Source organism: Pelophylax lessonae (assembly GCF_965119305.1).
Source record: "Pelophylax lessonae genome assembly, chromosome: 2".
Taxonomy (NCBI): Eukaryota; Metazoa; Chordata; class Amphibia; order Anura; family Ranidae; genus Pelophylax; species Pelophylax lessonae.
In genome coordinates this window covers 318226939-318371117 of record NC_138769.1, presented here as the reverse complement: position 1 = coordinate 318371117, position 144179 = coordinate 318226939, and the positions used below count along the sequence as shown (strand labels likewise).

Here is a 144179-nt window from a genome sequence, read left to right as displayed (position 1 = left end):
AGCTTAGTTGGACTGGGCAGGGTGGCTTGCCAAACCCAGTTTCCCTCTCCGCCAATCGCTGTAAGCGAAGTCCAGCCAGTATCAGAGCGTAGTTGGAGTGGGCGGGGTGGCTTGCCAAACCCAATTTCCCTCTCCGCCAATCGCTGTAAGCGAAGTCCAGCCAGTAGCAGAGCGTAGTTGGAGTGGGCGGGGTGGCTTGCCAAACCCAGCTCCCCTCACCACCAATCGTTGTGTGCGACGTCCAGCCAATAGCATAGTGTATAGGAAATGTATCAGTTGTGCAGGTAGCCTGCTGCCAATACACCTCAGTGTGACCGAGCTTATTGGGAGTCATTCATACGTTGCAGTGACAATAAAAGACTCAAGTCTAATAATAAAATATAGAACTATAATAATTAACTTTCCCTTATTCACACCTCAGCGTTCTGTACCTTCAAGCTCTAAAACGCTGGAGGAGAAAAAAATGAAATATTCTCTATGGAGTTGGTTCACATCTCCACTCCAAGTCACCTGAAGCTCAAAAAAATTCTGGAGTATTTTTCTTTGTAGCTCAATTTGGGCAGATGCGAGCGTTTTTGGTGCGTTTTTATTCCCATCGAAATGAGTGAAAACGTGCTATTCGATTTTCTGCTCAAATGAAACAGTGATAATATACAAATAAATAAATGTAAAATAAATACACAACTCAAAATTATAAATAAATTATTAATATGTAATAATACACAAATAAATAACAAGCCCTAACCTTAAAAAAATAAAATAAATTATTAATAAATATATATATTTAAAAATACATGAACACCCAAACCCCCCCCCCCCCAAAAAAAAAAAAAACACTATAAATAATAATATAATAATTGTTTATTTATTTTGGGTTAGGGTGTTTAGTTATTTATTAATTAATTATTTTTTTTTTTTTTAAAGTCGTGGTTCACACTGGGGCAACTTATCAAGTGACTTAGCTGCCTGACAAGTTGTGCTCCATTCAGTGCAATGGAACCGTTCTAATCGGAGCAACTCAAGTCGCTCCGACTTAGAAAAAGGTTCCTGCACTACTTTGGGGGCGACTTGCATTGAATTCTATTGGAGAAGTCGTTTGCAAGCCACGCTGAAGTCACGCTGCATGGGGCGGCTTCAGAGTCGGGCGACTTTGAAGCTGCCCCTGTGTGAACCGAGCCTTAGGGTTAGGGGTAATTATTAGGGGCAACAAAAACGCCCAGGTGTGTTGTTGCAGGCGTTTATTGGGCATTTTTTGGGTGTCTTTGGAGGCAGGCAAAACATCTGAACTTCTGTATAGGGGTATATATACACACACATATATGTATATATACACATACACATATATAGGTGTGATAGGAGCAGAGCCACATCCCTGCAAATAATTTCATTAGCGCAGCCATAGGGTTCCGCTACTTTCACACCTATATGCACTGCTGTATTTTAGCCTAGGCCGACAAGGCCTAGGCCTAGGGCGGCACTTTGCGGGGGGCGGCAAAAAAGCCGCCCCACGCATAAAAAAACCCGATCTGAGACATGTCTGCAGTGCTCCGGGAGTCCGGTCATCTTGTGTGCGAGTTGCACCGCCTTGTCAGCTCCTGTCACTCACCTGGTCATTGCCTGCCTCCCGCCGCCTCCCACACACACAGTCCGGCTTTCAGTAGGGGCGTACTTGCAAGGGAGGGAGGAACTCGCGCCCCCATAGAGCCGCAGTGAGTGGCCAAACCTGCTGCACTTCAATCAGTGGGTGGGGGCGGAGCCTAATGCTCCGCCTACCCTCCTCCGTGCGGCCTGTGGGATACTAGCTTCTCCCTGCAGTGGGGCGTGGTCTATTTCGAGGAGGAGGAGGAGAGCGAGGAGGACAAGGAAACCCCCGGCCAGGCCAGGATGAGCAGACAGCACAGCAGGTAGGAACGATTTTAGGTTACCATCACTGCTATATTGCCAACTGCAATAAATAATAACATTTAATTTTTGCAGAAAATATATGTTCAACAACAAATATGGAGCAGTTTGCAGTACAGTACATGAACTTTCACTCCATGAGAACTGTTAAATGAATGTGCATTGGTTTCAGCATGTGCAAAGTACTCCATGCATGCTGAAATCAATGCAAACTCATTTAACAGTTCTCATGGAGTGAAAGTTCATGTACTGTACTGCAAACTGCTTCAAGCTTTAACCACTTCTTGACTGGAAGATTTTCCCCCTTAATGACCAGGCCATATTTTGCAATTCAGGACTGCATTACTTTAACGGACAATTGCGCGGTCGTGCGACGCTGTACCCTAAAAAAATGTATGTCCTTTTTTTTCCCACAAATAGCTTTTTTTGGTGGTATTTGATCACCTGTGCGATTTTTATTTATTGCGCTATAAACAAAAAAAAGTGCAACAATTTTTTTTCACATTCTGCTATATAACATTCCCAAAAAAAATTTAAAAATCTAAATTTTTCATCCTTTTAGACCAATTTGTTTTCTGCTACATATTTTTGGTAAAAAAAAATCCCTATGAGCATATTCTGATTGGTTTGTGCAAAAGTTATCGCGTCTACAAACTAGGACAAAGATTTATGTCATTTTTATTTATTTTTTTTTTTTTTACTAGTAATGGCGGCGATTTGCGATTTTTTAGCGGGACTGCGACATTGCGGCGGACAGATCGGACCCCTAACTGACATTTCTGACACTTTTGGGGGGACCAGTGACAATACTACAGTAATCAGTGCTAAAAATATGCATTGTTACTGTAATAATGACACTGGCAGGGAAGGGGTTAAGCCAGGGGCGATCAAAGGGTTAAGTATGAGCCTAGGGGGTGGTTTCTAACTGTATCGGGGAGGGACTTGTGAAATTACCATAGAGACCTGTGATCCTATATAGAAGGCGCTCTGTGATCATTTCAGAGAGAAGAACGGTCGGCTGTGTTTACAACATCTGACTATTCTTCTCTCTCAGCGGGGAGCAATTGCGGCCACCGGCCCTGTGCATCGGAGTCCCCGCTGCCTAGTGGGGGCGGCCCCCTAGAACCACGCGTGTGACCAATGTAGTACTACATCGGTTCGCACAGCTGAGCCAGCTTGCCGCAGTAAATCTGCGGGAGGCGGTCAGCAAGTGGTTAACCGTTCTTCTCTCTGAAATGATCACAGAGCGCCTTCTATATAGGATCACAGGTCTCTATGGTAATTTCAAATGCCCCCCCCCCCCCCACAGTTAGTAAACACTCCCCTAGGCTTACATTTAACCACTTGATCACCCTCTACGATAACCTCTTCCCTGCCAGTGTCATTAGTACAGTGACAGTGCATATTTTTAGCACTGATTACTGTAGTAATGTCACTGGTCCCCCCAAAAGTGTCAAAAATGTCAGTTAGGGGTCCGATCTGTCCGCCGCAATGTACAATGTAATATAATACAATACAATGTACAAATATACAAGTGGGCACTTTGTACCCACCTTTAATGTACAGAGAGGAAGAGGTGGAGATCTAAGAGGAAAAGGTGAATCCTAAAGAGGAAGGAGAGTGGTTTACTGATGACAGGGCGGGACTGAAACAGGTAGGGGTGTGGCCTTGAAAGGAAAGGGTGGGTCGTAGTTAAATTAGGGGGTGCACAAAGGTAGTCAGGCCTAGGGCAGCACAAAACCTAAATACACCACTGCCTATATGTGTGTATGTGTATATATACATATATGTGTGTGTGTATATATACCCCTATACAGAAGTTCAGATGTCATGCCTGCCTCCAAAGACGTCCACAAAAAAAGCCCTGTAAACGCCTGAAACAAAAACGCCCAGGTGTGAAAAGAGCAGAACCCCATCCCTGCTCTACTGCAATTCTAAGACAAACAATCTTTTTTTTTTCTGGTTCTGGACATGATACAGAGCTGAAACTTCACAGGTACACCTTTTAGACCCCCCAGACACTAAATCAGAAGAAATCTCGTTTTTCTTTTTCCAATATTTTTTTCAATAATTGTCTCTCTATCAAAAACGACAATTTTTAAGAACTTTTTTTGTGTGATTAATAGTCCCTGGGGCATGGCCCAGAACCCTAGGCACTTTTTTTTGATTACCCAAGTTCGGGTCCCATTGATTTCAATGGGGTTCTGAAATCCGGACCGAACTTTCGGGAAGTTCGGGTGTTCTGGTCGAACCAAACTTTTCAAAAGTTCCATCATCCCTAATCAGCAGGTCTCAACCATAAATTATTGGCTGGGAACTGCTGACTGACTTGTGCTGTACCACATCACAGCACAGATGGGGGGCCCCCAACCCAGAAATGCCAGATCACATACATGTACAGTATGTGAGTTGGCTGAGCAAGAGTAAAAACAAAATAATGTTTCCATGGATTGATAGTACTTTGAGACCAAATGAAGCCATCCATATCAAATGTTTGGATTTTCACTGACCTTCTGTTTCAGACAGAATATGGTATAATGTTTGGCAAAGCCAAAAGTACATGGTGCACAAGCCTCAGAAAGTAAGCACAATCGTTATTTTACCTTTCCTGACTGAGCCAAATCCTCTTTCATTAATGTCTCACACTCTCCCCACCCCAGACACTGCAGCACACAATGGGAGGGTTTCAGCAACAGAGGCAGTCCTATGAATCCAGAAAGCAGTGGGCAGGACTAGGCTGATTGACAAGCTACAGGCTCCTGAATCAGCAATGAATATGTTGAAAGACATGACCTCTGCGACTAGTTTTCATTTCATGGTAGTGCAATTAGGCACAGCATACATGAGGATGTAATTCTGAATTCGGGAGCAGTGCAGCATTGTTGCACACCATCACAGGAAGCTGCATTAAATGGCCTTTACTGGCAGGATCAACAGGTACAGTACAGTGCCTTGAAAAAGTATTCATACCCCTTGAAATTTTACACATTTTGTCATATTACAACCAAAAACAAGTCTTTTTGGGTATGTCTCTACCAGTGTTTCACATCTAGAGAGTGACATTTATGCCCATTCTTCTTTGGAAAATAGCTCAAGCTCTGTCAGATTGGATGGAGAGCGTCTGTGAACAGCAACTTTCAAGTCTTGCCACAGATTTCCAATTGGATTTAGGTCTGGACTTTGACTGGGCTATTCTAACACATGAATATGCTTTGATCTAAACCATTCCATTGTAGCTCTGGCTGTATGTCTAGGGTCGTTGTCCTGCTGGAAGGTGAACCTCAACTCCAGTCTCAAGTCTTTTGCAGACTAACAGGTTTTCTTCTAAGATTGCCCTGTATTCCCTCCATCCATATTCCCATCAACTCTGACCAGCTTCCCTGTCCTTGCAGAAGAAAAGCATCTCCACATGATGCTGCTACCACCATGTTTCACAGTGGGTATGGTGTGTTCAGGGTGATGTGCAGGGTTAGTTTTCCACCAGCGTTTATCTTTTAGGCCAAAAAGTTAAATTGGCAAATTGGCACTTCTTATGAATTTCTTTCAGCAATGGCTTTCTTCTTGCCACTCTTCCATAAAGGCCAGATTTGTGGAGTGTACAACTTATAGCTGTCCTGTGGACCAATTTTACCAGCTGAGCTGTGGATCTCTGCAGCTCCTCCAGAGTTATCATGGGTCTCTTGGCTGCTTCTCTGATGAATGCTTTCCTTGCCCAGCCTGTCAGATTAGGTGGACGGCCATGTCTTGGTAGGTTTGCTGTTGTACCACACTCTTTCCATTTTCACATGATAGATCGAACAGTGCTCTGTGAGATGTTCAAAGCTTGGGACATTTTTTATTACCTAACCCTGCTTTAAACTTCTCCACAACTTTATCTCTCACCTGTCTGGTGTATTCCTTGGCCTTCATTATGCGGATTGTTCGCTAAGGTTCTCTAACAAACCTCTGAGGGCTTCACAGAGCAGCGGTATTTATACTGAGATTAAGTTACACACAGGTGGACTCGATTTACTAATTAGGTGACTTCTGAAGGCAATTGGTTCCACTAGATTTTAGTTGGGGGTATCAGAGTAATGGGGGCTGAATACAAATGCACACCACACTTTTCAGATATCTATTTGGAAAATAATTTATCATTATCCTTCCACTTCACAATTATGTGCCACTTTGTGTTGGTTTATCACATAAAATCCCCAAAAAATAAATTTACCTTTTTGGGTGTAACATGACAAAATGTGGAACATTTCAAGGGGTATGAATACTTTTTCAAGGCACTGTATTTGTAGGGGAGGAAAAGAAAACTGTAACTACAGACACACCTATAATTAGGTGCTGCAGCTCATATTTTTTCATGGTAGACTATAGTTGTGATCTAAAGTGTTATTAACCACTTAAGCCCTGGAGGATTTGGCTGCTCAAAGGCCCTATTTTGCGATTCGGCACTGCGTGAATTTTACAGACAATTGCGCGGTCGAGCGACGCTGTACCCAAACAAAATTGACGTCCTTTTTTTCCCACAAGCAAAGCTTTCTTTTGGGGTATTTGATCACCTGTGCGATTTTTATTTTTTTGCACTATAAACAAAAAAAGAGTGTCAATTTTGAAAAAATAACAATAATTTTTCACATTTTTTATATGAAATTCTCCAAAAAGAAAATGTAAAAATCAAAATTTTTTAACATTTTAGGCCAATTTGTTTTCTGCTACATATGTTTGGTAAAAGAAATCGCAATAAGCGTATTTTGATTGGTTTACGCAAGTTATTGTGTTTACTAACTAAGGGAAAGATTTATGTAATTTTTATTGTTTTTTTTTTACTAGTAATGATGGCGATCTGCGATTTTTTTTTTTTGCGGGACTGCGACATTGCGGCGGACAGATCGGACCCCTGACTGACATTGTTGACACTTTTGGGAGTACCAGTGACATTACTACAGTAATCAGTGCTATAAATATGCACTGTTACTGTCAAAATGACACTGGCAGGGAAGGGGTTAACTTTATTGGTGATTAAGGGTTTAAGTGTGTCCCTAGGGGCGTGCTTCTAAGTGTGGGGGGTGTGGCTTGTGATGTAATCACAGAGACATACGATCCTACATAGCGGGATCGCATAGTCTCTGTTCTTACATCAGGGAGAATGACAGACAGCTGTGTTTACATCAGCCGTCTGCCTTTCTTCCTCTCCTGCGGGAGATCGCGAGTGGCCGGCGGACATCGAAGCCGGCGGTCACTCACGCTGGGATCTCAGTGAACGAGCGGGGCGGGAGCGCGCCTCTGGCCACGTGCGCTCGCCCCCCACAGGCGGCTGAGCGAGTGACGTACCCCTATGTCACTTTGCCCGGCAGCGGCTGCCTGCCGCAGTATATCTGCGGTGGGCGGTCGTTATGTGGTTAAACCTCTAACCTATAAAACCTTATATTTTAGATTGTAAGCTCTAAGGAGCAGAGCCCTCTGATTTCTCCTGTAATAAATTGTTTTGTAACCCTGCTGTTTGCCCTAACATTGTAAAGCACTGCGCAAACTGTTGGCGCTATATAAATCCTGTATAATAATATTAGAAAGCAGTACAACTCACGTCATTGGTGGATGGCTGCGATTGTGCAAAAATTGAATGAAAAGAACATAGCTAGTAGACTTGGAGGGTCTCCCTACATCATCTTTCATCTGCTCATCCCTTTGCTACAGCCTAACGTATGCACATTAGCGATTTGATCATAATCATGGGATGTGGGGCATGGAGGAGGAAGCGCTGCACATAAGCTGAATAACTGAAAGTAATATAATTTAGGTCTTTCCAAAAAAAAAAGTACTTTAAAAACATTGCTTTAATTACAATATTACATGCCTTTTAATAGCCAGCTTAATTTAAAAAAAATATATATTTATAACAGACTAGAATTATATATTATTAGTCCTGTAAGCGTGTGCCATCTAGTGGACTTTTTAGAACACTGCAGTTACAGGACTTCTCTTCGTTCTTGTATTTATTAAGTTGGCTTGCAAAAGCCAACTTTCTAATATTGTATTTAAACTTATTATTAAGTTGGCTTGGAACAGCCAACTTACTGATATTGTATTTAAACTTATTATTATTAAGTTGGCTTGGAACAGCCAACTTACTGATATTGTATTTAAACTTATTATTATTCTTCTTCTTATTATTATTTTTCTGGCCGGTAAATTTTTGGACACTATCTCCTCCTAGACCGTTCAAGCTACATACTCCAAACTCGGCACAGACCTTCATACTGTTCTGACTCGGTGTGCTATATCTTTTCAGACTGGTTTGAGTTACGGTTTTCCTAAAAATTAATATTAAAAACCCAAAAAATGCCCATAGACTTTCATTGACAGGATGTTCAGATGACCCAAGCTCCAAATCCCATTAGACTCAATCAACATGCTAGTAACTTTGATAATCATGCTTGTCTTTAAAAAAACAAAAACAAATCCCATGACTTCTATTGCTGTCGCAAGGCAGACAGACAGACAGACAGACAGACTGACCGCGGGTGGGGGGCGGTAAAATTTTTTTTTTTGTTTTTTCTATTTAGCTTGTCTTTAAAAAAACAAAAACAAATTCGATGACTTCTATTGCTGTCGCAAGGCAGCCAGACAGACAGACAGACATACAGACAGACCGCGGGTGGGGGGCGGTAAAATTTTTTTTTTTTTTTCTATTTAGCTTGTCTTTAAAAAAACAAAAACAAATTTGATGACTTCTATTGCTGTCACAAGGCAGCCAGACAGCCAGCCAGACAGACAGACTGCGGGTGGGGGCGGTAAAATTTTTTTTGTTTTGTTTTTTCTATTTAGCTTGTCTTTAAAAAAACAAAAACAAAAACAAATCCGATGACTTATATTGCTGTCGCAAGGCAGACAGACAGACAGGCAGACAGAGAGACCGCGGGTGGGGGGCGGTAAAAATTTTTTTTTTTGTTTTGTTTTTTCTATTTAGCTTGTATTTAAAAAACAAAAACAAATCCGATGACTTCTATTGCTGTCGCAAGGCAGACAGACAGGCAGACAGACAGGCAGACAGACAGACCCCGCGGGTGGGGGGCGGTAAAAATTTTTTTTTTTTTCTATTTAGCTTGTCTTTAAAAAAAACAAAAACAAATTCGATGACTTATATTGCTGTCGCAAGGCAGACAGACAGGCAGACAGACAGACCCCGCGGGTGGGGGCGGTAAAATTTTTTTTTTTTTTTTTCTTTTAAGCTTGTCTTTAAAAAAACAAAAACAAATTCGATGACTTATATTGCTGTCGCAAGGCAGACAGACAGGCAGACATACAGACCGCGGGTGGGGGGCGGTAAAAATTTTTTTTTTTGTTTTTTCTATTTAGCTTGTTTTTAAAAAAACAAAAACAAATTCGATAACTTCTATTGCTGTCGCAAGGCAGCCAGACAGACAGACAGACAGACAGACAGACCGTGGGTGGGGGCGGTAAAATTTTTATTTTTTTTTTCTATTTAGCTTGTTTTTAAAAAAACAAAAACAAATCCGATGACTTCTATTGCTGTCGCAAGGCAGCCAGCCAGACAGGCAGACAGACCGCGGGTGGGGGGCGGTAAAAAAAATTTCAAACCTTTTCTATCTATCTATCTATCTATCTATCTATCTATCTATCTATCTATCTATCTATCTATCTATCTATCTATCTATCTATCTATCTATCTATCTATCTATCTATCTATCTATCTATCTATCTATCTTCAAACCTTTTCTATCTATCTATCGATCTTCAAACCTTTTCTATCTATCGATCGATCTAAACTTTTCAAACTTTCTGGTCAGGCTTTCTCAAGCCAACTTAAAGTTTGTCTCGACGAACTTTTTTTTCTAGTTATTATTCTTCTTCTTCTTCTTATTTTTCTTAGCGGTAAATTTTTGGACACTATCTCCTCCTAGACCGTTCAAGCTACATACTCCAAACTCGGCACAGACCTTCATACTGTTCTGACTCGGTGTGCTATATCTTTTCAGACTGGTTTGAGTTACGGTTTTCCTAAAAATTAAAATTAAAAACCCAAAAAATGCCCATAGACTTTCATTGACAGGATGTTCAGATGACCCAAGCTCCAAATCCCATTAGACTCAATCAACATGCTAGTAACTTTGATAATCATGCTTGTCTTTAAAAAAACAAAAACAAATCCCATGACTTCTATTGCTGTCGCAAGGCAGACAGACAGACAGACAGACTGACCGCGGGTGGGGGGCGGTAAAAATTTTTTTTTTTTTTATTTTTTTTCTATTTAGCTTGTATTTAAAAAAACAAAAACAAATCAGATGACTTATATTGCTGTCGCAAGGCAGCCAGACAGACAGACCGCGGGTGGGGGGCGGTAAAATTTTTTTTTTTTTCTATTTAGCTTGTCTTTAAATAAACAAAAACAAATCCGATGACTTATATTGCTGTCGCAAGGCAGACAGACAGGCAGACAGACAGACCCCGCGGGTGGGGGGCGGTAAAATTTTTTTTTGTTTTTTCTATTTAGCTTGTGTTTAAAAAACAAAAACAAATCTGATGACTTATATTGCTGTCGCAAGGCAGCCAGACAGACAGATAGACAGACCGCGGGTGGGGGGCGGTAAAAAATTTTTTTGTTTGTTTTTTTTTGTTTTTTCTATTTAGCTTGTCTTTAAAAAAACAAAAACAAATCCGATGACTTCTATTGCTGTCGCAAGGCAGACAGACAGGCAGACAGACAGACCGCGGGTGGGGGGCGGTAAAATTTTTTTTTTTTTTGTTATTTCTATTTAGCTTGTCTTTAAAAAAACAAAAACAAATTCGATGACTTATATTGCTGTCGCAAGGCAGACAGACAGGCAGACAGACAGACCCCGCGGGTGGGGGGCGGTAAAATTTTTTTGTTTTTTTGTTTTTTCTATTTAGCTTGTCTTTAAAAAAACAAAAACAAATTCGATGACTTATATTGCTGTCGCAAGGCAGACAGACAGGCAGACAGACCGCGGGTGGGGGCGGTAATTTTTTTTTTTTCTATTTAGCTTGTCTTTAAAAAAAACAAAAACAAATCCGATGACTTATATTGCTGTCGCAAGGCAGCCAGCCAGACAGGCAGACAGACAGACCGCGGGTGGGGGGCGGTAAAAAAAATTTCAAACCTTTTCTATCTATCTATCTATCTATCTATCTATAAACCTTATCTATCTATCTATCGATCTTCAAACCTTATCTATCTATCTATCGATCTTCAAACCTTTTCTATCTATCGATCGATCGATCTAAACTTTTCAAACTTTCTGGTCAGGCTTTCTCAAGCCAACTTAAAGTTTGTCTCGACGAACTTTTTTTTCTAGTTCTTCTTCTTCTTATTATTTTTCTGGCCGGTAAATTTTTGGACACTATCTCCTCCTAGACCGTTCAAGCTACATACTCCAAACTCGGCACATACCTTCATACTGTTCTGACTCGGTGTGCTATATCTTTTCAGACTGGTTTGAGTTACGGTTTTCCTAAAAATTAATATTAAAAACCCAAAAAATGCCCATAGACTTTCATTGACAGGATGTTCAGATGACCCAAGCTCCAAATCCCATTAGACTCAATCAACATGCTAGTAACTTTGATAATCATGCTTGTCTTTAAAAAAACAAAAACAAATCCCATGACTTCTATTGCTGTCGCAAGGCAGACAGACAGACAGACAGACAGACTGACCGCGGGTGGGGGGCGGTAAAATTTTTTTGTTTTGTTTTTTTTGTTTTTTCTATTTAGCTTGTCTTTAAAAAAAACAAAAACAAATTTGATGACTTCTATTGCTGTCGCAAGGCAGCCAGACAGACAGACAGACATACAGACAGACCGCGGGTGGGGGCGGTAAATTGTTTTTTTTTTTCTATTTAGCTTGTATTTAAAAAAACAAAAACAAATCCGATGACTTATATTGCTGTCGCAAGGCTGCCAGACAGACAGACAGACAGACAGACCGCGGGTGGGGGCGGTAAAATTTTTTTTTTTTTTTTTTCTATTTAGCTTGTCTTTAAAAAAACAAAAACAAATTCGATGACTTATATTGCTGTCGCAAGGCAGACAGACAGGCAGACAGACAGACCCCGCGGGTGGGGGGCGGTAAAATTTTTTTTTTTTTCTATTTAGCTTGTATTTAAAAAACAAAAACAAATCCGATGACTTATATTGCTGTCGCAAGGCAGACAGACAGGCAGACAGACAGACCGCGGGTGGGGGGGCGGTAAAATTTTTTTTTTGTTTGTTTTTTTTTTGTTTTTTCTATTTAGCTTGTCTTTAAAAAAACAAAAACAAATCCGATGACTTATATTGCTGTCGCAAGGCAGACAGACAGGCAGACAGACAGACCGCGGGTGGGGGGGCGGTAAAATTTTTTTTTTTTTTGTTTTTTCTATTTAGCTTGTATTTAAAAAACAAAAACAAATCCGATGACTTCTATTGCTGTCGCAAGGCAGCCAGACAGACAGACAGACCGCGGGTGGGGGGGCGGTAAATTTTTTTTTTCTTTTTTCTATTTAGCTTGTCTTTAAAAAAAACAAAAACAAATCCGATGACTTATATTGCTGTCGCAAGGCAGACAGACAGGCAGACAGACAGACCGCGGGTGGGGGGCGGTAAAATTTTTTTTTTTTTGTTTTTTTATTTAGCTTGTCTTTAAAAAAACAAAAACAAATTCGATGACTTCTATTGCTGTCCCAAGGCAGCCAGACAGAGAGACAGACAGACAGACCGCTGGTGGGGGGCGGTAAAAAATTTTTATTTTTTTTTTCTATTTAGCTTGTATTTAAAAAAACAAAAACAAATCCGATGACTTCTATTTCTGTCGCAAGGCAGACAGACAGGCAGACAGACCGCGGGTGGGGGCGGTAAAAATTTTTTTTTTTCTATTTAGCTTGTCTTTAAAAAAACAAAAACAAATCCGATGACTTATATTGCTGTCGCAAGGCAGCCAGCCAGACAGGCAGACAGACAGACCGCGGGTGGGGGGCGGTAAAAAAAATTTCAAACCTTTTCTATCTATCTATCTATCTATCTATCTATCTATCTATCTATCTATCTATCTATCTATCTATCTATCTATCTATCTATCTATCTATCTATCTATCTATCTAATCTATCTTCAAACCTTTTCTATCTATCTATCGATCTTCAAACCTTATCTATCTATCTATCGATCTTCAAACCTTTTCTATCGATCGATCGATCTAAACTTTTCAAACTTTCTGGTCAGGCTTTCTCAAGCCAACTTAAAGTTTGTCTCGACAAACTTTTTTTTCTAGTTAAGTTGGCTTGGAACAGCCAACTTACTGATATTGTATTTAAACTTATTATTATTCTTCTTCTTCTTATTATTATTTTTCTGGCCGGTAAATTTTTGGACACTATCTCCTCCTAGACCGTTCAAGCTACATACTCCAAACTCGGCACAGACCTTCATACTGTTCTGACTCGGTGTGCTATATCTTTTCAGACTGGTTTGAGTTACGGTTTTCCTAAAAATTAAAATTAAAAACCCAAAAAATGCCCATAGACTTTCATTGACAGGATGTTCAGATGACCCAAGCTCCAAATCCCATTAGACTCAATCAACATGCTAGTAACTTTGATAATCATGCTTGTCTTTAAAAAAACAAAAACAAATCCCATGACTTCTATTGCTGTCGCAAGGCAGCCAGACAGAGAGACAGACAGACCACGGGTGGGGGCGGTAAAATTTTTTATTTTTTTTATTTTTTTTCTATTTAGCTTGTATTTAAAAAAACAAAAACAAATCCGATGACTTCTATTGCTGTCGCAAGGCAGACAGACAGACCCCGCGGGTGGGGGGCGGTAAAAATTTTTTTTTGTTTTTTCTATTTAGCTTGTGTTTAAAAAACAAAAACAAATCTGATGACTTATATTGCTGTCGCAAGGCAGCCAGCCAGACAGATAGACAGACCGCGGGTGGGGGGCGGTAAAAAATTTTTTTGTTTGTTTTTTTTTGTTTTTTCTATTTAGCTTGTGTTTAAAAAACAAAAACAAATCCGATGACTTCTATTGCTGTCGCAAGGCAGACAGACAGACCCCGCGGGTGGGGGGCGGTAAAATTTTTTTTTTTTTTGTTTTTTCTATTTAGCTTGTCTTTAAAAAAACAAAAACAAATTCAATGACGTATATTGCTGTCGCAAGGCAGACAGACAGGCAGACAGACAGACCCCGCGGGTGGGGGGCGGTAAAATTTTTTTGTTTTTTTGTTTTTTCTATTTAGCTTGTCTTTAAAAAAACAAAAACAAATTTGATGACTTATATTGCTGTCGCAAGGCAGACAGACAGGCAGACAGACCGCGGGTGGGGGCGGTAAATTTTTTTTTTTTTTTTTCTATTTAGCTTGTCTTTAAAAAAAACAAAAACAAATCCGATGACTTATATTGCTGTCGCAAGGCAGCCAGCCAGACAGGCAGACAGACAGACCGCGGGTGGGGGGCGGTAAAAAAAATTTCAAACCTTTTCTATCTATCTATCTATCTATCTATCTATCTATCTATCTATCTATCTATCTATCTATCTATCTTCAAACCTTATCTATCTATCTATCGATCTTCAAACCTTTTCTATCTATCGATCGATCGATCTAAACTTTTCAAACTTTCTGGTCAGGCTTTCTCAAGCCAACTTAAAGTTTGTCTCGACGAACTTTTTTTTCTAGTTCTTCTTCTTCTTCTTCTTCTTCTTCTTCTTCTTCTTCTCTTTTATTTTTCTGGCCGGTAAATTTTTGGACACTAACTCCTAGACCGTTCAAGCTACATACTCCAAACTCGGCACAGACCTTCATACTGTTCTGACTCGGTGTGCTATATCTTTTCAGACTGGTTTGAGTTACGGTTTTCCTAAAAATTAAAATTAAAAACCCCAAAAATGCCCATAGACTTTCATTGACAGGATGTTCAGATGACCCAAGCTCCAAATCCCATTAGACTCAATCAACATGCTAGTAACTTTGATAATCATGCTTGTCTTTAAAAAAACAAAAACAAATCCCATGACTTCTATTGCTGTCGCAAGGCAGACAGACAGACAGACAGACTGACCGCGGGTGGGGGGCGGTAAAATTTTTTTTTTTTTTTCTATTTAGCTTGTATTTAAAAAAACAAAAACAAATCCGATGACTTATATTGCTGTCGCAAGGCAGCCAGACAGAGAGACAGACAGACAGACCGCGGGTGGGGGGCGGTAAATTTTTTTTTTCTTTTCTATTTAGCTTGTCTTTAAAAAAACAAAAACAAATCCGATGACTTCTATTGCTGTCGCAAGGCAGACAGACAGGCAGACAGACAGACCGCGGGTGGGGGGCGGTAAAATTTTTTTTTTTTTTTTGTTTTTTCTATTTAGCTTGTCTTTAAAAAAACAAAAACAAATCTGATTACTTCTATTGCTGTCGCAAGGCAGACAGACAGACAGACAGACTGACCGCGGGTGGGGGGCGGTAACATTTTTTTTTTTTTTTCTATTTAGCTTGTCTTTAAAAAAACAAAAACAAATCCGATGACTTCTATTGCTGTCGCAAGGCAGACAGACAGACAGGCAGACAGACAGACCGCGGGTGGGGGGCGGTAAAATTTTTTTTTTTTTTTTTTTTTTTTTTTTATTCTATTTAGCTTGTATTTAAAAAAACAAAAACAAATCCCATGACTTCTATTGCTGTCGCAAGGCAGACAGACAGACAGACAGACAGACAGACAGACCGCGGGTGGGGGGCGGTAAAATTTTTTTTTTTTTTTTTATTCTATTTAGCTTGTATTTAAAAAAACAAAAACAAATCCGATGACTTATATTGCTGTCGCAAGGCAGCCAGACAGAGAGACAGACAGACAGACCGCGGGTGGGGGGCGGTAAATTTTTTTTTTCTTTTCTATTTAGCTTGTCTTTAAAAAAACAAAAACAAATCCGATGACTTATATTGCTGTCGCAAGGCAGACAGACAGGCAGACAGACAGACTGCGGGTGGGGGGCGGTAAAATTTTTTTTTTTTTTTTCTATTTAGCTTGTCTTTAAAAAAACAAAAACAAATTCGATGACTTCTATTGCTGTCGCAAGGCAGCCAGACAGACAGACAGACAGACAGACAGACAGACCGCGGGTGGGGGGCGGTAAAAATTTTTTTTTTTGTTTTTTCTATTTAGCTTGTATTTAAAAAAACAAAAACAAATCCGATGACTTCTATTGCTGTCGCAAGGCAGCCAGCCAGACAGACAGACCGCGGGTGGGGGGCGGTAAAATTTTTTTGTTTTTGTTTTTTTTTGTTTTTTCTATTTAGCTTGTCTTTAAAAAAACAAAAACAAATCCGATGACTTATATTGCTGTCGCAAGGCAGACAGACAGGCAGACAGACAGACAGACCGCGGGTGGGGGGCGGTAAAAAAAATTTCAAACCTTTTCTATCTATCTATCTATCTATCTATCTATCTATCTATCTATCTATCTATCTATCTATCTATCTATCTATCTATCTATCTATCTTCAAACCTTTTCTATCTATCTATCTATCGATCTTCAAACCTTTTCTATCTATCGATCGATCGATCTAAACTTTTCAAACTTTCTGGTCAGGCTTTCTCAAGCCAACTTAAAGTTTGTCTCGACGAACTTTTTTTTCTAGTTATTCTTATTTTTCTGAGCGGAAAATTTTTGGACACTATCTCCTCCTAGACCGTTCAAGCTACATACTCCAAACTCGGCACAGACCTTCATACTGTTCTGACTCGGTGTGCTATATCTTTTCAGACTGGTTTGAGTTACGGTTTTCCTAAAAATTAGAATTAAAAACCCAAAAAATGCCCATAGACTTTCATTGACAGGATGTTCAGATGACCCAAGCTCCAAATCCCATTAGACTCAATCAAGCTTTGATGCTAATCAATGTAAACTCATTCAAACTCATCTAATCTATCTATCTATCTATCTATCTATCTATCTATCTATCTATCTATCTATCTATCTATCTATCTATCTATCTATCTATCTATCTATCTATCTATCTATCTATCTATCTATCTATCTATATATCGCTATCTATCTATCTATCTATCTATCTATCTATCTATCTATCTATCTATCTATCTATCTATCTATCTATCTATCTATCTATCTATCTATCTATCTATCTATCTATCTATCTATCTATCTATCTATCTATTATCTATCTATCTATTATCCATCTATCTATCTATCTATCTATCTATCTATCTATCTATCTATCTATCTATCTATCTATCTATCTATCTATCTATCTATCTATCTATCTATCGATCTTCAAACCTTTTCTATCTATCTATCGATCTTCAAACCTTTTCTATCGATCAATCTTCAAACCTTTTCTATCGATCGATCTTCAAACCTTTTCTATCTATCGATCGATCTTCAAACCTTTTCTATCGATCGATCGATCTTCAAACCTTTTCTATCTTTCTATCGATCGATCTTCAAACCTTTTCTATCGATCGATCGATCTTCAAACCTTTTCTATCTATCGATCGATCTTCAAACCTTTTCTATCTATCGATCGATCTTCAAACCTTTTCTATCTATCGATCGATCTTCAAACCTTTTCTATCTATCGATCGATCTTCAAACCTTTTCTATCGATCGATCGTCAAACCTTTTCTATCGATCGATCGATCTTCAAAACTTTTCAATCGATCGATCGATCTCCAAACCTTTTCTATCGATCGATCGATCTTCAAACCTTTTCTATCGATCGATCGATCTTCAAACCTTTTCAATCTATCGATCGATCTTCAAACCTTTTCTATCGATTGATCGATCTTCAAACCTTTTCTATCTATCGATCGATCTTCAAACCTTTTCAATCTATCGATCGATCTTCAAACCTTTTCTATCGATTGATCGATCTTCAAACCTTTTCTATCTATCGATCGATCGATCTTCAAACCTTTTCTATCTATCTATCGATCGATCTTCAAACCTTTTCTATCGATCGATCTTCAAACCTTTTCTTTCTATCGATCGATCTTCAAACCTTTTCTATCGATCGATCGATCTAAACTTTTCAAACTTTCTGATCAGGCTTTTTCAAGCCAACTTAAAGTTTGTCTCGACAAACTTTTTTTTCTAGTTATTATTGTTTTTAATATTATATAGGATTTATATAGCGCCTACAGTTTACGCATCGCTTTACAACTTGAGGGTAGACAGTACCAATACAATACAATACATTTTAATACAGTAGGAATCAGAAGGACCCTGCTCGTTAGAGCTTACAATCTAAGAGGGAGGGTCAAGAGGTAATAACTGTGTGAGATGGGCCGATGGAGAAAATAAAAGTACAGTTGTTAGGTGGATGCCAGATAGGTTTCTCTGAAGAGATGTGTTTCCAGGGATCATCTGAAAGTGGACAAAGTAGGAGATAGTCGGACAGATTTGGGTAGAGCATTCCAGAGGATGGGAGAGGCTCGGGAGAAGTCTTGGAGGCGAGCATGGGAAGAGGTGACAAGGGAGCTAGAGAGCAGGAGGTCCTGGGAGGAACGAAGAGAAAGAGTTGGTTGGTATTTTGAGACCAGGTTAGTGATGTACCTGTGTGCCAAGTTTTGGATGGCTTTGTAAGTTATGGTTAGTAACTTGAATTTAATTCGTTGGTTGAGTGGCAGCCAATGGAGGGATTGGCAAAGAGGAGTAGCAGACACAGAGCGGTTTGCAAGGTGGATGAGCCTGACAGCAGCATTCATGATGGACTGAAGGGGGATAGTCTTTTTAAAGGTAAGCCAATGAGAAGGGAGTTGCAGTAATCGAGACGAGAGAGGACCAGGGAGTGTATTAGAGGCTTTGTGGTATCATTGGTTAGGAAGGGACGTATCTTGGAGATGTTGCGGAGGTTGAGGCGGCAAGCTTTGGACAGTGACTGGATGTGTGGCTGAAAGGATAGTTCAGAGTCCAGGATTACACCTAGGACCTTGGCATGGGGGGACGGGTTGATAGTTTAGCCATTGATTTTGACAGATAAATCAGGGGAAGAGGAACGTAGGGGAGGAAATATCATGAGCTCGGTTTTGGATAGGTTGAGTTTGAGGAAGTGATGTGACATCCAGGCTTGTATGTCTGAAAGTAAGTTGGTGATGCGTGAGGAGACTGATGGAGTGAGCTGAGGGGTGGAGAGGTAGATTTGGGTGTCATTAACGTAGAGATGATATTGAAAGCCATGGGAGGCAATCAGCTGACCCAGGGAGGAGGTGTAGATTGATAAAAGGAGCGGTCAAAAAACAGAACCTTGGATGTTCAGAACCTTCTTGTTTTTATACGCATTCATCATATTTTAATATATGCATGCACATTTTTTATGTTGGCTGTGCTCAATATACCTATACGATTGCTGTTCAACTTGCCAAATGATTTGCATTTTTAACTATCCATTCCTCAGATTCTTACGGCTCTGCCATACACTGGTCCAAAACATTTGGTGGAGGAGGGATTATGGTGTGGGGTGGTTTTTTCAGGAGTTGGGCTTGGCCCCTTAGTTCCAGTGAAGGGAACTTTTAAGGCGTCTGCAAACTAAGACATTATGGACAATTTCATACTCCCAAATTTGTGGAAACAGTTTGGGGATAACCCCTTCCTGTTCCAACATGACTGCACACCAGTGCACAAAGCAAGGTCCATAAAGACTTGGATGAGCGGGTTTGGGGTGGAGGAAGTTGATTGAAGAGTCCTGACCTCAACCCGATAGAGCACCTTTGGACTGAATTAGAGCAGAGACTGCGAGGCAGGCTTTCTCATCCAACATCAGTTCCTGATCTCACAAATGAGCTTCTGGAAGAATGGTCCAACATTTCCCATAGACACACTCCTAAACCTTGTGGACATCCTTCCTAGAAGAGTTGAAGCTGTTATAGCTGCAAAGGATGGGCCAATTCAATACTGAACCCTACATACAGTACTAAGACTGGGATGCCATTAAAATTCATGTGCATGTAAAGGCACGTGTCCCAATACTTTTGACAATATAGTGTATATGTTATATGCTTTGTTTTGTCACTATTTTCTCTCTGTAGGGTATACACTTGATTGGACTAACTGAGTGATGCTGAAAGGAAGGAGGAAGCAGAAATCATAAGACAGCAACACCTAGAGCAGGGATCCTCAAACTACGGCCCTCCAGCTGTTGGAAAACTACACATCCCATGAGGCATTGTAAAATTCTGACATGCATAGGCATGATGGGAATTGTAGTTCTTGAACAACTGGAGGGCCATAGTTTGAAGACCCCTTACCTAGAGGGTGTCCAAGATAGTGAGAAAGAAAACAGAGATATCAGAATAAGTGTTTAATGCCTTACCACTTTTCACTCCTTTTTCACCTTCTGTTTGGCTGTTTCTGACAGTAATTCTTTCTAATATTTTTGATAGGGTAGAGATGTAAGTTATTTTATGTTTCACTAAGCCCCGAGTGAATGATTGCTTGCAGTTGTCGCCAGGGCCACCATCAGGGGGGTACAGCCCATACAGATGTAGGGGGGCCTAGACATCCCAATGGGCCCAGTTGCTGCAGACGCCTCGGGCTCCAAATTGGCACCTCCCCTTTTGTTCCTTTTCTTCCCTACACTGACAACTAGTCCCGACTCCCGCTGGTAATACCCGCTGCACTGGCTCCATATTCCCATCCTGCCACTGGCCACCACTGTCAAGATTATTGGTTGCTAGGACCGCCTGGCGTCCTAGCAGCCAATCATATGCATTCACAGGCCCCCGCAGAGGAGGAGGATGTAACCTGGTGGTCAGGCCTTGGGGCCCAGGCCTAAAGCCCCAATATTTCTGATGGCTGCCCTGGTTGTCACCAATATCATAATATAGAGTGTATATTTGATGAATGGATTGAATAAATAACAGCACCGCCCAAGCTAATTTATACTACATAAAGTGCTAAATATTCATGTGCAAAATTAAAGGCAAAAATAAAGCTTCAGAAGACACCCAGTGGGAGGGACGAAACATGTAAAGCGGGTAATCAGCATCAGACGTCATTTCTGGTCATTGGAACACATGCCACGGCGACATTCAGTGTACTAGTTCCTGGTTTTAAATGTAAGTGGATCGATTTTATAATGGTTTTACACTATGAAGATCTTTCTTTGATTGCACATATTGCATCACTGGGAGCCTCACCCTGCCAAGCCCCTCGGCAAGACCAGCATATCATAAAGGAAAACGGCATATTAATGCATAATTCCCTATCTGTTTGGTGAGTGGGGTAACAAGAGGGGGCACAGTGTGGTCACCATTGTATTTACAAGCACAAACACTTCAATCAATTTTCTGCCACCAGTGCACTAAACTATTTATGAACTTAGCTGAATTTTATTAATCTTCACATGAACTATTGTTGATGTCACGTTTATTTGGAACCACAGATTTGAAGCAGCACTGACATATTTATTCGTTGATTTTGAAGGAATTGCTGCAGTAATTTATTGTATTATCATTATTGGTTTACAATACATTGCTATTTTGCACAGCCTTTTCTTTTTGCTTTTTTATTTTGCACATGAATATTTAGCACTTTATGTAGTATAAATTAGCTTGGGCAGTGCTGTTATCTATTCAATCCATTCTTAAAGGGGCATCACCTCCATTTCAGCAGCAGCCCCTATTGCGATTTTGCACTTATTGTTTGGCTTTTTTTTTTTTATATTCAGCAGCGCTGATAGACACTCAATTCATATTTGATGAATTATTTGGATGATAGATTTTTATAATCGTGCATAAGAAAGTCAAAGATTTCACTGGAGTATATCTGGTTGTTAGGGATACCCAGTACAAGGAGCCAATCAGTTGTACTGCAGTGCTCATGTGCTAACAAGAAACATGCTGATAGAAGAAGAAAGCAGAGTGACTAAAAGATGAGCTCAGCAGTCAACTGCTTCTTCTTTCACTGTCCAGTCACAGGCTGTAGGGACAAGACCTGTATTACACTGCAGCTGAGAAAAATCAGGTTTTCTGCCCTGTCAGACTGGCTGTACTGTGCTGTGTGGCAGAGTTGTGCAAATCTCAGGACTGAATGGGCAGAAATACAAACCTTTTGGCAAGTAAGACAGCTTCCATAAATGTATTGTACCATATTTAATGTTGTCAAGCACTATGTAAACTGTTGGCACCAGGGCTTTTTTTCTCTGGGAATAGGTGCAGGTACTCCCCTCTTCTGAGTCACCCCTTGTCTCCACTCCCTACCCACCTCCGAGCTCTGTCCTTTGGTTCCACCCTCTGCCCACCTCCCAGTACCCCCCTTTTAGAGAATACAGAACCAAGTATCATGTTGTGGTTCTAGGTAATTTGTGTGGAATTTGTTAATGATAACTAGAAAAGCAGTAAAATTGATCCCCTGCAATCAGCAACAATAGACCCTCCCCCAACAATAGATCCCCCAGCAGCAATAAATCTTCCCCTGAAACAATAGAAAAAACAGTAAAATAGATCCCCTGCCATCAGCAACAATAGACCCCCAACAACACTAGCCCCCCTGCAACAATAAATCCTCCACTGCAACAATCGCCCCCCAATAAATCCTCCCCTTGCAACAGTAGGTTCCCCTCCCCCCAACAATACCCCCCAGCAACAATAGTTCCCCCAAGCAACAATAAATCCTCCACTACAAAAAAAGTCCCACCCACAACAAAAAGCCCGCCAGCAACAATAGAATCACCCCTGCACCAATAGATCCCCCAGCAGCCAGCATCAATAGGCCCTTCAGCTCACCCCACTGGCCCCAGCACCCCTTTGCCATTGCATACAGTCAGACTGTAGGTGCCGGAACTGCATTCCCCCGCGTTCCCGCTGAAATAAAGCCCTGGTTGGCGCTATATAAATCCTGTATAATAATATAAATCTTGTATAATAATAATGTATAATATAGTCACACCCACCCCAAATGTGTGCAGTGCCCACATTGGAAGGGGCAGGGAGGGGATAAGCAGTAAGTTGGTGGAGAAGAAGCCTGCAGAAAATAAAACCTGTAGGGTCGGCTCCACTCTGAAAGCTGTGCTTTATAACTCTATACTGCTAATGATCACAGTATTATATACTTCTAAATTTGGGTGGAACTTCTGATTTATATCCTGACCCGTTTGTTAGTAAAATGAAGTAAGCCTGATAGTATTACAGGGTTATTCCGATACATTGTGCAAATACCAGTAATGATGTGCAAGATTTAAATTTGCTATGGGTTACTGCATTCTGTGAATAATCCTGTTAGATTCCCACTATAGCTCTGCTGATTAAATATACCTGTCTGTCCTGCAGTGCCGGGACTAGTCATCTAGAGCCCAAGGTGAACAGGTCAAATTGCAACCCCCCCCCCCCCCAAAAAAAAAAAAAAAATCTTGCACTAGGCTGCATGCTCCCCCCTAAATAAGAAAAATAAAAAAAACTTTCCCCTCCAAGCACAAATCCTCCTCTCCCACTCCAATCCCCCCTTCTAGCACAAATACACCCAATCATCTCAACTAGCATAAAAAAAACTTGTTCATGCCTTATTTCCATATATTTTTATATATTTATATATTTTTATATATATATTTCCATTTATGCCTTGTCCATTATATATTAAAATTTATATCTTTCACACTTATTTATTCCTCCCAAGCATTTCCCATTATTCACCACTAGATGTCCTGATTATTATTTTCTATACATATCTTCATATGCTGAACACAACACCACTTTTAGTCTCCGTTCACACTGGGGCGACCTGTGAGGCGACCTGGTCACCTCACAGGTCGCCGTAGGTCCCCTTCCATAGGGAAGCTGCGGACCCGTTCTAATAGGAGCGACACAAGTCAAGAAAAAGGGTCCGGAGCTTCTTTGGGGCGACCCGGAGCGACCGTCATAGACTTCAATGTTTTGAAGTCCGTGCCGGCCGCTCCGAGGTCGCGGCGCGCTGCTCGCACCGCGACCTCGGAGGTCGCCCTGGGAAGTCTGATCGCCCCAGTGTGAACGGGGCCTTACTTATTTATATTTTTATTTTTATCTTAATAGTTTTGCTTAAATAAAATATTTGTTTTTATATTTAAATGTATTTACATTCCTCCTGGATACTATACATGGAATGTCCCTGGCATAGAAGTAATTATTTAATTATATATTTTGGCCCAATTCCCCTGCGGAATGATTCATTTCCTTTGGCCGCTATATGAACTAAATGATCTATACTGTTTTTTTCCTATTTTTAAAGACAACATAATATTAAACAAAACCGGTTATCTCTTCATTGCCGGAGTCCGTGGACTTCCGTCCCGCTTGTAGATTGAATACGGCATCCTGTTTTGATTTCCTGTTGCCTGGTAACCATGTACATAAAAGGGAGTACATCGGAAGTCAACCGACGCTGCTGAGGACGTATGATTACGAAACGCGTACGGCGTGTCGCATCACTTCCGGTTCCTGTACTGAGCTGTGGACCGCATTGCGTTCCACACGCTAGTTCACAACGCTTGCTTGTTACCATGTGAATGTGAGTACCCTTAATCCTGTATTTCATGTGTAATAAACCTGATTATCGGCAATATTACACTATTGTGCCTTTTTTTCAATATTTGAACACCTGCAATATCGATTCCCTGCGGACACCGGGAGTATTTACCCCCATCATCAGGACATCATCTGACCCCAGCTTCACTTAAGATTGCTCCTGTCTAGACACCCCATAGATGTCCAATCCCAGGTCCGATAGAGGAGATTAGGATCTACCACTAGAGCGCCACTTATACCCACTCTTTACCCCTGTGTGGGGTGGGTACTTCTGGTGAGTGTGCTGTTTATTGAAGGGGTCACCGAGCACCTCACTGCCCACCACGGGGTCACCTATTGCACCTTGTTGATATAAAGCCTGACACCTGCTTAAACATTTTTTGGATATTTTTAGTCACTTCATCACCTGTGCACTATTGGACTTCATTTGATTTTTTCTTTTATACCACCACAATTTTTTTGATACATGCCACTTATTTGCATTTGAATATACCAATACCATTTTTTGGTATTTAACACAATTAGCACTTCCGTATCCACCATCTTGTGTTGATTGCACTTGTCACTTTTTAGTATATGAGTTTATATTATATGCACTTGTCACTTTAGTTCATGAGATTTTTTTCACTTAATTTGTGGGTCTTTATGCACTTTATTTGTGACTGCATGTCTCTCATGGATTTGATGTTTACATATGTATGGGTATAGCATTTTGTGTATGTTTTTATTGAGCCCATACTTATATTTTACACATTTATGCACCTAGCACCGTTGATTCTCATATATTTGATCCACATTTTATATATTTTATATATTTACCAGTGCATATATATATATATTATATATTTTTTATACAGTTCTTCATTTCTCTTTTATATATTGTTTTATACCATCTAGGATTTTTAACATATTTATCTCTCTCTCATACACGGTCATACATCATTCATAATTTCTATATATTTAATATTGGCCACTACTTATTTTAGATACTAGACAGCGCCATTCCCTCCACCCCCTTTCATAAAAAAAACTTCCCCCTCCTAGCAAAAATCCTCTACCCCTCAAACTTCCCCTCCGAACACAAATCCCCCCCCCACTCTGAATCCCCCTCATAGCACAAATACTCCCCAATCATCCCAACTAGCATAAATTCCCTCCCCCCCCCCAAAAAAAAAAAATTTAGATCTTATCACAAATCCCCCCCCCACCACCATATTACCTTTTCTAGCACAAATCATCTTCACCCATGCCCCTCTCAACAGAAATCCTCCCAAATCACCACTCCTACCACACCTCCCCAAATTTCCCCTCCTAGAACAATTCTTACCTCCCGCCTCCCCCCAAATTCCTCCTCCCAACACAAATTTTCTCCCCCCCAATCACGTATTTTTGCCCCACCTCACATGATACCACGGTGCCCAGGGCAGCCGCTCCTTCTGCCCACCCCTTGTCCCAGCCTTGCTGTGTATTAGGATATATAAAGCATATAAAAAAATAATACAAATTAAATACATTAGTCAATAGTATATTTTTACTGAATTCATTTTCATTTATGTTTGGCACAAATTCATTAAGTTCAATTCAGAAAACTTTCATTAATGCATATCAAATAGTGGCTAGCTCCATCCAATTTCTCTTTATTATTTGAATGATGGCAGCTGTATTTCCTTCTTCTTCGCCTATATCTGGACATACATCACAATGTGAGCCAAATCAGGTAGAGGCTGAGCAGTCCTGGGAAAATAAAGCAGAAAGCAATAATGGTATTACAATTTTCCTTTATTGTATAAACCAGACCTGTAATATCATTATCTTTTCTGGGGGCTCAAAGTCGATTTTCCTCCCATTTCCAGTGGGCTTTCAGCTAGCCACCTATTTATCAGTTTAGCTAGGTGCAATGAAAAAGATGCACAATAACAAGCAGGGCCCTCTGATTCCTACTGTATTAAAGTGTATTGTATTTTTACTGTCTACCCTCAAGTTGTAAAGCGCTGCGTAAACTGTTAGCGCTATATAAATCCTATATAATAATAATATAGATGCTGTAGAGCACATACAGTATCTCACATTTTATAAATATTGTATTACATCTTTTCATGTGACAACACTGAAGAAATGACACTTTGCTACAATGTAAAGTAGTGAGTGTACAGGGGGTTTGGTTTGATCCTTTGTAGCAGGGTAGTAGTTTTTTTCCTCCGTCCCTGTGTATCTAGAAGGGGGGAAGTATTGGTGCCTCAAGCCAAAGAGGGGGTGGGACTTTTACGGGCAAGTGAGTTTGCACACAATTTATAAAAAATAGTCAAGATTTATTTATATACAATATTTGGATACAATTATTATACATATATCCAGTGCATAAGTATTTGGGTTATAGACCCAAGGTGTGTTTAGAAGAAAGGAAAGTTTTGGAGAATATCCGTGACATAAGTGAAAAGGTGACTTTTATTTTGGGACGTTGATGGTCATGAACTCTGCTGTGTAGTTGAGCATCATGGGAAATGTAGTTCTAAAACATCTGGGGTGCCAAGGTTTGCCATCACTGGCCTAGAAGAGAAGATTGCCAAGACCCTGAAACTGAGCTGCAGCACAGTGGCCAAGACCATACAGTGGTTTAACAGGACAGGTTCTACTCAGAACAGGCCTTGCCATAGTCGACTAAAGAAGTTGAGTGCATGTGCTAAGCCTCATATCCAGAGGTTGTCTTTGGGAAATAAATGTATGAGTGCCGCCAGAATTGCTGCAGAGGTTGAAGGGGTGGGGTGAGTGTTTAGACCATACACACTGCATCAAATTGGTCTGCATGGCTGTCATCCCAGAAGGAAGCCTCTGCTAAAGATGATGCACAAGAAAGCCTGCAAACAGTTTGCTGAAAACAAGCAGAAAAAGGACATGGATTACTGGAACCATGTCCTGTGGTCAAGATAAACGTATTTTATTCAGATGGTGTCAAGCGTGTGTGGCGGCAACCAGGTGAGGAGTACAAAGACAAGTGTGTCTTGCCTACAGTCAAGCATGGTGGGGGAGTGTCATGGTCTGGGGCTGCATGAGTGCTGCCGGCACTGGAGAGCTACAGATCATTGAGGGAACCATGAATGCCAACATGTACTGTGACATACTGAAGTAGAGCATGATCCCCTCCCTTCAGAGACTGGGCCACAGGGCAGTATTCCAACATGAGAACGATCCCAAATACAAGTCCAAGACGACCACCGCCTTGCTAAAGAAGCTGAGGGTAACGGCGATGGACTGGCCAAGCATGTCTCCAGACCTAAACCCTATTGAGCATCTGCGGGGCATCCTCAAACGGAAGGTGGAGGAGCGCAAGGTCTCTAACATCCACCAGCTCCTTGATGTCATCATGGAGGAGTAGAAGAGGACTCCAGTGGCAACCTGTGAAGCTCTGGTGAAATCCATGCCCAAGAGGGTTAAGGCAGTGCTGGAAAATAATGGTGGCCACACAAAATATTGACACCTTGGGCCCAATTTGGACATTTTCACTTAGGGGTGTACTCACTTTTGTTGCCAGCGGTTTAGACATCAATGACTGTGTGATGAGTTATTTTGAGGGGACAGCAAATTTACACTGTTATACAAGCTGTACACTCACTACTTTACATTGTAGCAAAGTGTCATTTCTTCAGTGTTGTCACATGAAAAGATATAATAAAATATTTACAAAAATGTGAGGGGTGTACTCACTTTTGTGAGATACTGTATGCTTATCCTGCAAGTGGGGCACAACACCCTGCCTACTCATAGCCAGGGGCAGAGAAGGGATCCTCATTAATTCTGATTGGAAGAGGGCTAACAAAAAGATATACATTTTTTTTTTGTGTAAAAACAAAAAAGACAGAGAGCACATGCGTCCTAGTGCAATACATCCTTTAATAATAAAAATTGTAAAATTGTAAAATCAATAAATGTTAGTAGGTATTGTGCAAGCATGTCAAAAACCACAGGTCTCAGGCAGTGGTGTATTTAGGTTTTGTGCTGCCCTAGGCCTGACTAAACTTGTGCACCCCCTAATTTAAATATCACCCACCCCTTCCTGTAAAGGCCACACCCCCTTCCTGTTTATGACCTGCCCTGTCACCTGTAAACCACAGACCACAACCACAGTCTATCAGTGCCCATCAGTGCAGCCTCATCAGTTCCCATAAGTTCAACCTCATCAGTGCCCATCAGTGCAGCCTCATCAGTGCCCATCAGTGCAGCTTCATTAGTGCCCATCAGTGCAGCATATCAGTGCTGCCTTATTAGTGATTTGCCTCCTGAAACCTGCCCTCCAGCCCAATTTGCCCTATAAGACTGGCACTATACTAAAAGTGTAGCACAAGCCGGCGGGGACCCTTTTTGTGCGGGAGCTGGGAGTAGGCTGTTTTTTTTTTCGTGTGGGGTGCAGCTTTTTTGCTGCCCCCCTGCAATGTGCTGCCCTAGGCCTGGGCCTTGTTGGCCTAGGCCAAGATACAGCACTGGTCTCAGGGGAAACTCGTTCCTAGCGCCTTCTTGAAAGTCCACCCTGCTTGGAGATATCCACACTTGAACCCACTGTCTTATATACAGTATATAGAAAGTGTGACACTGTCAGGAAAGGTAGAAAGTGAAGGATCAAAACGCCACTAAAAACCTCTTTACACCTTGGAGAGAGTTTGGGAAAGAAAGATGGACTTTTCAGGCACAGATAACTACGGTATATAAAAAAATATGTATACTTCTTTATTTTAACAAAATTGGTACAAAAATAGAAAAGACATTGACAATTTAAAATTACATATTAATTACACCATCTATCCAAATATTTGTATGTCTGTTGACAGGGCTGCTGTTAGAAATCACGGGGCTCCCTACAGCCAGCCTGGCAGGCCCCCCCCTGAATATATAAAGAAAATATTTCCACTAAAACTATACTAAAATCATTATTAGCGGATACAAATGTAACATTGAACTTGTGTGACTTAGCCCTTTTTAATTGTTTTTTACATCTAAAAAAATAAAAAAATATATAATTTATTTTAAAAATGTTTACAATTATTTTATTTTACAATTTAAAAAAATTATTACAATGTTTAATTGTTGTTGTTTTTTTTTTTTTTCTAATTTGTTATTTTTTTACAGGACAGGGAAGCCTGCGACGCTGCGGGGTCTTCTTTTATAGGACCTTGGTCATGAAATGCTACCTTATATCGGGGTAACTAGCCAATGCGGGCGCATATTGATCAGACATACAGTACAAATATTTGGATTTTTAATTTCTATTTAATTTCTATTTAAAATTGTCAATGTCTTTTCTATTTTTTGTACCAATTTTGTAAAATGAAATATGTATACATATTTTTAATATAATTATCTGTGCCTGAAAAGTCCATGTTTCTTTCCCAAACTCTTTCCATGTAAAATTAGAATGTGGCTTTGCCTACTATAGCTGTGTCCACAGTACCACCCTGTGGTGACACTAAATAAAAGATTGCTCTATACACCTTGGCCGCCGACCTGCTACGAGTGCCCCTGCGCATGCACAAGCCTATGGACAAAGCTTGAAAAATGAGAGGATTCAAACTGCTAATGACGACAGACAGATCGCATATGTCTTTTGCTGGGACAGCGCGTTTCGATTGGCATAGCCCCCTTTTTTAAGTCCCATTTTTTTGTGTTAATATTAGCATCAAATCGATGATGCCCATTGCACAAGCTCTATGTATTGTTGCCCTAGCTGTGCCTAATAACTATGAAAGTTCTATGTAATCATTTCTATTAATGTCTGACAGCTTGTGCCAAAATAATCAAGCACTTGCGCCAATGTTCAAAAGTAAAAATTGTTTTAAAATGTACACTATTACCACAGTGGCACAAATATGGTAGTGGGGAGGGGTGGATGGCGAGGAGTGGTAATGCAGGAAGAGGAGGGGAGGTGGATGGGTATGGCTGGACAGTGCACCACTATTATCACTTTTTAAAGAGGTTGTAAACCCATACAACTTCTTTTTTTTGCAACCTCAACCTAAGAGAAACCCATAATGAGCTAGTATGCATCGCATACTAGCTCATTATGAAATACTTACCTTAGAACGAGCCCTTGCCGTCCTGCCCGCTTACCTGTATGACGGGCGACATGTCCAGTCGCCCGTCTTCCGGGATGATTGGCCGGAGCCGCGGTGACGTCACTCCCGTGCACGGGAGCCGACGGTCACGGCACGGGTCTCTGAAGGAATGGCACCAGCGGCCGTTCCTTCAGAGCGCATGCACCAGTGACGTCACTGGCTGCATGTAAGGTAAATATCTCCTAAACGGTACATGTTTAGGAGATATTTACAGTACCTATAGGTAAGCCTTATTATAGGCTTACCTATAGGTACAAGTGCCAGAGGAGGGTTTACTTCCTCTTTAACAAACTTTTTAACAAATGCTTTTAGTTGTTTTCTGCATAAAAGTGTGCACATAGAAATTGGTGCATTTTTCTCTATCTAGCTTTGTTATATGGGCACTATGACATAACAAATCTTGAAGGTGAGTGTGTGTGTTTTTTTTTTTTGGCAATAGCAGCTTGAGTGTGGACACATGTGGTGTACATGTTGAGGGCTGTCTAGCCTAAACGCCTGACTGGCTTCTGAGAAAGACTGATGAGGTGCAGAGGCAGTCCTCATCTCAGCAGACCCATGTGTTTAACGAATATACTGTATATACAAGGTGGCTCTCCTGCGCTGGAGGAGGTGATCATATACCACCAAAGAAAGCTCTATTTGTGGGAAAAATAGGACATCAATTTTGTTTGGGTACAGCATCGCACGAGCGCGCTATCGTCAGTTAAAGTAAGGCAGTGCCATGGCCTGGTCATGAAGGATGGGTAAACCTTCTGGAGCTGAAGTGGTTAAGCTAAAGCTGGGTATACACAGATCGAAATATGAATTTCGATCTGTGCATAGCTCTTCTGGTTTGACGATTGGGACTGCTGGAAAACCTTGTTCAATCAGCAGCCAATCAGCTGCAGTGCTGATCTGTGTATTCTGAAAGCGGAAAGTCCCTCTTTTAGAATACAATGTCTGCTGGTGGTGGGGATTCCTGCATTGACATGCTTGTGTGGATGCAGGAATCTGTTTGATTATTTTGTTCAGGCCGACGGCTGGAAAAAAAAAAAAAAAAGTATGCAGTCTTTGTGTGAGTGATGGAACAAGCTCAGCAAAAAGGCTCAGGCAGGTCATAGATTATGCCAATGTCTTTCCTGCAACCATGGGTTAATGAAAGTGCGATCAGAGAGATTGTGCATTTGCCTGGTGCACAATTAGCTCTGTAGGTAAGGGCATTTGGAACCTTCATTTAGGCCCCGTTCACATACAAGCGACGCTACTTCGCACCACGACCTTCGAGGTCGCGGTGCGAGCAGCGCGCCGCGACCTTGGAGCGGCCGCCACGGACTTCATAACATTGAAGTCTATGGCGGTCGTCTCCAGGTCGCCCCAAAGAAGCTCCGGACCCTTTTTCTAAGTCGGAGCGACTTGTGTCGCTCCTATTAGAATGGGTCCGCAGCTTCCCTATGGGAGGCGACCTGTGAGGCGACCAGGTCGCCTCACAGGTCGCCTTAGTGTGAACGGGGACTTAGAGTAACAGCTCCCAATACCAGCCGGGAGTTATTGTAAACGACCTTGTGAAACAACCCTTTTCAGTTTAAAATTGAAATGAAAGGAAAATCATTTGTTTATAGATATATATATAAAAAAAAACATTATAAAGACCTTTTCCCCCTTTTTAATAGGTGATCACATTCCCTCTGTTCTCAGCTGCATAAGAGCTGGGGGAGGAGAAGCAGCAGAACACTGAGCTTCCCAGTAAATGGCTGTGCAGAGGGGGGGGGTGTTTAGGCAAGTCTCATCAATGCTCGCTCTCTACCCCCTCCTGGCCCACCAGGGTGACCATCTGCTGCCTGCTATATTCCCAATGCCCTGTGACTAGGGCATTGGGAATGCTGCCTGCTATATTCCCAATGCCCTGTGACTAGGGATGCCACCTTTTCTTCAAGCCAAACCTGAACACTTTAGCTGTGCATGGCAATTTTTTTTAAGCATGAATGCTGTGGACTGATGTAAAGGGCAACTCTGATGGAAGGGTGTTTCTGTTCACCAAAGCCCCCACTTACATCAGAGTTCCCAGCCCTCCCCCTTAAATCGGGGTTTCCAAAGCCCCCCTTACAGCAGAGTCTGCAGAGCACCCCTTACATCTGAGTCCCCCTTACCTTAGTGTGCTCGATTGGAAGCAGAACAGAGAAGAGAGACAGGGAGGAAACATCAATGACAGACAAAGGATGGTGAGTCCACTCACCCGAAGATGGAGGCTCAGGCATTGGCACCTTTCACCCACCATGTATATACCGGCTGCTGGGCTTCAAATTTCGAAGCGGCTAGACACTAAGGGGTAGAGGAGGGAGGGGAGGAAGCAGCTCTCACACCTGGCACAGACCTATGGATCTGAATAATGTGTCTGAGTTTCAGGCGGTCTGAAACCCAGACATGTGATTCAAAACCCGGAACTGTCCAGGTAAATCCCGGACAGGTGGCAACCCTATCTGTGACAGTGGACAACAGATTGAGCTTTCTCTCAATCTGCCAAACATCAGAACTCACTGCTCCCTCCGTCGTCCTTCCTGGCCCACCAGGGTGTCCAGCTGCTACCTGTGCCTGTGATGCCTCCAGTGCTCTGTGAGTGACAATGGGGAGTTTTCAGAGTTTTCTGTTCATCTGTAGAGCATCACAACTCCCTGCTAAGGCAAGAAAGGGAGAAGGCGCCTCTAAGTGCAGCATAAACTACCTTTATTGGCACAAGGAGAAATAAAACTTACTGGATGGATGAATAAACAGACACGTAGCAACATCACTCAGGGTCCATTCCTGACCCTGTGGCTCCATCTTCTTTGGCCGTCCAGCAGAAAATAGAGGTGGGGGAATAAGGGAGCCCAGCCAGGGAAAGTCCTTCAGTCCAAGGCCGCTGTGGAATGCACACCTCGCCCGTGGACCACACGGGGCGTAGTGACATCAGGGGGCGGTAACGCGTTTCAGGGCATGCGCAATAGTGCTCCTTCATCAGACCGCATGCTCCAAAACTTATTATACCAGCTCCCCTTGCTGCTGGACAAGCGAGGAAGATGGAACCACAGGGTCAGGAATGGACCCTGATTGATGTTGTTACAAGCCTATTTATTCTTCCATCCTTTAAGTTTTATTTCTCCATGTGCCAATATAGGTAGTTTATGCTGCACTTAGAAGCGCCTTCTCCCTTTCTTGCCTTATCAGTTGGAGTCGCTTCTACTTTCCAGAAGAGCTGCCCTGGTGTCAGCTTGGCACCCTGCATGACCATGGTAGCCAATCAACCCCCAAACTTCAGATTTTCCAATTATGTCTACCATGGTAAAATACTTTAATGTTACTAGTTACCTGTACTTGTCGAACCAACAGTAGCACTGTTCCCGATCCCAGGAGCTGGAAGCAAATCAGAGCAATGTGTAAGTAGTAGCATGTAAGAACTTAGAATTACACCATATAATTATACTAGGTTTGTTCTTTATAATGCAGATAAAGGCTGGGTTCACACTTATGCGATTGCAGAATTCTCATGTGATTCAGACCCATGCGATCTGATTTCATCCGTGCGGTGGGGAAACCCACACAGGCAGGGCTGCTGATTGGTAACCACCAGTCCTCCTGTAGGTGGCCCGGGCACAACAGGGGGAATCGGTGCAGTTGGGCGGAGGGGCAAATACAGAAGGAAGCCCTGTGCAGCTCACTGCAGCAGCTGAAAGCCAGTTTCTCCCCTTCCTGCCAGCTTTCACCTGCTGCAGACAGACACAGGACATCATTCCTGTAATTGCTTCTCTGTTCTGCCTGTTTCTGACCCCCCCTTCCCGTGTGCCCCCTTTTACTGTGCTGCCCCCCTACTGCAGCACTGCAGGCTTCCCTTTCCTGTAAAAAAAAATAACAAATTAAAAAAAGAAATTAATTAAACATTAATAAATAATTTAAAGAAATTGTAAAATAAAAATAATTGTTATATTTTTTTTACATAAGAAAAAGTTATACATTTAAAAACAATTTAAAAAGGGCTAATTCACGCCGGTTCTCTGTTATGTTTGTGACCGCTAATACGGATTTTAGTGTATATTTAGTGAAAATATTGTTTTGATAAATTTGGGGGGGGGGGGGGGGGAGGGTGCCCTGCCAGGTAGCCTGTACTGGACCCCATGATTTCTAACAGCAGCCCTGCACACGGGAATCGCTGTGGCTTTTGTATCGTATTTATGTGAACCTAGGCTGAAGGCTGGTTTACACCACAAAAACTCACTCCAGATCCACTCCGGATGCGTTTCTGAATGCACATTTTTAACGCTTTCCAGTGTGTTTTTTTAATGCATTTTTGATGCTTTTCCGGATGCATTCTAGATGCTTTTTTCCTGCTCTTTTTTTTCACTGTACTGGGGCCCCTGTGTATTTTTGATGCATCCTGGTGCGTTTTTTGATGCATTCCACCGCGTTCCAGTACAGTCCAGTGCAGGAAAAATGCAGCATGTTCTACTTTTTTTCTGGAACTGGAAAGCCCAGGAACTGACCACAGTGGTGTGAACTATGCCATTGTGCCATTGGAAATAATTTCACCTACTATCTATGCATTTTTAATGCAGAAAAAAACGCACTGAACTGCATGTGGTGTGACACTGGCCCTAATACTCAGCATGTGATTATTTTCTCTGTATAAAATATTTTACCGTGTTCCTACATTTTTGACATGTTAATTTCCAAAAGATGGTGGAAGTCTACCAAGCTTTCATTTATTCCTCTATGTGTAATATTTGTATACTCAGAATATGTATAGCACGGGTAGGCAACCTTTCAGAGGCTGAGATCTACCTGGACAATATGGAGGAAATAAAAGATCCCCAGGGGGAAAGGGGGGGGGGGTTAGCACCCCTTAAAAAAAAACTATCTACCCCCCTAAAAGAAGACAGCATGAAGAACACATAGTGTGTCACAGTAGTATAGTTTGCCACTTGTCACATTACTTTATATTACCCCCACAATAGTGGCCTCTGTACCCCCCCCTCCTGACAGTAATGTCCTCTGCCCCCCACACAGCAGTGTCCTCTGCCCCTTCACATCACCATCCCCCCGTTGTAGTGTCCTCTGCTCCTATGTGCCCCCCTTGGCAGTGTACCCTGCTCCCTTCACATCACCCTCCCACTGTAGTGTCTGCTGCCCCTCCGGCCCCCACACAGCAGTGTCCTCTGCCCCCTTCACATCTCCATCCCCCCATTGTAGTGTCCTCTGCCCCTATGCCCCCCCCCCATGACAGTGTGCCTTGTGACCTTCACATCACCCTCCGACTGTAGTGTCTGCTGCCCCTCTGCCCCCCCCCCATAGAAGTGTACTCTGCCCCTTCCAAATCACCCTCCCACTGTAGTGTCTGCTGCCATCTGATCCGAACATAGCAGTGTCCTCTGCCCCCCCCCCCCATAGCAGTGTATTCTGCCCCTTCCAAATTACCCTCCCACTGTAGTGTCTGCTGCCCTCTGATCCGAACATAGCTGTGTCCTCTGTCCCCCCATAGCAGTGTATTCTGCCCCTTTCACATCACCCTCCCACTGTAGTGTCTGCTGCCCCTCTGCCCCCCCCCCATAGAAGTGTACTTTGCCCCTTCCAAATCACCCTCCCACTGTAGTGTCTGCTGCCCTCAGACCTGAACATAGCAGTGTCCTCTGCCCCCCCATAGCAGTGTATTCTGCCCCTTTCACATCACCGTCCCACTGTAGTGCCTGCTGCCCCTCTGCCCCCCCCCCCCATAGAAGTGTACTTTGCCCCTTTCACATCACTCTCCCACTGTAGTGTCTGCTGCCCGTCTGCTCCCCCCCCCATAGCAGTGAACTCTGCCCCTTCCACATCACCCACCCCACTGCAGTGTCCACTGCCCTTCTGTCAATTTCATAGCAGTGTTCTTTGCCCTCTTTACATCACCCCTTTCCTGCCTAGCTTCCTAACAACCAAACACCTGCTGGTTGTCTGCAGCAGCTCCTGATCCCGCCCTCCGTCTACTATACTGCCTCCCGCTTTCCGCTCTGCTGTAAAGGGAAAGACCAGGTAAGCCGTCCTCGAGATCTACCTGTCGGCTGCCTGCGTTTGACAGGTAGATCGTGATCATCAAGTTGCTGACCCCAGATGTATAGGAAATACTGTTATTATTATTTTTTTGTTAGGGTAAGGGGTTAGAGTTAAGGTTAGGTTAGGGTTAGGATTAGGGGTCGGGGCTGGGATTAGGATTGGGATTAGGGTTTTTTATTATTTACTATTATTATTTTTTTTTTTTTTTGTTAGGGTTAGGCTGTTAATGATGATACTACTACTACAATAAATTATTAAATACATGTAAAATAAATACACAAATAAGTAAAAATAATTTATAAATAATAAATACATTTAATTAATTAATTAATACTATGTAATAATAAATAAATAATGAACCCCTGACCTTAGAGTAGAGCTCCACCCAAAAGAGGAAGTTCCGCTTTAAGGCCTCCTCCCCAGCTCCTATTTGTGAAATGGAGCTTTTGGGTAGGAGGGGGGAGGAGCAGGTAACTGATTTTGTTAGGTACTCGCTCGCCTTAAACGATCAGAAGCAGAAGTTCTCCTCACTCCTGAAGTCTCCTGGGACACATGACAGATCCCAGAATACTTTGGGACCAGTCACAGAGAGCAGCGCCGCTCTCGCATGTGCAGTGGGCACCCGGATGTGAAGCCGCAAGCTGTCACAGCCGGATGTCCAGAGTGAAGATGCTGGCGCCCACGAGTGAGGGTACAGGGAGAACACGAATGAGGTGAGCACACCGCTAGATCAAGGGACCGGTGAGTGGTTGTTTATTAAAAGTCAACAGCTACGGTTTTTGTAGCTGCTGACCTCCGCTTTGAGCCCTAACCCTTCAAATAATAAAATAAAATAATAATATTAATAAAAAAAAACTAAACACCCTAACCCTTACACAAAATAAATAAACACAATATTAATAACATTTTAGTATTATCAGTATTTTATTATTATTATTATTATTAATATTCATTTGTTTTGGGATTTGGGTGTTTATTATGTTTTATTATTATTATTATTATTATTATTATTATTATATAATAATCATTTTTTTAAAAACTTTTTAAGCTTAGGGGTTAATTAATATTTGTTTATTATCACACATTTTTCATGTATTTTATTTATTTATTTATTTATTTATGATGTTTTTTAGTTATTTGTGTATTTTATTTATTTATTTATTTATTTATTTATTTATTATTATAGTAAAAAGGAAACATACAGAGAATAGTAGCATTTGCAAATTGGTCCCTAAAGAGAGGAGACATAACTGCAGCAAATTGACTGGGACACAGCCCACAAAAATGAGTAAGGAAAAAACAATGGTAATGAGATTAAACATGTAACGATTGCATTATAACACATAGAAAAAGGGGGTGGCTCGTGCGCCCACCAAAGTTGAGCAAGGGAAGACCCTCTTCTTAGAATTATCAAATATCAAACAAAAAAGCAAGAGAGAAAAAAAGAGAGACCTCTGCATTTTAATCTAAAAATCAATAAATACATCAATTTATTGCAACAATAAATAGATGAAATGAAGAACGATGCAGAGCCCATAGCTCTGCAATGGATGGGAGAACGCCAAGAAACAGTCCACCATTGGAGCAATGGGGAGTAGAGGAAAGCAGGGGCTGCAAGGGAGCATTTTTCCCTTCCAGAAACATGGGCTTCAAAGCTGAACTCCAGGCACACACACTTTTATTACAATGTATTCCTCAATATTTACAAAGGATATAAATGAATTTTCTGTGCACTAAATCCCCTTGCAAAGCCAGGTATTACCTTGTAAAGGTAGCAGTGAAATTATTACTGCTCTGTACATAGCCTGTGCAGAACTGTAGGAGGGACCCAGCTGGCTCTACTAACTACAGGGTGCCTGCAGAAAGACCACACACCCTGCACAAGGAGAGAATAGCAGTGACCGGTCTTTATAAGGCTTAATATAGAATAGCCTTCCCTGACCACGGCCGTGGGAAAACGCAAAACGCGGCAAAAATGCAAATCACATTTTTTTGCCATGATTTTGCTGCGCTTTGTGTTTTCCTGCGGCCGGCGGTAAAAATATACCTATTCTGAATGTGATTCTTCTCCATTCAGGAGAAGGAGGTTGAAGCTCACCTAATGGCGGCGGCTCGTAAACTCTGCTAAAAGCCTGTGTGTACATTGACACTTAGGGCCAGGTCACACCATAGAAATGCAGTCCAGATGCTTTTCTGCGTGCATGTTTTTGATGCGTTCCAGTGCATTTTTGATGCTTTGTTTAAAGCTGTCCAGTGCATTTTTCCTCCTCCTATTTCTTAACCTTAAGGGTTAGTTCACACCACAAAAACGCACTTCAGATCTGTTCCAGGATGCTTTGCTGCATGCGCATTTTTGATGCGTTCCTGTGCAGTTTTGATGCGTTTGTGGTGCGTTTTTTAAAGCTGTCCAGTGCATCTTGCCTCCTCTTATTCTTAATCTTAAGGGTTAGTTCACACCACAAAAACGCACTCCAGATTCTTTCCGGATGCTTTAATGCATGCATGTTTTTTGATACGTTCCAGTGCATTTTTGATGCATTTTTGGTGCCTTTTTTGATGCGGCCCAGTGCATTTTTCTCCCCTCTCTTTTCTTAACCTTAAGGGTTGGTTCACACCTCAAAAACATACTCCATATCTGTTCCGGATGCATTTCTGTATGCCTGTTTTGAACACATTTTTGACACGTTCTGGTGCATTTTTTATGCGTTTTCGGATGCATTCCAGATGTTTGTTTTTTTATCACTGTACTGGGGTCTGGTGCATATTTGATGCATTCTGGTGCATTTTGTATGTGTTTTATCGCATTCCAGTACTGTCCAGTGCAGGAGAAATGCAACATGGTCTACTTTTTTTTTATGGAACTGGGACACCCTGGAGCTGACCGTACTGGTGAGAACTATGCCATTGGAAATCATAAAACCTACTTTCCATGTGTTTATGATGCAGAAAAAAAAAACCGCACTAGTGGACTACATGTGGTGTGAACTGGGCCTATATGTGCGTTTTTGGCACGTTTAGGTGCGTTCCGATGCATTTTGGTGCTTCTTACCACGTTCCAGTACTGTCCAGTGCAGAAAAAAATGCAGCATTTTCTACTTTTTTTCTGGAACTGGAACGCACTGGAACGCACTGGAACAGCAAGCGCTAGTGTGAACTATGCCATTGGAAATCATATAACCTACTTTCCATGTATTTTTGATGTAGAAAAAAAAACACACTGGACTGCATGTGGTGTGAACTGGCCCTCAGGCTTTTAGGCTGCATTCACACCTGAACGTAGCGTCTTTGAGTGTTTTTATGCGCCACTTGCGCGTCTTTATACAGCGTTTTTGAGCTTTGGTGTTTTTTTTTTAACCAATAGAGAAAACTACCATCTGTTGCATCATTTGCTGCTAGGCATTTCAGCTTTTTTATTATTATTATTATTCATTTATTATTTTTTTTTTTTTCATTTGGGTAAGGGGTTAGAATTAAGGTTAGGTTAGGGTTAGGATTAGGAGTTGGGGTTAGGGTTAGGATTATATATTTTTATTTTTTATTATTATTATTCATTTATTATTATTTTTTTTTCATTAGGGTAAGGGGTTAGAATTAAGGTTAGGTTAGGGTTAGGATTAGGAGTTGGGGGTTAGGGTTAGGATTATATATTTTATTTTTTATTATTATTATTTTTTTTTGTTAGGGTGTTAATACTACTACTACTACCACTACTACCATTACTACCATTACTACCGCTACTACTGCTACTACTACTACTACTAATAATAATAATAAATTAATAAATACATGTAAAAAAAAAACATATACAAATAAATAAAAAAAATCATAAATAATTATTAATGAATACATTCAATAAATGAGTACTAAGTAATCAATAAATAATTAACACCTAATTTAAACCTCTAAACCTTAAAAAAAAAAAAATAATAATAATAAATAGCTAAACACCCTAACCCTAACACAAAATAAATAAATAAATACATTATTATTCTAGTAATAGTCATTTTTTTTTTGGGGTTAGGTGTGTATGTATTATTATTTTTTTTTATTAACCACTTGCCGACCACCCCACACGGATTTACAGGACAGCTCGGCTGCGTACAATCTTCGTGATTATGTGTACGCGCACCCCCAGAGCCGTGCTCCCGCAGTGGTTAGACACAGTGGGAGACAGACCGCCGGGGGAGCAGGCCCAATTGCCGCCGGCCTCCTGCAATCATTGGCCCAAACTGACAGGAGAGCCACCTGGAATGTAAACAATGCAAGACGACTCTCCTGTCAGAGAGGCAGGAAAAGATTGTGTGATTCAGCTAAGCTGATTCACTGATCTCTCTGTGCCTCTGTTTAATCCATCCCCCACACAGTTAGAATGCCTATATAGGGAACACATTTAACCCCTTGATCACCCCTAGTGTTAACCCCTTCCCTGCCAGTGTCATTTATATAGGAACAGTGCTTATTATTTAGCACTGATCACTATATTAATGTCACTGGTCCCCAAAAAGTGTCATAGAGTGTCAGAATTGTCGCAGTCCCAATAAAAATCTCTGATCGCCGCCATTATTAATAAAAAGAAAATAAAAATAAATAAAAAGTCCAAAAAATATATGCCATAGTTTGTAAACGCTATAACTTTTGCGCAAACCAATTATTATAAGCTTTTTGGGATTTATTTTTACCAAAAATATGTAGCAGAATACATGTTGGCCAAAACTGATAAAAAAAATTAGATTTTTTCAATTTTTTTATTGGGATTGTTTTATAGCAGAAAGTATAAAATATTGTTTTTTTTTTTTTTCAAAATTGTTGCTCTTTTTTTGTTTATAGCACCGCAGAGGTAATCAAATACCACCAAAAAGCTCTATTTGTGGGGAAAAAAAAGGACATCAATTTATTTGATTTGGGTACAGCCTCGCACGGCCGCGCAATTGTCAGTTAAAGCAACGCAGTGCCGTTTCATAAAAAATGGCCTGGTCATTAAGGGTGTAAAACCTTCTGGAGCTGAAGTGGTTAATAATAGTAATATTAATCATAAAAATCCATTAATCATTTTTTTTTTAAGGTTAGGGGTTAATTATTATTTATGTATTATTACATATTATTCATTTCTTTTTTATGATGATTTTTGTGATTTCTGTATTTATTTTACATTTATTTATTCATATATTATTACTACAGTATTTTAATTTTTACATTTTTTCATTTGAGCAGAAAATCGCGCAAATATGCACGACTAAACGCGCAAATGGGCACAAAAACGTGCAAATGATGCGTTTTCATTTATTTCTATGGGAATAAAAAATGCGCCAAAAAGCTCAAATCTGACCGATTCTACAAAAAAAGCTCCAGAACTTTTTTGAGCTTCAGGCGTTTGGTTTCAGGCGACTTGGAGTGGAGATGTGAACCATCTCCATAGAGAATAATTGATTTTTTTTTCTCCTCCAGCGTTTTGGAGCTTCAGATGTGAATGGGGGCCTTAAGGAGTTGAGTTTAGGAGCTTTGGCAAAAAAAAGCTAAAAGCTCCTAAACTCAAGTTTAGGAGCTGCTAATATACATGAAACCTTACAGGAAACTCCTGCACGGCGGCAAGGTTTCACACTAGATTACTGCACAAAAGTACAACAAGGTTCCAGTAAGAATACAGAATACACATGCCTCTTATATTTAGACCCCAGTGTTCAGCTTTAACATTATCTTTTAGATCTTTATTTTTAGCACAAAAAACAAATTTCTTTACCTCCAGCGTTGTTCTTTTTTTTTTGTTCTTTTTTTTGTTGTTTTGTTATTTTTACATGAGCTATTTTAGTGAAAGAGTAAGCAATCTTTATTTGGAATGTTTTGGTTGGAGAAGCTGTAAACAATCTGCGCTTATATTGTCATATTGTATTATACAGTAAGCAGACAGTTATTTGCTAATCTGGTTGTTGTTTCCCAACATTTCCATTGTTAGGGTCAGAATTCTTGTTTGGACTAACTAACTAATATCCTAAAATAATGCACTGGTATTTATTGTTTTAGGAAATGTACATTTCTCCCACTCTTTTCTGTGCACATCACATGCGATGTCTGTGTGGTGCGAATTCAGCCATGAAATCGCATAGCATTTGGACCAAAATGCTATCCATGCGATCCAATTCTATCCTATTCCACAGTTCGCATTGAGTTCTTCGAACCAATTTGGGGGTGTCATTAACCACTTGCCTAAATAAAGAGTGATAACCGCGCTAAGGTGAAGAAAAAGAAAAATAATAATAATAATAAGAAGCAGCGACTTCAAGTGTGACCACACCCTTAGATATTGTATAGAAAAATAAGTCGCGCTGAGTGATGTGGATTAAACAAATAAATGTCCAAACAATCAAATGTCCCAAAATGTCAACTTGAAATGACGTTGAAAGAATGAACAAACTCCAAGGTCTCTTAGGAAATGCGCTTACCAAATGACCACTAAAAATCTGCAAGATTCATATGTCGAAGTGTATTCACAGGCCAGGGAGATTGGAGTTCATATGTCAGGATCCTCAACGAGTGGTGTCATAAATAAACATGAAAGAAAAAACCTCCATAGTGTGATACCGTACAAATAATATAGTAATCAACTATATTAGATTCCACCACCAATAAGTGAAAAATCCTTGACCAAATGTGCAGCAGCTTACCAAATGAAAAAATGAAGCCAGTGAATATCCCAGTGATGGGAGAAAAGATGAAAAGGAAAAGCCACCACCAATTGTGAAGCCTCTTACCAAATATAGATTAAAGTGAGCAAAACACGGTTATTCCAGATGTACCAAGAAGCCAAATACGCCACTCAAGAGCACTGCAAGCCTCTTACCAGATGATATAGGATATGCACAGTATGATCACTTGTTGCGCTTCCCCATCAATAGGTAAACAGCTCCGGGACCAAATGGCATCAATAAGTATTGCTGTAGATCTCAGTACCAGGGTATTGAATTGCACCAGCCCGAGTAGAAAAGAAAGCGCCAATAGTGTAATAAATTCTAACAGATTTATTGTATAAAAGAAAAAGCACTTACAAACATAGTAGTTAAAAGTCACGAAGGATGAGAAGCCGCCGGCCGGACGGCAAAGCGCATCCGCTCCTTAGATAACTTCCGGGAATGACGTCAGCACGCCGCGACCTGACGGCGTTTCGTCCAAGAAGACGTTATCAAAGGTACGGACGGCGTGCTGACGCCATCTCTTGAGATCTAATGAGAACTATGAGAACTAATTGGGATGACCGGAAGTGTTTGAACAGTTCCGCCCTGAGATTGTAAACCGGACATCTAGTATCCAGAGCCAGGGGAAACCTATCCCGCCATTTTGCTTAAGGGCAGAGCTCGATCTCAGTGTCCCTATGCATCCCATGTTACAGGACAACCTCGTTATACACAATATAATACGGACATGTGTTGTATATTAAATCAGCAAAACAAAGGTAAATTCAATTTAAAAATTAAAGTAGATAAAATTATGTAAAACAAACAAAGAAGCGAATATGGGCATTCAAGTCCCAACGCCATCTAGCGCTCAGATAAGGAACATATTGAGCAAACCAGAACTAAACAGCATAGGGCCTGGATGACCAATTCACCCACATTACAGTGCATTTTCAGGCCAAATCTATAACGAACTATGTTCAAACTCCATCCGGAAATCAGCATCAAAAAATGCATAAACCACACAGTTAGGAATTACACTATTATAGGGATATCAATATTACATTTTAGGAGGCCAATCGAAAAAACCTTCTTCGTGTTCATTAAATTCACAGTATAAAAATCATCCAATTGAATGAATGGGCAAATTTAAATTAAATTAAATTAAATCTTGCTGCACAGCAAGATATGATGGTAATCACATGAATACCATTTGTATATAATGATACCTCTAGCTGTTTACTTAATATTGAAGCTATATAAGTTGGTAAGAAGAGGGGTTTCGATCTGAACCAATTTGAGTAGATGATATAACAATCCCCATACATCAGTCACTCAGATTGGATTGTATTAACGAAAAAAGAAGGAAAGAAATATAAAACAAGGGACTAAGAATTATCCAAAAATGCGTTTACCTCAACATCAACATTGAGGCCATATGGTACATAACATTTTACCCGGTGTATCCAGGACATCTCAAGTTTCGAGATGCCTCTTATAAGAGGCTCACCCCTCCAATGTGGCACAAAACGATCTATGCCCAGAAAGAGGGTGTGTCTTGGGTCTTTATTATGTACGGCTGCATAGTGTTTGGATACGGAGTGTTTAGGAAAGCCCTTCCTTATATTTGCCACATGTTCATTTAATCTTACATTAAGTGGGCGTTTAGTCCTGCCTATATATTGGTGTCCACATGGACACTGAAGGAGATAGACAACCCCAGTAGTTGTACATGATATGAAGGGCTCAATGTTATGCTTACGTCCTGTACTCTTGGATACAAAATCCTGAACTCTTCTCCGTTTGTTGGAACTAAGGGTGCAAATTTGGCAACGGTTGCACCTATAATATCCAGTAAGTTGTTGCAAAAAACTGGGTTTGGGAACAGGGGGTTCTAGGATATTGGGGGAAACCTTGTCCCTCAAAGAGGGAACACCCCTGAAAACCACCTTAGGTTTAATAGGTAGATTTTCCCGGAGCACCGGGTCATTGTTCAATATATGCCAATGACGTGTAATTAGATTTTTTATGGTCATGTGTTGACTGGAATATGTAGTCACAAATGGCAGAACAAAGGGGTCAGCTTGATCTTGCCTTCTAGACTTGCTCAACAGAACCTGTCTGTCGGTTGATCTCACCTCAGACAGAGCCTGTTGAAGGAACTCCTCGTTGTATCCCTTATCCAGGAACCTAGTTGTTAGAGTTTGTGCCTGTCTATCAAAGTCCCGGATATCGGAACAATGTCGTCTGATGCGGAGGTATTGGCCCTTGGGGATGGCACGCAACCAAGGAGCGTGGTGGCAACTCTCGACAGGAATATAAGAATTCCTGTCGGTTGATTTAAAGTGGGTGGAGGTGACAAATTGTCCATCCCTAATGGATATATTCAAATCCAAAAAGTTGACACCAAGTTGACTGCATTCATAGTTCAAATGTATGCCTCTATCATTAGAGTTGAGCTCCTCCAAAAATGAGGACAGATCATCGTGTGTGTCATCCCATAGGAGGAGGACGTCATCGATATACCTAGCCCACAGAAGAATCTGTGGGCGGTGATACGCATAGATGACGTCCTCCTCCCACTGGGCCATAAAAAGATTGGCAAGGGACGGGGCATATTTAGCCCCCATGGCCACACCAGTGATCTGACGATAAAATTGACCGTTATACCAGAAGTAATTATGTTGTGCTGCAAATTTAAGTAACTCCATAATGAAAGAAATTTGAACCTCTGGTAAATTAGAATAACGAGTCAAAAACATGTTAACGGCATTTAGGCCTACCTCATGCGGTATTACCGTATAGAGGGATGAAACGTCAGCTGTGACCAACCATAGATGTTCTGTAGGTCTTAGGTCAGCCAACATATTAATGACATGTTTAGTGTCCTTAATGAATGAGGGTGTAGCTTGAACCAAAGGTTGCAAGTACGTGTCTATATATTTCCCCACCCGGGACGTCACAGAGTCAATACCACTGACTATGGGACGCCCCGGGGGGGAAACCAGACTTTTATGTAATTTTGGCAAATAATATATCACTGGAGTGCGAGGGCACTTAGGGATCAAAAATGCCTTTTCCTTGTTAAGGATACTAGAGTTATAACCCTTCTCTACTAGTGATTGTAAAGTTTTTTTATATGAGGCTTTAGGATCCTTAGGTAATAACACATAAGTTTGTCTATCACCTAGGATACGTTGCATTTCATCCTCATAATCTTTCTTATCCAGTACCGCAATACCCCCCCCCCCCCCCTTGTCTGCGGGCCTAAAATGGTTTATGCATTTTTTGATGCTGATTTCCGGATAGAGTTTGAACATAGTCCGTTATAGATTTGGCCTGAAAATGCACTGTAATGTGGGCGAATTGGTCATCCAGGTCCTATGCTGTTTAGTTCTGGTTTGCTCAATATGTTCCTTATCTGAGCGCTAGATGGCGTTGGGACTTGAATGCCCATATTCGCTTCTTTGTTTGTTTTACATAATTTTATCTACTTTAATATTTAAATTGAATTTACCTTTGTTTTGCTGATTTAATATACAGCAACACATGTCCGTATTATATTGTGTATAACGAGGTTGTCCTGTAACATGGGATGCATAGGGACACTGAGATCGAGCTCTGCCCTTAAGCAAAATGGCGGGATAGGTTTACCCTGGCTCCGGATACTAGATGTCCGGTTTACAATCTCAGGGCGGAACTGTTCAAACACTTCCGGTCATCCCAATTAGTTCTCATATAAGAGATGGCGTCAGCACGCCGTCCGTACCTTTGATAACGTCTTCTTGGACGAAACGCCGTCAGGTCGCGGCGTGCTGACGTCATTCCCGGAAGTTATCTAAGGAGCGGATGCGCTTTGCCGTCCAGCCGGCGGCTTCTCATCCTTCGTGACTTTTAACTACTATGTTTGTAAGTGCTTTTTCTTTTATACAATAAATCTGTTAGAATTTATTACTCAATTGGCGCTTTCTTTTCTACTCGGGCTGGTGCAATTCAATACCCTGGTACTGAGATCTACAGCAATACTTATTGATGCCATTTGGTCCCAGAGCTGTTTACCTATTGATGGGGAAGCGCAACAAGTGATCATACTGTGCATATCCTATATCATCTGGTAAGAGGCTTGCAGTGCTCTTGAGTGGCGTATTTGGCTTCTTGGTACATCTGGAATAACCGTGTTTTGCTCACTTTAATCTATATTTGGTAAGAGGCTTCACAATTGGTGGTGGCTTTTCCTTTTCATCTTTTCTCCCATCACTGGGATATTCACTGGCTTCATTTTTTCATTTGGTAAGCTGCTGCACATTTGGTCAAGGATTTTTCACTTATTGGTGGTGGAATCTAATATAGTTGATTACTATATTATTTGTACGGTATCACACTATGGAGGTTTATTCTTTCATGTTTATTTATGACACCACTCGTTGAGGATCCTGACATATGAACTCCAATCTCCCTGGTCTGTGAATACACTTCGACATATGAATCTTGCAGATTTTTAGTGGTCATTTGGTAAGCGCATTTCCTAAGAGACCTTGGAGTTTGTTCATTCTTTCAACGTCATTTCAATTTGACATTTTGGGACATTTGATTGTTTGGACATTTATTTGTTTAATCCACATCACTCAGCGCGACTTATTTTTCTATACATTAACCACTTTCCGTCTGCTCACATTGAGCCTACTGCGGCAAAGTGGTTAGTTATCGTCTGGTGACGTAGACCTACGTCGCCAGACACTCCCCTTTCTCGGCGGCGCGCGCTCCCGCTGTATTCAGTCACAGCGAGAGTCGGGCCAGGGGAGGAGCAGCGGCGATTGCCGCTGCTCTTCCCCGATCGTCGGGGATCTAGTGTGGAGATCCGCCTGCTTGTGTAAACACAAGCGGGCGGATCTCCTAAGTGACAGACAGTGACAGATTGCAGGGTTCAGCATAGTTGAACCCTCGATCTGTCCTTGTGTCACTTAGTCCCCTCCCCCCACACACGTTAGTAAGCACCAGACATACATTAACCCCTCCCTCTCCAATAAAATTAACCCCTTCCCTGCCAGTGTAATTTTTACAGTAACAGTGCATATATATAGCACTGATTACTGCAGTAATGTCACTGGTACCCCCAAAAGTGTCAAAAATGTCAGTCAAGGGTCCAATCTGTCCGCCGCAATGTCGCAGTCCCGCAAAAAAAATCGCAGATCGCCGCCATTACGCGTTAAAAAAAAAAACACCAAAAATGACAGAAATCTTTCCCTTTGTTAGTAAACGCAATAACTTTTGCGCAAACCAATCAAAATACACTTATTGTGATTTTTTGTTTACCAAACATATGTAGCAGAAAACAAATTAGCCAAAAATTAAAAAAAATTTGATTTTTACATTTTTTTGGGGGAATTTCATATAAAAAAATGTTAAAAATATTGTTATTTTTTCAAAATTTTGTTTATAGTGCAAAAAGTAAAAATCGCACAGGTGATCAAATACCAGCAAAAGAATGCTCTGTTTGTGGGAAAAAAAAGGACGTAAATTTCGCTTGGGTATGGCGTCGCACGACCGCGCAATTGTCAGTTAAAGTCGCACAGTGCCGAATCGCAAAAAGTGGCCCAGACGTAAGACAGCAAAATCCTCTAGTGGTAAAGTGGTTAACTTTACATTGCAGAGTGTGAACTGCCTGCGATTCTGTTACGGTGCAGGAACCTGCATAGGAATCGCTGTGGTTACCGCATTGCACCTCCGTGAACCTAGCCTTGGGCCCTATGCACACTGCAGCTGATAAAAAGTTTTTGTGAGTTGGGCATATTTTTTTTTAGCAGCCCTTAACTCCCTTCTATGTTATCCTATGTGTCCATGCACATGGACGTTTTTTGAAGTTTATTAGCAGGGGAGTTTATGGGCTGTTGTCTGAACGCTCTAAAATCGCGTTCAAGAGCAGTTCTTCTGACCACGAAAAACTATGAATAAATAAACATTTATTTATTTATTTATTAGTGTTCAGTGTTTTTTTTTAAATTTCAGGCCCCTTTCACACTTGTGCGACCTAAAAGTTGCGCGATTTTGCGGCAATTTTTTTTGCCGCGATTTTGACTAGACTTGAAGCAATGCCTATATCTATGGACCTCAAAAACCCATCAAAGTTGGGCTAAAGTAGTGCAGAGGCTACTTTGGAGTCTCTGCAACTTGAAGTCGCACAGATATGAATGGTAGTCATTGGAAATCATGGAGTACGACTTGTCATGCAACTTTGCAGCCCCAAATCGCAGGACAAGTTGCACAAGTGTGAAAAGGGCTGCAGAGCTAAATGTAAGCTGACAGTTTTTGGGGTATTTGACAAAAATACCCCAAAAACTGAAAAACACTGAAAAACACGCATAAACACGATAAAAAAAAAACGTTGTTAAAAGTGGGTTTTTTTTAAGCAGCAGTTTCCTCCCAGCAATCCAACATCCAGAAAGACTTTTTTGAACATCATGTGTACATATAGCAGGGGTCTCCCAACTTTTCAAACAAAGGGCCAGAATAATGTCCTTTGGGAGGACCAGTTTGTGGTCAGCAGGGGCAGAAAATGTCACGGGCACCGTATCAATGAGAATAAATTTGACCTCGGGGTTGGTAGTCAATAGGAGGATGAGTGGTGCCCCTATTAGTAGGAGGAATAGTATCCCTTCATTGGTATGGGTGGAGGAAATAGTGCCCCATTGTTGGTATCAGTGGGAGGAATAGTGCCCCAAGGGCCGGATTAAGGCTAGCAAAGGGCCACATCTGGCCCTCGGGCCACTGTCTGAAGACCACTAGCAAATAGTATTAGAAATATTAATTTAGCCAACCCCAATTTATGATCTTCACTGAAAATTTCCCACAGTTAATATATGTATTAATAATATTCTGTATTTGATTTATTTTTAATTCACATGCCTATAGGTAGATATTTCATGCCTATAGATATTTTAGGTAAAGTATTGTAGGTAGATATTTCATGCCTATAGATATTTTAGGTAAAGTATTGCAGGTAGATATTTCATGCCTATAAATACTTTAGGTAAGGTATTGTAGGTAGATATTTCATGCCTATAGGTAGGTATTTCACAGGTACTGACACATCAATAGTTGCAGCAAAATTGAGAGGGTGTCAAAGACACTATGACAGAACCAAAAAGTACTTGAGCAGTCGCAGCAACCTATTTATTTCAATTTAAAGTCTAAAATGAGATAAACTGTGACAGTGTACATACATTCAGGGCTGGGACAAGGGATGGGCAGGAGGGGCGGCTGCCCTGGGCACAATCGTTTATTGCAGGGATGGGGGCACCCTGAACCTAACCCTAAGGGAATTGGGGGGGGGGGGAGGGCGCAGTTTGGCATCTTTGCCCTGGGCGCTGGATGGCCTTGTCCCGGTACTGCATACATTTATTCCAGAGTGACCCTTGTGCTGGTGCCAGCTGTCATAGTTGAAATCTTTCCTCCTCCCCTCCCATACCCCACAGCCATTACCAGTATTTAATAGAGCAGTGGGAATTGTCACAGACACTTATCAAGAGTGCCAACTATACCCAACCTTTCCACCCAGCTCCTCCATTTATGGAAATTGTACTATAGCTTTCACGAATGAAAAGTGATCTATAAATGGAGGAGGAACTTTCATTCATCTGCCTATCCTCCATTCATAGATGGGGGTTCATCCATGGAAGCTATAGTACAGCTTCAATGAATGGAGGAGGGGGACACAAAGGGTGGGCATAGTTGGCACCTGTGACAAGTGCCTGTGACAAGTCCATCGTCTCTTTTAACCCCTGCAGCACCAGAAGATTACAGCTACGAGGTATGGGGAGAGGGTTGGTAGTGGACAGAGGATTTCAACTATAACAGCCAGGACCCATACAAGAGTCACTGAATGTAACTACCTCCCATTGTGCTGATGTGTTTTTTTTTTTTTTTTTTAAGTGGAACTTTAGTCAGGAAATTAAATCTTGCTAGATCACTTCATGCTGACCCTTCTGCGGGTATAGCTATGTAAAACATTATTACTGTATAAAATCCAGCAATACACTGTCTCACCTTGCTCTGCACATGCTCAGTTGCTCTCTTTTTTTAGGCACTGGGCTAAATTTGTAGAGACCAATCTGCTGACAGCCTAAAGATTTACTGCTGTTCAGGGGCTCTGGGCTTCAGCAAAATGGCATCCTCCAGCAAAAAGAAACAGGAACAATGCTGGAGGCAATTTAGCACACACTAATTTTGGTAGCATATTTATTAATGTGAAATGTATGTTCCTAGCTAAAGAACATTATTTTTTATCAAGTTGTTATGGGGCAAGTTCCATTTTAAATGATACCTACATTTTTTCCCATTCCTCCTTTTGCTGGGCTGTTTGAATTGCCTATTATGTCTATATTTTTGTCTACCGTTGTGTTCCTATAGAATGACAGATACTTGGAACTCACCATGACAGCATTTGGTCACATTGTTAAACTTGAGATCAGAAGGACAACAGAGGGATTCAGGAAGAAGGCAGGAATCATCAATCACACAAGGTTCTGATCCACTTCCATTCTCATCCAAGATACAGGTACAGCTGTCTCCATCGCACTGCTTGTTTGAGCAACTAGAGCACAGAACATCTGAAAATAAACAAAGAAGATACCAGAGACTTTGCATCCAGTAACTATAATAATCATGTTTTTCTATGTGGTGCTATTAAGTTTTATGAGTGCAGTATAAGGGTCCCGGGAACATTATAAAGCTGGTTAACCCGTTTTAAAGTATACCTGTGGCCAGGCTATAGACATCCAAGTATTTACAAATCCTTAACAAACAGTAAATTTTAAAACATATTTACATTGGGGGCTATTTACTAAAACTGTAGAGTGCAAAATTTGGTGCAGCTCTGCACAGAAACCAATCAGCTTCCAGGTTTTATTGCCAAAGCCTAACAAGCTGAAGTTAGAAGCTGATTGGCTACCACGCACAGCTGCACCAGATCCTGAGTGCACCAGTTTCAGTAAAGCAGGATATACATTATACAACTTTTGTTGTTCAATTTCCTTTAGATTTACCTTCAACTATTTAGTGCAGGGGCCTGCCTGATTACATACAAATTGAGCGTGTTTAGGTTTGACCTCATATTATATGGTTTTGGTATATTTAAAGGAAAAAAATCTAAAGAAAATGGTATAGTACGTATCCAGTTTAAGTCAACCCCATTGACTTCTGTGGCTGCAGGCACTGTGGAACAATTCATCCTTAAAGTTCACTGCAGAATCACTAAATGTATTTAAAGTGTTTGTAAAGCTTCAATTCAAAAAACAAAAAAACAACAACAACAAACATGTCATACGTACCTGCATGGTTTTGCACAGAGCAGCCTGGATCTTCCTCTTCTCGGGGTCTCGGTGGTTCTGGCTTCCCCCCCCCCCCACAGAAAGCTCTTGTGTGTGCTGAATCCAGATCCTGGGTTGTTTGCGTCTATTCAAACACACAGCCTTGCTCACCCACCCCCACTCTCTGCTGATTTTTTATTTTTTTTATTTTTTTTATTTTTCTGGTTTTGACTGACAGCAGCAGGAGCCAATGGCTCTCATTGCTCTCAGCCAAGCCTGTCAGAGCCGGGAGAAGGGAAGAAGGAGCTGCTGTAGATGTGCACAGCGCTGGACCGAGATTGGGTTCAGGTGAGTATTTAGGGGGACTGGGGGGGGGGAGCCCCTATTAAAAGTTTTTTTTTTACCTTAATGCAGAGAATAAATTAAGGTAAAAAACCTTTTACCTTTAGAACCACTTTAAATCCTGTAAGCATCTGTATTGTGCTTATATTGGGCATTGGAAGGCTGTTGAGTAACTACTGAGAGGAAGGGCTGGTGCAAGGATTTTTGTGTATATAGACGAAAGTGCATTTTGGTGCCTCTCTCCCCACCATCCTTCCGCCACCCCACCCCAGACAGCAGCTCTTTTCCAGTAGGATGGGACTCAGGGCCTGTCTGAATGAGCCCTTTCATCAGAATCCACAGAGTTCCCCTTTATACTGTAGAGGGAACTCTGATGAAAAGGGGCTCTGGGCACTGTGATTTAAGGGGGAACGCTAGTAACTCTGATGTAAGGGCACTCTGGGGACAAAACCCCTCTTACATCAGAGTTCCTCTTTACACCAGAGTTTGCAGAGTTCCCCCTTACAGGATATCCGTATCTTCTTCATTCACCCCCTTATCTTAGGGTCCCCAGTCGCACTTGCCTCTTAGATTGTTGTCCGTTCCATACATGCAGGCTGTAGGGCACTGCGGACAGAAGGGTGGGCTGTATGGCTTTGCGGGTGGGCTGTAGGGCACTGTGGTAGAGTGGACTGTAGGGCACTGTAGGCTGGCACAGGCTAAGGCAGGCTGTTAGTCCCTTATCCCCCTCTCTCCCATATTTTTCAAACTCCTAGAAACTGGAGCCAATTACACGGACATCACGTGTATCCCCTGTGCCTGCCCTGCTGCCCGAGTTAGGCAGAGCTCTGCTGTGACGCGGAGAAAATTAAAATTTATGGGCGCTCTTCTCTTTTCTACGGATATTTACGGACAGGAGAAAAGCACCTTTTTTTTTTTTAACAAACTGTCCATAAATGTACAGGCAGTTGGGAACCCAGACTGTGACTGTCCCCATGTTTCTTGCTCTAACTGCTCCATCTCCCCTGCTCTGCCTGTCTCCAACTCCCCATGTCCCCTGCTCTATTCCCATCTCCCATCCCCAATCCCCCCATCCCATCCCTTCTTCCATCGATTCCTATCTCCCCTGCTCTGTGTCTCCAACTCCCCATGTCCCCATGGACAATCACAAGGCACCCTTTAAAACTATGGACAATCTCAAGGCACCCGTTAAAATTATAGACAATCTCAAGGTACCCTTTAAAATTATGGACAATCTCAAGGCACCCTTTAAAATTATAGACAATCTCAAAGCACCCTTTAAAATCATGGACATTCTTGAAGCACCCTTTAAAATTAACCTCACCTCACCTACTCACCTCACCCTAGCGTTTCCGTCACTGTGACTGGCTCCGCCTCCGCCCGCGTGGATGTGATGTCAGGCCAGGGAGCGCAAAGGTCTGGGTGGGGAGGCTCAGGACCAGAGGAGGAGCAACGGAGGAGAGAAGTCCTTCTCCAGTTCTCCTTCATGTCATCACACTATGCGACGCAGCGGCAATGCGATGCCAGCCTGCCCGCATAGATAAAGAGAAGCGGATCGGGAGCTTGGGCTTCCACCTCAGGCAGAGTGGTGTCACCCTCCCACCGATGGACACCCTGGTGCGGTCCGCCCCCCCGCACCCCCCTTGTGACGCCCCTGGCCATGACAACGGCCCCCACAGCCAAAAAAACCGACCAGCCCACCAGAATTCTCCCATAGCTCCCAATTAGCCAATCCGGGCCTGGACAGGACATTGCGGTGTGATTGGCCAAAGCATAAAGGTCAGGTGCATGCTTTGGCCAATCATCAGCAATCAATTCACTGCAAGATTGCAGTGCATTATGGGGCGTTCATCGGGAGGCAAACTTCCCACCGAGTGCCCCATTTGTTTGTGTGTTCTAGACAATCTCAAGGTACCCTTTAAAATTATGGACAATCTCAAAGCACCCTTTAAAATCATGGACAGTCTTGAAGCACCCTTTAAAATTAACCTCACCTCACCTACTCACCTCACCCTAGCGTTGCCGTCACTGTGACTGGCTCCGCCTCCGCCCGCGTGGATGTGATGTCAGGCCAGGGAGCGCAAAGGTCTGGGTGGGGAGGCTCAGGACCGGAGGAGGAGCAACGGAGGACTGTGACTGGCTCCGCCTCCGCCTGCGTTTGTGAACACACAAACAGCTGATGTTCGAGTCGAACTTACGTTCAACTCGAACACAAAGCCCATCCCTAGTTGTGACATGACGCTACTTGTATATCAAAACATCGCTTGTTTATCAAGACAAAATTTATAAATACATTTTGCTTGTCTTGCAAAATACTCAAACCAAGTTACTTTCAATCCAAGGTTTTACTGTAAATGTATTCTTACAACATAAAGTCCATTCTTTGATGACAATAATACTGCAAAACATTACATACCTTTTGGAGCTATAATAAAAAAAAACGACAACAAAAAATAAATTAGAAAATCAATGTATGAAAACTTTATATATATCTTTATAATCTTGATATACTTTAAATCTGATTAGCAAATAGGAAGATGAATACAAAATGCAATCCATTTACGACTGATGAAAATCAAACTTTTGGTTCAGAATTATGAATAACTAATTGAAAATATTATCAGCTTGTGAATGAACACAGTTTAATAAAACCACTGTGAAGTAGGTTAGGCCAGCTGCCATTTGGAATTTTAAGGAAAAAGATTTAAAGTAGAACTATAGGCAAAACTTTTTTTCCCCATTTTGAATAGACTAGGAGGAGGGTTATAACCCCTGTCAGTTTTTTTTTTTTTTTTTTAATGCCATCTGTATCCCAATTTGAAGATTTTCCTTCACTTACTGTGAAAAACCAAATAGGAAGTGAGAGGAAATCTCTGCAAATTAAGGTAATTCCTTGGGGACCCCCAGGTTGCCAGAACAAGTCCCCATTGGAAGATTTCCCCTCCATTACTTTTCTGGGGACAGTGCAAAATGTGGGATTTTCTTTTACTTTCAATGATAATGGTACATAGGACAAATAGAGAGAGTAGTTCTCCTTAACGGAGGCACAGACAGCAGTATAAACTGATAGGAGTTCTAATCCCTCTGCACTCTATCCAAAATTAAAAAAAAAAAAATGTGCCTTTAGTTATACTTTGTGTGTATATATATATATATATATATATATATATATATATATATATATATATACTGGTCTCTAACACTGAAAATAGACCCTTTTATTCAGTACTGGGTGCCTTTTCTTATTGGGCCATGCAGCTGCTCACTATAGCAACTGGGCCAATAAAAGGCATAGGCAGGGGGTTAGCATCAAGTGTCAGCTTTCTAGGTGAGGTTGCTATCTGTATAACATAACTCTTTGAGTTTTGGAGCTTCCAGGGTGCTTCAAGACCAATCTGAAACTGCCACTCAAACAAGATAGGCCAAAAGGAAGGACGGTGCAGTCAACATCAGGCACGAGGAGCTCTTAACACATGATGAAGCCAACCATCCTATAAAAGATAATAAGTCCCAAAAGTTAGAAACTACCAGAAAACTGCATAGCTATGAAATCTCAGAGCAGCCTCTAACAGAGGAGGATGCTAGAGGAAGCCATAATAAGTTGTTGAGCTAAAGATCATGCCTGCAGCACAGTTGATAGGTTTCTAGATTCTAGCACCTTCAGAAAGTTCCCTTAGCCAATGACCTGTCTTGGAGATGACTAGGGACAGAGCACCGCTTTAACTCTCTACGGACTTAAGCCACAAATTCTTATATATTTGTTTTATAAGGGGGATACTGAACACTGGAGGTGGGACACAATGCTAGCCAATATTATTAATTGAGAAAAAAGCACAGAATAAGTTATTCAAAAAGCAGCTAGATAGCTTTATTACATAAAGTGATTTTATTTTTCACACCAAATAATGGGTACTAGAGATGTGCGCAACAGAATTTTTTTTTTCCGTTTAGTTTCACATTCATTTGTAAAGTAAATCATTTTGTTTTGTCCTATGTGTTATGTTAGAATGATTCACTTTTGGAATTACAGGATATTAGATTTCAATTTGTTTCATTTATTCGGTATAGTTTGGTATATACGTTGTACCGAATCAATTCATATTTTCAGAAGTTATTTTGGAAAATTGACTATATTCGTTTTAATGTGTTGATTTATTATCGGGAGTCATCCCTGCTAGTCCAATCCACAAAAAGAAATGGCATGAGCTGATTGGACAATATCGACTGGAGTCACGTTCGACCAAAAGTAACGAATGGAACAAAATGAATTTCAGATTCATTTCTCATATCATGATTCGGAGATTCTGATGGATTTAACCTCCATCCAACCCAATCACAGTGAATAGGAATCATCATCTTATTTTGCTTTAAAACCTTCCTGTATTTATTGCAATATGTTTTCATTTCATATGTTTTGCATTTTTTTTATAATAATGAAAAATGTTAATGCAAAATAAAAAGTGAAATGGATCCGATCCAATTTGGATCATTCGTTCTGTCGATATGTTATTTTGGATGCTTCAAACATTCAGTAACATAGCTAGTCAGGCTGAAAAAAGACACAAGTCCATCTTGCTCAACCAATAAAAAGATTAGCAAAAAGCCCAAACTATCTCATTATGTCCCACAAATGAGTTTGTTATTTCGTTATAATTTATTAATATAATTAATTATTAATTTTGAAATTCATTACTATTGTGATTCGGAGATACCGATACATTTAAATCTCTGAATAGTGAAAATTTTGTATGAATTTAGATTTGTAACAAAATTAATCGCACATGTCTAATGGGTACTCCTTTATACTTAATGTGGCAAGATGCCATGCAAGCAACATATTGCTATGAGGCAAAAGCACCTGGGAAATGGTAAAGGTGACCTTCAGGCAGATTTAAAAATGCGTTTACTAACTACCCCTGGGATCCACATTTCAATTTTCATATATCTCTATCTAGTTTTTATATCTATAAACAAACAAAATTTTACTATAAGGAAAGCAAAGTTATAAATACTACAAGTATACATTACCTGAGCAAGCAGCAAAACCTGCAAAGATACAAGTAGAGTATCACATTTTCTTGCAAATAAAAAGTTTTTGTTATACAAACTGCATTTATAATCATCCATATGCATTACAGCTCATTGATAATTGTGGATCATAATAAACTGTGCTGCCCTATAATTTATTAACCCCACAATAGCTATACAAGGCATAATAAAATCATTACAAGTAGCAATTTTACAATCACATGCTAGGCTTTAAAAAAAAAAAAAAGGATGCACTGGGGGAAATTTTGAATATGGTGTCCAACTGACAAGATTAACACCAGGACATTTTTAGTATTACTGCATTGCTGGTGCTTTCTCATTGTATGCAGCTATGCTAGAGCGGGACAAATATTTAAAAAATCTATTCCTAAAGAGATAATGTGCTCCAAATATACAGGATAATACTTTTTTTTTTGGTGCATTGGCCAGGAACCGAACCCGGAACGCCCCCAGAAGTAGCCGAGTTAGCTACCACAGCACTAGCGTACCAATGCGATAATACTTTTTTAACAAAATAGATCCCCTGGAATCAGCAGCAATAGACCCCCACCCCCCCCCCAACAATAGATCCCCACAGCAACAATAAATCCTCCCCTGCAACAATTGCCCCCCCCCCAATAAATCCTCCCCTGCAACAATAGACCCCCCCAACAACAATAGTCCTCCTAGCAACAATAGTTCCCCCAAGCAACAATAAATCCTCTACTGCAACAGTAGCCCCCCCCCACAACAAACTGCCCGCCGGCAACAATAGATTCACCCCAGCACCAATAGGTCCCCCAGCAGCCAGCATCAATAGGCCATTCTGCTCACCCCACTGACCCCAGCACCCCTTTGCCATTGCATGCATTCAAACTGGAGGTGCCGGAACTGCGTTCCCGCTGAAAAAACGTCCTGATTGTTAGTAAACTGGCTTATCTGAATATCTCATCTCATAGACCAGTATGTTTTTACCCAAAATCTACTAAGCAAGTTGCTGCAAGTTCAGGGTCACCTAGATTGGCAAAGTTATTCCTAAAACTATGAAATTAACTTTTTTTAAATTACAGTAAGTCCCCTACCAGTGTTGCCAACCTCCCACATAATATTTTACTGGCAAAACACTAAAAAACTTACTGACAGAGCACATATTTACTGACAACCTAAAAAATAACAAGACTCCTAATATAAACTAAGACAACCAATATTTAAACCGTATAAACACAATATGGAAACTGACAATACCCATAACAAGTAATTTGCCTGGTTTACACATAAAAAGTCAACACAATATGATGAATTATAAGCCCCTGATATTTAGAGACAGTTGTAGAAAATCACCAATTTTTAAAAACTGTCTAGCAATTTACTGATGGTTGGCAAGCCTGTCACCTACCTATGAGCAAGCTCTGTTTCGAGAGCACATTCACAAGTCTAATTTGTTTGTAAGTCCAACAAAGTTAGCCCAGGTACCCAACCAACACAATCAGCCTAAAGAATTACTGTTATAGGTTTATAACACGTTTCAAACAAATAATACATGGAAAAAGGTTGTAAAGATACAATCATGTATACAGTAAAGTACATAGAAGAACAACCACTTGTAGGTGATGCTCATAAGAATGTACACCAGAAATGTAAAAAAACTCACTCGATTGGACATGCAATTGCATGTTCATATCTTAAAAAGTTTGTAAGTTGAAGGTTCGTATGTAGGGGACTAACTGTAAAATCTTAAAGTCAAAGGCTATTGGTCAAATTTCTCTGTTGTATCAGAAACAAAGTAAATATGATACATTGTTTTTAAACAAATTTACAACTTAAAGTTCCGGTTCACACTACCGCGGCACGACTTCGGGGGCAACCTGTGAAGTGGCGCGACTTGCATGGACTTCATATAATGAATGTCATTGCAAGTCGCTCCGATGTCGCCCCGAAGTAGTACAGGAACTACTTTATAAGTCGGAGCGACTTGAGTAGCCCCTATCAGAACGGTTCCCATAGCACTGCATGGACCGCGACTTGTCAGGCTGACCAGTCGCCTGACAAGACGCGGTAGTGTGAATGGGCAGAAAGGGTCGGTCTATCCAAACTGGAAACTTCTCCTGGAGACTATTTCCCTGAATCTACCCTGTAGATGAAGCTGTAAGACCAACAGTAGGGCAGAACTGGGAAATTTCAGGAGATCTTTTAGATGCTTCCCATCCCCAGGAGACAAAAGAAGCAGGAGTTCAGGAACAGGGGTCTCAAAAGATCCAGGGGGGCCCAGATCATGGTACACACTAAGCCCTCGAACCAAAGCTACACTGCTAAGGGGCCAATGAGCAAATCTGACAACCGGAATCCACCTATAACTAAAGTATCAACTCTAAAGGAAGGCTTACTACCTGCATACAGAAGCCAAATGGCCCTTGGACTGGAAACTGCAAAACAGCAAGGGCTGTTGGACTGGAAACTGCAGAAAGGAACTTCTAAAGACTTTTTTTACTTATTTTGTTTGTTGCTATAAAACTAAAAAAGCTTTACAGTAATGAATAATGATAATGATGAATAATAATAATATAATAATAATAATAATAATAATAATAATAATAATAATAGTAATGAGTAATGATGCCACAAATCTTTGCAGTGCTGTTGAATTTCTTCCAGTAGTAAGAAAGTAATGCACAGTAGTCATTGCTTGTCTACTGTCATCACATGCACAAATAAAATTGAAAAGTGAGATGTGCCATAGACAGACAAATCTATCATCAGTAGGAGAAAGAATATGCGATAGTGGTCTTTCTAAGCACTACAATGCTTGCCTCTGGTGCAACTTTTCAATTCTGCTTCTGCAGGTTTGCATCTTACAGAGGATGTAGTCATAGAATTACTACCTTTTCCATGGAAAAAATTTAGCAACTTCCATGTTTGCAAATATTTTTGAACATATTGGAAAATCAAATTGTGAACAGTTGCTTCTGACATTTTCTCAAACTCCCCATATGTACCCTGTATTCAGTGCACAATAAGACATATCTTATGTAACCCTTTAAAATGGGTTTAGGTGTACATGTGATACACGCATGACATTGCTATATCTGAGTTCTCCATGTGGCTAAATACCTGTGTGAATGCAGTAGCACAAAATGAGAAGAACAGCAAGCATCTTCATGGTCCTCAGTGCAGGTCTCGTATTGTGATGCTTGGCCCTGATATCTCCTAATATAGGAAGAAGTGATTGGTAGGAGGGGTCGTTTGACATTAATCTGTGTACTTACAAGAGCCAGACTCTTTTGGACAATCTGTCCTGCAAACATTGAGACAGATATAAACAACAGTTCATAAATCTGTGGCAGGCCTGTGTTGTAAGATCTTTGGAGAAAAAAATCCTGTTCATTTATTTACACTTCCTGGTTACATGCTCTATTTTTTTTTTTTTTTTTTTTTATATAAAAAAAAAAAAACTTGCTTAATAATATAACATACTGTACTGTTGCTACATATGTAATTTTGTGATTAAAATATTTACTTTTAAAAAAAAAAAAAATTTCAGTTTCTGTAATTTTTCCTAAATTGAAAAAAAAAAAAAAAAAAACACATCTTCCTTAGAATATGCAGTGTATCCGGAAAGTATTCACTTTTTCTACATTTTGTAATGTTATAGCCTTATTCCAAAATGGATTAAATTAATTATTTTCTTCAAAATTCTACAAGCAATACCCCAAAATGACAATGTGAAAGAAGTTTGTTTGAAATCTTTGCAAATTTATTAGTAAAAAAAAAATCCCATACACATAAGTATTCACAGCCTTTGCCAAGACACTTAAAATTGAGCTCAGGTGCATCCTGTTTCCACTGATCATTCTTGAGATGTTTCTACAACTTGATTGGAGTCCACCTGTGGTAAATTCAGTTAATTGGACCTGATTTGGAAAGGCACACACCTGTCTATATAAGGTCCCACAGGTAACAGTGCATTTCTGAGCACAAACCAACCAATGAAGTCCAAGGAATTGTCTGTAGACCTCTGAGACAGAATTATAGCGAGGCACAGATCTGGGGAAGGCTACAAAATAATTTCTGCAGCAGGTCCCAATGAGCACAGTGGCCTCCATCATCCGTAAAAGAAAGTAGTTTGGAACCACCAGGACTCTTCCTAAAGCGGGCTGCCCGGTCAAACTGAGTGATCAGGGGAGAAGGGCCTTAGTCAGGGAGTAGGCCAAAAACCTGATGGTCACTCTGACAGAGCTCCAGCATTTCTCTGAGGAGACAGGAGAACCTTTCAGAAGAACAACCCTCTCTGCAGCACTCCACTAATAGGGCCTGAATGGTAGAGTGGCCAGGCGGAAGCCACTTCTCAGTAGAAGGCACATGACAGCCCCTCTGGAGTTTGCCAAAAGGCACACGAAGGACTCTGAGACCATGAGAAACAAAATTCCCTGGTCTGATGAAGGAAAGATTGGCAAGCGTCATGTCTGGAGGAAAACAGGCACCGCTCATCACCTGGCCAATATCATCCCTTCAGTGAAGCATGGTGGTGGCAGCATCATGCTGTGGGAATGTTTTTCAGCGGCAGAAACTGGGAGACTAGTCAGGATCGAGGGAAAGATGAATGCAGCATTACACAGAGACATCCTTGATGAAAACCTTCTCCAGAGTGCTCTGGACCTAAGACTGGGGCAAATATTCATCTTCCAACAAGACAACAACCCTAAGCACACAGCCAAGATAACAAAGGAGCGGCTACGGGACAACTCTGTGAATGTCCTTGGGTGTCCCAGCCAGAGCCCAGACTTGAACCCAATTGAACATCTCTGGAAAGATCTGAAAATAGCTATGCACTGACGCTCCCCATCCAAACTGATGGAGCTTGAGAGGTCCTGCAAAGAAGAATGGGATAAACTGCCTAAAAATACAGCTGCAAGAAAAAGAACCCTTTGGAATGATATGGATTTCTGCACAAATTGGTCATATAATGTGATCTGACTAAGTCACAACAATAAACAATCACAGTATGCTTAAACTAATAACACACAAAGAATGAAATGTTGCCATGCTTTTATTGAACACACCATGTAAACATTCACAGTGCAGGTGGAAAAAGTATGTGAACCCTTGGATTTAATAACTGGTTGAACCTCCTTTGGCAGCAATAACTTCAACCAAACGTTTCCTGTAGTTGCAGATCAGACGTGCACAAGGGTCAGGAGTAATTCTTGACCATTCCTCTTTACAGAACTGTTTCAGTTCAACAATATTCTTGGGATGTCTGGTGTGAATCGCTTTCTTGAGGTCATGCCACAGCATCTCAATCGGGTTGAGGTCAGGACTCTGACTGGGCCACTTCAGAAGGCGTATTTTCTTCTGTTTAAGCCATTCTGTTGTTGATTTACTTCTATGCTTTGGGTCATTGTCCTGTTGCAACACCCATCTTCTGAGGTTGAGCATCCCATCCCCCACACACACCTGTACTCTATTGGTGTCCACTATCAAGTAGATATAGGAGGAGTCCCCTGTAGTGCATTAGCACACCTTCCCAGCAAGGAGTGTTGTCTCCAAGGGTAAGAAAGGCTGGATTCACACCTTTTTTATGGATAGTGTAGGACCCACTGATAATGGGGTACTTTGACGCAGTGGTGGGCTTGAGCACGATATGGCCATATGGTGGGACTAAATCCCCATTTTTATTTATGGATTGTCTCCATATTTGATAGTCATTTCTTTTGCATGTGTGCACTATTCTTTTTTAATATACATGTTGCTTGGTCCATAGCTGCACTGGCTTTAGATATACATGTTCAGGGTTTGCTCCCCCAATTTTTTGCTTGTTTATTCAGCTGGTAGACAGATGGCCTTAAAAATGCAAAATGTCTTGATAAACTTGGGAATTCATTTTTCCTTCGATGATAGCAATCCGTCCAGGCCCTGACGCAGCAAAGAAGCCCCAAACCATGATGCCCCCACCACCATACTTCACAGTTGGGATGAGGTTTTGATGTTGGTGTGCTGTGCCTCTTTTTCACCACACATAGTGTTGTGTGTTTCTTCCAAACAACTCAACTTTGGTTTCATCTGTCCACAGAATATTTTGCCAGTACTGCTGTGGGACATCCAGGTGCTCTTGTGCAAACTGTAAACGTGCAGCAATGTTTTGTTCGGACAGCAGTGGCTTCCTCTGTGGTATCCTCCCATGAAATCCATTCTTGTTTAGTGTTTTACGTATTGTAGATTCGCTAACAGGGATGTTAGCATTTGCTAGTGACTTTTGTAAGTCTTTAGCTAACACTTTAGGATTCTTCTTCACCTCATTGAGCAGTCTGCGTTGTGCTCTTGTAGTCATCTTTACAGGACGGCCACTCCTAGGGAGAGTAGCAGCAGTGCTGAACTTTCTCCATTTATAGACAATTTGTCTTACCGTGGACTGATGAACAGTAAGGCTTTTGGAGATACTTTTATAACCCTTTCCAGCTTTATGCAAGTCAACAATTCTTAATCGTAGGTCTTCTGCGAGCTCTTTTGTGCAAGGCATCATTCACATCAGGTAATGCTTCTTGTGAAAAGCAAACCCAGAACTGGTGTGTGTTTTTTATAGGGTAGGGCAGCTGTAACCAACACCTCCAATCTCATCTCATTGATTGGACTCCAGTTGGCTGACATCTCACTCCAGTTAGCTCTTGGAGATGTCATTAGTCTAGGGGTTCACATACTTTTTCCACCTGCACTGTGAATGTTTACATGGTGTGTTCAATAAAAACATGGCAACATTTCATTCTTTGTGTGTTATTAGTTTAAGCAGACTGTGATTGTCTATTGTTGTGACTTAGATGATGATCAGATCACATTTTATGACCAATTTGTGCAGAAATCCATATCATTCCAAAGGGTTCACATACTTTTTCTTGCAGCTGTAGGTGTGCCATGCTTGTGGCATCATACTCAAAAAGACTTGAGGCCGTAATTGGTGCCAAAGATGCTTTAACAGAGTATTGAGCAAAGGCTGTGAATACTTATGTACATGAGATTTTTTTCATTTTTTATTTTTAATAAATTTGAAAGGATTTCAAACAAACTTCTTTCACGTTGTGATTATGGGGTATTGTTAGTAGAATTTTGAAGAAAATAATACTTTGAATCCATTTTGAAATAGGACTGTAACATAACAAAATGTGGAAAAAAAATGAAGTGCCTTGTATACTTTCCTGATGCACTGTAGCAGTCTGGAAAGGTTCTGTACGCTGTATGTGTAGAGCTGGCAATACTCTTAGTTTTTTTACGTTCAGCCAACAGATTGTGGAATCCCCCCCACTGGGACATTGTATTCTAATCTATGACTGTGCAGCCAGTGATATGCTCCCTCATCAGAAGATGATGAAACACTCAACTTTTGTCAAGTGGGGGGGCACTGGTCCACCATAAGAAATTAATTCCAGGTATGGCATTATTTACATAGTTACATTATGTCCATTATATCCATTTGCTCCATTACTTGGACTAATGTGGGATCCCTCTAGAAGCTGGAAACCACTGAAGAAGCTAGTGGGAAATCACTAATACAGTTATCTCCATTAGCTTCTGGTTGCCCAGCTGAGTTGTGAACACAGGACTTGGCCACTCAGCACGGTCACATATTCAAAGTATGCTTTGCATCTTCTCAATGAAAGCAAAGCATTCTTTGATTTGATAAGGTGATGGAGTAGCAGGGCTGTGACATCAGACTCTCCACCTCATCCAATCAGAAAATGCTTTGCATTCATTGAGAAAATGGGAAGCATCCTTTTAATAGTACCAGTTCTGAGAGGCCTCCTGTGTTCATAATGCAGGAGGGCAGTCACTTGGCACAGATCCTGGAAGCTAAGGGAGATCACTGGAGTAGTAACTATGTAAAGATTGCCATACCTGGAATTCCTCCCTAAGTGTACAGAACTCCCCCTAGAAATTGTATTTTCTACTTGTATAACTGGCTTACCATTTTCCATTGAAGTCAAATTTCAAACGTCCTATGCATTAAGGTTTTCATTTTTGGTGAGCTACTTTCTGAGGCTCATCCACTTTAAAAAGGATACACAATACTCTGGGGTAGTATCCAGGATCACCCTAAAACTTATAATTATACTCAATAAATAACTGACACCACACCTTTCTTTTTGTTGGAATAAAAATATTTAGGCCGCGGCCATTTATTATTTATAATAAAACATAAATAAATAAATATTTAAAATATAACAAATATGAAAAACTGTAAGCCACCCGATCACCAAGATCCGGGTGCCATTAAATGACACATCATCAAAACTTTATCCATATTAATTCTTAAATATAAACACATATTGTCCCCCTTTGCAAAAACAAAGGTGACCCTTAAATAATAAATTTAGCCGCGACATCCAAGGGAGGGGAGGGGGGGGAAGCTGAAGTTCAATCCTCTTGGTCTTCTTAGCGATGACTGACTGACAAAAGGCGGCAATGAGCCCCTTTATAAAGCCCAATTCTGAACCAGAACCGGCCGGTTTATTGCTCTGAGAGCTCTGAATTGGGCGGGAAAAAGAATAATCCGCAAAAACTGCCCAGATACAAGGCTAACTATTGGGCGGGAAAACCCCGCAGTTCAAAATTCTCCCTAGTTACAGGCCTCTGCTGAGCGGGAAAATAGCCTCAGGAATGCCAGGTCAAAAGTTCAAATGACCTTTATGACCCAGGCCTACCTCAGCCTATACCTAGCACCTACTTACCTCATTTAATAGGCCTAAACCTAATTTATAAATAAACTGCCCTGTTAACTACCCCATGGGGAAAATTGGGCATAAAATATGCCCATTTTCTTTACATGGGGTAGTATCCAGGATCACCCTAAAACTTATAATTATACTCAATAAATAACTGACACCACACCTTTCTTTTTGTTGGAATAAAAATATTTAGGCCGCGGCCATTTATTATTTATAATAAAACATAAATAAATAAATATTTAAAATATAACAAATATGAAAAACTGTAAGCCACCCGATCACCAAGATCCGGGTGCCATTAAATGACACATCATCAAAACTTTATCCAAAAGACAGGAGGGAATTAATTTCCTCCTGTCAACCCCCACACCGCGGCCTTTTCAATACACGTGCCTAAATTTGTATTAAAAATGTCCAAACCTATTTCTGAAAGGTGGGTGTCATCCGACCTGTATAGACTATCCACCCAACCCTCTAATTCTACGTGCCTAAAAGAAAAGAAACCCATTTGAGGTAAAAGCTTTTCAACTGCTCTATTAATGCGCTTTCTTATTTTCTCCAGTGGTTTAAGATGTTTAAACTTGTGCCATGCTAGCCTTGGGACAATTTCGGAAAAAACTACTAAGATGTTGGGAAAATGCAACTTGATTAACTGAAAATCATCCCTTATCCTAAAGATCAAGTCTAGGGTCCTATCCTTACCTACATCGTTGCCCCCGAGATGGACAATGAGCACATCCGGGGGGCAAGTAAACTGCAACAACCTAAAAATTGCAAACCGAAACTCGGACCATCTCATCCCTCTTTTGCTAAACCAAAATACTTTAAACTTGCTGAGATCCAGACCCAGGTTTTCCTTGTAAGATCTGCCTTCAGCTCTCAATCTTGCCCAGTGAATATAGGAATGCCCCAGGATCCAAATCACCCGCTGTTGACCTAAAGAGATTATGAAAAAGTATTAGGACGAATATAAGACAAGTAAGCATCCGATTTCCACCTACCTATACCTTTAAGTACTGTACCTGTCAAACCTAACCTAGCTGCCTCAGTGGCAGCCCCTATTCTAAACGAATGGGATGACAACTTGTCCTGCTCTAATCCCAGCCTGCGCAAACATTTATTAAATACACTGTTGAACTGGTACCTGGACAATGGTTTACCTGACATATGCACAAAAAATAACTCACTCGACCTTGGCCTGATCATTTGAAATTTTTTTAACAGCATGACAGGGCAAACTTTGGAACCTGAAAAACTGTTTAAAGTAACCCATTTGCCTACGCCCAATTGGTCCGTTTTTGAATAGCGGATAAAGAGATGAACGTTGCGGTCCGAAACAATCAAGTCAGATGCAAAAAGGCCAGCATCCTTAAATCTCCCATCTGGGATTAACTCGGAAATGCGCAGAGCGGCAAAAAACATTAGACTAAATGCAGCCTGAAACAAAGCTGACTCGAATTCCGAATAACAAACCAAATTGCAAGTGTAGCAAAGTTGCTCTAGCAACTCCAAAGTAACTGGCTTTCTAAGGTCTTTGCATTGGTTACTTTTCCTATATCCTTTAAGAGCTTGTTTTACTGAAAAATAAGAATTGCAGGATGGCAAGTTCCTAAGCCTGTTAAAAAATGAGATCCCTGCCAGTATTTTATTGACGTGTGACCAAGACATCCTTTTCAGGAAAAGAGAATTAAGAAATAATAAAACTGAATTTTCAGAGATTTGACTAGGCTCCAAAACACGTTCATGCAAAAAAGACACCCACATGACCCAAGCCGACTGATATCCAGCTAGGGTGGATGGGGCCAAAGACTTGTTAATATTATTGCTGATACTCTCTAAACCAGGTCCCATAAGTGTTGCGGGTAAGGAAAGCCCGATCGATCCGCCTCTGGGTATATGCTGAAAAACTTCTCTACCTGTAGGCGAGACAGAGAATCTGCCATGGAGTTGTCCTTACCAGGGATGTATTTTGCTTTTATCCAAATATTCAATTGCAAACATTTAAAAACTAAAAATCGCAACAATTTGATTACTGGCAAGGATTTCGCTGACAGACAGTTGATGGCGAACATGACGCCTTTATTGTCTGTGCTAATTAACAAACGCCTGTTCCTATAATGGTGACCCCATATTTCAAGCGCCACCAAAATAGGAAAAAGCTCAATCAGCACGCTGTTCCCCGTATAACCCAAAGAAACCCATCTCTTACACCAGTTGTCCGCGCACCAGTGGGACCGCCAGATGGCAGCGAATCCCACAGAACCCGCCGAATCAGTATATAAACAAAAATCAGAATCCAAAACAAAGTCTTCTTGCCAAATTGATTTCCCGTTAAAGCCTATCAAAAATTGCGTCCATACTAACATGTCCTCACGCAATTCGTGAGATAATCTGACATGCGCTGAAGGCGATTTTAAACCTGAAATAGCCAGATACAATTTCCTAGAAAAAAGTTTACCTAAAGGAATTATTCTAGACGCGAAAGCCAATAAACCTAATAACGATTGCATTTCCTTCAGGCAAACTTTGCGTTTGCGGATCACTGTAATGAGTAATCTGGTCAATTTTGTGACTTTTTCTTCTGGGAGACTGAATTCCATTAAAAGAGAATCTATCGTTATCCCTAAAAATTCTATGCGCGTGGATGGCAAAGACGTCTTCTCGTGAGCCAAGGGGACCCCAAAACTTCTGCAAATATCTTGGAAAGTATTCAGCAGAAAAAGACAGTCCGTTGTCCCACTTGAACCCAAGAAAAGAAAGTCGTCTAAATAGTGAATGATATTATCCATACCCGACTTCTGAGCTACCACCCATTCCAAAAAAGAAGAAAAACACTCGAAATAAAAACAAGACAGAGAGCACCCCATTGGTAAACATCTGTCAAAATAAAATAATTTCTCAAATAAAAAACCTAAGGAGTTGAAACATTTTGGGTGAACTGGTAAAAGCCGGAAAGCCGATTTGATGTCGGCTTTAGACATCAGAACCCCCTTACCTAGACGCCTAAGCTTAGTTAACGCATCTTCAAATGAAGAGTACTGAACCGTTGCCCATTCGTCCTCTATCTGATCGTTCAACGATCCTCCCTGAGGATAGGACAGATGATGTATGAGCCTATAAGAATTAGGCTCCTTTTTCTGCACTATCCCCAGGGGGGAAAGCCGAAAATTCTCAAACGGAGGAGAGGTAAATGGACCCATAACCCTTCCCATACTGATTTCTTTATGAATCTTATCTAAGACTACTTCTTTTAAACCATTAACCGATTTTAGATTCTGCACAAAAGTACAGCCTTGACCTTCGAAAGAGGGGAGCGAGAAACCTTCACTAAAACCCTCAAACAACAGGTCAGCCTTCAACTTGTCGGGGTACAGCTGAAGCCAGGTTAACATGCTTCTGAGGTTCACTGGGGACGAAGCTTTTGGGAACTCCACCAGCTGATTGATTTGCCGACTGCATCCTTTTGAAGCATTTGGCAATTGGATGCGCCCCTGAACAAAAGGCGCATTCGTGTTTGTAACGACATGAGCCAGGCCATCGGCATTGTGACTCATTAAAGTTAAAACAAACCCCTTTTTTAAAGCTAGTAACCGTTTGCTGGGATTGTTGTGTATTGAAATTTGATCTAGCAAGAAATGGCTTTTGGGGAAGGAAAAGGTCCAGCCATAGACTAACATCTTTGATACCCCACTTAAGGTTGGGTTGCACGGCCAGCTTCTGCCTAAATGCTACGTCATAGCTGTACCATGCTGTACCGCCAAAATGCCTATAGGCTTCTAATATGATATCCATGTGTTGTAACAGTCCTAAACTTTTGTTGGGGAATTTTTCACAAACAACGGCAGAATAAATAAAAAATGCTTGGAGCCAATTGTTGAATGATTTTGTAACTGGACGCTTTCTATCCTCCTCATCTTTCTTGTCAGCTTTGGAGAAAAACTCCTTGGAAGACGGTAATAATGAGAGGATATCAATAAAGGCTCCTTGCCAAATCTTATCCTTCATGGCCTCCGACAAATGAAAGCCAAGGGAAGAGACCTCGCATGTCAACGGTTCCCTTAAGGCCACCTCAGGCAAATTCTGCTCCCGAGCTAGCCTAAAAGAGCTGACACTCTTTTCAACATTGGAATCCCTAATTATATCTTCTCTAAACTCGCCACTAGGTGGCATCCATACTTCACTAGCATTGTGTCTATGGCAATCATCAACTCTACCCATTAATGTACTGAAGTCAGAGAAAAACTTTCCAAACAGGTTAAACATATCCTCTTTAACTGGCCGACTGCCAGACTCACCGCTTTGAAAATCATAGTCCCTGGCGATGCTACTTCCTTGCTCCCGTTCTGCTTCACCTGTTGGAAAAAAGTTCTGCCTATTTGCAGACAGGTTAGCGCTCCTCTCACCTGTCACCCTGGTGGGCTGACTTGGGGATGGTTGTCCTCCTCCTTCTTCGGCCGCTTGCGTACCCGCCGGCCGTCCTGCTGCTGTCGCCGCCTCTGCTACCGATGCCGTTGCTGCCGCTGCCCGTCCCGCTCCTGCCGCTGCCGCTGACCCGCTGCTCTTCCGCTGACTTGTGGAGCGTTGTTCCCTCCGCTGTCCGGGATTCCTGTGGGGAGAAGAAGGGGGAGAAAATCTTTGCCGGGGCGTCCTCTTCCGCTTCCCGGCGACCCCGTCACGACCGGAGGTGACGGAACTTCCGCGGCTGCGCATTGACGAATGCGACCGCTCCTCCTCCTCCGGCTCCGTGGACGCCATCATTCTTCCGCCGGACTCCGACATGCTTGGAAGACTTCCTCCGGCCTCCACCGCTCCGCTACCGATGGGTCCTCTCGCTCGGACATCTGCAGGCTGGCTGACCGAATCCTCCAACGGCAGGTCCAGACACCGACGGATCCATTCGTCGCCTCCAACGCCGCCGGCCCTCTCGATAAGACGTCTCATCAGGCTCATCTTGCTCTTGACACGGTGAGACACTTCAGCCTTCTTGGCACAACAGCCGATATTCTTGAAAGCTGCTCACTCGAGTCTTGACCCGCAGTCCTATCTTCTGAGAAGCCGGGGAGAAACACCTCAAAATAGCTGATAGAAGCTGAAGTTCAATCCTCTTGGTCTTCTTAGCGATGACTGACTGACAAAAGGCGGCAATGAGCCCCTTTATAAAGCCCAATTCTGAACCAGAACCGGCCGGTTTATTGCTCTGAGAGCTCTGAATTGGGCGGGAAAAAGAATAATCCGCAAAAACTGCCCAGATACAAGGCTAACTATTGGGCGGGAAAACCCCGCAGTTCAAAATTCTCCCTAGTTACAGGCCTCTGCTGAGCGGGAAAATAGCCTCAGGAATGCCAGGTCAAAAGTTCAAATGACCTTTATGACCCAGGCCTACCTCAGCCTATACCTAGCACCTACTTACCTCATTTAATAGGCCTAAACCTAATTTATAAATAAACTGCCCTGTTAACTACCCCATGGGGAAAATTGGGCATAAAATATGCCCATTTTCTTTACATTCTCACTACACCAGCTGGTATATTAAAGGTTCATCTCTCCATTCTGACATCTTTGCATTGCGTAAAGTTTATCTGTAGTACGTATTTATTCTTTACACAACAAAGCTGGAGTTACACTTTAAAGTTGAACTCAAGGCAAACAGCTAAGCACACAGATACAGTAAATACTTATAGGTTTTACCTGTCAGAAATGTATTACTGTCCAACCAGTTCTGAGGTTTATGCAGCTCTGCCACAGAGCACTGCATTTTAAGGGGGGGGGGGGGCTGATTTTTTACTGCAGTTAAGTAGTTACTAGAACTTGTCCCCCCCTAGCATGTGACTACAGAGTGAAGGGAGATGCAGCACAGTAATGAGCTCACCTTTCCATTATACTCTTCTCTCTCCTTCTACTAGCATTTTACCAATTAGTACATGAGAACTGCAGCACAACTGACTGTGCTGCTTCTCCTTTTCCCAATCTGAACTCTGCTGCACAGGGATTGCATGATAAACACAAAATATGATTGGCTCCTTTTACTGCTTCTCTTATCAGACTACAACCCAGTTTTCCAAGCCTGCTATTGGCCAATACCAAGCTGATTTCAGGTACTTGAAGTGGTTTTAAAGGCTTAAGGTTTTTTTTTTTACCTTCATACATTCTATGCATGAAGATAAAAAACCTTCTCTGTGCAGCAGCCCTCCCCTCCAATACTTACCTGAGCCCCATGGCGATCCAGTAATGTGCACGAGAGCCTTGGCTCTCCGGGGTCTCTCCCTCCTCATTGGCTGAGACAGCAGCAAGCCATTGGCTCCCACTGCTGTCAATCACAGCCAGTGAACCAATTAGAACAGAGAGGGGGCAGGGCCTAGCCACGGCTCTGTGGCTAAATGTACACGCAGAGCAGCGGCTTGGAAGCAAGTTTGCTTCCGGATGCCCCCACAGCAAGCTGTTTGCTCTGCAGGCACTTGGCAGAAGGGAGGAGCCAGGAGTGCCGGCAGGGGACCCGAGAAGAGGAGGATCAGGACTGCTCTGTGCAAAACCACTGCACAGAGCAGGTAAGCATAACATGTTATTTATTTATTTTTTTCACTTTCACTTTTAATATCACTGTAAAATGCTTAAATTTATATATATATATATATATATATATATATATATATATATATATATATATATATACAGTATATATATATTTAATGATATTTTAATGACATTAGAGCTGCATTCATTTGTTATATTTACTTGGAGTTTTAAATGAGAACAGCACTCAAGATAATTATCACCAGTAAATATACATTTTATTAGGATATGTGAAAAATATTTTCTATTCATGTACCCGGGTGTCACGGGTCTGACGAGCATTGGGGTTTCCCCCTCCTCGCGGCTGATGTTGGACAGCGGGCTGAGCCTTGGTGTCTGCTTTCTCTCTTGCTCCTACCTCTACACAGGAGACATAGAGGGAGGGCTGCATGTGTGTCTTCTTCTCCCTACTCACCTCTCCATCCAGGCAGCAGGGGTGTTACATAGGGGAGAGTACACAGTGCTGTGCTCCCCCCACCCTTGGGTGATGCGCCACAATAGGTAGTAGAACTTGTAGTTCCTAGGGGGGGCGCTGCACTATAGAGAGAATGAGGGTTGTGGACTTCATCGCCCAAGATTCCATGCACACCAAAGAAGGAAAGAGTGAATTTTCCCAGGCAATTAACTGGAAGTAAGGGCAGTGCAGGGAATCAGAGAATGCAGACCTACTGCTATGGGTTTCTGCACCAGAGAGGCAGCTACGAGAGCTGGTGTGTGGTATAAAGGCTGGGGACTGAGCCACTGAGAACCTCTTGTATTTCAGACTGTGGGAATTACAGACCTGCTGCTCTTAACTGTCTGTACCCACCTTTAGAGTGACTGTTCCTGAGTGAGCCGATGGGAGTCTAAAAGAAGGGACTGAGCCTTGTGAGAACTTGAGGACCTGATCATGAGGACTTGTTTGTAAGGACTGAGCCTCCTGAGACAACAGACCACCAAACATACTGGACTGGATTTGTTGCATACCAGGAGTGGTGAGCAGAACAACTGAGCTTAACCTTTTACTGCCCACAGGTATCATCTATTGTGGACAGCCTTAAAGAGACAACATCATGTGCACCACCTTGCATATGGACCCCAATGATAGTCGGCTTAATATGGTCAATTAGGTGCCAGGTATTTTACTACAATCTCCAGGGGTCCCCTCTCAGGAATGTATACACCCACCCACTCTCAGAGGTGTATGTGCAGAGTGCATTTGGACACTTTTTTAATACCTATTGCCAAGAGTTACAGTGATAATTTCCTTTATGCCATTAATGCTTTCATGGTTGATGTTGTTACCACTGCTGTGTATAACAGTTTAATGTTGTTTGGCCTTATTGTGCTTTAAATGAGTTGTAGAGGCAGAAGGTTTTTTTAACTTTATGCATTCTATGCATGAAGATAAAAAGCCTTCTGTGTATAGAAGCCTACCCAGAACCCCCTAATAATTGCCTGAGCCCCATCTCTGTCCATCGATGTCCACGAGTCCCTCAGCCGTCCGGGACTCTCCCTCCTGATTAGATGAGACACAGCTGACGTGCCATTGGCTCCCACGGCTGTCAATCAAAGTCAGTTAGCCAATTAGGAGAGAGAGAGGGGCTGGACCAAACCGCAGCTCCAAGACTGAATGGACACACGGAGCTGTGGCTTGGCCCAGGTGCCCCCATAGCAAGCCGCTTGCTGTGGGGGCACTCAACAGGAGGGAGGGGGTAGGAGCAGCGAAGAGGGACCTGGGAAGAATGGGATCCAGTCTGCCCAGTGCAAATCCACTGCACAGGGCAGGTAAGTATATTGTGTTTGTTATTTTAAAAAAACAAACAAAAAAGAACTGAGACTTTACAATCACTTTAAGCCCCGGTTCACACTAGGGCGACCTGTGAGGCGACCTGGTCGCCTCACAGGTCGCCGCAGGTCGCCTCCCATAGGGAAGCAGCGGACCCGTTCTAATAGGAGCGACACAAGTCGCTCCGACCTAGAAAAAGGGTCCGGAGCTTCTTTGGGGCGACCAGGAGGCGACCGCCATAGACTTCAATGTTATGAAGTCCGTGGCGGCCGCTCCGCTGCTCGCACCGCGATCTCGGAGGTCGCCCCTGGAAGTAGCGTCGCGGTAGTGTGAACCGGCGCTAAGTCAATTGCAAGGGTGAGTTTAGTACCCCTAACAGTTAGTGTAATGTAGGGGTATAACACTAAATTTCATCAGTATGGTTGTCCTCAAAGGGCCGCTTGTATCTGGGTCGGGCTATGTGCATTGAGCTTATCCCATCTTGCTATAATATATAATAATAATATAAAATATAAAAATAATTTATCTACCACCAAGTTGCTTGGGGTCTATTTTCTGTGATATAGAGTTGTAGCATACTAATGTTTAAGTTACACAAGTGTGATTGGCTCTCAATCACAACAAGGTGGATGTAGCGCTACATAGATTACATATTGCACTGATTTCTCATGCAGCTACGAGAACCAATCTCATCTATCATTCAGAAAATACCTTAGTGAACGCTAATATGCTATAAATGTGATATGTTTTAAAGTGGAACAAAACTGTATCTGAGCACCACAAACTGAAAACATTAATTTTTAATATTTAACGCAAACTCACCAATCCATCCATGTCTCCATGCTTTTGTTGAGAAATCACTTTGATAAACAACAACCCCCCCCCCCCATGCCTTAGCAGTTCTACCTTCTTGAGTAAGGACAGATTATTCATGTAGCATTTACTTCCTGAAACCTATCCGCCCTTAGCTCAGGCAGGAGGGTGTGCTTAACTCAGAAAGCCCCTCCTCCAGATGAAAGAAAATAAAAATTACTATGAAGACATCTGGGATGTATGACATCCTTTTGGCTTAGGCCTGAAAAGCCACTAAAAAATGTAAAAAAAAAGGTTAAAATTATAAAATTATAATATATATTATCTTCCTACCTATTTACTAGGAGGCAGTGACTACTTTTTGCATTATCGTTGATATCTACATTGAGCCAGGCAACGCACTTACACCTTTGCCGCCATTGTGCGATGTGCTGGGTGTTCAGTGTGACCCTGTGCCTTTAAGGAGGGGTGGGCTCCCTCTAGTCACCTGTCCTCCATCTATCCCATTAAATGCATGTGCTCTCATTGTGGAGACTCTTTAAATTGTAGAGTTAGGGTCCTCAGATATCAGGGTGCCTTGCCGTGGCCTGCAGCTTACGCATGTATTTGCAAATGTGTGCAACCAAACCCCTGCTTTTAACGCATACTGTTAGACAGGTCAATTCGGTTGGTCGCTGGCTGGTTGGTAAGTTGTGACTGGAAATCTCTTTGTTTTTTTTGTTTTTTTGATCTACCTATTTACTAATGCCAGCAGCATAAGGGTTAGAAATAGGTTCTGTTGATTGAGAGAGTTTAGTTCTGCTTTAAGCTGGCCATACACTGAGATATTTTTTCATTTATTCTGACAGCCGGTGCTAGCAGCTGTCAGCATACCTAAACAGCAGCAGCATCTGATTGGATGCAGGTGCTGTTCAGTCAACAATTTTTCACCCAGCTCCTTCAATTCTGCAGTTGAATAATGTTGGGAAGGAGGGTGCTGAAAGGGCCAACCATGAAGCTAATTTCGGCCAATTTTTCAGGAACCAGACCATATGGCCAGCTTATAGCGGAACTAAACCCTCTTATCCTTTTCAGCCAAGGAAGTTGCCATCTTTGCCTCGGTTTGATCTGTAAATGCCACGGTGCTGCACATGTGATCAGTGTTGACACCAGCCAGTTGATGGTTTGACAGTCTGGTTGAGATCACAGGCAAATTTGACAGTTACATTTAGGGCATGACAGGAATCATTCAATTGATGGGTTTAGTTCCGCTTTAAGGCTCCAGGGGGCTGTAAAAACAGGCAGTTGGTTCACATTTTTACTACCCCCCACAAACGGACATGATGCCAGGCGGGTTAGTACACATTGCATGTATACAGTGTTCTTTGTACTATTTACTGTAAGACTCATTGTATGCTTTTTATTCATTCAGAATATATGTCAAAAGCTCCTGAGGATGCGCTGCTGTGCATACATCATGCCACCTGCCACGCAAACCTATGCCAAGCCTGATGGAACACTGTTAGCCGTTGTACCCTGGGCGTTCCCTTGACTATTCAGGATACAGGATATTCTTGACGTAACTGGTGGTGTGATTCTTTTTTACTAGGCAATATTTACATTCTGATTCCTTCAAGTAATGTGTGTATATTTTATTACCTTTTTGTAATAAAGAAGAATCATTTTAACTTTGTGTATCTTAGTGCTTACAAAGTCCATTCAAGTTTTTTCCAAGATAGTATTAGTACACATTGCAGTGGTCCCAATGCTTTGCAGTGCACCACCCGCCATTCAGCAGTTAAAAAAGCCCCATCCCCCCAAAAAATAAATAAATAAAAAAACTTTAGGAGGTTCCTTTATTACCTTATCACCTCCTGAATGCCTGCAAACTCCCTTCACTATGAAAAGTGATCCACTGATGATAATTTTTCAGGGGAACAGTAGACACTACTGCTAATGTGAAGGAAGCCTAAGTGCCAATTCACACTAGTGCGATGCCAGACATCGCATGTGATCCGCACTGTATTGCTGTGCAGATCACATGCGATGTCTGTGCAAAATGTAAGACTGAAATCGCATCGCATTCACAACAAAATGGTGCAGGACCCTTCTTTTGGTTTGCACTGGAATTGGATCGCACCGGTGTTCATACCTATGCAATCCCATTCCTGCACCATTTCACAGTTCGCACTGCAATCTGCGAACCAATCGCGGGGTGGGGGGTATTACCTTTACATGTGAACCATTCACTTTACAGTGTGAACCAGTGTGCGAACTGGCACTGATCCCCAACTGATTCATAGGGTTTCCCGCATTGCACCAGTGTGAACCGGGACTTAGCCTGTTGCTTTGATTTTAGTTATGACATTGAGTTGAATTTGATACCCAATGATTCATTTTGGCATTTATTTAGACAAGGCAATCCCCTTGTAATACAACGCGCACGTCTCACTCTTTATCTGTAAAAGTATGTGGGGCTGCCGTGAAGATTGGTAATTGCTAGCTGGAGGTGATTAGTTATAAACGTTGCCATAGGTTTCCTTTCAGTCAGCCAGCATAACATGTGCAACTGGAAATGTAATGTAATAGGGTTATAGGAGATTACCTTACTGATTGCCTTTTTGTATGAGATGTGTGATGAAACAAGAATACTGACTCTGGCTATATAAGTACCAGGAAGAAGATAAGAGCCTGGATACATCATGTATGGAGCAAGATGCAGTGAAATGTGTGACATTGTTGACACCTTATTCTCAAGGAGTGAAGGCATTTTATTTAGGGGACATTCAGAGATTTCAAACCTGTCCTACAAGTTCTCATTCTCAAAGACAAAAAGAATACTTCACTACTGTATGTAAAATGTAATATGACTTTTTGCATTACGTATAGACAGGCCTTTTATTCCTCAGAAAATAGGTGCAGGAATTCAACCACGCCCCAATCGAACTACTGCCTAACAGTGGCAGGGTCTTAATGGGGCATTGTTAAATACCAGTAGTGTGTCCTGAAAAGAGTGCAGAGTTCAGGAGTGTACTGCGTACAGAGTTCAAGGTTTAGGAGTGCGCTACGTACAGAGTGCAGGATTCAGAGGTGTACTGTGTACAGAGTGCAGGGTTCAGGAGTGTACTGCGTACAGAGTTCAAGGTTTAGGAGTGCGCTACGTACAGAGTGCAGGATTCAGATGTGTACTGTGTACAGAGTGCAGGGTTCAGGAATGCGCTACATACAGAGTACAGGGTTTGGTAATGTGTGCTATGTACAGAGCGCAGAGTTCAGGAGTGAGTTACGTACAAAGTGCAGGGTTCAGGAATGCATATCTCATAGGCCAGGTTAACAACTCCTCCTTCCAGTACAGAGCTCTCCCTCCACCCTCAAATCCTCTTTCTCCCACCTGCAGAGTATCAGAGAGTATCCGCTGCAGAAGAGCAGCTACAACTTACAGTAGGAGTGCAATGTTAGGTGGAGAGGGGCATTAGTGCTATGAGGGGGGAAAAGGGATGACATTGGTGCTAAGTTAATGAGGCATTGATGCTAAATGGGGGGGGGGGGGCTGTGCTAATTTTTGGGGAGATTAGGAACACTGGTGTAAGTGGGGGGGAGAGATTGGTGCTAAGTGGGGGTGGGGAACATTGGTTGTAAGTGGATAAGAAGGGGAGTACTTAGTATAAGTGGGGGAGGGGGCCATTGGGAATAAGTGGTGGGAGAGGAGAGACATTGAGGACCAGTGTGGAGAGAGGGGGCCACTGGGGCTAAGTGGGAGGGGGGGGGAGATGAGGACATTGATGTTAAATGGGGGGAGAGGAGAACCATTGGCGCTTAATGGGGAAGAGGGAGGGAAGTGGGGTGTTAAGTTAGGGATAGGGAGTGTATTGGTGCTAAGTAGGGGAGAGGGAGGGTTTTGGTGCCAAGTGCGGAAGAGGAAGAACATTGGTTCTAAGTGGGGGAGAGGGTGAGTATTGGTGTTAAGTGGGGGAGAGGAAGGGCATTGTTGCCAAGTGGGGGAGAGGGTGGGCATTGGTCCTAAGTGGGGGAGAGGAAGGGCATAGGGGCTAGGTGGGGGAGAGGGTGGGCATTGGTGCTAAGTGGGGGAGAGGGTGGGCATTGGTGCTAAGTAGGGGAGAGGGGGGCATTGGTTCTGAATGGGGGAAAGGGAGGACATTGGTGCTAAATGGGGGGGGAGGGGGTGGAGCCATTGGTACAAATTGGGAAGAAAGAGAGGACATTGGTGCTAAATGGAGGGGGAGCCATTGGTGATAACTGGGGAGAGAGGGAGGACATTGGTGCTAAATGGGGGGAAGAGGTGAGACATTTATGCTAAATGGGGGGGGGGGGAGAGGGGAGCCATTGATGCTAAATGGGGGGGGGGGGAGAGGGGAGCCATTGATGCTAAGTGGGGGAAAGAGGAAGCTGAGCAAGTGGAGAGGAAGGACATTGGTGCAAAATGGGGGGGGGGGAGAGAGAGGACATTGGTGCTAAATTGGGGGGGCGGGAGGGGAGCCATTGGTGATAATTAGGGAGAGAGGGAGGACATTGGTGCTAAATGGGGGGAGAAGAGGGGAGTCATTGATGCTAAGTTAGGGATAGGGAGGGCATTGGTGCTAAGAAGGGAAGAGGGAGGGCATTGGTGCTAAGTGGGGGAGAGGAAAGGCTTTGGTGCTAAGTGGGGGAGAGGAAGGGCATTGGTGCTAAGTGGGGGAGAGGAAGGCATTGGTGCTAAGTGGGAAAGAGGAAGGGCAGTGGTGCTAGGTGGGGGAGAGGGTGGGTATTGGTGCTAAGTGGGGGAGAGGGTGGGCATTGAAGCTAAGTGGGGGAGAGGAAGAGCATTGGTGCTGAGCAAGAGGAGAGGGAGGACATTGGTGCTGAGTGGGGGGAGAGGGGGGCATTGGTACTGAGCAGAGGGAGAAGGAGGGAGGACATTGGTGCTAAATGGGGGTAGGGGGGAGAGGAGTTATCGGTGCTAATTGGTGGGAGAGGAAGGACATTGGTGCTAAATGGGGGGAGGGGGGAGCCGTTGGTGATAATTGGGGGGAGAGGGAGGACATTGGTGTTAAATGGAGGGAGAGCGGAGTCATTGGTGCTAATAGGGGGGAGAGGGGAGCCATTGGGAGCTAAATGGGAGAGAGGCCCACAGTGTAAACTAACCGACAGTTACGTTATCCAGCTTGCAGATCTACATCAGTCTTCAGTCAGACCACCAACACAATCCACTTGCTTACTTGTGTCAAATGACATTTCTCAAGGCCCCATAACTAAAAGTAAATAAAAAGCTGGGGTCTCCTGGGTGGAGAAACTGACCAAATATGGACATGGGTCCATAGACATGTCGATTCAGACACAGAGCCATGGCTCAGCCCCGCCCTTTCTCTCTTCTCATTCCATCACTGGCTGTGGTTGACAATGGCTCCTGCTGCTGTCTGAGCCAATGAGGAGTGAGAGTCCCTGGAAAGCCAAGACTCTTGTGCACATTGTTATATCGTGATGGGGCTCAGGTAAGTATTGGGGGAGGGCTGCTGCATATAGAAGGTTTTAAAATAAAATAAAGCTTGAAACTTTAGAACCACTTTATTGAGACAGTATACTTGACAAATGAGAAGGGAATGAAAATGATATGAGGGCAGATCTATTGTGATACCTTATGTAGTAAGAAATTATACCCATGCTACGTCTGAGCAATTTCTGTCAGGTCTAATATATGTGCTAACACCTAAAAAAACAGTCAGATTTTCAGATATAACAATTTGGAACATCATTTATTTCATAAAGACTATATAATGCATGATATCAAACAAATAATGTATAAAGCAAAGCATACAATGGGGTTGGGGGCAATTAGGTTATTCACATGGCAGGGGAATTTTCAGCTTCTATTATCCAATCATGTGCAAGCAAAAAGACAGTTTTTTAAATGTATTTATTTTTTTTTTTTTAAGTTCCTTGCATGTGATTGGGTAGTCTTTGCAAAATGAATTTGTATCACATTCACTAAGCTGAGTGAACAAAATGAAAATTTCCCTGCAAATGAACAACCTACTTGCCTTTAGAAGATAAAACGCATATGCGTTATAACATGATCCATTAAGTTCATCATAAATTTGTATTGTAAATTATATGTAGGTTAGATTAACATTAGGAGCCAACAATATAGAACAGTATAGCACAAGCAGATTTGTGACAAGATGCTTATTTTCATTGCTAGCAGCAGAAAATGATTGTACATTATATATGATTTTGTTGCAATTTAGTTGCTAATATGCACAGAGACTTCTTTTCCTTTTGAGAATGTCCATGATGACATTTTGACAAAAGACACCTTATGGGGCTCAAAGAAGTTACATCAGCATCACAGAAATCCATGCTAAGGTCAGTGTGCTCAGTGTCCAGGCAACAGAGAAACCTATGATAATACATAAAATAAACAATTTTAAGGATGTTAAAGGAAATCTATGGTCACAGCATTGACTTTCATTTATTAATATCAGCCTTGTAACAACAATACAAGCAATAGTTATTTTTGACAATCCCATATAAGCTTATTTGAAAATCTCCTTTATTGTGAGTTCTACCTATCTGCTAACCAATGCCATCTCTTTCCATCTGGATTCCCAGCATGATTTGCAGCTTCTCCTCTGCTGTTTACTTTCCATTTCTAAGGACTACATATCCCATGGTACTTTGCTGCCTGCAAGCAGTGATTTATGTACTGATTCCGCCTCCTGAAACTCCTCCTCCTCAGCACCTTCATAGGTCAGAAGGCAGGCTATGAAATGTGTGACACAGCAGTGCCTACAAACAGGGCATAGTGAATATGTGTCACAGAATTCAAGGAAGTACTGTAAATGTGTGGGGATCTTCACAAAGTTTACAAACTTCAAGACCATTCTGATTAACCAGCTGGGGCTGAGGGCACGCAAATACGCGGCCTCTCGGTGGCCAGGCCTTGGTGCCGAGCAGCCGCATATTTGCGTGCAATAGCGCCAACACTGCTTTGCTAAGGGCGCGTGCCTTGCGCGCTCCCGGCACAGTGACGGGTGGTTCACGGAAAGTTCCAGCGTTAGGGACTTTTCAGATCATGTGACCGTCATGACAGCCAATCACAGAGGGTTACCTAGCCATAAGCCCCGCTCCGCTTCCCAGCATAGCAAATCCCTTAAAGGGCTGGTGGCAGCTGGCGTCGGTTAATAGGAAAAGGCTAGAAATAACTGAAATACAATGTAGAGATGTATATATGTTTTTACCATAAATACACTTTAAGGATTTCATTAAGGAGTCCTTTAATGTGATTGATAATTTAAATTGCAGTGGTAATTTGCTAAAAGCTACATTTTTACATTAGGTATTGCAAAGCATTGTAAATTGTGTTGTCTTCCAGCAAAATGTGGCTGCTTTACTTTGTGTATGTATTAAAGTGTATGTCAAGCCAAAAATTAGTTTTCTAGTTCTGAATAGAGAGGGAAAGGATTATAACCCCTGTCAGTTTTGTGGGAAAGTAAAGCATGTGGCTTTTAAAGAACGATCTAGCAATCAATAATTAGATCAATAATTTAATTGCTACATACTGCAAATATACATAAAAATACCTGCTAACATATCTTAAAGCCTTTATTACCCCAACAGTTCATATTCTTGATATGTGGCTGCTGTGCCATGTACTTGTATGAGAAAGTATCCTGTTCTGTTTGTATTGCTGCCTTTATGTGAAATCCCTGGTGTTTCTGCCAGTCTCTCTGCTTTTCTATTAAAAACTGACCACACTAATCAGGGGAGCACACTGTGGCCAGTTCTCTAGCTATGCTGGGAACTCTGTGTGCTCTCCTCCAATCATCAGACTTGTCCTGACACGCCCCCCTTGCACAACCATTCACAGTATTCTGCTGTTTCTCTTCCCCCAGCTCCTATGCAGCTGAGAACAGAGGGAATGTGATCACTTATAAAAAAGGGAAAAAAAAGTTGTTTATAATGTTTTTTTTTTAAATCTATACATAAATGTTTTGCCTTTCATATCTATTTTAGCTTGAATGGGTTGTTTTACAAGGTGAGGGTTTACAATCACTTTAAGGCCTCATTCATATGGGTGTATTGATTAGTACTCCCATGCAGAGGGCCGTGTTTAAAGGTTCAACCGGCACAGGTGGTCCCTGTGGACAGCTGCACAGATCATAATGCACATCCTCGCTTGTACATCCGCGTGGGACCGATGCATGGTTCAGGACAGTGGCGTAACTAGAACTTCCAGGGCCCCGATGCAAGAAACCATAAAGGGCCCCCCCGGACGGGGCCCTTCCCTCCCAGCCTGGTGGTGAAACGCCAGGGCCGGTCGCAAGTGCAATGTTTGTGTGGTAGTTCTGCCATTGGTGTCAGTAGTTTTTTATTTTAATTACATTTTTCTAGCATTTGCAAATTTTTTTTTTTTTTTTTTTACAATATGGATGGTAGGAAGAGGACAGTGGGGATGAAGATGACAGGGATGGGATGGTAGGAAGAGGACAGTGGGGATGAAGATGACAGGGATGGGATGGTAGGAAGAGGACAGTGGGGATGAAGATGACAGGGATGGGATGGGATGGTAGGAAGAGGACAGTGGGGATGAAGATGACGGGGCGGGATGGTAGGAAGAGGACAGTGGGGATGAAGATGACAGGGATGGGATGGTAGGAAGAGGACAGTGGGGATGAAGATGATGGGATGGGATGGTAGGAAGAGGACAGTGGGGATGAAGATGACAGGGATGGGATGGTAGGAAGAGGACAGTGGGGATGAAGATGACAGGGGTGGGATGGTAGGAAGAGGACAGTGGGGATGAAGATGACAGGGATGGGATGGTAGGAAGAGGACAGTGGGGATGAAGATGACAGGGATGGGATGGTAGGAAGAGGACAGTGGGGATGAAGATGACAGGGATGGGATGGTAGGAAGAGGACAGTGGGGATGAAGATGACAGGGATGGGATGGTAGGAAGAGGACAGTGGGGATGAAGATGACAGGGATGGGATGGTAGGAAGAGGACAGTGGGGATGAAGATGACGGGGATGGGATGGTAGGAAGAGGACAGTGGGGATGAAGATGACAGGGATGGGATGGGATGGTAGGAAGAGGACAGTGGGGATGAAGATGACAGGGATGGGATGGTAGGAAGAGGACAGTGGGGATGAAGATGACAGGGATGGGATGGTAGGAAGAGGACAGTGGGGATGAAGATGACAGGGATGGGATGGTAGGAAGAGGACAGTGGGGATGAAGATGACAGGGATGGGATGGGATGGTAGGAAGAGGACAGTGGGGATGAAGATGACAGGGATGGGATGGTAGGAAGAGGACAGTGGGGATGAAGATGACAGGGATGGGATGGGATGGTAGGAAGAGGACAGTGGGGATGAAGATGACAGGGATGGGATGGTAGGAAGAGGACAGTGGGGATGAAGATGACAGGGATGGGATGGTAGGAAGAGGACAGTGGGGATGAAGATGACAGGGGTGGGATGGTAGGAAGAGGACAGTGGGGATGAAGATGACAGGGGTGGGATGGTAGGAAGAGGACAGTGGGGATGAAGATGACAGGGATGGGATGGGATGGTAGGAAGAGGACAGTGGGGATGAAGATGACAGGGATGGGATGGTAGGAAGAGGACAGTGGGGATGAAGATGACAGGGATGGGATGGGATGGTAGGAAGAGGACAGTGGGGATGAAGATGACAGGGATGGGATGGTAGGAAGAGGACAGTGGGGATGAAGATGACAGGGATGGGATGGTAGGAAGAGGACAGTGGGGATGAAGATGACAGGGGTGGGATGGTAGGAAGAGGACAGTGGGGATGAAGATGACAGGGATGGGATGGTAGGAAGAGGACAGTGGGGATGAAGATGACAGGGGTGGGATGGTAGGAAGAGGACAGTGGGGATGAAGATGACAGGGGTGGGATGGTAGGAAGAGGACAGTGGGGATGAAGATGACAGGGATGGGATGGGATGGTAGGAAGAGGACAGTGGGGATGAAGATGACAGGGATGGGATGGTAGGAAGAGGACAGTGGGGATGAAGATGACAGGGATGGGATGGGATGGTAGGAAGAGGACAGTGGGGATGAAGATGATGGGATGGGATGGTAGGAAGAGGACAGTGGGGATGAAGATGACAGGGATGGGATGGTAGGAAGAGGACAGTGGGGATGAAGATGACAGGGGTGGGATGGTAGGAAGAGGACAGTGGGGATGAAGATGACAGGGATGGGATGGTAGGAAGAGGACAGTGGGGATGAAGATGACAGGGATGGGATGGTAGGAAGAGGACAGTGGGGATGAAGATGACGGGATGGGATGGTAGGAAGAGGACAGTGGGGATGAAGATGACAGGGATGGGATGGTAGGAAGAGGACAGTGGGGATGAAGATGACAGGGATGGGATGGTAGGAAGAGGACAGTGGGGATGAAGATGACAGGGATGGGATGGTAGGAAGAGGACAGTGGGGATGAAGATGACAGGGATGGGATGGTAGGAAGAGGACAGTGGGGATGAAGATGACAGGGATGGGATGGTAGGAAGAGGACAGTGGGGATGAAGATGACGGGGATGGGATGGTAGGAAGAGGACAGTGGGGATGAAGATGATAGGGATGGGATGGGATGGTAGGAAGAGGACAGTGGGGATGAAGATGACAGGGATGGGATGGTAGGAAGAGGACAGTGGGGATGAAGATGACAGGGATGGGATGGTAGGAAGAGGACAGTGGGGATGAAGATGACAGGGATGGGATGGTAGGAAGAGGACAGTGGGGATGAAGATGACAGGGATGGGATGGGATGGTAGGAAGAGGACAGTGGGGATGAAGATGACAGGGATGGGATGGTAGGAAGAGGACAGTGGGGATGAAGATGACAGGGATGGGATGGGATGGTAGGAAGAGGACAGTGGGGATGAAGATGACAGGGATGGGATGGTAGGAAGAGGACAGTGGGGATGAAGATGACAGGGATGGGATGGTAGGAAGAGGACAGTGGGGATGAAGATGACAGGGGTGGGATGGTAGGAAGAGGACAGTGGGGATGAAGATGACAGGGGTGGGATGGTAGGAAGAGGACAGTGGGGATGAAGATGACAGGGATGGGATGGGATGGTAGGAAGAGGACAGTGGGGATGAAGATGACAGGGATGGGATGGTAGGAAGAGGACAGTGGGGATGAAGATGACAGGGATGGGATGGGATGGTAGGAAGAGGACAGTGGGGATGAAGATGACAGGGATGGGATGGTAGGAAGAGGACAGTGGGGATGAAGATGACAGGGATGGGATGGTAGGAAGAGGACAGTGGGGATGAAGATGACAGGGGTGGGATGGTAGGAAGAGGACAGTGGGGATGAAGATGACAGGGATGGGATGGTAGGAAGAGGACAGTGGGGATGAAGATGACAGGGATGGGATGGTAGGAAGAGGACAGTGGGGATGAAGATGACAGGGATGGGATGGGATGGTAGGAAGAGGACAGTGGGGATGAAGATGACAGGGATGGGATGGTAGGAAGAGGACAGTGGGGATGAAGAGGACAGGGATGGGATGGTAGGAAGAGGACAGTGGGGATGAAGATGACAGGGATGGGATGGGATGGTAGGAAGAGGACAGTGGGGATGAAGATGACAGGGATGGGATGGTAGGAAGAGGACAGTGGGGATGAAGAGGACAGGGATGGGATGGTAGGAAGAGGACAGTGGGGATGAAGATGACAGGGATGGGATGGTAGGAAGAGGACAGTGGGGATGAAGATGACAGGGATGGGATGGTAGGAAGAGGACAGTGGGGATGAAGAGGACAGGGATGGGATGGTAGGAAGAGGACAGTGGGGATGAAGAGGACAGGGATGGGATGGTAGGAAGAGGACAGTGGGGATGAAGATGACAGGGATGGGATGGGATGGTAGGAAGAGGACAGTGGGGATGAAGATGACAGGGATGGGATGGTAGGAAGAGGACAGTGGGGATGAAGAGGACAGGGATGGGATGGTAGGAAGAGGACAGTGGGGATGAAGATGACAGGGATGGGATGGTAGGAAGAGGACAGTGGGGATGAAGATGACAGGGATGGGATGGTAGGAAGAGGACAGTGGGGATGAAGAGGACAGGGATGGGATGGTAGGAAGAGGACAGTGGGGATGAAGAGGACAGGGGGTGGGGTGGTAGAAGTTTTACATACACCCCTCCATCTCCATACACCCCCCCCCCCATCTTCACCCCCTAGCACCATACACCTCCACCACCCCCCCCACTCTTGCAAGTTAGTAATATAATATACATATCACAGACCTCAGATCGGCGCTGTTGCAAACTCTGCAGAGTGGAGAGAGCTGGTCCCGCCTCCTCTCCTCTGTGTGCTGTACAGGAAACACACAGGAAGGGGGAGGGGCGGGTTCAGTGCTCGTCTCTTGCTCGTCTCTGCTCTCTGCACACAGGCAGCCGCAGCTGGGGAGAGAGACAAGCTGGCAGTAGCTGCCGTGTGTGTATTGTAACTCGCTGAGGATCGGGGAGCTCCGGTCTCAGCTGCGCTTGCCGCTCATCCTTTCTATACATACAGGGGGCCCTCTAGGGCCCCCTGCAGCATGGGGCCCGGTCGCCATGGCGACCCCTGCGACCCCTGTATGTCCGCCCCTGGTTCAGGATGCAGTCTGTCTGCATTCTGAGCCTTGCATTGGCCCCACACGGATGTACACCCAAGGACGACGTCTACCTGTCAATGATTTGAACAGGCTGATTGCATGCGGCTGCACAGACCACCTGTGCCCCCTGGATGCATAAACATGGCCCTCTGTTTACCCGCACATGTGAGTTTACGGTTTACCTGCACATGTGAGTTTACGGTTTACCTGCACATGTGGGTTTACAGTTTACCTGCCAGAGATGTATAGTAACGAAGTAGAACTACTTAAGTACTGTACTTAAGTACCGAAATGCGGTATCTGTACTTTCCTAGAGTAGAATTTTTTTCTCCTACTTCTACTTTTACTTCACTACATTTTTTCGATGATTTCGATACTTCTACTCAAGTATTTTTTTTTGTGCTGCATAGTTACTCGTTACTTTTAAAAAAATTACCACTGCCAGAACAGTAGATGGCAGGTTGCATAACGCTCAAAAAAATGTGTATAATGTCATTTGTAAATCAGCGCATACGAAAATAAAGGCTGTGTATAATAAAAGCTGCTATACCAAATCTTTCCAATAAAAAGAAAATATGAAACAAACAAATAAATGGTGCTACAGCGCTTAAAGTGCATCAAGAAACTACTAACAAACACAGGTTAATCATTTGAATAAATCATTTGAAATAATAAAAAACAATATGATGTTCAAACTTTTGACTTCTTTCTTTAATAACTACATAACACAGTACTTCTACTTCTACTTTCAGTACTTGAGTAGAAATTTTTTTTCAAAACTACTGGTACTTTTTACTTTTAGTACTTAAGTAGCAAATTTTTTGAAAAAACTACTTGCAATACTTAAGTAAAAAAAATGTTGAATAATTTAGTACTTCTACTTAAGTAACTTTTTCTGTGAGCACTTCCACTTCTACTCAAGTCACTTTTTGATCGAGCACTTGTACTTTTACTCAAGTAGAAATTTCGAGTACTTTATACAAGTCTGTTACCTGCACACGTGAGTTTATGGTTTACTTGCACATGTGAGTTTATGGTTTACCTGCACATGTGGGTTTACGGTTTACCTGCACATACGTGTCCAGTAGTTTTTCCAAACCTGGAAGTTTCATAGTCGGGAAATACTTTGGACACGCAGGTGGGGGTAAATGCTGATGCACCGCGTCAGTGTTTAGAAGAGTCACCTGAATGGCAGGCTATACATAACACGTGCAGCTATACTGTCCTGGGAAAGCACAAGCAGATTCACGCTAGGTATAAAAAAAATGCCTATTTTAGTCTGTGTGCATGAACTCCAAAGTGGAACTTTATGCTAGGAAATGAAAAGGGTGAACAGGCAGGATTTTTAATGCATAAGAGACATGCATTAAAGCTACTTACCTACCTGTTCGCCCCTGTACTGTAAGCTGCGCATATGCTCCCCACTGCACACATTTGGCAATGCCAAAGCCGATGGAACTCCCGCACATTTCAGTCCAGAAGATGACAGCAGCAGGCGATCAAGACCCAGAAGCCTGCTGCCCCAAGATGTTAGCGGCTGGCAGGGCATTCCAGGATGGCCACATTGCTGGATTGAAGATGAGTATACTGTAGTTCCACTTTAAAGATGTCAGATTAGCCACAAGAACTGAGTGATATGCAGGGCCATAATATGAAATACATTTTTTTGTCCACCACTTCAAACTTTCTATTAAATCAGAATGTTTTTCCAATAGCAATATTTAGGAAACAGACTAAGGATCCTTTCACACAGGTTTTCTGCCCGGCGGGCTCCGTTTTGCTCAGCAGAGTTCGATCCGCTGATCCCCGCTGAGCAGGCGGATGACAGGTCCGTCTCCGCCTACTTTGCAGAGACGGAGCTGTCAGATCCCCACTCTCCTCTATGGGAGATCGGATGATAACGGACCGCCTGTCTGTTTTCATCCGATCCAATCCAATCCGATCCTCCAGACCGATGGAAAATAGGGTTTCTATCCGTCCGGATTTCACGGACAGGATCGGATTAGATAGCATCGGGTGTCAGTGGACATGTCACCGATGACATCCGATGCTCCACAGGGGTGAATGGAGGATCCGATCAGGTCCGCCTGAAAAACTGACAGGAGGACCGAATCGGAAAACCCGTGTGAAAGGGCCCTAAAGAGTGAAAGTAGCATTCTCTTTCTCCAACAGATATTTTTAGAGGTTCTGATTTCCTTTACGTTCCCAATAGTGAAATATAGGTAAATCTTGTTTCAAGCTACTCAAAATATATTATAAGAGATTACCGTACTTACTGTTGGCAGAGTTAACGTCATACATTTCAGCTGTAAGACAACAACATATTGGTAAGCTGGGAATTATAGTAAAATAATAGGCACTCATTCCGTAGAATGAATCATATGACCTTCTTGCTTCAAAGCTTTGTACTTTATACTGAACATGTTACTTTTACTTAGGATCGAGTGAAACAACAATTGCAGGCAATAAATGCAAACCTCCTGCAGCTTTTTTTTACTGACAAAACATGGAAAAAATTTACTGACAGCACATTTTTTTTACTGACTATTTAACCACTTGCCGACCAGCTGCCATTGATATACAGCGACAGGTCGGCAGGTTCCCACGAATTGCCGTACCTGTATGGCGGTTTGCAGTAGCGATCCTGAGGGCACGCGTGGGAAAGCTGATCTACGGGGCCAGCGGCCCGCGATCGCTCCACCCGTGAAGAGAGAAAGGCCGTTGTTCTCTCAGCTCATAACACAGAGCTCCTGTGATCCTCCTATTTAGGAATACAGGTCTCTGTGTTGATTTCACAAGCCCATCCTCCTCACAGTTGGAAAACACCCCCTGGGCTCACATTTAACCCTTTGATCGCCCCTAGGTTAACCCCTTCCCTGCAAGTGTCATTATAACAGTAGCAGTGCATATTTTTAGCACTGATTACTGTAGTAATGTCACTGGTCCATCTAAAAAAGTAAAAAATGTCAGGGGTCCAAACTGTCCACCGCAATGTCGCAGTCTCGCTAGAAATCGCTGATCACCGCCATTACTAGTAAGAAATAAATAAATAAAAATGACATAAATCTTTCCCCTGGTTTTGACGCGATAACTTTTGCATAAACCAATCAAAATACGCTTATTGGGATTTTATTGGGAATGTTATATAACAGAAATTAAAAAATATTGTTTTTTTTTTTTCAGAATTGTCGCTTTTTTTTTTGTTTATAGCGCAAAAAAATAAAAATTGCAGAGGCAGTGGTGTATTTTGGTTTTGTGCTGCCCTAGGCAAGACTAAAATTGGGCGCCCCCCTCCTATGTAAATTTGCCCCACCCCTTCCTGTATAACAGATGTGACTCCCTCCAAAATTAAAGGACTACAAGTCCCAGCAAGAACCCCTGAGATCTCACGAGAGGGGGTGGGAGAGAGAGAGGGGGGTGGGGGGAATGAGAGAGAGAGAGAGGGTGGTGGGAGAGAGATAGAGAGAGAAGGTGGGGGGGGGGGGAGAGAAAGAGAGAGAGAGGGTGGTGGGGGGGGAAGAGAGAGTGGTGGGGGTGAGAGAGAGAGAGAGGGTGGTGGGAGAGAGAGAGAGTGGAGAGAGAGAGAAAGGTGGGAGAGAGAGAGAGGAGAGAGAGAGAGACAGTGGGGAGAGAGAGGGTGGTGGGAGAGAGAGAGAGTGGAGAGAAAGAGGTGGGAGGGAGAGACAAAAAGAGGGGAGAGAGAGAGAGAGAGAGAGAGAGAGAGTGGAGAAAGAGAGAGAGAGAGGGTGGTGGGAGAGAGAGAGAGAGAGAGAGAGAGAGAGGGTGGTGGAAGAGAGGGGGGATGAGAGAGAGGAGGGGATGAGAGAGAGAGGAGGGAATGAGAGGGAGCGAGAGAGAGAGAGAGAGGGGATGAGAGAGAGAGAGCAGGAGGGGGTAAGAGAGAGTGGGAGGGGGTGAGAGAGAGAGGGGGTGGGTGAGAGAGAGAGGGGGAATGGAGAGAGAGAGGGGGGGGTGAGAGAAAGAGGGGAAGAGAGAGGGTGTGGGAGAGAGAGAAAGAGAGAAAGGGGGTGGTGGGGGAGAGAAAGAGAGGGGGGCTGGGAGAGAGAGAGTGGGGTGGGAGAGAGAGGAAGAGGGGGTGGGAGAGATGGGGGGTGGGAAGCACTAGCAACCAGTGGCCAATAGAGTCCCAGGTGAAGGCGGCTATTTTGCCGCCCCCCAGCAAAGTGCTGTCCTTGGCCTGGGCCTTGTTGGCCTAGGCCAAAATACAGCACTGTGCAGAGGTGATCAAATACCACCAAAAGAAAGCTCTATTTGTGGGGTAAAAAAGGACATCAATTTTATTTGGATACAGCATTGCACGGCCGCGCAATTGTCCGTTAAATTAACGTAGTGTTGAATCGTAAAAAATGGCCTGGTCATTAAGGGGGAAAATCTTCCGGTTCAGAAGTGGGTAATACTAAGGTAACCGATATTTAAACAGTATAAGCACAATATGGAAACACTGGCAATACCCATAATAAGTAATTTGCCTGGTTTACACTTAAAAAGTCAACGCAGCATGACAAATGATCAGCCCCTGATATTTACACACAGTAGTTAAAGATCACTAGCTTTTACAGAGAGTCAGTATACTACTAATTTACCGACGGTTGGCAACCCTGTCTAGGATTTAGGCCGGGTTCACACTTACACGTTACGATAATGCGCACAAAATCAGGTGTTCCTGCAATACACGAAAAATGCACATTCCTTTTACAGGCAGGCAGGAGTGATTTTAATTCTTAGTGGCATCCCAACACACCTTGCTGATGTGCGCCAAATTAGAAGCTACCAGGGTATTAGGCCCCTTTCACACGGGCTTTCCGATCAGGTCCGTCTGTCAGTTTCTCAGGCGGACCTGATCGGATGCTCCATGCACCTCTATAGAGCAGCAGATGTCAGCGGTGACATGTCCGCTGACACCCACTGCTCTCCCATCCGATCCTGTCCATGAAATCCGGACAGATGGAAACCCTATTTTCCATCCGTCTAGAGAATTGGATCGGATAGGATCAGATGAAAACGGACAGGCGGTCCGTTTTCATCTGATCTCCCATAGAGGAGAGCGGGGATCTGACAGGTAAGCGGAGACGGAGCTGTCATCCGCCTGCTCAGCGGGGATCAGCGGATCGATCCCCGCTGAGCAAAACGGAAAGCCCATGTGAATGGCCCTTATGTTTTGGTGCAGCATTATTTTTGAAAAAGGGTTATGAACTTCTCTTGTGTTATTTGAACACAAAAACACACAAATGCAAACAGAGCCTAAAAAAGGGAGTAGGGTAAACTGGTACACTACAGAATTACTGGGCTGGTATGCTGCGTTCCCCATACTCATCTCTAGGCTTCGAAGTTTCCAATTTTGACTGTTGTGTACATTTGATATCGTTATTAACTACATCCTTCCCAAACAAAACAAGACCCATCCAGGTGTTATTTGCAAAAACAGTCACTTCCATTGTATAGATACGTCATTATTTTGACGGTAAATACCAGGGTTATGACAGCAGCTAGCTGCCATAACCCCGTATTCTTTTATACAGTGAGTGATTCAGCGCCCAATAAAGTGGTCCCGGCAGTGGATTCGCCATTAGTGCACTTTGATAGGCAGCGAGAGAGGTGCCCCCCCGCCGCTTTCCGGTCGTTTCTCCGCTTACCGTAGCCGTCAGTATAGGGAAAAATTATCCAATCCCCCGGAACGATGGACAGGAAGTCGAGTGAGGGCATCTGACATCACTTCCGCCTAACGGCCTCACAGCAGTAGTATACTCTGCTTTTTCATTTTTACCTACAGGTAAACCTATAATAAGTCTTACCTGTAGGTAAAATGAATATCTCCTTTAGGAGATATTCACCCTGCATGCAGCCGCTGACACCAGCGGCGCATGCACTCTGAAGGTCCGGCGTATCTTGCCGGACCTTCAGAGCTCCTTGCCGGTAAGTGAACTCCCGCTATGACGTCCCGCGAAAGTGATGTCATTGCGGCTCCGGCGCTGTGAGTGGCCAAACCCAGGAGAGACGCCGAGGGAACATGTCAGCTCCCTCAGCGGTGTCCGGGCGTCTGTGTGGTGGTACTAACACATTATGCCATTGTCCAGCAGGTTTTGCTTTTGTTTTTTTACACAGGGGATACAACCGCTTTAAAGGGGCAATTTTTTGTTTTTGGGTAAATGTAAAATTACATTTTTTTTTTTTGCTTTTAAGTGTAAATACGAGATCTGAGATCTTTTTGACCCCAGATCTCAAAAAAAAAAAAAAAAAGGCCCTGTCCTGCTTATTTCTATTACAAGGGATGTTTACATTCCTTGTAATAGGAATAGAAGTGCTAAAAAAAAAAAAACAAAATTAAAGGGACAGTGTAAAAATCAAAAATGAAAAGTAAAATAAATAAATAAAAATAAAAAGTTAAGCGCCCCGTCCCTCCGAGCTTGCGCGCAGAAGCGAACGCATACAGTATGTAAGTCGTGCCCACATATGAAGACTGTGTTCAAACAACACATGTGAGGTATCGCCACGATTATTAGGCCTCATGCACACTGGACGTTTTTACAGCTGCTGTTTTTGGCACCAGAATTTTTATTTTTTTTTTGCAGTCAGTAAACTCCCCAGCATGTTATCCTATGTGTCCATGCACACATAGACTGTTATCAGCAGTTTCTGGCAGGGGCATTTTCTGGTTGGAAAAAAACCCCCCAGAGCCTAGTGGGTTTTAGGAGGCACTTTTCAGCTGTAAAAATGCTCTAACTCTGATAAACCTAAAAAAAAAAAAAAATGCTAAAAAATGACAAAAAACACGGCTATTTGGCATTTATCAACATTTTTGAGACATACGCTTTGTGGGAGTATAGTTTTGCTAAAAAAAAAGCTAAAAATTGCTACAGGTGAAAAAAGTTAAAAAACGCTAACAAAAAAACACTACTGCAAAAAAGCTGAAAAACACCTTCCACAACTACAGCTTTCTACTGACCTTTTGATAATGTTCAGTGTGCACAAGGCCTTAGAGGGGGAGCAATAATTGTAGCACTAGACCTCCTCTGTAAATCTAAAGAGGTAACCTGTAAACATTTTTAAAGTGTCGCCTATGGAGATTTTTAAGTACTGAGTTTGTCGCCATTCCACGAGTGTGTGCAATTTTACAGCATGACATGTTAGGTATCTATTTACTCGCTGTAACATCACCTTTCGCTAATTTTCTTTTTTAATTTAAAAAGGGTATTCCCCCCCCCCCCAAAAAAAAAATTGCATTTGTAAGACCACTGCGCAAAGGCGTGACATAAAATATTGCAACAATCTCCATTTTATTCTCTAGGGTCTCTGTTAAAAAATGCATAATTATAAAATGGTCGATCACAATTGTGCACTGTAAGGAACCTTTTTCTACCATCTTAAAAACAAGTAACTGAATCTAACGTAGTTGAAGTGCAGTATCAGTTGGAATCAGGTTTACAAAATTGGGGATGTAAGACTACGTACTTGAATCCAAAGAAACGCTGACAGTAACTGGAGTACCCTGAATGTCAGCTGATTTGCTTTGAGCGCTGCAGCCCTGTAATGACAAAACAGGTATTTAATTAGTACATAAGGAACGATTTAAAGCCATCTCCAACCAGCAAATATTTTAGACTTTCAGATGACTAGAAATGCAAATGTGTTATTTCAATATATGACCTTCAAAAGAATATATAGTGTTTTCAAATAAAGTCTTAATTTCTTATTCTCTATGTCTAGGATAATACATGTATATTTTTATTTCTTTTAATGGAATTAAATATGTAAAATAAAACTAAATATTTCATAGCTACCACTTCAATCCAGTAGGTGGCGTGTGTGAGTATTGTTCTAAAGGCTTCAAACTGTTTTACTGCTGTGCTATAGATATACACTATATCAGTGTTTCTCAACCTTTTGTCAGTCAAGGTACCCTTTAAAAATTAAGGACAATCTCGGGGCACCCTTTAAAAATTATGGACAGTCTTGAGGCACCCAATTCTAAAATGTATAAACTTTTCTAATAGTTTTACATAATGCAATACCATCCATACAAGTAGGACACCCAAACTTAGAGGTGAGTTAATCTTCCAAAGCAAATCCACTTTTGCAAACCGGTACTGACTAGTATTACAATGTTTCTCTTCTCCCTTATTTTTCTCCTTCACTCAGCTAATGTGACCCCAACACTGATAGAGAGGGGCAGGGGAGGGTCAAACAATAAGAAGGTTGTAATGGTGCACAATGAAAACCCGTGGCTTTGTGTAACTAAAAGGCAGGCTTTATACACACACTGGCTTGTATTCGATTTCTGGGCAATTTTTAAGCATTTAGCCAAGGCACCCCTGAAGAAACCTCAAGGCACCCCAGTGTGCCTGGGCACACTGGTTGAAAAAGGCTGCACTATATTGTCCAAAGTATTGGGACGCCTGCCTTTACACGCACATGAACATTAATGGCATTCCAGTCTTAGTCTGTAGGATTCAATATTGCGTTGGCCCACCCTTTGCAGCTATAACAGCTTCAACTCTTCTGGAAAGGCTGTCCACAAGGTTTAGGAGTGTCTATGGAAATGCTTGACCATTTTTATAGAAGCGCATTTGTAAGGTCAGGCACTGATGTTGGACGAGAAGGCCTGGCTCACAGTCTCTGTTCTAATTCATTCTAAAGGTGTTCTATCAGGAAGAGGTCAGGACTCTGTGCAGGCCAGTCAAGTTCTTCCACCCCAAACTCGCTCATCCATGTCTTTATGGACCTTGCTTTGTGCACAGTCATGTTGGAACAAGAAGGGGCCATCCCCAAACTGTTCCCACAAAGTTGGGAGCATGAAATTTTCCAAAATGTCTTGGTATGCTGATGCCTTAAGAGTTTCCTTCACTGGAACTAAGGGGCCAAGCCCAACCCCTGAAAGACAACCCCACACCATAATCCCCTCGCTACTAAATGATTTGGATCAGTGCACACATCAAGGTCCATAAAGACATGGATGAGCGAGTTTGGGGTGGAGGAACTTGACTGGCCTGCACAGGGTCCTGACCTCAACCCAATAGAACACCTTTAGGATGAATTAGAGCGGAGACTGGGGGGAAGGCCTTCTCTCCAACAACAGTGCTTGACCGCACAAATGCACTTCTAGAAGAATGGCCAAACATTCACATAGAGACACTCCTAAACCTTGTGGACAGCCTTCCCAGAAGAGTTGAAGCTGTTATAGCTGCAAAGGGTGGGCCAACTCAGTATTGAACCCTACAGACTAAGACTGTGTGTGCCATTAAAGCTCGTGTGCGTGTACAGGCAGGCGTCCCAATACTTTTGATAATATAGTGTAGATTTTGATACTAAGATATGAGATCTGCACCTCATTCAATGATATAAGATGCATATACACAAATAAATTATTATTTTCACTTTATCCAGGTTTGTTTTTAATCATTTTTAGCCTTCGTCATCAGACAGAATGTACTGTGTATATTCCTTTTGATTGGTAATATTACTACCAAATGTTCACAATATTGTGATTTTTCCCATTTTGTGATTGTGCATGGATAATAAGTTTATATGGACACTTCTTCTACTGATATGATTATTTGACTAAAACTGTATATCATGCTGGGGCTAATAGATGTACAACAACAGAAGAGTCCAGGTTCTCTACTCTTTGTAGGAAGTTGCTTATGTTCAGCAGTCAGGACCTACCCCTATTTAATTTGGTCTAAGTAACATAACATTCATGTGCTAAATATTTGTATATTTAGATTTGTTATTATATATATCTATTATATTTATTATATATTAGATAAATATTATATTATGTTATTATATTTATTTATTATATTTATTATATATTAGATAAATATTTGTGAGATTTTGTATTGTGCGTATAAGTGGGCAAAAAAGTGAAAAAATGGACGTGTCTTTAGATATCATACATGACTTGGATTATATCCCTACAACTATTCACATGTTGTATTAAAATACTGTATTCATTCACTACCTAAACATTTTTTTTTAACCATAATTGACTAAACTGACATTGTATATACTCTGACAGTAAGTATAGTTCAGGCTTCAGGAAAGAGGCAGAGTGGGAATGTAGGTCCAGGTAAGTACCCACAAAGCACTAATGCTTTTTTTTCTTCTAATGACATCGACAAATTGGAGCTTATCTTCCTCCCACTGACACCAATAATTTGGGGTTTATTTAAGGTACTAAAATCAACAATTTGGGACTTATTTTATCCCACTGACAACAATGATTTTAGGCTTATTTTATCCCACTGACTGTGATATGGGGTTTATATTTTCCAACTGAAAACAACAATGGTGTTATTTTTGCTGTTACCTACACCAAGGATTTGGGGCTTTTTTTGCTAACATTGACACCAACAATGGGTTTGTTTTATCCCACTAACACCAAAAAGACAAAACCCTCACACTGGCAACAATGATTTGGGGTTTATTTAATCCCACTGACACCAACTATTTGGGCCTTTGTTTTTGTCTTACTAGCAGTGGTGGAACTACCAGGGTCGCAAAGGTTGCACCTGCGACTGGGCCCTGGCATTCCGTCACTGTCGGGGGACCCCAGCATGGTTGCTTGCCGCAGGGCTCTGAGATGAGAGCGTCTCTCTTTTACAGCCTAGAACCTGCACTAACAGTTCCTCCCCTCTCGCACGGATGGGAGAGGAAAGAGCCGATCTGCTCCTTCTCCTCCCGCCCCTCTCCTCTTGTGTGCACCACGGGAAGTGTGAAGCTAAGCAGCTAAATTTTATCATTCAGCTTCTGCTTTTTCTGTGGTGCACACAGAAGGAGAGAGGGATGGGCACTGATAAGCAGCATTGATGAGCAATGAAAGGTGGCACTGATAGGCGGCATTGATGAGCACTGATAGGTGGCACTAAAATGCAGCACTGATAGATGGCATTAATGAGCACTGATAGGTGGCACTAATGGGCAATGAAAGGCTGCACTGATGGACACTGATAGGCAGCATTGATGAGCACTGATAGATGGCACTGATAGGCGGTGTAAACAATGTATTGACAGTCTTGCCAATTAATGGCTCTCCTTTCCTCACACAGACACAGCATGGGAGGAAAGGACTGCCGATAAACGGTAAGTCTATTTGCATGTAATCAACTGATCACATGGTATAGGGCTGCTGTGATTGGCCCTTTACCGTGATCTGTGATCAGCCGAAGGACAGAGCAGTCACAGAGTTCTCTGGATGCATGCCCCAGGGGGCACGCGGGAGGCAGGGTTCTAGGAGGATGTCCATGGATGCCCTCCCAGAACTGGAAGCCCGGGGCTCAGATGGAAGGGGGAGGGTGTGGGTCAGGGCGGCCCTTCATGGTTTCTTGCACCGTGGCCCTGAAGGTTCTAGTTATGTCTCTGCTCACTAGCTCCATATAGGGCTAATCTTATCCCACTGACATCATCCTTAAGCCTTATATTATTTTGATGACACCTATGCTATGGACCTTAGGTTATCACACTGACTTCAATGATTTGGGGTTTATTTAATCCAATTACCACTAATAATATAGAACCTATTTTATCCCACTTACACCAACAATAGGGATATTGTTGTATCCCATGTACTTTTTTTAACCCAATGACACAAAATTTGGGGGATTGTACACTAAAGTGGATTATCCCACAAACACTAACAATGGGTTTTAATGTTGCTCCAACTGACACTAATGATTTGGCTTATTTTGCTATCACTGACACCAGCAATTGCCTTCTTTTATCCCACTAACACCAAAAATATGCAGCTGTTTTACTTTTGACACCAATAATATGGAGCTTATTCTATTCCACGTGTAATAACAATATTGGGTTTATTGTCCTCCCCTGACACCATTGGTGGGGCTCTTTTCTCTTTCTTGAGTCCAGTGATATGGGTTTTATTTTATCCCGCTAGCACCAAATATGGGGTATGTTTTTCCTCATTGACCCCAATGATATGAGGCTTATTTTATCCCACTGGCATCAATGACATAGGGCTTATTTTCCTTCGACTTACAGCTATGGTGAGGCTTTTTATTTTCTCACATTGACTTCAATGATTTTAGGTTTGTTTTATCCCCCTAACAACATTAATGGGGCTTATTTATTAGTGCACATTGTGTTGATCTAGGTCAGAATGCTTCTGTTTTTTTGATTTAGCTTTTAGTGTCATCGGCTACTCCTTTCAAATCTAACAAACACAATCTGGATTGCTCTTTTAGATAGATAAACTGCAAAAGATATTTGACAGGTATGTTAAACCTTACCAAGGCACAATTAGATGAGCAGAGAGCGACATTAGCGGAGAGCATGACACTGTTAAAGCCAGTTAGCAGGAACACTTGCATTGCGAACCGTGCTTCGTTGCCGACTCCATTTGCTAGCACAGTCATTTGGTTGGCAAGTACACCGCTGGCTGGGCACCTGGACACAAAATCAGTCAATTTTAAATTATTGTAGTGGGTATTTTAAAAGTATTCTAAAAAAACAATACTGGAAAATCATATTATAGTAAGACAAAATGTAACACACGAAAAAATCTTGACCTGAATTCCTACATAAATAGAAATATAATTATCTTCAGTACTCCAGGAACAGATTTAAATAATATATTAATTGATACCACTAGGTTAAAAAAAAAAAAAAAAAAAACAAGCAAATAATGGTAGCAAGCATGGCAAAGTAAATCTTTTGAAGTGACACAAATGTTGTGAAGGAATACATTATAATGTTATAGGGCCTTAGAAGGCACAGTTCTGCTTAAAGTGTTACTAAACCCACAACAGTAAAATCAATCTGTATATGCAGTAAAGCATGTTTTATACTCACTGTGGGTTAATCCTCCGCATTGTGTAAAAAGGCTGTTTGAACCTGTATGCACAGATCCTCTTCTTGCATTGTCCCAAAAACATTCGAATAAGACAGAGTTAGTGGAGTCAGTCTGCACATGCTCAGTTTGGTGTATTGCTATAGAATTTTTTTTTTTTTTCTTGGGAGAGTGCATGTGATTAGCTCAGGGCAAATCAGAGCTGTCCAGACAGAGGGTCAGGGATCCTGCATCCTGATAGGGCAGTGAGAGCAGTATGAAAACTCCTACTAAAAGCTTTAACCAGGCACTGATAGAAGCCACAAGCCTGCTATATACGGCTAATGAGAAACGGTATTTAGAAGTTTGTATTTACTAAAACGATTGCATGTTCTGTGTACTGTGGGAGACCAGATATAGTGAATGCAGGGTCCTGGGTCTAGTAACACTTTAATGTTAATGGTGAAATAATATAGATAGCTTGCTTATTCCTTGAGTACTGCCTTGGATACAGACACTGTGACAGCTCTAATTGTAAGTGTTCTAAATGGCAGGCAAACCCAATATTGCAAGAAAATATAAACAATTTATTAATCTTTTTTGAACTTTAGTGTCTGCAGGCGCATCATACAACTACCTACTTTTAAAACATATGTCAGGCAAAAAGCATATTCAGTACATCTCCACTAGTGATGAGCCGAACACCCCCCTGTTCGGTTCACAGGGGAAATGTTCTAGCGAACATATGAACTCCATTAAAGTCTATGGGACACGAACATGAAAAATCAAAAGTCCTAATTTTAAAGGCTTAAATGCAAGTTATTGGCCCAAAAAAAGTGTATGGAGACCTGGGTATTGCCCTGAGGGACATGAATCAATGCAAACATTTTTTTTTTAAACAATCGTTTTTACAGGAGCAGTGATTTTAAGAATGCTTAAAGTGAAAGAATAAAAATGAAAAAGTCCTAAAATATCGTGCCTGGGGGGTCCCCTTACCGTGCCTGTAAAGTGGTGCATTTGTACAATGTATATAGCCTGCTGCAGCAATACTGACATTTCTAAAGGAAAAAATGTAATTTAAAGCGGAGTTCCGCCTCCCCCTCCAAAAATTAAAAGCCAGCAGCTGCACATACTGTAGCTGCTGACTTTTAATATTAGGACACTTACCTGTCCTGGAGTCCAGCGATGTCGGCACCGCAGCCGATGTTTCCATCGGCTGTCGGGTGCTGCCGCCGCCATTGCTGGTAAGGGAACCGGGCAGTGAAGCCTTGCGGCTTCACAGGCAGGTCCCTACTGTACATGTGCAGAGTGCGCTGCGCATTCATACTGGCACGCCAGTGGAGGAGGAAGGAGGGTGCCGAGCTTCCGAGGGACGGCGCCGCTGTGCCGTATCCCAGAAGTTGGGAAGAGTACCTGTCAAAAACATTTACCCATTCCCCCCTGAAAGGGGCCAAATGGGGCACAGGAGGGGGGGAGGAAACAAAAGAGCGGAAGTTCTACTTTTGGGTGGAACTCCGCTTTAAACTTGCTCACAGCTGTAATGTATTGTCTGCTCCCAGCAATTCAGATAAAAAAAATGAAAAAGAAATGGCGTGGGATCCCCCCAAAATCCATACCAGGCTCCTCGGGTCTGTTATGGATTTTAAGGGGAACCCTATGCCAAAATTAAAAAAAAACGGCGTGGGGTTCCCCCTAAAATCCATTCCAGACCCTTATCCAAGCACACAGCCTGGCAGGCCAGGTGGGGGCGCCCCCCCTGAACCATACCAGGCCACGTGCCCTCAACAAGGGGGGGTGGGCGCTTTGGGGCAGGGGAGCACTGCCCCCCCCACACCAAAGCATCTTGCCCCATGTTGATGGGGACAGGGGTTCTCTTCCCCACAACCCTGGGCTGTGGTTGTGGGGGTCTGCGGGGGGGAGGCTTATTGAAAACTGGAAGCCCCCTTTAACAAGGGGGCCCCCAGGTCCTGGGCCCCCCCATGTGAATGGATATCGGGTACATCGCACCCCTACCCATTCACCAAAAAAGTGTACAAAAAAATAAAGACAAAAGCCAGTTTTGGACAAGTCCTTTATTATAAAATAAATATAAAAATAAAAAAATAGTGTCACCCGATGATCAGTCGCCCGCCCGTCCGCCCGAAAAATAGAAAAAAAAAAGAAGCTCCTGTTTCTTCAGACACTTTCTGCGCTAATGAGCTGTTTGAGTTTGACAGCTCTTTTATAGGGATCTGACATCACGAGCCGCCCCACAATGCACTGCTTAGGTGCAGTGAATAAATTACTGACGTCATGTAATTTATTCACTGAACCTGAGCAGTGCATTATGGGGCGGCTCGTGACGTGAGATCCCTATAAAAGAGCTGTCAAACTCAAACAGCTGATTAGCGTGGAAAGCATCCGAAGAAGCAGGAGCTTCTTTTTTTTTTTTCTATTTTTCAGGCGGGTGGGCGACTGATCATCAGGGGACACTATTTTTTTTATTTTTTAATAAAGGACTTGTCCAAAACTGGCTTTTATCTTTATTTTGTTGTACACTTTCTTGGTGAATGGGTAGGGGTACGATGTACCTGATATCCATTCACTTGGGGGGGGGGCGGGATCTGGGGTATCTTGTTAAAGGGGGCTTCCAGATTTCGATAAGCCTCCCCCCGCAGACCCCCACAACCACAGCCCAGGGTTGTGGGGAAGAGGCCCCTGTCTGGTATGGTTCAGGAGGGGGGTGTTCGCTCGCCTCCACCCCCATCCTGGCCAGCCAGGCTGTGTGCTCGGATAAGGGTCTGGTATGAATTCTAGGGGGAACCCCACGCTGTTTTTTTTTTTTAATTTTGGTATGGACTGGGGGGGACCCACGCCGTTTTTTCAGCAACACTAACATGAACTGACATAAACTGAAGTGCCTATATATATAAATATACAGCCGGTGATTTATTGGAATCAGAGGTCAGAGTCCATGATAATGCAGGAACTCGAAGTTCCCACAAAGAAGCCCATTTGTTCGTCATTCGACGAATGAGCGAACAGCCAATGTTTGATTCGAACTCGAAGCTCATCCCTAATCTCCACAATACATGTACATTTCCCCATGTTTTATCTCTTTGAAGACCCTCCAAATACCTGTTGATCTGCCAGAAATTAGCACTGTTGGAGAACGACATCACAGTTACAGAAAAAGGAGGAGCTACCCAGAAAATCAACATTTCATGCCTGTGAAGTGGACTTCTTTGCACTTTTAATGAACATAACAGAATTCAGCGGCATGGGTTGGAGGAGAGGTCTAGATATTACTGAAAAGTTTTACTATAGCACAGACACAGGAAAAAAATTAAAGACAAGGAAAGTCAAAGAAAAGTCACAATCCTTACTTGAATATTTGTTCTGGGTCAGAAGCTTAAATAATTGAAGGTAAAGTGTCATCATAATAGTTAGTCAACTAGCATATGCAAAATGAGAAAGGTTTCCTTTAAAGTTGATCTAAACCTTAAATGGATGGCATTTAGTTTGCTAAAGCACTGCATCTCATAAACAATTGCCATGTATTTTTTTTCATAGAACGCTGTTTTCAGATTTTTTTTTTTTTTTTCATTTTTTGCATCTCTGTTCTGTTGACCTCCTTAAGACATTTCCTGATAGGGTCTGTTTTTTTAAAAAAAAATTCATTGTAAATGTCGTAGCATTTGTGCAAAGGTCACAAATAATGCCACTAATTTCCTATTTAGGTCTGTAGCACCCTCTAGTGTATGCTACTAGAAGAGTAGTGTAGGTAAAAGCATTTGGCCACCACTAGGATTAAAACCTGAGTCACTGAATCTGGGTCAGGGTTACTAGAGGACAGGGCTGGATGACTCATCCTGGCAGCTCTTTAGTGCCTCCCTCTGGTAGCTGGAATATTGAAGAATGTTCTAGAAGTGGAGGGCGGAGGTGAGGGGGAGCTGCCATGAATATTTATGGGACCTCAGCCAATCCCCAGAACTGGGCTGGCAGGGGGACTGAGAAAACCCCATAAATCAGCAGTATCAATGCTCTCTAAATACAGTGTTGTGCTCAGGTCTTCATCCTTGTCCTGGGGGAAACGCCATGGAAGTGTGCCAGTCAGGGAGGACTAGGGAGATGTGCCAGTCAGGAAGGACTGGGGAAGAGTGCCAGTAAGGAAGGACTGGGGAAGCAAGCAGCCAGGTGGACTTGTATCTTCTGCAGCAGTGGAACTGGACTCAGGGTCTACAAGAAGGCAGAAGGATATGCTGTTCACTCTATATTGTGCTACCTTTATCCACAAAGGGACAGGAAGTTCCCAGCCTGTAATGGATAGTTGCTGAATTAACACTAATAACCGTTAGTTCCCCTGGAGTGATCAGCAGGAGCTGTACATGGGATCTGAAATTGTGCAGGAGGAAGGAATAAAAGAGGAATTTGTGTTTATGGGGGGGGGGGGGGGGGTTGTCCCCCTTGTTCATAGTTCTGGACATTTTTCCATTTTTCATTTTTCAAGTTGGACATCCCATAGATTCCCTACCCCATCCAAGTTATCAACTCCTAAATGAAACAACAAAAACAAGCCAAGGAATGTTTTCTGTGCTGTACAATTGCACTAAGTTTGTGCAGGAGGAAGGAAAAAAAAGGGGACATTGTATAAATAAGGAGGGAGTTGCCCCCCTTGTTCATAGTCCTGGACATTTTTCATTTTTTCAAGTTGGACAGCCCATAAATTCCCAGCCGCATCCAAGTTTAAAACCCCTAAAAAAAAAAAAACAACAAAAACAAGCCAATGTGTTGGAATGCATTAAGGAAATGCTGTGTGCCTGGCCATGTAGCAGTGGGGAATCCTAACTCAGCTCTCCTACAAGGGGTGTGCTACAAGTCTATGGAGAGTTAATGTGCTGGTGATGTAAACACCAGGGGAGGTTAGCGCCATCACAGTTTATATGAGCTTTTAGATACAGGTTTTAGATCAACTTTAAGTTCTTTACTTTGTTGTTCTGGGTACAGTCCATAGTTTTGCCCAAAATACTTTTTTCTGAACAGTTTGACTGCATTACTTATTACATATATATTGAAGTCAGTATGTCTTTAGTATCAAAAAGTGGATAAAGAACTCACAGACTTATTTTTTGTCTTCATGATTTTTTGTACTTACCCATTTGTAAGTAGATTATATACTGGGGTAACAGCTCCTCCAGGAAAGGCATTCATGGTCATTACTTTGACTTTAAATGTACTGGCATCCAGGTTTGGTATGATCACTGAAACATAGATAGTATCATCCACATACAATGGGTCAGTATCCGCGAGCAAAGTGGTAAATGAACTGTCTTTATAAACACCCATGTTTACGGCAAGGTTAGCGTTTATTCCAGGAACGCTTATTGAAGAAGACCTAAAAAAAAAACAAAAAAAAAAAACACATGGCCTGAGCTCACTACACAATGTGTGAACATGTGTGACACATGTAAAAGGATCTGCAAAGTTTATACAAAACTTATGAACTTACGTATCCTGCCAATATCACAGATTTTGGAATTGGCTACTAATCCTTGGATACACTAAGGCCTCTTACACACGATACTCCTGTTTGAGCATCTCCTTTTTCTGCCGTAAATTTGTCTTATTGAAATGCGCGCATTTTTGCTCTAATTTGCGTCTTTTCGCGCAAATGTATTCTCGCGGTTTTGTAAAATATGCAAATTAGCATTTTGCAGATTAACAGTATGTTCGTGTGCGTTCATTTGCGTGTATTCGCACGCAAATGTGCGCATTAGGCGTTAATTACTGTCCAAAAATGCAGATTTTTCTATTTTGTTCTTACTGAAGAATACGCAGCGCTCATTTACGCGCCTGTGTGCATAGGCACATTAGAATGAATGGGCTGTATTTTAGCTCATAAAAGTGTGCAAGGGTCCTAATTCAGTATAATTCCTTACGTATAGGATTATGGCTAGGCTGCATATGACTGATAGGATAGGATCATGGCTAGGCTGAATAATTCACCATCACACTTACTGTACTTCTATGAGCTTTTACATTCTAAGAATGTTGACCAATGATGGTGCTGGATTGCAATGAAGTAACCCAGCATTCCAAACTTGGCAAAAAGTTGTTTATTTTTACTCAAAGTGTAACTCCAGCTAAACATTCTGTTTTATTTTTTAAAAAGTGCAGAAAAGGGTAATAAATCATGTTAGGTTTGAGGGCCCATTCACATTGGAATGCACATGTGTTTGTGGGCGCTACTGTGTGTTTAAATTTTGACAACCTATTCAATAGGCTATAAAAGGCACAGAAATGCTCAAAAAGTAAGGCAGATGTGACTTTTGAAAATCGCACCACACCAAACTGCATGGTACTGTGGTACCATGTGGTTTAATGGCCACAAATGAGCTGCATTTGCTAGATGCGTTTGGGGTGCCATTAACCAAGGGCAGCACTTTGCTGTTCTGTATGGGAAACATGCACAGAAACACGTTTGGTGTGGTGTCTGGTGTGAACAGACCCTGATTGCTTTTAGAAAAAAATTCTTTACTTCCTAAATTGGTAAACATTGCCTTCCTGGTAGAAAGCTAGGAGAAGCTTCCCAAAGGGGGGTCCTTGTATTTGTAACATCCAAACAATGGTTCTTACCCTTTACTGTTCTACTAAAAAATAAAGCATCTTTTCACACTAATTAGGACGTTAAAATACAACACTCTGGAAATCAACAAACTAAAATAAGTGCAGACCCGAACCGCAAACCTAATTAAAGTCTATGGGACCCGAATTCGAAAAACCAAAAGTCCCCAAATTAAAGGCTTACAGTATATGCAAGTTATTGGACATAAAAAGGGTATGGGGCCTGGGTACTGCCCTGGAGGACATGTATCAATGCACAAAAAACTTTTAAAAAATAATGTTTTTAAATGAACAGTTTTTTTTTTTTTTGATGCTTGAAGTAAGACAATAAAAATGAAAAATTCCTTTAAATATAATGCCTGGGGGGTCCACTTTAGTCTGCCTGTAAAGTGGAACATCTGTACCATGTATAGAACCTGCTGCAGCAAAACTGACATTTATAAAGAAAAAAAATGGTATTTAAATTAATTTATCCTATAAGCTTTCTTTATTTTGTAAACAACGGCTCAGGGAGCCAGTCTGTATGATAAGGCCACAAATTAGTGCACTCGGAACAAGGGTAGAGATTTTTTGGATAAATTCTGGTCTCTTTGGCAGACTTTGGATGGAAATAAAGTTTCGCACCACAGTGTGCAAGTCTTATGTGAAGAAGCCAAATTATAGTACATTCAGGCCAAGATTAACATTTTTTTTTTTTAAATAAAGTCTGGTGTCTCATTTGCAGGCTTTGGATAGAAGTAACATGTGTAGAAAAATTGGTCTTTGGGTGTTGATAGTGCCTTCATACTGTAACCCTCTAGAGGTACTCTTGATGAAAGCAAGAATTGGCCTTGCTGAAAAAATGTTAATTATTTGCCCCGATCAAGCAGCTGCGTAAAAACTGGTCTTTGGGTGTTGAGGGTGCTTTCACACCGTAACCCTATAGAGGTACTCTTGATGAAAGCAAGAATTGGCTTGCTGTAAAAAATTGGAATGATATGCCCTGGTCAAACAGCTGCGGAAAAATTGGTCTTTGGATGTTGATGGTGCCTTTACACCGTAACCCTATAGAGGTACTCTTGAGCAAAGCAAGAATTGGCTTGCTGTAAAAAAGTTTAATTATATGCCCTGGTCAAACAGCTGCGGAAAATATGGTCTTTGGATGTTGGTGAAGCCTTCACACCATAACCCTATAGAGGTACTCTTGATGAAAGCAAGAATTAGCTATGCTGTAAAAAATAAAAATGATATGCACCTGTCAAACAGGTGCGGAAAAAATGGTCTTTGGGTGTTAATTATGCCCATGAAACCTATACCATAAAAATAGTTTTAAGATAAAATCAACTCCCAAAAACACTTAATCAGCAACCTCGACATCAGGGGCTTCATAGCTGCTGCTAATTCAGGAATGATTCATTTTGACAAATGTCAGCCAGTCAACTGAGTCTGTGGACAGAAACACTCTTTTATCTGTCACAAGACCTTCAGCAGCACTAACTTCCCCTTCAGAAAGCATGATGCAGGGCAGCCCAGCAAGTCAATTGCATACTAGGCAAATTCTGGCCAGTGGTCTATTCTCATGACCCAGTAACCCAGTGGATCTGTTCCTGAAATTATCAGGGTTTTTATTTGTGAGTTAATAGCCACAAATATTTTTCAGTGCCTGGGCACTGGGATAGGCAGAAAACTTTGAGGCACAAAGAGGGATTTATTCTGCAGCAAACATTACAAATTTGGCAGCTGAGGTCCAGCTTTGGAAACACCATGTAGCAACTATTTTTCAGGAGCCTCCTGGGAGTGAAGAGAAGGGAATCCTGTCATCATCACAGAATGTGGGAGATTTATTGAAATGGAAGAAGTATAGCCAAAAAGCCAAAGCTCTACTTCCGACTGGCCCTACAAAACCTCCTTCCCCTATGGATCACAGGAGTACAGTTTGATCGCTCTGATCTCAGTGTAGAGGCAGCGGAGGACAGATGAAGCATCTGATCCATGCTGCATCCACCTAGGTAAGCATGGATGTTTGTTTGTTTTTTTTTAACCCAAACTTCTCTTTTAAATTCTGTAAAATAAATGCTAGTCCTATAAAACAGCTGCTGGAAATCTGAACTGTGAACAAAGGTAGGTGTACAGAATAAAATGTAGCACACCACACTGCAATCCACAGTAAAGAAATTATAACCTTTTACATTTTGGATACGAGGTTAAAAAAAAAAAATTCTTCCTATATCCTCACTAAGTAGGTTCCCCTCACTACCTGTCCCTGTGAATGGCAGTGCATTGTTATTGGCTGGACGCCCCTATCTTTTTTACAGTGCGGTATATTTGGTTTGACAAAGGCGGTTAGAAATGATTGCGTACTGTCCGTGATACTTTTTCTATTTGCTCTAACATACAATTTTTCAGAATAAGGTTTCCAAAGCTTGTCCTGAAAAATTGTATGTTAATGCAAATAAAAAAAATTATTATGGACAGTATTTAATTGTTTCTGTTGTAAGTGCACTAATACGGCCACAATCACCTCAAGCACAAAGGCAGTTAGTAACAGTGTCCCTAGTCGCTAATGGTCTCTCTGAAAGGATTTATGGAGATCGTGCTCAAGAAACGGATGACAATAAGAATGAATAAAGTAGCAAGATCCTCAAAACATTGGTGAAAAATGCATGAGGCTGAATAAAATAACATTGCTTTTAACATGTAGTTTGATGGAATTTTAAAGTGGTTGTAATTGAGCCCTTTTTTTTTTTTACATTTGAAGGTGTCAACCTTTTCACATAAACAAAGGTACATATAAAGATTGCATGAAGGTGTTCAGGAAGTTCACATAATTGTGATATGCTGGAGGCCTGAAGAGATGAGCTCTTGCTATCATGTGCAAGTATATACAGTTTTCCTGCACATTATGGCACAGCTACTTACTAGCATGCAGTTCTCCAGTGCTAGCAGGTTCAGGCTCACTGTAGCCACTCAATACCCTGCAGCCAACACCTTCTCCTCCACTTCTTCCAGCTCCCTTATCTGTCCTTGGGGGCCACTAATAATGTACATGTTGTACATAGGCACGCTATCTCTGGCACCTGTCTCTACTTTTGGCATCATATAGATACTCATACCTCCCAACTTTTAACTTGAGAATGAGGGACATTCCAGAGAGATAGTGACAAAAAGTGGGCACGGCCAAACATGATAATGGGCTTAAGGGCTATGGTTAAACAAAATCTGGGCTTCTTAGTACCTATAAAATATGGTTTGATTGCTGTGCCACAAACTGCAATCTTCAGTGTGAACCAACCCTTAGGGAGAGAAATCGGAGAGAGGGAAGGATCACTGTTATATGGAAGGAAGGATCACTATGCTATATAGAAGAAAGGAAGGAGGGATCATTATGGCACATGGAAGGCAGGAAGGAAGGATCACTTTGTTATATGAAAGGCAAGAAGGATTACTATGGCACATGGAAGGCAGAAAGGATCACTATGACATATGAAGGCAGGAGGGATCACTATCGTACATGGAAGACAGGAAGGATCACTATGGCACATACAAGGCAGGAAGGATCACTATGGCACATGGAAGGTGGGATGTATCACTATGGCACATGGAAGGTGGGAAGTATCAATATGGCACATGGAAGGCAGGAAGGATCACTAAGACACATGGAAAGCAGGAAGGATGACTAAGGCATATGGAAAGCAGGAAGAAAGGATCACTAAGGCACATGGAAGGAAAGAAGAGAGGAAGGGGTGAGTTCAGTCACAGGCTTTTACTCACCCAAAGCTGGCTGCTCTCTCGAGGGTCAGGCAGTGACATTATGTGCACCGCTTCAAAATTCCCACCCACACAACCCCTTCACAGCCACAGTATAGGCTGTACGTGGGTTTGTGGGCAGACACAAGGGGACATGCGGAGGAGTTGGAACAGATCTAGCCTACCTCCTCTCCCATTCTGTAGAGAGGGCAGACAAGCTGGTGGGCGGGTAAGTGGGCAGGCAGGGGAGGTTGGGGGACTATGCGGCGCACACTGACAGGTAGATTTAAGTGCTGGAACATGTTCCAGCATTGGGGTCCACTGCGGGATTCAGCCCAGATTAGCTGGACACTGGGATTTATTTGATATCCCGGGACGGTCACGGTAAAGCAAGGTCCATAAAGACATGAATGAGCAAGTTTGGGGTGTAGGAATTTAACGGGCCTGCACAAAGTCCTGACCTCTACCCGATAGAACACCTTTGGGATGAATTAATGTGTAGACTGCAAATCAGGCCATCTCGTCTGACATCAGTGCCTGACCTCACAAATGCGCTTCTGGAAGAATGGTCAAACTTTCCCAAAGACACACTCCTAAACCTTGTGGACAGCCTTCCCAGAAGAGTTGAAGCTGTTATAGCTGCAAAGGGTGGGCCAGCTCAATATTGAACCCTATGGACTAAGACTAAAGTTCATGTGCGTGTAAAGGCAGGCGTCCCAATACTTTTGGTAATATAGTGTATTTACACACATACACACACGCACATAAATCCTTTTAACAAATGCAGATTGAACCTGCCTTTGCACTGCCAGGTAAACTATTTGTTTTTGAGTGTACTGTAGGAGGAGATGGAGCAGGTCATGACTCAGGAAGACACCTCCACCTCCCCATCTACTGCTCTGCATTGTTCTCCTGATTGAGCTTCCACTAGGGCTGAGAACGGAGGAGCTCACAGCAGGAGCTTGATCTACAGCCTCTCTCAACCAGGATGCTACAGCACCCCTGATGACCTTAGTCAGCCCCCTGGTCAAGAAAGGCTGATTTAGATTTTAACCACTTTTATAGAGTCACTGCCCTGGAACTAGTAGGTGTTCTGCGTGCCCAGGAATGGCTGCTTGCATGAGAGCCTACCACCAACACAGTACAATTTGCAAATTAGATATTTTCAAATTGGCATTGTTAGCACATGTTTTTTGTGTATTATATGATAATTACCCAAGTATTGGCTTCAGTGTGACATTGAGCTGAATGTTTGTATTAAAAGAGAAAATGCAAGACACATTCATAATAATTTGTTTCCGTATTTGAACTGGATATAGCACACCAGGAATGTACACCTTATTCGCATACGAGACATAGGTTGCATTTTGCTGTAACGAGAATAGCACAGTTCATTAAACAAGGTCAGAAAACACACAGCTCCATAATAAATGCAAAACAACAAATATTTAATTTTATTTAATTTTTTGCATTCATTTCTGCCAGTAATTTTTTACACCACTCTTGTTAAAAAAATTATTTTTTGTATTCAAGCTATTTTAGAGTTGGTATACAGTATGTGTGCTAGCTGGAAATCTGTAACCAATCAAAATCCTTTGTTTAATTTTCAAACTTGGATTTTTTTAGAGCCCTTGCACCTTGTTTCTGTAATTAAAGAGACCATACCACCACCTGGTACTTCTAAAATAAAGGCAGGCAGGGAAACTGTATTAACCCCTTTGCTGCCAGAGCCGTCTTTACATTTTTTGCACAAATGTTTAAAAAAAACCATTTTATTTTTTTGATGGTGATGAATACTTAAAGCATAACTCCACTTTTGTTGAGAAAGAAAAATTCCCCTCTGGGTGATCTCTGTACATTGCAATGAATTTAATAAACTTAAATTTATTTTCATGACTAACAACCAGCTTCTGCAAAATCAGGACTCTAAAGAAGAAAGTTGCAAGCTCTACATCCCTTTAGATGTCATTTCCTATTGGGAGTATCTTACCAAAAATTAAATTTTTGCTGCAGGGGATGCTAAAAATCTGACTTGTATCTTATTGTAGAATTCTGGGAAAATCAGTGAGCCAATCAGCAGACACCCTGGTGAATAAAATAGTGGTAGATCTAATTTTTTATGTAACGTTTTTTTAGCGCAATGGTTCATTAAGAACAGAATTTCAGTAAAAAACGTAACTTTTTCACACCGGCTGAACCCACATAAGCGGCCCCTGGGTGTGTGGGCCTTTACACCAAACGGCTGCATATTTGCAACCCTGCGTAAACCACTTACTGTGCTGAGAGCGCGCTCCCAGCACAGTAGCTGGTGGTTACCAGAAAGCTCCAGATGTATACTAGCGATCGAGAGCTTTCAGATCTTGTACCCGCTGTGACAGCCAATTACAGCGGTCACATGACTCGAATGTCAGCCTCCGTCTTCGGCTTTTAGAATCCTTAAATTGCCGGGAAATGGGAAGTGTTAATAAAGTTAATTGTAGGGCAATGAGGTTGTGCCTAGTACAGCAGTGACAAACTGTTGTACCCTAAAGTTTCCATGGGCAAAGCTGTAAAAGCCCCTATAGGTCATCCCTTTTAGAGTTAACCATGAATAATGGAATAAGAATTGTTCTCATTCTGGTGTGTGTGGCAATCTGTAACATTGGTAGCGGAATTGATGCTTTCACACATAGGTGCCCCAGTCACATGTCTTCACGTTTGTATGCGCATATTTGTGTTCACACAAATGTCTTGGGTGAGGGAATTAAAGGGTTGGGTGTATTTATGCAGAGGACAAAAAGTCCCCTATGTGATACTTTTTTTTTTGTGACAGGTTCTTCTTAAATAGACATCGTAAGGAGACCCCTGAAGTCTCACCTGCCCTCCTTTGAAGCTAATGGAGTGTGAATCACGCTCAATTAGCTTTATCCCTGGCCACAGTGACTAGGAAAAGAGACAGAAGGACCCAGAAGTGAAATTTTACACGTTGCATCTGGGTTCTTCCTAGGTTGGGAAGATCAGTGAACGTCCTTCCTTCTACCTGATTTTAAATATTGCTCATGTTGTGTATGTCTCCACGGTGCCACATCCCGAAAAGTACAAGACCAAAAAAGGAAAAGGGTTCCCCTAGGGGTGGGACTTTTTAGGCACCAAAGTATAAGACAATCAATTATATAAAATCAATTCTTTATTTTATTAGATCATACAAAAAAATATAAAAACATAGGGCAAGCTATAGAATACTTCACAGCTAACAGTCGGATTAAAGACCACACGACCCCTGGGTTTGAACCCGACGCGTTTCGGAGTCTCTTGGAACTCCTTCCTCAGGGGTACCTGCTTGCTCTTTTTGCCGGACACACAGGTCTTGTGAGGGACTCCCTCCCTCTGTGAACGTTTCTCTGTTCTACCAAAGATCTGCTGTCTCTTTGGGGTTCCAGCTACTCCTACCCAGCCTCCAACTGAGACTGGTTGGCACATAAACTCTGAATACCTAGGATCCTGGCAAAAACCTTTTTCATCTTAAAAACGGCACTCTCTATGGACAACAGTGATATGCTGACCATTTGTTTTTAAACTGTGCAGGCAGGCCATTCATACTTACCACCACAGTGGATTATACCACCCTCCAAGGGTACCCCTGAGGAAGGAGTTCCAAGAGACTCCGAAACGCGTCGGGTTCAAACCCAGGGGTCGTGTGGTCTTTAATCCGACTGTTAGCTGTGAAGTATTCTATAGCTTGCCCTATGTTTTTATATTTTTTTGTATGATCTAATAAAATAAAGAATTGATTTTATATAATTGATTGTCTTATACTTTGGTGCCTAAAAAGTCCCACCCCTAGGGGAACCCTTTTCCTTTTTTGGTCTTTTCCTTCTACCTGATGGCACCGACCATGCAGGTGCCAGATCTGTCGATAGGAGCTGGGGAAACATGCCGGGGGCATGAGTGGAGGAGGAGATGAATGTTCCCAGGGTATTGAAGAATTTGCTGTAGAAATATCATACAGATGTATCATCCGATTGGGCGCACCGTGCTGCAGCAGGCAGGGTTTCAGTTAGTACTCTAAATGCAGATTCCCTGTTTGCCTTTAAACAGACCCTGTGTTAAAGCAGACACTGTAATCAAATTAAAAATCAAAATCGGATAAAATCACCAAAAAATCAAGTATTTTAACCATTTCAATATCGGGGACTTTTACCCTCTTCCTCCCCAGGCCAATTTTCAGCTTTCAGCTCTGTTGCACTTTGAATGACAATTGCGTGGTCATACAACAATGTATCCAAACAACATTTTTAATTTTGTTCACACAAATAGAGCTTTCTTTTAGTGGTATTTAATCACCACTGGGTTTTTATTTTTTGCTAAATAAATGAAAAAGACTGATCATTTTGAAAAAAAAATTTGTTTTTCTTTGTTTTTGTTATACAATTTTGCAAATAAATCATTTTTCTTTATAAGTTTAGCCAAAACTGTATTCTGCTACATTTTCTATGTGAAAATAACCCAAATCAGTGTACAGTAAAACCTTGGTTTGAGAGTAACTTGGTTTAAGAGCGCTTTGCAAGACAAGCAAAATTTTCAAATAAATTTTGACTTGATATACAAGCGATGTCTTGATATACAAGTAGCCTCAAGTCACAGCGGAGTATAAAAGAGAAGAGAGGCGCCTCTAAGTGTAGCAATATGGTTAAATTTAATGAAGGTACAACATTTAGCAACTCACATGGTTGATGATTGGAACAGGCACATCTAAGGATGCAGGCATCAGGGGTAAAGCTGTCCACATAGACCGTCCTCCTCACCGCCATCTACGTCATCCCTTCCATGCTCCCCTCACTTTCAGATCGCTTTACTGCAGGATGGTCTTCCCAGTCAGGATTACAGACTGGCAGCCGGCGGTGCAGAAGATAGTCTATGTGTACAGCTTTACCCCGGATGCCTGCATACTTAGATGTGCCTGTTTTATTCATCAACCATGTGAGTTGCTAAATGTTGTACCTTCATTAAATAGAACCATATTGCTACACTTAGAGATGCCTCTCTTCTCTTTGATACTCTGTAGCTCCTGCTGGATTTTGCTTCCAATCCCCTTATGGAAGCAGCTATTTGTGGATGGACATTTTATGGTTACACAACCTATCGCAATGCTATAATCTTTTTATATGGACTATAAACTGAAGGGCTTATGAATAAATGGTTGTGAAACGAATCATCCGAGTTTCCATTATTTCTTATGGGGAAATTCGCTTTGATATAAGAGTGCTTTGGATTACAAGCATGTTTCCGGAACAAATTATGCTCGCAATCCAAGGTTTTACTGTATATTATTTAGTCTGTAGGAAAGTTATGGAGTCCACAAACTATGGTATATATCTGAAATTTGATCAATTCGGATGTACAGATGGCTTATCTCATTTATCAAGGCCCTAAAATGCCAGGAAAGTAGAAATACCCCTCAAATTATCCCTTTTTGGAAAGCAGAAATTGAAAAACCTTTTTCACATTTTTTTTTTACATACTGTCACCAGTGCAGTACAGCTTGTTCACACAACTGGTGTGTTGGTGATCAGAGACATTGACTGGTGAAAGTACGGGAAACAAAAAAGTTATAATTTTTCTTAATTTTTTTTAATTAAATTTTTCCTCTTTTTTTAAGATTTTTTTTAACACACTGTGACCAGAGCAATAAAATGTTACCATCATAACATTGTATTGCTCTAGGGAAGTGATCAGATTTTTTTTTTTTTTTTACACATTATGTTCGTTAATAGCAGTGCATTGCATTGCTATAAGCAAGCATGTTACTGAATTTAACTAATTCATTCAGTCTGTTTTGTTGTGATAGGCTGTGATTGGTCAAAGCTAATAAAATGGTACAGATGGGCTGTGATTGGCCCTGTCTGTACCATGTAATCAAGTTGAGAAATCACAGCTAGCAACACAGTTGTACACATTGGATGGCATGAAACAAAAGCCATCCATTGTGTACAACTGTTATGTGACCTGCTGTGATTTGTCATGGCGGTCACATCAGTCACATGGACATGGCCGGTAACAGGTCGCGCCGCTGCGCAGCCCCACGGCTGTGTGAGTGCCGCTCCCTGAGAGGATGTCATATGACGTCCACTTAGGATAACTAAGCCACCGCCCAGCCATCATTTGTCTATAGCCTGGGTGTTAAGTGGTTAAATGCTTACCTTTCCTTAAACAATTTTTTTCCACTTGTAATGTGCATTTGAGTTTGCTGGTAAATTTGACCAACCAGGAAAAGTAAATTCTTCAGGAGAGCCACAGTTCCCCCTCTGTCCTCCCAAGTCATAGCCCTCTCCTCTCCTGGGAGTGTCAAATTACTGTCTGAGGTGACCCAGCTCCTCCTCCCCTCCCTATAAAACTTTTATACACTGGGGGAGGAGTGAAGACTTGAGTGACAGCTCTGAGTCTGCTTGGGCTGCTGACACCACATCCAACATGGTAGCACCTAGCAGCAGTTTAAGGGTCTTTGGATGCAAAAGGGGCTTTTACAGGTAAGCATTAGAGATGGGCTGAACACCCCCCGGTTAGGTTTGAACATTGCAAACGTTCGGGACCGCACACTGAATCCTATTAGTCTATAAGACCCGAATTGAAAAAATCAAAAGTGCCCATTTTGAAGGCTTATATGCAAGGTATTGGGAATACAAAGGGTATGGGGGTCCGGGTTCTGCCCTGGGGGACATGTATCTATGCAAAAAAAAGTTTTAAAAATTATCATTTTTAAATGAGCAGTGATTAAATGATGCTTAAAGTATTATATAAAGTTTAAATATAGTGCCTGGGGCGGGGGTCCCCTTAGTCTGCCTGTAAAATGGCGCATCTGTACCGTGTATAGAACCTGCTGCAGCAAAAATGACATTTATCAAGAAAAAAAAATGACGTTTAAATAGATTTTTCCTGCAAGCTTTCTTATTTTGTGAACGGCTTGGGGAGCCAGTCTGTATGATGAGGCTACAATTTAGTGCACTCGGAACAAGATTAGAGATTTATTTGGGATAAATTCTGTTGTCTTTTTCACAGACTATGGATAGAATTAACAGATGCTGAAAAATTGGGCTTTGGGTGTTTGTGGTACCTTCACACTATAACCCTATAGAGGTATTGTGGATGAAAGCATGAATTTGCCTTGCTGTAAAAAATTGAAAATATATGCCCCGGTCAAACAATGGCAGAAAAAGTGGTCCTTGGGTTTTAATTGTGACCATGACACCTATACCAAAATATGATTTCAAGATAAAATCAAGATAAAATCAACACTCACAAAGCTAGGCAGCTTAGTCTTGTAGAGATTCCACATCCCAAAAACACTTAATCGGCGATATCAGCGTCAGGGGCCTGATAGCGACTGCTAATCCAGGAATGATTCATTTTAATAAATGTCAGCGGGTCAACGGAGTCTGTGGACAGATGCGCTATTTCTACTTGTCACAAAACCTCCGGCAGCATTGAATGCCCATTTGGAAAGCATGCTTGATGCAGGGCAGCCCAGCATCTCAATTGCATACTGGGCAAGTTCTGGCCAGTGGTCTATTCTCATGACCAAGTAACCCAGTGGTTTGTTGACGGAAAAGCTCTCCATGTCTTTTTTTGCACCTAGATAATCTTCCACCATATGATGCAGGTGCTGCCGGTGGGATGTGGAAGCTGGCAGCTGTGGGCCTCTAGGACTAAAAAAAACTTAGAAATGCATCACTGAGGCCACCCCCTTCTCTACCGCTCCTCCTTTGACCAACAAAAGCCTAAAAAGTAGCTTTTCCATAAGACTATAACCTACCAGAATCTGGAAACGCATTACATAAACTCCTCTTTAAGGTGTCCTCAAGATTTTTCCTCCCCTGCTCCCTCTGTGGGGACGGTATGAGTTCAGAGACTTTCCCCTTGTAACGGTCAAGGAGGGTTGCCAACTAATAATGATCCTTCTCCTTGATGCCACAAATTCTCAGGTCCTTTCGCAGGGTTTGAAAAATAAGGGAGCCTATGCCCCGCAAGTTTGGCAGGAGAAGCAGAATCCTCAGGGTCACTGAGGATTACAGTATCTGGAACTGCCTCCTCCCAGCCACGTACTACTCCTAAGGGTTCTGGGGACAGACAGGAGTGGCTGTGGACAAGGAGACAGAATTAGCCGCTCTGGCAGCTGGTGGACTGCGCACTAGTCTCTGCTTGGGTGATAGAGGATGAGGATTATTTAGTAAATCCAATCCACCACCTCCACTGCATGCTGTGGATGGATAGCACAGGCAACATCACAAAACAGAGAAAGTTGTGCCCTGCCTGAGGTCAGATCACATCCACCTTTGCCTGGGGACACAGATGCTTCTGGCCCCCCTCACAGTTCAATGGGAATGCCTATCTCTCCTTGGGCTAAGTCATCATGACTTTCTCCAATCATGGCTCTGATGGTGCTCTGTGCCCTGATCAGGCAAAGCTTTCATTGCTTCAGCCAATCAGGGCTTAGAATGCATTGTTGTCGTTTGGTGGGCCGAACAGCCAATGTTCAGGTTGAGCTTTTGCTCAGCTCGAACTGTTCGCCCAACACTAGTAAGCATTCCTAAAATATGTTAAATGCATATGTAAATCTTATAGGAAGAGTGTTGTTAAGATGAATGATCTGGTGACAGGGTCTCTTCTAGAAATACCTGGTGGTGGCAGGGGTTCTAACTCACAGGGTGGAATTACTATAAAAGCTGCTCTTGTTTTGGGTCTGTGACTCTCACGAAAATGACAGATGCAGCCAAGCAACAGTCATTTTGGGAGGACTGAATGTTTTATAATAATAGAGTTTACTAAAGTTTAATGTGTCTTTTTAAACTTCATTTGTATGTATGATCTTCTATAATACACCACCAAATGGCGTGGCTCAAACTTACAGTAACAGTGTTGTTGCAAACATTATTTGCTAGTGAGTTGTGAAAAACCATCTGGGCAGTGTTATTCACAACCTCCCTGGTAGCCAAGCATGAGGAGTTTTGCAGAGTGATATCAGATGTGTTGTAACCATTTGCTTCTAGCCAACACTTTGATAAATATACATTTAGATTTCCTCCATCGCAGGTAATCGTTGGAGCTGGTAAGCCACCTGACAAGACAGAAGAAAATGAAAAAAAAAAAAAGTATTTTAAAGATGACAATGATAATAACATATTTGTGGAAAAAAATCCCTATATTTGTGCATGCAACTTTGTTTTGCTACGGGTTGGTGCACACATTTTTACCTTTGTATATAATGATTGATAACATTCTTGAAAAATAACAGCTTTTAAATCTCTTGTATTATGCAGTAAAAAGGGTTTAACACAGGGCCAGATTTCCATCACTGAAACTGTAGGCAGACAGCTTGTGGTAGAAAAAATAACTTCAATAGGATCACTTTTTTTTTTTATACACAACACTGTGTGGGGAATTCAAAAATAGTGTCTACTGCCTGCTGTCAATCACAAGAGAGATCAAACAAAACTGATTTCGAGACTAATCCCTCAGTTTACCAATTAGACGCTGCTCACAGTTAGTGTTGCTAGGAGGCTGACAGCTCTGAAGCTGACAGCATCCTTGACAGCCATTGACAGGTGGAAATATATTGTTCTGCTACACAGTGCACAGAGACAGGCACTCTGCTGGTCTCTGTATGCCAACTTACAGTTGGCATACTTATGAGAAATCCTAAAGCCTTTTTAGTTTAAAAAAAAATGTAAAAAAAATCAGCACAAGGAACATTTCTTACTATCAGTCTGATGTGTCCCTTGTGCTGCTTTTTCCTGGTGTACTATAAAACCTCCTCCTCCGATTAACCCCCTCCCCAACCCCACCGTCATAAACTTGTGGTACAGTAGTGGTTAATAGTACTCATCAAGAATGACGTCTATGCCCACTCTTTCCTCCCTCTCCTCCATTCATAGAAGCTGTACTATAGCTTTCAAGAATGAGACCCAATCTAATAATGGAGCACGGACCGATGAATAAAAGGTCCGTCTCCTCCATTCATAGGCTATTTTGCTTTCATAGAAGTGATTGTACAGCTTCTAGTGAACGATGGGCATAGTTGGCACTTTTTTTTTTTCTGGCTTACTTTAGAAACCGACATGGTGACAAATTACATCGCATCAGACAATCAGTGTCAGTCTATAGAGGTAAAGACAAACAATTAAACTGAAAGGGTAACTCCACTTTTATGAAAAAAAAAATAGGAAATAAAAAAATATATAATTTAGTGTATACATTTGTGACACAAGGCATATTGTAATTGAATGTTATTAAAAAATGACCTTTCCTTTTCAATCTACAGCTCTGTAATTTTCTGAAAAATGCAATGCAATATGGCTACCTGGAGGTGTTCTGTACACAGAAAGTGTACAGAATGCCCCTCAGAATCATAATTTCCTTGTGTGATTGGCTCACTGATTTTCCCAGAAATTTGCACTAAGATACAAATCAAATGTCAGGCATCCCCTGCAACAAAAATTGCATTTTTTTGTAACATACTCCCAAAATGAAATAATGTCTAAAGGGATGCAGGCCCAGCAATTTGTCCTCATTGGAGCCCTGCAGGTGCAGCAGCTGATTGATAATTAAGAAACCACTCCCATTAGATTCACTTTCCCACACGGACTCAGACAAACACACAAGGATTTCTTCAGAATAATAAAAGATAGGAATCTGCAGCAAAGTCTGTTAAGATCCCCGCAATGTACATAGAGCACCCAGAGGGGAATGTTTTTTTCTCAACAAAAGTGGAGTTACTCTTTAAGCTCTCATGCATTACACTACAATGTGAATCATCAGTCCCACATCTCACAGAGGGGTTTTCCGTCAGTCTCTTATACGAGTCTGCAGTTTGCTAGATTTTCTGTATTTTTTGTTGTAGGTGTAGTCAAGAGAAAATGATCGAGGAAAAGATAAAGGAAGAAAGAAGGAGAATGTAAATGGGAGAAAGGGCAGAAAAAAAAAGGACAGGGGGCAGGGGTAAATGAAAAGGATCAGGGGCCAGACCGAGCAGCTGAAGGACATCTCCTGCTTTAAAAAAGTGTAAAATTATGTTGAGTGCCGGTTCACATATATCACATATATATCATATATCACATATATACCAGAATCGGATCGCAAGGGTGTTCACACCTATGCGATCCGATTCCTGTCTGAGCTGACAGTTCTCACTGCGGTATGCGAACTGATCTGGGGGTGTTGTTAACTTTGTATTGACACCCCCCAGCAATTCGCATATGGCAGTTTGAGCTGCCTACGAGTCTGGTGTGATGCAGGAACTCAGTGCATTCGCAGGGTTCCCACATCGCATATGTGTGAACCGGGACTGAACCAATTAGTACTGAAGGAATTGGCACTCCTGATTAGTCCCTTGGTTCTATTAACCCCTGCATTGGAAGATTCTGCAGCAAAGAAGGGAAGCAGGGAGCGGAGGAGAACGTTTTTAACTAAACGAGGAGCCACAGGTACAAGGGACACATCACATGGATAGTAAGCAATGCCCCTTGCGCTAATTTTTAATTTTTTTTTTTAATAACTTAATTTAGGCTTTAAAGTCCTGAAAACAGTATAAATGTTGATCAGTTTTGTGAGAATGATTCATCTTTTGCCAGTGTAATTCCTTTAACGAAGCTATTTATAGCATGAGAGTTAAAGGAAATAATTTTTTAAAAAAACCCTTTGAAAAACTCTGTAATCACTTTAGAAATGACTTAAGGCAATGCAAGACAGGAATTTTTTTTTCTTTAAAAAAAAGGGAAGTTCAAAAGTGTGCTAACTTGAAAAATGCCGTCTTCTCTTGAAGCAAGCCTGCTATGCGTAAGGCAAGATCATAGTGATGTAGAGCAGGTTGGAACACTTTACAAATCACTTTTATCTTTTAAATCTCTATGGCAATTACAGAGTAATCCACAGTAACAATAATACCCTTTTAGTTATCTCCGACACAGAGTGCAACCTATTAGGCTGCATGGAGTGAGAGAGCTCAGCACTGGCCTGTGTTTGGATAGTGCAGGAAATTGCTGAACATAAATATAATATAGTTGTTCAGTTGTTCATAAATATAATATATCAGTTGTTCAGGAACTACAATTCCCATCATGCCTAGTCATGTCTGTGAATGTCAGAGTTTTACAATTCTCCATGGGATGTGTAGTTCCGCAATAGCTTGAGGGCCGTAGTTTAAGGATCCCTGTATTATAAGAATGTTCGAGACCAGTGTTTCTCAAACTTCTTTCAGTCAAGGCACCCTTTAAAATTATGGACAATCTGGAGGCACCCTCCAAAATTAAGGACAGTCTTGAGGCGCCCCATTCTAAAATGTAAAAACTATTCTGATAGTTTTACGCAATGCAGCAACATCCACACGTAGGACACTCAACATTAGAGGTGATTTATTCTTCCAAAGCAAATACACTTTTTCAAACTGGAACTGACTAGTATTCCAATGTTTCTCTTCTCCCTTAATGTTTCTCCATCACTTAGCAAATGAGACCCCAAAGCTGATGGAGAGAGGCAAGGAAGGGTCAAACAAGGATTATATACAGGCAACTGACATCCTCCCTATCAACTTATGATGTCATTGGTCATTAGGTGTTTCAGCTAGAAGGTTGTAATGTGTACAATGAAAACCTGTGGCTTTGTGCAACTAAAAGGCAGGTTTCATCCACTCACCGGCTTGTATACAATTTTGGGGCAATTTTTAGGTATTTTTCCAAGGCACCCCTGAAGAAACCTCAAGGCAACCTTGTTTGAAAAGGCTTTTCTAGACCAACGTTTCTCAACTCCAGTCCTCAAGTACCCCCAACACGTCATGTTTTCAGGATTTCCCTCAGATGAAATGGCTGTGGTAATTACTAAGATAGTAAAACTGATCAAATCCCCTTTGCAAAATAATAGAAAGCCTGAAAACATAACCTGTTGGGGGTACTTGAGGACTGGAGTTGAGAAACATTGTTTTAGAACAGCCTTTTTCATCAGGGTGCCTTGAGGTTTCTTCAGGGGTGCCTTGGCAAATTGCCTAAAATTTGCCCCAAAATTGTATACAAGCCATTGGGTGGATGAAGCCTGGAGAAACTTTGTTCTAGACAACGTAATTGGTACAAACAAATGTGTAACTTTGACTAATTAGGGTGCCTCCGCATAACCAAGAATCTCAGTAATATGATTTCTTCCTATAGGCAGTCTTGCTAAGTGGTGGTAGCCACTCTCAGCTGTATAGATTGAGGGCCTGATCATACCAGAACATTAGTTGTTAATGGTGCCCCAAACACGTCTAGCAAACGCAACAGGTTTGCGGCCACCAAACTGCCTGGGCCCACAGTACCAGGCAGCTTTGTGCGACACAATTTTTAAAAGTAGTGCTTGCCCAATTTTTTTGTGCATTTTGCAGCCCATTGAAATGAATGGGCTATCAAAACCGGAATGCTCAAAAACACGCTCAATCTAGTGTGAACTGGCCCTTAGAAAGAGCGGTGAGCATCTCTTTATTAGAAATGCTCTCTGTATTATAGTAAGATTAATTTGATTTAAAAAAAAAAATTAAAAATGGGATACAATATGGTGTGCTTTAGTCATTCTTGTGATCCTGGTAGAAACACTCCCTAAGACCTCTTTGAAAACTATACTATAGATAAACAATACAGCCTGCTCATAACTAAAAAAAAATGTAATTGAACAATGAAAAAGCTGAAGCACACAGATAAAATCACCACACTGTTGTAATCTTCCTATAAGAAAGTTCACAGTGTTAGATGGACAGAGCTGTGTAGTGCAGTAGACTTTGACTGATCCTAGCCCTCTGCTCACCACACCATCCCTTAAAGCAGGGATCCCCAAACTACGGCCCTCCAGCTGTTGCGGAACTATACATCCCATGAGGTATTGTAAAACTCTGACATTCACAGACATGACTAGGTATGATGGGAATTGTAGTTCCTGAACAACTGGAGGGCCATAGTTTGAAGACCCCTGCCTTAAAGGCAGTGGCGGCCCGTGCATAGGGGGCGCCAGGGCGCCACCCCCCCACCCCTAAAAAAAAGAAAAAAAAAAAAGAAAAAAAAATTACAAAAAGAACAAATAAAGTTTTGAAAAAAAAAAAATTGTGTTCGCTGGTACACCGGCCTATGTGGTGGCTATGGGGGGGGGGGGGGGGGTTTACGACCCAGAAGAGGCGCCGATTGGCTGCCTTCTGGGGGCGTAACCTGGGCGCAAGTCATTGCGCTAGGACACCCCCACTTTCCTGATATCCTGGCTGTGATTGGTCCAGTCTACAGCCTGGACCAATCATCATCCAGGACATCCCATGGCCCCATGCTGACCCCGCTGACGTTGCGTGCGTCAGTCACGCTCCCGCACCGACTGGAGTGGACACTGGACTGGACGCGGTGGACGGATGGTCACGGCGGGAGTGACGGCGGCACCGGCATTGCAGAGAGCAGAGCGGAGACCGGAGAAGAGGAGAGGGAGAAGCCGCCGTGACTCACAGATAAGTGCACTGCTCTGTCGGGCACGCACGCATTGCTCTGCATTGGGGGACATGTATACTTGTGGTCACTGCACTGGAGGCACGCACGCATAGCTCTGCATTGGGGACATGTATACTTGTGGTCACTGGTTGCACTGGAGGCACGCACGCATAGCTCTGCATTGGGGGACATGTATACTGGTGGTCACTGGCTGCACTGGAGGCACACACGCATAGCTCTGCATTGGGGGACATGTATACTGGTGGTCACTGGAGGCACGCACGCATAGCTCTGCATTGGGGGACATGTATACTGGTGGTCACTGGAGGCACACATGCATAGCTCTGCATTGGGGGACATGTATACTGGTGGTCACTAGAGGCAGCACGCATAGCTCTGCATTGGAGGACATGTATACTGGTGGTCACTGGCTGCACTGGAGGCACGCACGCATAGCTCTGCATTGGGGGACATGTATACTGGTGGTCACTGGAGGCACGCACGCATAGCTCTGCATTGGGGGACATGTATACTGGTGGTCACTGGCTGCACTGGAGGCACGCACGCATAGCTCTGCATTGGGGGACATGTATACTGGTGGTCACTGGAGGCACACACGCATAGCTCTGCATTGGGGACATGTATACTGGTGGTCACTGGCTGCACTGGAGGCACGCACGCATAGCTCTGCATTGGGGGACATGTATACTGGTGGTCACTGGAGGCACGCACGCATAGCTCCGCATTGGGGATATGTATACTGGTGGTCACTGGCTGCACTGGAGGCACGCACGCATAGCTCTGCATTGGGGACATGTATACTGGTGGTCACTGGCTGCACTGGAGGCACGCACGCATAGCTCTGCATTGGGGACATGTATACTGGTGGTCACTGGCTGCACTGGAGGAACGCACGCATAGCTCTGCATTGGGGACATGTATACTGGTGGTCACTGGCTGCAATGGAGGCACGCACGCATAGCTCTGCATTGGGGACATGTACACTGGTGGTCACTGCATTGGAGGCACGCATGCATAGCTCTGCATTGGGGACATATACGCTGGTGGTCACTGCATTGGAGGCACGCACACATAGCTCTGCATTGGGGACATGTACGCTGGTGGTCACTGCATTGGAGGCACGCACGCATATCTCTGCATTGGGGACATGTATACTGGTGGTCACTGCATTGGAGGCACGCACACATAGCTCTGCATTGGGGACATGTATACTGGTCACTGCATTGGGGACATGTATGCTGGTCACTACATTGAAAGGGGGCATTTATACTGGTCACTATATTGAAGGGGGCATGTACTGTGGGGTTTGTGCTAGGGGCCTGTACTGTGGGGTTTATGCTAGGGGCCTGTACTGTGGGGTTTATGCTAGGGGCCTGTACTGTGGGGTTTGTGCTTGAGTTGTTTGTGCGGGGTTTGTGCTTGAGGGGTTTGTGTTGGGGGGGGTCTGTACTGTGGGGTTTGTGCCACTCTCAGTCCATGTATCCCATAATAGAATGTCTCTCACAGTATATCCCATAATAGGGCCCCTGTTCCCTATTATGGGATATACTAGTACTGATGGACCCCTTAATATGTGATATATTGGGAGAATTGGTTCACGCAAGCAAAATACAGGGGACAAAATGGGTGGAGTCTATAAGGGGTGGGGCTTCTGAGAAATGGGAGGGCTCGAAATGGAAGGGCGGGGTCTTGCGCCCCCCCATCTTAAAACTTCACCAGCCGCCACTGCTTAAAGGGTAGCTCCACTTTTGTGGGAAAAATATTTAGCAAATAAAAAAAAAATGCATATAGAGTTACAACACAATTCATATCCTAATATTGTTAAAAAATACATTTCCTTTCCAATCTGCAGCATTGTAATTTTCTGTAAAATGCAATGCAATATGGCTACCTGCGAGGCATTCTGTACACAGATGGTGTACAGAACGCCTCCCAGATATGTCATTTCCTGCTTGTGTGATTGGCTTACTGGTTTTCCCAGAAGTCTGCACTAACATACAAATCAGATTTTGAGCATCCCTTGCAACAAAAATGTAAGTTTTGCTGAGATACTCCCACAGAGAAATCAGATCTAAAGGGATGCAGACCCTGCTGCTTTCCTCATTAGAACCCTGCAGGTGCAGCAGCCGATTGATAATAATAAAATCACTCCGATACAGATTCACATGGACACAGACAAACAAACAGCTATTTCCTAAGACTAACAAAAGCTAGGAATCTGCAACAAATTATTTTATTTTTTTTTAAAATCCTTGCAATGCACATAGACCAAGCAGAGCAGGGATGTTTTTTTTTCTAAACAAAAGTGGAATTACTCTTTAAGCTTTTGCCGACCACGTAACTCATATGTTTGCCAGCAGGATGGGTGCGCCTTAATGCCCACATGCTGCACATATGCGTCCATGAGGACCAAGGTTTCTGTGCTGAGAGAGTGTCAAATGGCGCTTTTCCACTGCATGGAACCGTAATGGTTCGGCACGCTTTTGTGCTTTTCCACTGCTGGTACCGCATGGTATAGGGTCGGAACGGTTCAGTACGGTATGGTATAGGTTTGCTTTTCCACTGCATGGAACCAAACGGTACAGTACGGCTCTGAAAAAACAGTACCTACTCGATTGTGGTTCCAACAGGTACCAAACTGGTACCATATCCCACAATCCTTTGCATGCAGTCACTACTAGCCACTGATTGGTCAGAGAATCCCACCCACCCCGTTGTTATCCCACCCACTTAACTTTAGTACTACTTTAGTGGAAAAGCAAACCTATACCGTAACGTACCGAACCGTTCCAAGACCGTACCATGCGGTACCAGCAGTGGAAAAGCAAACCGGGCCAAGCAGGGCCGAGTAGAGCCGAGCCGGTACGAGCGGGTACTTGCAGTGGAAAAGTGCCAAAAGACAGCTACTAGTCTCTGGTAATGAACAGGCTCCCATCATGTGACCACTGAGATGGTCAATCAGGGCCGCTGATAGGGGGGGACCACCAGCCCTCTTGTAGGGGGCCCGAGCACACAGGGGGGCCCACACAGAGAGGGGGATTAGTGATGGACAACAAATACAGAAATCTTCCTCCAGCACCTGAATCTGATCTGTCCCTCTCCTTGCTATCAGCTTTTATCTGTTGAGAAAGAGACAGTTGTCCCTCACTAATCCCCCTCCCTTGTGCCCCCCCCTCCCAGCACTTATCTCTGCTCAGGAGTTTATTTGTAAATTGTAACTTTGTTTCTCTCTCTCTGTCTCTCTGATCACTGAGCTCCAACTGCACAGCATGTATATTTTTCTCATCTCATCTTTTTTATTTAACATAGTTTTGTTTTTAGATTTAGCAGGAATTGTGCGAGTTATGTTATATTTGTGTCTGATAATAGTGATTTTTGTTGTAATTTTAGCTAAATATATCTTTAATATTTTCTTGGGGGGGGGGGGGGCCTGCCAGGTAGTCTGTACGGGGCCCCGCGATTTCTAACAGCAGCCCTGTGGTCAATCACTGTGATCAGGTGATCAGGAAGTCTGTCCTGCCTCCCAGTGTTAAGACCCGATTATAGGATCACAGAGAGGCATTGGGAATGAGAAAAGATTTGAATGCATACTATACCTGAACTTGCGTAGGCGGTTGAATTACATGAGCAAGCCGTATTACTGGCGTTACAAATCTCGTCTCTAGCACAATTACAAACTGCGGATACTATAAAGGGACAGAAAAAAAAACAATATGAAAGGATATATTTCAGGATTTTTAATGATGTTTCGGTATTCTTTTGATCACCAATAATAAACTTAAGCTGCAAAACGTTAATATTAAGGGATCTTTTACTTGGTCTTTCCAATCTTTCCTAGTCATGCTTTCCCAGATATTTACACAAAAGTTGTAATTTTTCTGATTATCTGAGTGGAAACATAGCGGAGGGCCGTTCCTTGGATGACTAAAGCCTAGTACACTCTATTCGTTTTTTCCATTCAACCTAGCGGGCTGATCGAAAAAAAAAACTGAAGAGCTCGGGACTAACTATGCAATATTAGTACAGCAATCTCCCCCCCGCTGAGCTATTGTATTCTGACAGGGGGACTGCCCCCCCCTCCCTGCCAAAAAACACAGGTCAGTGCTTTCAGCTATTGGCTGAGAGCGATGATCGGATGCCGATCGGCATGGCCGGCTCCTGTCAGACCAGCTGCCGTACACATGGGCCAAATTTCGGGCGGTTTCTATAGAAATGGCCGATGTCACCTGATATTTGGCCCATATGTACGCCCCTTTAGTGTGACCATTCATGAACAGATGTCTTATCAAATATAATAAGAGACGGTGAGACATCTTGGAGTTCTTTATCAAGTCATTTGCTACTAGGACCTCCTCTTATTAACATTGTGATTTGGTCGGTGATAAGCTTAAAGCAACCCTTTACTTAGTCAAACTTTATAGAAACTGCTGCCAGCTTGTAAACACCTCAGTGGTGAATAATCAGTGAACAAAAACTCAAGTCTGTCCACTTAGACCCAGTTACACCCAAAAGGATTACCCCACTTTTCCTTCAAGGCCTACATGCCAAAGACACCATGCACGTGTCTCTAATCACCACATACAGTAGTGGGCAGAAGGATTAGCTAGAGGAGGTCTTAGCTACTGACTTTTTTTTTAAAAAAGTCAAAATTTGCATAGCGGTTATAGAGCTGTTTTAACCACTTGCCGACCGCCGCACGACTATCTACGTCGGCGGTCAGCCCCTCACAGGCAAACTAACGTAGGGCTACGTTGCTTGCTTGTGAGGGTCTAGGGAGCGAGCGCGCGCCCCCGGAGGCGCGCTCCCGCGTGGTCACGGACCCCCCCGCGCGTGTGACCAGCGGACCCGATGTCCGCCGGCCACTCTGCGATCGGCGGGGGAGAGGGAGAATGTCAGGCAGCTTGTGTAAACAAGCTGCCTGTCATTCTCCTCGCTGCAAAGACACTGATCACATGGATCTACTATGTAGATCCGTTGATCAGTGTCCTTACAGCTGAAGCCACAGCCAATCACAGTAGAAAGCACGCCCCTAGGGACACACACAGCCCCTCCCTCCCAAATAAAGTTAACCCCTTCACTACCAGTGTATTTTTACAGTAACAGTGCATATATATAGCACTGATTACTGTAAAAATGTCACTGGTAACCCCAAAAGTGTCAAAAATGTCAGTCAAGGGTCCGATCTGTCCGCCGCAATGTCGCAGTACCACAAAAAAAATCGCAGATCGCCGCCATTACGCGTTAAAAAAAAAACCAACAAAAATGACAAAAATCTTTCCCTTTGTTAGTAAACGCGATAACTTTTGCGCAAACCAATCAAAATACGCTTTTTGCGATTTTTTTTACCAAACATAGGTAGCATAAAACAAATTGGCCGAAAATGTTAAAAAATTTTGATTTTTACATTTTTTTGGGGGGGAATTTCATATAAAAAAATGTGAAAAATATTGTTATTTTTGCAAAATTGACGCTCTTTTTTTGTTTATAGCGCGTGATCAAAAAATCGCACAGGTGATCAAATACCACCAAAAGAAAGCTCTGTTTGTGGGAAAAAAAGGACGCCAAATTCGTTTAGGTACAGCGTCGCACGACCGCGCAATTGTCCATTAAAGTCACGCAGTGCCGAATCGCAAAATACCCCCTGGTGGGAATGGGGGTAAAATCTTCCGGGGCTTAAGTGGTTAAGGAAGGACAGAGTGCATTAGAAACAACTGATGGAATAAATTAACCGCTATGTTAACATGCTTGAGCAATGGAAACTTTAAAGTTTACCTAAAGGCAAGACTTTTTTTTTTTTAGTTTTAGATAGAGTGGGGGCGGGATTTTTATACATCTGTAAGTTTTTATTGTTGTCTGTGCCCCCGTTTGGTATATTCACCATCTGTATTTGTCCTGTTTACTATTATCATTGAAAGTGAAATTAAATTAAAATCCCAAATTTTGGGTGTCCCCCCAAACAGTAATAGAAGGGAAATCCTCCAATGGGGACACTAGTTATGGTTGACCTATGGTGACACCCCAGGATTCCTTCACTTTGAAGGGATTTTCTCTCATTTCCTGGTTTGACAGGAAGTGAAGAGTAATCTCCCCAATGGGACACAGGTGGCAAAAAAAAAACAAAAAAAAACAAACTGAGGTTTCTCTATCTAAAAATGAAAAAAAAAAAAAAAAGTTTGCCTATAGTTGCCTATAGTTCTACTTTAACTTGTTTTGCTGTGGGGAAGGAAAAATGCAACTTTTATTTATAACTTATAAGGTGAATGTGCCTTACCTCCTAGAGTCAGTTGTTTTTTTGCCATACCAGGCAAATATTGCTCTTTAACCACTTGCTGACCGCGTAACGTACATTTACTGCGGCAAAGTGGCTCTATTACGTGAAATCACGTACCGTAATAAGTGCCACTGATGGCAACTGATAGATGGCACTGATAGGCAGCACTGATGAGGAGGCACTGACAGTCATTACTGATGGGCACTGATTGGCATCTGTGATATGCACTGACAGGCATTACTGATGGGCACTGATTGGCATTTGTGAAGGGCACTGTTTGGCATCTGTGATGGGAACTGATTGGCATCTGATGGACACTAATTGGCATCTGTAATGGGCACTGACAGGCATTACTGATGGGCACTGATTGGCATTTGTGATGGGCACTGATTGGCATCTGTGATGGGAACTGATTGGCATCTGTTGGGCACTGATTGGCATCTGTTGTGGGTACCTCTGATGGGGGTTTCGCTGATAATCAATGCACTGATTATCAGCTCAGATCCCCCTGTTAGGAGAGCCGCTGATCTGCTTTCCTCTACTCGCACCTTGTGAGCGCAAATTGAGGAAAGCCAATTACCGCCACTTCCTGGTTACCGCTGTGATTGGTCACAGCTAATCACATGGGAAAGAGCCTACGTCATAGGCTCTTTACCGAGATCGGATATGCGGTGTGTCAGAGCAACACACCGCACCACTAATCGCTGCTCTGCGTGCCCCAGGGGGCCATCATTCTGCTTTAGGCCAGGTGGAACATGGTTAAGGATTAATAGGCTGCAATATATTCCATTTTTGGTTTCGGGTTTAGATACACTTTAAAGCACACGTGTCATCAGATAAGTATGTAGGCTGCTGTTGCCGAGATCTCTATTAGTGAATAGTAGTTCCCTGGTTGTAATACCAATTGAATATCACCAGAATTGGGCTTTAACTCTTTCTGAGTCACTGACCTGTAACACATATGGAGCTAAGGACACTCTTTGCAGCATGCTTCTTCTAGCTTTGTGGCTTGGATATAATGAAGCCAGACACAGCCAAGTAATTACAATTTTCAGAAGTATGTCAGCAATAGTCATTCCCTTACATCTCTATTTCTAGGTCTTTATCCACTATGCTAAAAGAAGGAACGGAATTACCCTCATGACCTAATTATTTGGGAAATCCCTACTTTTTTATACACGACATAGCATAAAAAAGCTGCATATAATGTAATGCAAGCAAGTTAAAACTATTTTAGAACTGCAATGCATAATTTATGAGTATTGTTTAGTTTAATTTAGTTAAATCAAACTGTATGCCCAGCCAAAAAGTTGTTTCCTTTGTTTTAATTAGAAGAGGGGAAGGGTTCGAACCCCTGTCAGGTTTAAACATGTAGGAAAAAGCATTACTTACCTAATCTGAAAACACAAAATACAATGCAGAGTCCTAGAAAGGTCTTCATGATGAAGAGGTGACCTAATAGAAATAGAATATGAATAAGACACCAATTTCTGTCTCAGTTACTATTTAAAGTGTATTTTTGCTTTTGCAGCCTAATTTGGATAACATCTCCTTTATATTGGTTACCTTGTGCATGCCCCCATTAACATAGCATGCCTTAGAAAAAAAAAATTAAAACCGGCTGCTTACTTTTTTGAGTGTTTTTCTAATGCCTAAAATATCTACCTTGCTTTCCCCTGCTTTGTAATAGTTAGGAGGGGGCTGTGGAGTTAGGTTTAACATTATAAGCCCTGTCTGTACTGTGCTGGCAGATTTCATTATCGGTAGGGAAAAAGATTTCCACAACATCTGTCCTAACAAGGGGGTTAAAGATCTTTAGATTTGGGTTCTATTTGGGTTTTATTTTTATTTCTATTTTTTTATATATTTTTTCCCTTTTATTAGTTTAATTAGATGTCTTTTTTCAACCAGACTAAAGGGCCATACACACTATAAGATTTTCTGAAGACTTTTTCCTTCAGATTTACCTTTTCTATGTAGTGCAAGGGCCTGCCAGATTGCATACAAATTGAAAGTGTTTAGGTTTGACCTCATATTATCTGGTTTTGGTAAGTCTAAAGGAAAAAGTCTTCAGAAAATCTTATAGTGTGTATGGCCCATTACTATGTAACCATGTAACTATGTTCTGCATTATATGTTAATGCACTTAAAAAAATGTCCCTCACTTTGTCCCTTATCCTTACATTGCCATCTACTCTAAACAATAGGTACTGCCCAGAGGATTGGATGTATAAATCCACTCCAAAGATAATAAATAAAAAGGTATAAAACATGGTTTTAAAAATGAGTTTTAAGCATGATATGTAAATGGGAACACATACCAAAAGATAATGGGGGTTTCCCAAATTTGTCTGCAAAGGTGGAAATACACTTTAAGCAACTCAATCTATAAATGAAGGGCTTATGGTCCATTTTATACATATGCTTGATAAAACAAACAAGACATCTATTATTGGGTGCTGATCTTTTAATAATTGATTGTACATTTGATGTTTTTCAAAACAGTCCTAAAGATAAATATATATATTCTACATCATTATTATGCAAATTGTGTCATTAGTATATAACATGTTTAGAAATTTTCTTTAGTTCCACAAGCAGCTGTTTGTGAAATCCACCTGAATAATACCAATAGTTTGGTCAGTCAGATGACAGATGCAATGTACTATAAATACTTTAGAGCCTGAAATAAACTACATTTGTGGTGTAAGATCTTTTAACATGCTTTTAAGTTATTCATTTATGTTGGAGGAAAAATAGATAGTTTGTTGTTAAAAAAATTACAAATATTAGATTACTAGTATTAGGTAACTTAGTATAGTGTAGGGTTCTAATTTACTGTGAGGATATCTGTATTCTGACTTAGAAATCTGTGCCTGTGAATAAGCGGTGGGAAAAAAAATAGGTAATTGCAAGCATAAATCCTCCTGTCTTGCAGGTAAACCCATGAATACCACTCCACTGGTAAGTGCTGAAAAGCTGAAAAGTTTGAAATATGCCATATGATTTCTAATAATTCTTACATTTTTTTTCTCTTCTCTTGTCTTTTGTATTATCATTATGCAAATGTATGCCTCTTATTGGACATTTTAGATCACCCCTGAGCTTCTTGAGGAAGTTAATCACATAAAGCATTGAACACAACCTCCTCTATGTATATCTACACATGAACAAGTGTTTTGGACCCAGCTGGGCTGCAATAAAAGTGTCTGATATATAACAAACAATATATACAAATAAAACCCAAGCAGAGAGAGAATCAGGGGTTGGCTCTCAGGGTCATTGATATACTGTATGTTGCATTACTCTATATCAGTGGTCTCCAAACTGTGACCCAGGGGCCAGATGCGGCCCTTTGCTTGCTTTTATCTGGCCCTTGAGGCACTATTTCATCCACTGGTAACCAATAATGGAGCTTAATTCCCCCCACTGACAACAATGAAGGGACACAAATGCCCCCACTGACACCAATGAACAGGCACAATTCTTCCCAATGACACCAATGATGGGGCACAATTCCTCCCAATGACACCAATGATGGGGCACAATTTCTCCCAATGACAGCAAAAAATGGGTGCAAATAATCCCACTTACACCGATGATAGGACACAATTTCTCCCAATGGCACCAACAAATGGGCTCAATTCATCTCACTTACACCAATGGTGGGGCATAATTCCTTCCACTGACACCAAAGAAGGGGCATTATTTTTCCCACTGATGTTGGGACCTTTTCTACTTCCAATGGCCACAGTTTGGCCCTCCTAAGGTTTGAAGGACAGTAAACTGGCCCTTTGTTTAGAAGGTTTGGAGACTCATCGATATAGATATCGATGCTATGTAGCATTTCATTTTTAATTGTTACTTTATTTATGTAATAAGAATACATTTTGTTTTTATATGTATTTGATATTGAGTAGTTTGTTTTGGCACCCATAAAGCCCCATGTATGTGAGGTCCTGATGTTGAGATGATTAAGGATGCAGTGCCAATGATTGCTTGTGGCTTCCATTTCAGATAAGATGCTTTAATATGCTTCTGAATTGCTCCAACTTGCTTTTGCATCCACACAGAGTTAAATGTGAAAGAAAAGCGAACAAACGTCCACATACTGTATCTTAAATATATATATATATATATATATATATATATATATATATATATTATTTTTATATTCTTAAAGCAGTGATTGTGGCATTCATTAAACATTCACTGAATCAATCAGTGTAATTTCAAACACATGTATCAGAAACTAGATTGAATTTTTGATCAGTATTAAATAACTTTGCTTCCAAAGGCATAAACTAAAACTTAAGAAATAATTGTAAAGGAGTAAATGTTTGGTAAATGTCACATTAACTACTTTATAAATATGGCTTATGTTAATTTATACCTTTAGAAGCAAATTAATTTAATACTTTTCAAAAGTGCAGGCTAGAATTTTGCATCCTCTATTTTTCTCCTGCCAGCCTGACACTATTAACTAAACTTAACTTAACTTCTTGTAGAAATACACAAATATTTTATTGTGTGATAGAATTGAGAGATCTCCCAAAAAGACCCAATTCTGTTCCCCCAATCACAGCTGTAACTTTTCTTGCTTATTTTTATGTAGAGCAATATAGTCATGTACTCCTTGCTAGGTACTCCATAGCCAAGAAATAGGAATGGAACAAAAAACAAATAAAATAAAATAAAATAAAGCATATACAGTATATGTACATCACTTTGTTCCCCATTCTTAGATATCCATCTAGGAGGAAATAAAAAATAACTAACATACTTACAGCAAATACGTCCAAATGATCAGAGTCTGTGACCGGCTTCCTTGAATTTGTGCCGTTAATACAAAAGCTTAAAGTTAGTTGTCGGTCAGGTTTTGTTACCTTGAAGAATCTGGTGCTTGCTAGCCCTGAGTATGAGCAACCTGCCTCTTATATACAGGTCCAGAAAGAATGCTTTGCGGCTTTTTTCCAAAAAAAGGACTTGGGTGCAGTCAGGTGGCCTTGTATTTTGAAACATTTGATGTAAAATTAGAGACTCGTGTACCCATTCCACTATGATACTTAGCCTAAAGCTTTCAAGACAGAATGCTTTTTAATGCTTTTTTATTTTTTTATGTATCCTTCTCTGGGGTATAATGTCTTTGTAACTTGCATGACGCATACAGCTAATTCTAGGTTCCATGCTAAGGGCTTACTTTAAAGGTTAATGATTGGAGGAACACTTTTCATAGCAATGAGAACCTTGTGCCAATAACTACCAGCACCAGGCTCCCTAACCTGTAAACAAATACATCAGAGATTGTATGTACACAGGCAGTGTTGCTGCAAATTGCTTCTCTGCATGAGTATCCTTTTACCAAGGTGGCCCCATGGGAAGGTTGTCAGCCACTGGAATCAATGGTCAACAGCCTTTTATAGGAATAACTCGAGTCATGCATGAAAGTGTTTGCCATTTGGGGAAGGAGGTGGGGGGAATGTAGGGTACAGTGGGGGATAGGGTGTGTCCCTTAGTTCTTTTGAAAGAAAAAAGAGACTGTTGGTCCAGTGCAGTTGGGGTATGGGTTGTGGGAAGAGATAGGCTGAACATCCCCCTGTCCGTTTCACACCAGAACTCCCGAACAGAGAATAAATTCTGACATGGACGGCGAAACCCATTAAAGTCTATAGGACCCGAACTTGAAAAATCAAAGTATCCATTTTGAAGGCTTATATGCAAGTAATTGCCCATATAAAAAGGTATGGGGGTCCGGTTATTGTATCAATGTATATGTATATGTATATTGTATATGTATCAATGCAAAAATGTTTTTTTTAAAACAGATCATTTTTTGAGGAGCAGTGATTTTATTGATGCTTAAAGTGTAAAAATAAAAATGAAAAGTTTCTTTAAATAGTGCCTGGGGGGTCCCCCTAGTCTGCCTGTAAAGTGGCACATCTGTTGCATGTATAGAACATGCTGCAGCAAAAATTTGATTTCTAAAGAAAAAAAATGAATGAACTGACATTTAAATTGCCTAGATAAATGTCAAAAAAGGTCAAAATGTAAAAAAAAAAAAAATGGCATGGGGTCCCCCGCAAAATCCACACCAGACCCTTTTCCAAGCACGCAGCCTTGCAGGCTCTCCTGAACCATACCAGGTCACATGCCCTCAACCACCCCAAAGCACCTTGTCCCCATATACAATCTGTAATGGTGAAGTGGTGCGCTGTTTTAAGTAATAAGTAATGCAATACCCTAAATAAGCTTATATGGTAATATAGAACACATAAAAGTGTAAAAGAAGTCCCTAAAGAAAGTCCATTATATAACTTACAGAAATTGTCCAGTCAAAAAATGTATGGTGCCAATATGACAGTGCACAAAAAAGGCAGTGAAAAAAATTATAAAAATAAAAATGAAATAAAAATAAAGTTAAATTTAAAAAGATAGACAAAACTCTTCTCCCAGTGAACTTAGTTTAAAAGTCAGTGAAACAACCGTGCATATGTGCTCCACAATCCACTTTAAATTTTCAGTGATCTGTAGTGATTCCTGTGTGAGATCCAACCACCTACTATCCACCTCTGAGTGCAATACGCGCTCACCTGAAACAAACAAATATTTTGCAGCAGGGGTGGCCCGTCCATTGGGGGCGCAGGGGCGCCGCCCCCCCATCCATGCATCCGGCCCCCTAATCTATATGCAGGGCGCCGAACGCATGGATTGCAATAGGGTTTTTTTTTTTAAGCACGTGATTAGAGCCAGAGGCTCTAATAGGCTTCAGAAAAGGGTGGGCTCAGGGCACGGAGCACTGTGCCCCGAGCCCACCCAGTTAAGATCCAGAGGGGACCAACAGTGCAAACAGGACAGATTGGAATGTCGGACAGTGAGGATAGTCCAACACAACCTGCAAGGTGATGGCTGGAGTAAAAATGTGTATGTGTGTTAATGTGCACAAATTAAAATAGAATAAAATATTGTAAACAAATGTTGGCACAATTATATCAAATGATAAAAGTGACTTGCATAACAATTATAAAAAATCCACATAGATACTATTGTTATTGTGCAATAAAGTAAAAGTAAAGCTTAGTAAAGTTGCACCAGAGGTGCATAGTACTGTATATCCTATTCCAGGGTCAGGGAGTCAGTGTATAAAGCAAAAAAGGAATAACCTACCATAGTCAGATATATGTGGTGTTGCCAACGACCATGGAGACGCACAAACAAGTGTCCCACAACCCTCCTATTTATAGCACCGCAGGTCCCCCATGGATCCCTCTCAACGTCAGGTGGGCGCCGCCCAAGGGGAGGATGGGTTGAGAGAGAACATCCCCACCATCCCTGACAGCGGGTGGGGGGGGGGAGAGGACAGCGCCAGAGCGTGAATCCTTCCACAAGGTCACGTGACAAAGCCCCGCGCGTCGGCGCAATAAGGCCCCATGCACACAGGGCATCAGAAAAAATTAGCTGCAAAGCTATTTCTGAGGATAAATCGGTGTCAAAAACGCGCTTTTAGCAGCATTACGCATTGGTGTCAATGCGCGTTCAGGCGCGTCGGTGCTTAGCATAGTTTTTAAATAAACACAAACCTCTTCTATTTGTGACCAATCACATTTTTCATTTTTCACATTTCAAAAAACGCCTGGCGCTGCTAAAAGCCGTTATACAGTGTTAATCCGCGTTTAGGCGCGTTTAGCAGCATTGGGCGTTTTTACAGCTTAACGCTGCTGCTCCTGAACGCACTGGCCCTGGGTTTTTTTTTGCAGTTTAAAAACGCCTATGCCACTTGGAGCTCCTAAAAGCCTGTGTGTGCATGAGGCCATAGAATACCATAGAGGGGCGTTTTTAACCACTTTACCACCGGAGGATTTTGCTGTCTTCCGTCCAGGCCACTTTTTGCGATTCGGCACTGTGCGACTTCAACTGACAATTGCGCGGTCGTGCGACGCCGTACCCAAACGAAATTTACGTCCTTTTTTTCCCACAAACAGAGCTTTCTTTTGGTGGTATTTGATCACCTGTGCGATTTTTACTTTTTGCGCTATAAACAAAAAAAGAGCGTTTATTTTGAAAAAATAACAATATTTTTAACATTTTTTTATATGAAATTCCCCCCAAAAAAGATGTAAAAACCAATTTTTTTAAACATTTTTGGCCAATTTGTTTTCTGCTACCTATGTTTGGTTAAAAAAAATCGCAATAAGCGTATTTTGATTGGTTTGCGCAAAAGTTATTGCGTTTACTAACAAAGGGAAAAATTTCTGTCATTTTTGGTGTTTTTTTGACGCGTAATGGCGGCGATCTGCGATTTTTTTTGCGGGACTGCGACATTGCGGCGGACAGATCGGACCCTTGACTGACATTTTTGACACTTTTGGGGGTACCAGTTACATTACTGCAGTAATCAGTGCTATATATATGCACTGTTACTGTAAAAATGACACTGGCAGGGAAGGGGTTAATTTTATTGGAGAGGGAGGGGTTAATGTATGCCTGGTGCTTACTGACGTGTGGGGGGGGAGGTGACTGAGTGAGTCATGGACAGATCGGATGTCCAGCTATGCTGAACAGTCCGATCTGTCACTCCCTGTCACTATGGAGATCCGCCCGCTGTGTTTACACACAGCGGGCGGATCTCCAGACTCGATCCCCGACGATTGGGTAAGAGCAGCGGCGATCGCCGCTGCACCTCCCCTGGCCCGACTCCCTCTGTGAATGAAAACAGCGGGAGCGAGCCTCCGGCGGCGCGCAAGCGCCGCCCAGAAGGGGGAGTGTCTGACGACGTAGTACTACGTCGTCAGACGATAACGAGCCACTCTGCCGCAGTAATATTACTGTGAGCAGTCGTAAAGTGGTTAAGCTGCAAAAAAAAAAAAACGTCTGACGCTCCTAACAGCAGCTGCAAAAACTCCCTGTGTGCATGGGGCCTAATATCACGGCAGAGCCCACGTCATGCATCAGATACTTCACCTGAGGTCGATACTTTTGATGGCGCCACCCATCTGAGGGGAGACGGGCGGGGGCAGCAGACGGTGGAACAGCATTGCAGCTCCTGGGAAAGAGAAACGAGGCACAGCCACTGGGGAGAGGGCATTCAACATAACTGCAAAGAAGGAAATCCACATAGAACATAACAACAAAATAAATAAATTCATGTCCTGATGAAAGGACTCACACGGTACAAAGGGTACAGCCAACCAATAGTGGGCAACAGGTGTCTTCTACCTAATTCAATTGACGAATTAACAAGATATGGCTGGATGTACCCCTTGAGGCACCTCCATCCCTATATTACATACGAAAATACAGAAATTTGTCTGTGAGACTTTATATAAGGTGCAACACAACCAATTGCAAAAACAATATGTAGAGATTTATTGAATGTAATACCAAAAGGTCAGCAGAACAATTGTGCCATATTGCCAGGCACATTGGCCCAAATATGCATATCCATTCCATAGCTAAATACAGTATTTAAAGTGGTTGTAAAGTCAGAAGGTTTTTTTTATCATAACGCTTTCTATGTATTAGGATAAACAAACCTTCTGTGTGCAGCAGCCCCCCTCAGCCCCCTAATACTTCTCACAGCCGCCCCTCTATCAAATGATGTGCACAAGTGCCTTGGCCGTCCGGGACTCTATGTCCTAAGTGGCAGAGACACAGCAGAGGTGCCATTGGCTCCCGCTGCTGTCATTCAATCTCAGTTAGCCAATCAGGAGAGAGAGGGGATGGGACCAAACCGCAGCTCTGTGTCTGAATGGATACATGGAGCTGCTGCTTGGCTCAGGTGCCCCCATAGCAAGCTGCTTGCTGTGGGACACTCAACAGGAGGGAGGGGCAAGGAGGTCCAGCAAGGTACCCAAGAAGAGGAGGATCCGGCCTGCTCTGTGCAAAACCACTGCACAGAGCAGGTAAGCATAACATGTTTTTTATTTTATAGGAAAAAAAACCTGAGACTTTACAATCACTTTAAAGATCGGTCCATCATATATATATATATATATATATATATATATATATATATATATATATATATATATATATATATATATATATATAATCCCGTGAGCTACTATGTAAAAAACAGTGTTTATTGCACTGATCACTCCCCTTTATGGTAAGTGCTGAAAACTAGTAATATGTATATAAAAGTGCTGCGCATATAAATTGTAATGTGAATCCGTAATAAAGTGTAATGTTACTGTAACCAATAAATCAAATAAATTAAATTAATTGTGAAATCTAAAATGATTAATCATGCATACACTAAAACATCAATATATCAGAATCCATATTAAATGCTTGTGTAATTCAATGATATTACTATATTCAATAAAAGAACATCCAATTAATCAAATTAATTAAAATGTGAGATAGAAGATATAAATACACTAAAACAATCTATCAAAATCCGTGTTAACCACTTCCCGACCACCCGCTGCAGATTTACTGCGGCAGGGTGGCTCTCCTGCGCAAACCTACGTAGATCTACGTCGTTCGCGTGCGGGAAGCTAGAGGTCGAGTGAGCGTCGCCACCGGTGCGCTCCCACCTCCACTCGGCAGCAGGGAAGCCGAGGCATGGGTCAGGCAGCTCTGATTGCCGCTTGACACCCGCGATCGTTCTCCCTGGGATGATCATAGAGATCATGTGATCCTTCTATATAGGATCAGATGTCTCTATGGTCATTTCACAAGCCACGGCCCCCACAGTTAGAATCACTCCCCTAGGCTCACATTTAACCCATTGATCACCCAATTAATCCCTTCCCTGCCAGTGGCATTATTACAGTAACAGTGCTTATTATTAGCACTGATTACTGTAGTAAAGTCACTGGTACCCCCAAAAGTGTCAAAAATGTCAGTTAGGGGTCCGATCTGTTCGCCACAATGTTGCAGTCCGGCAAAAAAATCACAGATCGCCGCCGTTACTAGTAAAAAAAAAACCAAAACAATAAAAATGTAGTAAGTAGACACGATAACCTTTGCACAAATCAATCAAAATACACTTATTGCAAATTGGCCTAAAATGTTGGGTTTTTTTTTGGGAATGTTATATAGGAGAATGTGAAAAAAATTTTTTTCAAAATTGTTGCTCTTTTTTTGTTTATAGCACAAAAAGTAAAAATTGCACAGGTAATCATATACCACCAAAAGAAAGCTCTATTTGTGGGAAAAAAAGGACATCAATTTAATATGGGCACAGCATCGCACAACCGTGCAATTGTCCGTTAACCACTTGCCGACCGCCGCACGACTATATACTGTGGCGCTCAGCCTCTCCTGGGCAAAGTGACGTACCGCTACGTCGCTCGCCCACAAGCCTCTAGGGGGCTTCCGAGTCCCGCATGCCACCGGAGGCGTGCTCCAGCCCCCGCTCGTTCCCTGACATCCCCGCGTGAGTGACCGGCGGCTCCGATGTCCGCCGGCCACTCGCGATCTCTGATGTAACTGCAGAGACTATACGAACCTGCTATGTAGGATCGTATGTCTCTGTGGTTACATCACAAGCCACGCCCACCACAGTTACATTCATGCCCCTAGGGATACATTTAACCCACTGATCACCAATAAAGTTAACCCCTTCCCTGCCAGTGTCATTTTTACAGTATATTTAAAAAAGAATAGCGCGCAAATGCAAAAGAAATTACTACCAAATCTGAAGACAATCCATAAATAAAAATGGGGATTTGGTCCCACCATATGGCCATATCGTGCTCAAGCCCACCACTGCATCAAAGTACCCCATTATCAGTGGGTCCTACACTATCCATGAAAAAGAGATGAATCCAGCCTTTCTAACCCTTGGAGATAATACTCCTTGCTGGGAAAGATGTGCAAATGCACTACAGGGGACTCCTCCTATATCCACTTGATGGTGGACACTGATTGAGTACAGGTGTGTGTGGGGGGTGAGGAGGGCTGCTCAACCTCGATAGTCTGGTCAGACCGAAT

At 42.3% G+C, this 144179-nt stretch overlaps 1 protein-coding gene across 1 annotated transcript; it reads right to left on the bottom strand.

Moving 5' to 3' along the window:
• Positions 1–82051: 82051 nt before the first annotated feature.
• LOC309545285 (pancreatic secretory granule membrane major glycoprotein GP2-like) lies at positions 82052–133680 on the bottom strand (the record flags this gene model as incomplete). Its single annotated transcript, XM_082244423.1, has 9 exons — positions 82052–82116; positions 90637–90666; positions 95831–95903; positions 100624–100780; positions 106297–106536; positions 112707–112861; positions 120374–120582; positions 129565–129654; positions 133632–133680. 9 exons carry the CDS (start codon positions 133678–133680, stop codon positions 82052–82054), a joined length of 1068 nt encoding a protein of 355 aa, XP_082100549.1.
• Between the last annotated feature and the right edge of the window lie 10499 nt (positions 133681–144179).